The 144179-nt window shown below is 36.5% G+C and overlaps 6 protein-coding genes across 10 annotated transcripts; 2 read left to right on the forward strand and 4 right to left on the reverse strand.

The window, feature by feature from the left end:
- Positions 1 to 2471: 2471 nt before the first annotated feature.
- LOC105219453 (homogentisate 1,2-dioxygenase) lies at positions 2472 to 66704 on the reverse strand. The gene is made up of 8 exons (XM_054227946.1): positions 66547 to 66704; positions 50644 to 50913; positions 50025 to 50202; positions 23862 to 23982; positions 20152 to 20279; positions 19633 to 19914; positions 6261 to 6442; positions 2472 to 2676 (listed from the first exon to the last, which is right to left on the reverse strand). The coding sequence occupies exons 1-8, from the start codon at positions 66559 to 66561 to the stop codon at positions 2545 to 2547; spliced, it is 1308 nt and encodes a 435-aa protein (XP_054083921.1). The 5' UTR covers positions 66562 to 66704; the 3' UTR covers positions 2472 to 2544.
- On the forward strand, positions 57934 to 58684 carry LOC128920519 (uncharacterized). The gene is made up of 2 exons (XM_054227952.1): positions 57934 to 58202; positions 58270 to 58684. The coding sequence occupies exons 1-2, from the start codon at positions 57969 to 57971 to the stop codon at positions 58468 to 58470; spliced, it is 435 nt and encodes a 144-aa protein (XP_054083927.1). The 5' UTR covers positions 57934 to 57968; the 3' UTR covers positions 58471 to 58684.
- A 152-nt stretch (positions 66705 to 66856) lies between the features above and the next one.
- Positions 66857 to 92344, forward strand: LOC114804921 (uncharacterized). 4 transcript variants are annotated; one of them, XM_054227947.1, is made up of 4 exons: positions 66857 to 76013; positions 76078 to 76292; positions 90094 to 90255; positions 90333 to 92344. In XM_054227947.1, exon 4 carries the CDS (start codon positions 91043 to 91045, stop codon positions 92339 to 92341), a length of 1299 nt encoding a protein of 432 aa, XP_054083922.1. In that variant the 5' UTR covers positions 66857 to 76013; positions 76078 to 76292; positions 90094 to 90255; positions 90333 to 91042; the 3' UTR covers positions 92342 to 92344. The 4 variants fall into 4 exon arrangements, with proteins under 4 accessions (XP_054083922.1, XP_054083923.1, XP_054083925.1 ...); XM_054227948.1 differs by lacking the exon at positions 90094 to 90255; XM_054227950.1 differs by lacking the exon at positions 76078 to 76292 and having other exon boundaries at positions 66857 to 67172.
- Positions 76930 to 78858, reverse strand: LOC128919784 (zinc finger BED domain-containing protein 4-like). The gene is made up of 2 exons (XM_054227951.1): positions 77513 to 78858; positions 76930 to 77444 (listed from the first exon to the last, which is right to left on the reverse strand). Exons 1-2 carry the CDS (start codon positions 78575 to 78577, stop codon positions 77265 to 77267), a joined length of 1245 nt encoding a protein of 414 aa, XP_054083926.1. The 5' UTR covers positions 78578 to 78858; the 3' UTR covers positions 76930 to 77264.
- A 23474-nt stretch (positions 92345 to 115818) lies between the features above and the next one.
- On the reverse strand, positions 115819 to 122628 carry LOC105219451 (alpha-methylacyl-CoA racemase). Of its 2 annotated transcripts, XM_029045066.2 has the most exons (3): positions 122435 to 122621; positions 120452 to 120524; positions 115819 to 117034 (listed from the first exon to the last, which is right to left on the reverse strand). In XM_029045066.2, exons 2-3 carry the CDS (start codon positions 120467 to 120469, stop codon positions 116024 to 116026), a joined length of 1029 nt encoding a protein of 342 aa, XP_028900899.1. In that variant the 5' UTR covers positions 120470 to 120524; positions 122435 to 122621; the 3' UTR covers positions 115819 to 116023. The 2 variants fall into 2 exon arrangements, with proteins under 2 accessions (XP_028900899.1, XP_011193886.1); XM_011195584.3 differs by lacking the exon at positions 120452 to 120524 and having other exon boundaries at positions 122435 to 122628.
- Positions 122629 to 133356: 10728 nt separating this feature from the next.
- LOC105219450 (importin subunit beta) lies at positions 133357 to 140193 on the reverse strand. The gene is made up of 6 exons (XM_011195583.3): positions 139975 to 140193; positions 138300 to 138393; positions 136411 to 136652; positions 135319 to 136347; positions 133945 to 134871; positions 133357 to 133882 (listed from the first exon to the last, which is right to left on the reverse strand). Exons 2-6 carry the CDS (start codon positions 138355 to 138357, stop codon positions 133481 to 133483), a joined length of 2658 nt encoding a protein of 885 aa, XP_011193885.1. The 5' UTR covers positions 138358 to 138393; positions 139975 to 140193; the 3' UTR covers positions 133357 to 133480.
- Between the last annotated feature and the right edge of the window lie 3986 nt (positions 140194 to 144179).

Raw genomic sequence — 144179 nt, forward strand, 5'->3', positions numbered from 1 at the left:
TTATTTTGAGGCGCTCTCACGCTGGAATAAGTTGGACATCCCTTTATCCCTGCACGCGTGCATAGGAAAATCAACTTGTGCCCACCTCTGACGTGACCTTACAAAGCTCATCACGGTTTTGCTGCTAGAAGCTGTAATATCGGCTTTTCGATGTTTCTGAGATTGTAATTGGCGCAACACATCGTGATTACCTGCATTGGCAATAGAGAAAACTGCAGAACATTTTGTACATTTCACTGTACCGCTGTTAATTTCCTTTATGAAGGTGTATTCCTCTTGTAGTTGTTTATTAAAAACGCATTTTCAGCGGGAAGGAGGCATTTTGTAAAGCTAAAACAAAAGAATTCTTCCCAATTTAAGTTTTTAAAACTACTGGCAATAAAACTTACCTAGTTGTTTGTTAATAGAACATTACAGAAAGCAAAATAATTCAAACCCGCAATCAGCAGGGATGACAATTTAATATTGATAATACCTTAATCATTAAAGGGCTGTCCAGTAGTAGAAACTTTTTAAGCTGCTTGGTGCTAAATTTAAGAGCAAAAACCAGTACGTTCGGAAAAAACACAACATTTTTGCCATTTTCACAAAAAAAAAAACAACAACCGCAGAACAGGTGCTTCAAAATCAGTACAGTACTGCGTAGATCAGTACGGATGGTAACCGTACCCATCGTAGATGTTCGTTTTACGCTCTTCGCTTGTGCATGTTAGTGACTCGGTCATTGTTATGAGACTCTTAATTTCTTTGTCAGCAACTGGAGAAATGCGGACAACCAAGCCCTTTCACGGGCTGTCTCGCTTTGTTCTTTGTAATACTAACGCGGTGCCCCTCAATTGGAAAATTCAGTGTACTCTTCCACGCAGCATTTTTATTTATTTTTGTGAAAGATTCAACTTCACAATCCAAGTCAACATCTAAAAATCGATTTTATTTAGTAAATTCTTAAATTTTTAAGGAGTTATTATAGTCTGTTAGTCTAGTTAAGAATTGTCTAGCATAGACATCGGTAGCTTGGAACTGATTTGCAATCCGCCTCGTCAACGGGTCAACGGGTAATCACTTGAAACTGCAGCGCGGACCAGCTTGCAGGAGAGGGTACCCTAGCAACGTTGACGTCGGAATGGAAGCGGAGGATAGTCCGTGCTCTACTTCTGCTAAAGCGCTGGACAGAGTGACTTCGATTGAGCTCGCCAACCGCTAGACAACAACCAGCACCAGTGTAGTAGCGAGGTCTTTCTGGCCCGCGGTGGTCCTTCCAACTGCTGTCGCTAAGAAAGGCGCATCTCGCCGCAATCATTGGTATGTTTACTGGTCCCTGTCTCCAATAAGGACAAGTGCGGTGGGATTTGGGTTCAAACCAGATGCTAGTTGCCAAAACTAGTTGGAGGCATACTAGCATTCGCCAGACTCAGTTGTGCCAGGCTTTGATCCTTTTAAAACAAAAACATATGTATGTATGTAAGAATGACACTTGAATCAAATTGTTTTAAATGTTGGCAAATTTTTAAAATACTGTTACTGTTTTAACGTCGTTCTCCATTTTCGTTCGTGCAGCAAAATATATTTTATGTAGGTATATATATATACAGTCAAACCTGGATAAGTGAGAACTGGATTAGTGAGAAAACTCTATAAGTGGGAGTAATAGCTAGGACCCGTCATTTTAAGCTTCCAAAACCTCTATTAGTGAGAAACAAAAACCTCTGTAAGAGAGAGTCGTTTTTGCCTCATAGACCTCCGTAAGTGAGACTGCTACTTATCTGGTCTCTATAAGCGAGAGAGGAACTTTATTTACAAGTTTAACATCTGCAATTTTATTACTTATTCTTAGCTTTTGTGAAACTTCCGACCATTGTTTTGTATTTTTTTCGGTGAATTCTATTTCGTGGAACTAAAAATGCTGTTACTCTATGGCATTCTTTTCGAATGGGCACGTGTGCTTGTTTACCGTCCTGTTTGTCGGATTCACTCAGTTTATAGTTATCAATTGCGAAGGAAAGTTCTGTTCTGCATCATGTCAAAAAGAAAAATGAAAGTACTGTCATTAAGTGATAAGCTTAAAATAGTGAATGCGTTTGAATCCGGAAAATCGCGGAATGAAAGTTAGAGTGAGTTTACATATGTACATATTTACTACATTCGTACTTGCTGTGACTTGTTATTGCTGCGTACCTCTTAAGAGAGAAACACTACATATGTACGTGCATTAGCGAGAAACTCGGGTTAGTGAGAAACCTCTTTAAGCGATAATAAGATTGTCTCCCTTGAACTCTCGCTTATACAGGTTTGACTGTATATAGCCACAGGCTGTACAACTAACCTATTGTTAGTGTTTTAAACAGATGTGTCATTACACTTTTAAATGTCAACAGAACTTCGTTTACAAATTGATTGCTTTTCGTAAACATAATTTTTGGAAGGGGTATGTATTACTTTAGTTACATACTTTACATTCATATTTACATATATATCTTGAAAACGAGCAATTAAAAATTTATTTGGCATATAAAATATAATTATTACAAGGTAAGGGTACTAAAATTAATTACAATTCATATTAAAATTTTTTTTCAATCCTTTCCAGCATTCAAAATACTGCTTATCCAATTTTTGACACGTATTTTCAGCCCACTTTGTTATTTTTAAGTTAAGTGATGATTCGAACATGAAGGCCTATAAGACAGAGAAAAATAATCATATCATATAAAGTAAAGAAAAGTCAAACATTAAGAATATATAAATAATAATTTGATAAAATATCATATTATAACATAATCACACAGTTTATTGAAAAAACTTATTTTAAATAAAACAATGTGTTATTACCTGCGATTGCATTTTAAGTTACGTATACACGTAACAGCATCGCTTCTATTGGTACATACATACACATTTACATATATCACAAAACATTTTTAAGGTGTCAAACGTTGTTAAAGATCTTTCTTTTCTTCATACATGATATGAAATTATTGAACTGAAAAACGCTATGCTGTACCCAACAAGTCATGGGTACTGAAACTCCAACACATTCAAAGAAATTTTAATAATACCACTACATACATACATATTCAACAAAGGGCAAAATGTTGAATAGAATAGATAATATTGTCTTGCCTTAAATTGTAATTAATTTTCCATACAGATATTTATACCTCATACTGCGCGTTAAAGGAACACATCCTTATTGGTGTTACTTATCGTAGCTGCGTAGAACTCTCGAAAGGATGGGAGTTTGTGCTGCAAGCAAATCCAGAATTATGGACGCAAGCGCAGCTACATCGAAATCAAATACAAATCATTTACATGCCAGATATTAGGTTCAATGTCACATTTTTTACGTGCAATTAAACCATTTGGTCATCGATATATGACTTCCACAAAACGCGAGTGCAACAAGCTCGTGAAAAATTTTAGGTGATTTTGTAACCGTTTATTATCGCGACGTGTGTTAACTGGTTTTGTTTGTGACCATAAAAATTTAAAAACTTCTTGTATATTTAATTAGGAGGACGTTTTTGTTCATTTTCACCTTGAATTGAACAAACACAACGTTGTTGTATCGTTTTACAAAAACATGGGTTCACAGAAGTTCCTTCAATAGAAATAATACAGGCATGATGATATGACTAGAACATTGCTCGTGCTAGATTTAGGATTCCTGAAGCATAAGGTAAATATTATCAACATTTATGTTGTAAAAATCAAAATTTTACTTTATATTTTATAGAAACTCTCCTCACAGAAATTGGATGAATCTAGTACTAGTGAAATTAATGAAAAAACAGATCCTACAAAAACTCCTAAAGAAACCAAAAAAGTCCTCACATCATATGCGCCGTCTACACTTCCAGTTCACGTGGGGAATTTAATATTTGCCACTCTTCCTCCAGCGTTCGTACGATTGCAATAATTATTCAACTATTCAATACTATATACATACATATGTATATTGATGAATATTATTAATATACAGTGGTACCTCGACATACGAGTGCCCCAACATACGAGTCTTTCGAGATACGACCCGACGAGCAAGTGATTTTTTGCTTTTAGTTACGAGCGAAATTCGAGATACGAGTCCGGTTCGGTTCGGTAGTAACACGCAGTAGACATAAAGGAGATCTTAGGAATGTGGGAGAGAGTTACACTGTTCGTGGAAAAAAACACCCAGAAAAAGTTACAACGGGTCGTGCATCTGACCTTTTTAATGACACTTGCCTAACTCATTTCCGGAACATTCTGAGAGGGAGGAAGTAACAAACTCTTGGACATGTTTTTTTCTAAACGGCCTACAGGTGAAAAATTTAGCGAAAAAGTCAAAGACCAGTGAGGATTTCTGATTTATTTCTTTACATTCTCTTTTTTGTTTTTGTGTAATAAATATTTGATATTTATAAATACGTTTTTAGTATTCAAAACCACGTAACAAAAATAACTGGGGTGACATTTTGGAGGTTGGAACGGATTAATGGTGGTTCAATTGTTTTGAATGGGGAAATTTGCTTCGAGATACGAGTAATTCAAGATACGAGCAACGTTGCGAAGCGAATTAAACTCGTATGTCGAGGTACCACTGTATTATATATTATTAGATATTATTAAATTAGCATTAGGGATTTTGGTAGAACTATTCTAATATAGCGGTTATAGTTTCAGGGCTTTTGTGGGTCGAAGTACTGAAAGTGCACATGGAGTTCTGGTCCGCAGTTTTGGGTCTTTCATCAGTTATTGTACCAAGAACATATCTCAAGTTGTGCAAGAGGTATATACACAGTACATGCAGTAGAAAACCTTATTCGTTGGGAATTCTCGGTGGTAAGAGAGCCGCCATCTTGGAAAAACACAGTGCTGTATATATGGAGTACTTCATTTTAGTAAAACTTTAGTCATAAAATAGCAAATATTATATATATTGCTGTCTTATATAAAGCGAAATTATTCATTTATGCTATATTTCACTTATAGAAAATTTCATAAGTGGTGAGAATAAAATACAGCTCTCATACAAGTACTTCTCTGCGGTAAATTATTTTTGGCCACATTTATTTAAACTTTACTGGTACAAAATTAAAAAAAAAATTAATTTCTGCTAGTTTTTACTTAAATTATTTACAAATATTTATATTTAAAAAGCTTTATGTGCTTGAAACGATACATGATCGCCTCCTTATTAAACATTTTTAAAACAAAATATGTCATTATGCAATTGAATAGGTATTTCAAACCATCGGGTCCAAGGTAACAAGATTCAAAATCGTAATTTAATTCTAATTCAAGTTTTTTTATGATATTTATAAAAGGCTCAAGAGCTTTTACTAAGTTTGACGAATCCTATACTTTTTATTTTGTAAATGTATAGGCGTCTTCAAAGATTTACCCTTTCTCGAATAGTGTTAAAGACAGCAAACAATTGTGCATTTTAAAATATTCATTATATAAATAACCATAAAAATATGCAAATGAATTTCTCTGAAGGAAATCGTTTTCAATTATATCAATTTACATACAATGTACATTTAATACCACCATAATTAATTTAAAAATTTAAAATAATTCCTAAATTAATGAAAAAAAATTATTGAATTATATAATTATTTAAGTACTGACCATCGGACTTTAAAATTTTGTGAAGATTAAATGCTAGCACAACACCCTAATTAGCACAATTGTAGGAAAAAAACGTTGCACACAACCCAAGTACGCCTCGGTGGTGTGTAAAATGATGAAAAATAATGTAAACAACCAGAGGTTTTCTACTGTATATACTGAAGATATATATACATTGCTAAATGATGAAGGTAATGTGCAAGAAAGGCATGAACAATCACACGTACACAAGAGTTTCGGGTACTTTTGTCAATTCGCCCTTAAGAATCGCATAGAAACATTCATTGAAACTGCTAGTACCGCTCCCTGGCCTTTTGCCGAATAATTCGCCGGTACCTGAAAGGCAGGGGACTGAATGGTATTGAGAGTAGTTCAGCTTTAAATCACTTCGGTGAAGTGATAATGAAATGTCATTTTTGTATGGCGAAATCTTGTTAAATAAAACGGTTTAGTGAGTTAAACGTCTCAACAGCCCAAACCTCGGGGATTAGTGTCGGAACATAATATTAGATTTTATATTTAGTGAGATTTGTAAATGATTTCAAAATAAATTATCCTGGTCATAAGTAAAAAGTCGATGGTGGACAGCTCACGAGTTTACAGAAGAAAAGTAGCACACACATTAGCATAGCTTTCTATCACATTACCTGTGTATTGTCGGCGATCCATTCAGGTTTTAGCTCTGCTCGAGATCCATTTTCGAAGCATTGATAATCTGGACCATGTGGAGTCATAATCGAATGAAGAGTAGCACCTCCAGGGAAAAAACCGTTCTCCTTTGCTTCGTATTTACCAAGAATTAACCCCATAAATTCTGACATGCAATTTCCTAAAATTATAAATTAAATTGTGCATTAAAAAATATAATAACTCAATCCGAATTAACTTCAATTTGTACCAGGTAAGGAGTGCTAAATTCGGTGTAACCGAACATTTTCTACTTGGAATTTATTTATTTATTATAAGAAAAGCGAAAATATTAAATTAATTATGGTATATGGAAGCTGGGATAATTCCTGGAGCGATTTCAACTATTTTTGTCACTAAGCTACATTATATCAAAGATTTTAGGTCCCCTTAATTTTGCTAAGATATCACACATTAAACTGCTGCACAAGTGCAATTGAAATCACCAAAGCAATATGCGATCTATGGCATGTGATTTGTTTGATGATATTTGAAACAATAAAAGCAGTGAACTTAAATAGCAACGAACACCAAAAGACACTTGTTCGTATTCACGACAATGCAGTGCAATGCTTACTCGTTATTTAGACTTGAGAGGCAATGCAAATAAATCCTTGCCTTTCTTGTCTAGCGAAAAAGCAACGCGTGCAGCTTGCATTTGCTGTTAAATGCTCGTTCTCTATGTAGAGAAAACATGTGTATGCATGCAAAAAATGCATGTAAATTCATTAATAGTAAAAGAAATAGTATTTTTATGTGTAAAAATTTTCTTAAAATGAATGTTTTTGTAAAATAATTTATATTTTAGCATACAAATAACAACAATATGCGTTCACATGTATTGAGAAAATTGTTTATTGCATTCGTTGTCATAGCCTTTCGTGCCTACTCCAACAGTATTGTTTTGAAGCAACAATGCTTGGTGAGAAAAATGTCATGCAAGCATTTGCTTTTGTCGCTCTGAGTGTGTTGTTTAATTGAATTGTTTATTGAGAGCAAATCATTGCATTGTCATGTTAAATGAAGAAATGACTTGAAACATGGAGTAAGCCTGCTTGTGCATATATACGGTATCCACCGCAAGTTTGAAAATCCGAATATGAGTTATATGGAAGAGGAAATATTGGTCTGATTTTGCCCATTTTTGGCACAGACGCACATTGTTGGAAGAAATTCGCGAGGGAGCGCAGAGAATCGAAGAAAGGTGAATATAAAATGAAGAATAATATGTCGAACAGTGCTTATGGTGAGTACAAAAACACTAAACTAAGATGTGGGACAAATTGCCTTTAAATGGCATAATAGATTTGGACATATTTAAAAGGTATGGTGCATAATAAATCAGTAGTTGACTTATAGCTACATATGTATGTAATGTACCATTTGAAATAGTAAGCTTCAGAAATGCGTGCTAAACATATGTAGTACATATGTATGTATGTATGTTAGAAACTAAAGCTCTTCGTAGTCGACCAACCGAACTAACCGGGCATTATTCAAATAAAAATACAGTACTTTTCGTTTAATTGACTCTATGATTAATTGATTTCCCCGTTTAATTGAACGGCGTTATCGGGAAAAAAAATATAGCATATGAAAGCACATGTAAACTTTCTCGGATAATTGAACTCGGTTAATTGAATTTCCCGCTTAGTTGCTTCAAAATATATGTCATCAAAAATAATTATCCTATTAAATTTCCCCGGTTAATTCCACCAAATAATATCGTTGAAAAAAACAAACTTGTACAATTTTTTAATAATAAATTTTAATAACAAATATAAATTCATAACTATGTAAGTATATAAAATAGTTATTGCATTTTTTACCATAATGGTAAAAAATATTCAAATATTTGAAAAACTTTAAGTGCACATATGTATTTATGCAGTTTCCTTTAAGGGGTTAGGGGCCATCCACAAATTACGTCACACCTTGAAGGGGGGGTGGGTATCATTCAGAAATGACATTGTGTGACAAGGGGCAGAGGGGGTCAAAAGATTTGTGACATCACATTTCAAAATTTAGGGCAATATCGTTTCCCGCTCTGCTGCGCTCCTGCTAGACGACTGGCTGCTCTGTACCAAGCCGATCATTCGCGGCTACTTCTGCCGGCGGTGGCGTGGGTTTACCGCTGCGTATGCATGCATGTTGTTGTTTCGTCTGCTTGTCTGATTTCTCCGTATCCGTGGTTATCCCATTGTATTGTTTGTGTAGCGTGGTTTTATCGCTGCGTATGCATGCTTGTTGTTGTTTGCAAGAATGACTGTCGCACATGCTTCGCGCCGGCGCAGTGACTTCTATTCGTTTCCATTGTTTACTTGACAATTGTCTTCTGCCGTGTAACAGTCATAAATTTCTAAGTCGTAGTATTCTGAAGTATTTTTAATTAGCATAATGAAGTATCTATTATTTCTTGACTATTCATTCGTTGTCTCTGTACTTTAATATTTAACTAAATATTGATTTTACTAAAGATTATTCAATAAATATAAGAATAAATAGAATAACCTGTTTTTTTATTTTATGATAAATCCATAAAATTGGAAAATGGGTGACGTCACGTCAGGGGGGGTGAGTTCAGAATGTGACAACTTGTGACAAGCAGGGGGGAGGGGTTAAAAAGTCCTTAAATTCATGTGGTGTAATTTATGGATGGCCCCTTAGGTGGGTTTAAGAGGTTAAAAAACGTGAGTATATTTACATTCTTTTTAATGTATACAATCACATAATTCATTCAGCATATTAAAGATACATATTTAAACAGTATTTTGTGAAATTTATATTTACAAATTCCGAAAGCTTAGCAGTTGGTACCTCATCTTCCATGAAGTGTCCAAAAAAAGGTTCTTGCAGTGGACATCAAAACTCATTATTGGTTCATCCAAATCAAGAAACCAGAAATATTTGTTGAACTGAATTGAAAAAACTAAAAATTTGACCACAAAAATTTTCGCCTTATACTGACTCGAAAAATAGTGTGGAAATTTTTCAACAGAGTCGCTTCATAACTTTTCAAGAAATCGTGTCCACTGACTTCCATATTCGAGTTTTTAGATAAATCCGTTTAAAGTTTATGCCACACAAAATCATTGCGCAAAACGAAACTTGTGCAAGTCAATATTGTGCGAATTACAGTATACTCTCGAAAAGTAAATCGATTGGTATTTTGGGTAATTTACTTTTTCGAATAATTTACTTTTCCAAATATATACATAAATTATCTGTTTTTATAATATTAAAAGCATTTTTAAACTTAAAACATTCATTCATTTATTTGCTTCAATAAAACATATGGATTTACATGAAAAACATATTAACATTTACATAATACATATGTATTTACTATGAAGAGAAAAAATCTTGAATAGTCTTTTGTTTTTTTTCTTTTGCAATATGTTTTCTGACCATTTTTGTACGACAATTCAAAAAGTCTGACACCTGATTTGCATCGTTTTCATTTTTAAACCAGTGGATCAAGTAGGAGAGTTTATTTACTAAAAAAGACGCGATAAACAAGAGAGTAAGTGTTTTTGAAACATCGTAAAAAACGCTGCTTGCTTCGTTTCGAATTTTTTATCACACTCTCTGAAAAGTTAATTAAAAAATTTAGTTTTTCGAGCTGCATGTGTAATCTTAAAGGTGATTAACTTTTCCGATATTCTTTACTTTCTGAGAATTTACTTTTCGAGCGTATACTGTACTACACAACAAAATTGCGCAATAATCATTTTGAATTAGGCTTTCCTAGCGTTAATATGTGCTCGGATTGCGATTGCGCTTTGTATATTTTGATTGCTAATTTTAAAACCAAATTTTTTATTTGATTTGAGATTTTGTACTTTCTTGAACCTTTTTAACTCCTACCTATAGTTAGTAGTTAGAAAAGTTTTATTCTCGTAATAAACTAAAGACTCCGTCCACAATGTTTTATTCTTTTCTGTGGTATTTTTCATTATTCGCGGTACGATGTGCAAACACAGTGCCAAAACTAAACTGAAAATTGCGCAGTTGTCGCCATTATTCGCGGTACGATGTGCAAACACAGTGCCAAAACTAAACTGAAAATTGCGCAGTTGTCGCCATACATCGCAAAAATTCATTGTGCAACAATTCAAACTTGAGTAAAATATCAAACTGATTTTGATTTTAGCACAACAACAGCGCAATTTTGCACAAACACCCCCATAAACCACACAAACGACCGACACAAGTCTGTTATTATTTTTAAAATATGTATCAACACATAATATGATGTCAGATATTCTTAACACAACCTTTTAATAGCATAGATGTAGGAGGAACAACGTCAGAAGCGTCAACTTTGACAAAAACAATGGCGTAATCCCATAACTCAGAAACTACTTGATAGATTTCAAATAAATTTATTCTATGATATTAAATTGACATTTTTTAGATACTGGCCCAATATACAGGATTGAGCATCTGAGGCTCTTTTACTTTTAAATTCATAAAATAAATCATAATTAGGGAGTTAACAAGTCGTGCTATTTGTCATATTTGTGTTATTATCTATTCAGTTACAACAGTTAATAATCCAATACAACTTTGAGAGTTTTGAATGTTTACTCTGCTATTTCTCGCTCAAATAGAATCTTCTCCTATTTTATCCATTTCTTTTTGTTCACATACTGTATGCATGGATATGGTAGTTTCATTTGCCTTTGGTAGTTTGGTTGGTAGGTTAAAGGTTTCGGTAGGAAACATTTTTTATCAGATGTATATCTACAATGAATGTCAATCTTAAAATTTGTTAGCTTAATATTGCATACTTTCTTGCTTTAGGAGAATTTTTGGAACACTGTTCAATAAAACATAAGAATGATAGAATACAAGATTGACATGACGTCATAAAGACCCAATTGCACGGTAGTACAAATCAATAAAACAAAGCCAAACCGGTCCACTGCCACGCCCACAGAACGGCGAAAATCGAAAACAAATAAAGTGTCATAACTAAGCCGTAAATAAAGTTATAAAAAACAAGTAAGGAAGGGTTAAGTTACGATGTAACCGAACATTTTATACTCTCGCAATTTATTGAAGAAATTTTATTTACATAACACACAAATTTCGGCATAAAGTTGAATAGAATAACGAAAATCGTCAAATATGGTATAGTAGGGCTGAGGTAATTCCTGAACCGATTTCATTCATTTTCACCAGCAAGGTGCACTATATTCAAGACTATAGGCTCACTAAATTTTGTGTATATGGGAGCTAGGAGATGTTTGATGAATTACCCTTAGGCGCTGATTTTAACATGTTCGATATCTTGGGCCTTGAAAAGTTATAGTCCGTTTTCGAAAATTTTTCACAAATGAAACCAGTGGTGATATTCATTATTTGTGTAAAGTTTTATTCCGCTATCTTCATTGGTTCCTTAGGTATATATTATAAAGTTAAGGAATAAGATGGAATTCAAAATTGAGTTATAAGGAAAGTAGTCGTGGTTGTGAACTGAATTCGCCCATTTTTTGTCCGTGTTATCAGGGTGTCAAGAAAATATTATATACCGAATTTCATTGAAATCTGTCGAATAGTTCCTGAGATATGGTTTTTGACCCATAAGTGGGCGATGCTACGCCCATTTTCCATTTTGTTAAAAAGTCTGAGTGCAGCTTCCTTCTGCTATTTCTTCTGTAAAATTTAGTGTTTCTGACGTTTTTCGTTAGTGAGTTAACTCACTTTTAGTAATTTTCAACATAACCTTTGTATGGGAGGTGGGCGTTGTTATGACACTTTATGTGTTTTTGGTTTTCGCCATTTTGTGGGCGTGGCAATGGTCCGATTTTGACCATTCCCTCACGGTCCCAAGGAACATGTGTTTCAAGTTTCATTAAGATATCTCAATTTTTACTCAAGTTATCGCTTGCACGACAGACGGACGGACAGAAATCCGTATTTCAACTCCACTCGTTATCCTGATCATTTATATATATATATAACCCCATATCCAACTCTTTTATTTCTTGGTGACACAAACAACCGTTATGTGAAGAAAACTATAATACTCTTTTAGCAACTTTTGTTGCGAGAGTATAAAAATTTGGTACAAAGGATAGCATTAGGAAGGGGCATATTTGGATGTAATTTTTTGGGGAAGTGGGCATGGCATAACCACCAAATAGGGTTTTTGTATATATGTAAACCAATAAAGCTATATAAACCAAACTTTCTGCAGTCGGTTCTCCACACTCCCTTGAAATAGTTGAAGTCGGATAATAACCACGCCCATCTCCCATACAAAGATTATTTTGATAATTACTAAAAGTGCGGAATAAAACTTTACGCAAATACTGTATATGATCTGTGGCACCTCTTGTGAAACAATTTTTTGTCGGAATCGGACTATAACTTTTCAATGCCCCGTATATCGAATATGTAGAACTCAGTGCCTTAGAGTAATTTTTCACCGAAAATATCGGTAAATCTCTCAGATATCTTAATTTAATTCAGAGGGACTATTTTTCTTCTAATAGTGTGTCTCTGAACAAAAAATGGTTAAAACCATAACTTCACCTAGCTCCCATATGCCTTCTATACGGTTTTTTAAAAATACGATTGGCTTAATATGTTATAAATCAGTTAATATTAGGTTGGAAATATCGCCTTTTTGTCTTTTGAATTTCGCGGCTATATATAAAGCGCTACAGAGCTCGTATCTGGAAATACTATACATCTTTGAAAGGTCTTGACATAACCTATAAAATGACGCTATGCATGATTAATTTTTATATTGCGTTCAACAGTTATAGACGTGTAAACATGGAGTGCACTAACACCGAAATTCGCGCTATTTTAAAGTTTTCCTTCGGTAAAGGCAAATCCGCTAGAGAAACGTTCCGTGAGATTAATGGTGTTTTGGGGAATGATACTCTATCACTTCGAACTGCGAAGGAATGTTTTCGACGATTCAGATAAGCCTGCCGGCGGAAGACCTGTGACGACGAATACCGATCAAATCATGGAAAACATCGAGTTTGACCAGCATGTGGAATCTCTCGACATCGCCCAGGGGATGGAGCTAGTCTACAAACTATTTTAAACCATCTGCAGAAGGCTGGATACACAAAAAAGCTTGATATATGGGTGCCGCATGATTTGACGCAAAAAAACCTTCTAAACCGAATTAAAGCCTGCGATATGCTGCTGAAACGGAAAGAACTCGACCCATTTTTAAAGCGGATGGTGACTGGCAACAAAAAATGGATCACATACGACAATATCAAGCGAAAACGGTCGTGTCCGGGATTGACGGCCAGGAAGGTTTTGCTGTGTGTTTGGTAGGATTGGAAGGGAATCATACACTATTAGCTGCTCCCATATGGCCAGACGCTTAATTCTATCATCTACTGCGAACAACTGGACCGCTTGAAGCAGGCTATCGACCAGAAGCGTCCAGAATTGGCCAACAGGAAGGGTGTAGTGTTCCACCAGGACAACGCCAGACCACACACTTTGTTGATGACTCGTCAGAAGCTACTGGAGCCCGGATGGGAGGTTTTATCGCTTCCACCATATAGCCTTGACATAGTGGCAATAGATTACCACCGGTTCCTGTCCATGGCGAACGCCCTTGGTGGTGTTAAGTTGAACACAAATGACGCTTGTGAAAAGTGGCTGTCCGAGATCTACGTAAATAAGGAGGGGGGCTTCTACGAGGGGGTAGTATGATTTTGCCGTCTAGATGGAAACAGATTATCAAACGAAACGCATATTTGAACTAAATCCGATCACTGTAATACATTTTATAAAGCATTGAATAAAGAGCAAAAAAGCGGAATGGAGATATTAGCCAACCTATTGTGTGAAATATCTTAGCCAAATTAAGTGAGCATATAATCTTGGATATAATGTATGTTGGTGTTGAAATGAGTAAAATCGGTTCAGGAATTACATCAATCCTCATATACTATATATTATGATTGTCGTTATTCTATTGGCTTTTATACCGAATATATGGGTCAATTTGTGTGTTATCTTAATAAAACTATATCAATGAATTGCGAGAGCATAAAATGTTCAGTTGCACCCGAACTTAGCCTTTCCTTACTAGTTTTAAGTAATATCATCGACAACAAAATTTTCAACAATATATTTATTAAATACAAGATACCAAAAATAATGTTAATGCTTCAAAAGTATTTGTTAGAACAAATTGTGAAGTATATATTAAAAGTAAATTAAGCGATAAGGAAATAAGGGAGATTAAAACAAACGTTCTTGAATTTTATATTGAGCTTTTAGGCCAAATCAAATCGAGATTTGACTTTTACCAGAAAGATGTGCAGCTTTTAAATATTATAATGCCAAGTAATGTTCTTTTGGAAAAAAATATAGAAATTCAACCATTAATTAATTAATAATAACTCAATGGATAGGTTTACATATCAAATATAAGTACTATAAATAGTATTCTGTATTGTAAAGAACTAGTACACAAGGGTGAAGTACGTTATGTATAGTCAGCAAAAAAAAGGATATCTTTGATATGTATTATCTTCTATATTATGTAATATGTTTAAACTTTATTTAAACACATGAAATATGTACCTGTATATGTTTAACTTAACTTTTTAATAGCGGTACTCATTTAATGTCGCAAACTTATGGCAACATTGCAAAACAACTGTTAATTGTTATTTGCATTGCATTGTAACAATACGACCGTTGATACGTATTAATTCACTTTATTTACCACCGAAAGTTCGAAAACCGGTTGTTTTAATATATGTACCATAATATCGCTAACTGACATTTAAATAGTTAATATTTGTATTAATCGTTAAGTATATAATAATGGAGGATGGGATCATGTGTAGAAGTTCACGTAAGTCATTCACTTGGCCAGAAACGATTCTTCTCCACATGATTCAAGCAGCTCACGACTTCCGGTTTTAGACTAAGTATCCCCTGGGTAGCTAACAAACATCCGTTTGAAGGCGAGCTAAAGTGAGAAGGCGAACCCGCTTCTGCGGTTGTGCGTAGGGTTTGGGACCCACCACATAAAAAACGAAGTGGCAATGAAAAATCGAAGAAAGCCTCGGATGGGACACCCCCTTTCGATGACGACCTCTGTAAACGTTTTAAGGATAATGATTTAAGGGCATGCACCTGAAATGTCCGGACCCTTAATTGGGAAGGTGCCTCTGCCCAGCTGGTTGATGTCCTAATACGACTAAAGGCTGATATGACCCCCATCCAAGAAGTGCGATGGACGGGACAAGGACGGAAGAAAGTGGGTCTTTGTGACATCTACTACAGCATCCATATAAAGGAGCGCAAATTTGGTGTTGGATATGTGGTGGGAGAGAGAATCCGTCGCCGAGTCCTGGCATTCACACCGGTGGATGAACGTCTAGCCACAATCCGCATAAAAGCGAGGTTCTTCAACATATCGCTTATTTGCTCCCACGCCCCAACGGAAGAGACGGACGATGTGACCAAAGATACTTTCTATGAGCGCCTAGAACACACCTATGAGCGCCACGATGTCAAAATCGTGCTTGGCGATTTTAACGCCAGGGTGGGTAAAGAAGGTGTCTTTGGCAAAACAGTCGGAAAATTCAGCCTCCATGACGAAACATCGCCAAACGGCCTGATATCACCAAATCGATCACGTTGTGATAGACGGAAGACATGTCTCCAGTGTTTTAGACGTGCGTACGCTCCGAGGTCAAAATATAGACTCGGACCATTATCCGGTTGCAGCGAAGATACGCACCCGCCTCTGTGCAGCAAAGAACGCCCGTCAACAAACACAAGGAAGGTTCGACGCCGAAAAGCTGCAAACGCAACAGACAGCCACGAAATACTCTACTCGACTTGCACTCCTGCCCTGTGAGAGCACTCATCAGCATCTCGGTATAAGGGAACTGTGGGACGGCATCTCAAACTCACTGCGTACCGCTGCTTTCGGAAAAGTCAAAAAAACAGCTGGTACGAGGAGGAATGTCATCTCGCAGCGGAGAGAAAACAGACTGCCTATCTCGCAACGTTGCAAACGACCACAACACGTGCGGGATGGGATATATACTGAGAGCTGAAGAGGGAAGCGAGACGCATCTGCAGACAAAAAAAGAAAGAGGCCGAAATGCGTGAGTACGAAGAGCTTGAAAAGCTGGCAGACAGAGGGGATGATCGAAAATTTTATGAAAAAATGAAGCGACTTAACAAAGGTTTCAAGACCGGAGCATCCTCATGTAGAGACCAAGGTGGTAATCTGGTAACCGATGTCCAGGGCATACTGGGATTATGGAGGGAACACTTCTCCGACCTGCTGAATGGCATTGAAAGTACAACACCAGGAGTTGGCGAACCCGATTCCAGAATCGATGACGATGGAATAGATGTTCCATTACCCGACCATGAAGAAATTCGAATAGCAATTACCCGCCTGAAGAACAACAAAGCAGCAGGGGCCGATAGATTACCGGCTGAGCTATTCAAATACGGCGGCGAAGAACTGATAAGGTGCATGCATCAGCTTCTTTCCAAAATATGGTTGGAAGAAAGCATGCCTGACGATTGGAATCTCAGTGTGCTCTGCCTAATCTATAAAAAGGGTGATCCCACAAACTGTGCCAATTACCGTGGGATAAGCCTCCTAAATATCGCCTATAAGGTTCTATCGAGCGTACTGTGTGAAGACTTAAGCCCACCGTGAACAAACTGATTGGCCCCTATCAGTGTGTATGGGAGGTGGGCGTGGTTATAACCCGATTTCCTTCATTTTTGGACGGTATAAGGTAGTACCTAAAAGAAACGACTCTAGAAAGATTCCTTTATATAGCTTAATTAGTTTGCGAGATATGTACAAAAAACTTACTAGTGGGCGGGGTCACGCCCAATTCCCCAAAAAAATTACATCCAAATTAGCCCCTTCCTAGAACAATCCTTTGTACCAAATTTTCGGTTATCGCCATTTTGTGGGCGTGGCAGTGGTCCGATTACGCACATTTTCGAACTTAACCTTCTTATGGTGCCAAGAAATACGTCTTCCAAGTTTCATCAAGATATCTCAATTTTTACTCAAGTTACAGCTTGCACGGACGGACGGACGTCCGGATTTGAACTTTTTTCGTCACCCTGATCATTTTGATATATATAACCCTATATCTAACTCGTTTAGTTTTGGACTTGCAACCAACCGTTATGTGAACAAAACTATAATACTCTCGTAGCAACTTTGTTGCGAGAGTATAAAAATAACCTGGGTGTAAATCATCGTCTATAGAGGCTGTGCGTCAGTGTCCTTTGCTTTACAAAAATAATGCGTCCTTATCGGATCGTAGATGTGGTTGGCAGCAAATCGCTCAACAAATGAAAATGCAAGGTACGTCCATATTGCTCCAGATTCGGTTAAACACAATTATTCGATAACTGAACTTTTATAGATGCCATTTTTTTCAAAGAACAATTCCTCCATGCTCGTTATAGCACGCAAATATTTACACATTTCTTTACAAATATTGCTAAAAACCAAAACAAACACAAATATTTTTGTATTGTGATGGCATCTTTCACACGTCGCAGATATTTGGGAAATTTGTGAGCATTTGAGCTTTTGAATTTTCTCCAGCATACGGTAATCATCACAAAATCCAAAAACCTCACAATAGTGAGTGTGGTGATTTTTGTGAGGGCATGAGAATAGGGCTGTTACATAGCCGTATTAGTTATGCGGGGATACCCAATTCAGACATCGCGGCGTAAAGGCAGCTCCTTTTCGTGCTGTCGAAAGCAGCATTAAAATCGACAAAAAGATGGTGTGTGTCGATCCTATTTTCGCTGGTCTTCTCCAAGGTTTGGCGCATGGTGAATATCTGGTCAGTTGTCGATTTTCCAGGTCTAAAGCCACACTGATAAGGTCCAATCAGTTTGTTGACGGTGGGCTTTAGTCTTTCACACAGTACGCTCGATAGAACCTTGTATGCGATATTTAGAAGGCTTATCCCGCGGTAGTTGGCGCAGATTATGGGATTTCCCTTTTTATAGATTGGGCAGAGCACACTGAGATTCCAATCGTCAGGCATGCTTTCTTCCGACTATATTCTACAAAGAAGCTGATGCATGCACCTTATCAGTTCTTCGCCACCGTATTTGAATAGCTCTGCCGGTAATCTATCGGCCCCGCTGCTTTGTTGTTCTTCAAGCGGGTAGTTGCTATTCGAATTTCTTCATGGTCGGGTAATGGAGCATCTGTTCCATCGTCATCGATTGGGGGATCGGGTTTGCCATCTCCTGGTGTTGTACTTTCACTGACGTTCAGCAGGTCGGAGAAGTGTTCCCTCCATAATCCCAGTATGCCCTGGACATCGGTTACCAGATTACCACCTTGGTCTCTACTTGAGGATGCTGCGGTCTTGAAACCTTCGTTAAGTCGCTTTTAATTTAAAGGCACAAAAATTAATATCACGTCTGATCTGGTAACAATGCAAAATATTATAAAAAACGCTAATTTTGAAGCACTCTCACAGTGGACATCCCTTTGTCTCTGCTATAAACCTTAAATCGGCATATTCGACCATGGCTGCGTATAAAAAATTATCGAACCCTTCTTGGTATGAAGGGGACGTCCAACTTTTTAAAACTTAACTCGATTCAATCCAAGGAAAACATAACTCCTTTACACGAGGTAATACGAAATGCCGATATATCTAAAATGATAGAAGACAAGATTACGGCATTAGTGGCGTAATCAGGACTCCTAACGAAGAATAATTGTTTAATCGGAAACGAAACTGTAAAACATAGTGAACCAAATTAAACAATGTGCAGATAAAAAATCACAATGATCAAAATTTTAAATTCGTTATCTATAAAATGATCCAATATAATAATGCATATTTATAATTAAAATTGTTTGTTTTGTTACGAAAAGTTCGGCATTTTCGTCAACTTTTTTGTTAGTTGGAAAAGTGAAAAAAAAAATATTTTTAATACGATTTTTTGTACTGTTGTTATTAAATTCCGTCATTGGGCACTTCCTTTTCAAGTTAATGTATTTTTCATTTAGAATTTTAAATAATAATAAAGCGTTATCACTCACTTCCAGCGATTGGCTTTGTTTTATTGATTTGTACTACCGTGCAATGGAGTCTTTATTACGTAACGTCACAGGAAATTAAAACCCAAAAAAGCTAACTTTAAACGAATGTCGTAATCTTGTATTCTATTATTCTATAACTATAAATAACACTTATGTATATGTATATTCAAATAAAAATATTTTAATAATATATTAATATTATTTTATTACATTTGCTATAATACTTTTGAATTTATTAAAATTTTGAGCTAACTTACTGTGATAATATGGCGGCCGGAAGGTATGTTTTTGTACCGACCATCTTGGTGGAAATATTACAAAGTCCGCAATAGCAGTACCTGGGCGAAAGCTTGGGCAAGTGAGAACGGTAAATATGCTGGGATCGCAATGATCGAAGCTGACAGAGTTAATAACCATAAATTTTGACAAATCATATTTGAAAGGGACATAATTTCCATGCCAAGCTACAACATCAAATGGCGAATGAGATTGTTTAGCAGTAAAAAGTTTTCCTTGGTACTTGCAAATAATCTGGAAATCTAAAGAAAAATTATATTTTAATATACAAGTTAAAAAATATTTTCATACATGCTTTTAATATTGGGATTTATTAATATATTAGTATCCTGTAAATAGTGTGTCCAATGTGTCCGAACAAATGAAATTTACCATTATTAAAAATATCAGTATACTTATGTTGAATATTTTCAACAATAGCGTTATAGCTTTTAATTTATTTAGAAATTTTATAAAAATGTAAGTATTTTTGTACAAACCTTCATCGATATCCTCAAACAAGGCAACAGGAGTTTGAAAATCGCGAGGATTAGCTAACCCATTTGCTCCTATGGGTCCTAGCTCCGGAAGTTGGAAGTGATTGTTATAAACCTCAAGAATGTATCCTCTTAAAACAATGGTATGTAAAAATATAAATTAGTGGTTCTAATAATATCATTTTTATAATAATTCACATTTTGTCATATGAACATTTACTAATTAATATAAGGTTACGCAAATTAGACTATTCAGATCTTACACGATCTCATATTAAATACCCATAATTTCACAACAACAATTCATGTATACCTTTTGCTATTTGATATAAACTTGCCGCTTTTATTCAGGGATGGCGCATCGAGGTTAACGCTGAGCGATAAAAAACGTGCCAACGCTTTTATGTAGGGAACGCAGTAAGTTGCTCCCATGAGTTGTTCTGCACAAGAACGAAGTATTTGGCATTTTATTTAATTAAATTTATTTTTATTATTTTATTTTATTTTTATTTTTATTTATTTAAAAAATATTGTTTTTCATTTGAATCTTAAAATTTGAATTTTTGGGTAAGTGTAAGGGTTAAATCAATGGCAAAATACATGTCAAATAAGGGTAAAAAAATCACATGTCAATTTCCGTTATTTCGGAAAACTACTGTACTTAGTTCACTTTGTTGAATATAAAGGGTGATTTTTTAAGAGCTTGATAACTTTTTAAAAAAAAAAAACGCATAAAATTTGCAAAATCTCATCGGTTCTTTATTTGAAACGTTAGATTGGTTCATGACATTTACTTTTTGAAGATAATTTCATTTAAATGTTGACCGCGGCTGCGTCTTAGGTGGTCCATTCGGAAAGTCCAATTTTGGGCAACTTTTTCGAGCATTTCGGCCGGAATAGCCCGAATTTCTTCGGAAATGTTGTCTTCCAAAGCTGGAATAGTTGCTGGCTTATTTCTGTAGACTTTAGACTTGACGTAGCCCCACAAAAAATAGTCTAAAGGCGTTAAATCGCATGATCTTGGTGGCCAACTTACGGGTCCATTTCTTGAGATGAATTGTTCTCCGAAGTTTTCCCTCAAAATGGCCATAGAATCGCGAGCTGTGTGGCATGTAGCGCCATCTTGTTGAAACCACATGTCAACCAAGTTCAGTTCTTCCATTTTTGGCAACAAAAAGTTTGTTAGCATCGAACGATAGCGATCGCCATTCACCGTAACGTTGCGTCCAACAGCATCTTTGAAAAAATACGGTCCAATGATTCCACCAGCGTACAAACCACACCAAACAGTGCATTTTTCGGGATGCATGGGCAGTTCTTGAACGGCTTCTGGTTGCTCTTCACCCCAAATGCGGCAATTTTGCTTATTTACGTAGCCATTCAACCAGAAATGAGCCTCATCGCTGAACAAAATTTGTCGATAAAAAAGCGGATTTCACATTTCGAACCGAACACTGATTTTGGTAATAAAATTCAATGATTTGCAAGCGTTGCTCGTTAGTAAGTCTATTCATGATGAAATGTCAAAGCATACTGAGCATCTTTCTCTTTGACACCATGTCTGAAATCCCACGTGATCTGTCAAATACTAATGCATGAAAATCCTAACCTCAAAAAAATCACCCGTTACTTTTGTTTAAACTTCAAAGCACATAACAAATGAGAGACTGATACTTATTCGGGATGAGACAAACTCGCTAGAATACCAAAAAGTCGCTAAAGAGATTACACCACAGATTAGTTTCTACTAGAGACTTGAGACTGCTCGTAGAATACCGGCATTAGTTTCATTAATATTTGCTGTAATCGATTGGCCACTTCTCTGCTCGATTTAAAAAAATTTTACATGTGAAAGCAACAACAAAGTTATCCAGTTGAATTCGTGCAAGAGAGTATGCGGGGTTGCACTCCGGGAGTGCAGGCAGAAATGAAAACTTGAACTTATGGCGTGTTGGGCACTTTTTTGGGTGAGCATTTTTAGGTGCGCTCGCGACATGAGAAATTGTACATCAAAATCAAGTTTATCAAAGCAATGTGGGCACTTTTTGAATGGACATGAAGTATAATATTATAGAAACTATATTCTAAGGAAGTGGTTTTATTTAAATGAGTAAATATTAGTAAATAGTAAATACAAAATTTATCAATTCTCATCCATAATTTCAACAACTCTTACATCATCATTATCAGCATTTTCATCATTATTATCAGGATTTTCATCAAATTCTAAAACTGAAACAATAGGTCTATGGTAACTATAGTATGAAATGAACAATTTTGATTTAAATCTATTTATATATCTTGTGAATACTGCATCAATAGTAGTTTTGTATTTTGTTGTGCTAAGATTGCGATCATTGGACCACGTTAAATCAAATTCTTCATATAAAAATTCAATTAATGATTGATTTTTGACATCTGCAAAGTTTATGTTGAAATCTCCATTCAAAATCATAGGATAATGATCAAATCTTCTATTAATTTTCATCATAAATAGTGCGGAAGCAGATTTAGAATAAATGAATAAATTGAATAGAGTTAATTTTCCTAATTTCCCAAAATTTCGCGATTCTCTGTAATTTTTAAAAATTTATCAATTTCAAACTTTAAATGCAGCGCCTTTTTAAACGCTAGCGCCAAACTTGTATTCTTGTAATGTAACTGTTGGTAAAACAGGAAGTTGTCTCCCTATCCGAAGAAAGAGACAGCTGATATATACCTATGCGTATACTAATAGTATTGTACACTATTGTAGACATATATGTACCCCACGTGTTTCTCATTTTTTAGATCATTTTATTAATAACGTGTTGCATTTGTTTATGTACGTATCATGTACGTAACAAAATTTACCAAATAAAATAATAATTTACTTACATACGTGATAACGAACAGCAGTTATAATAATGTATACAAAATATAGTAACACTATAGTATTCAAAAACACTACAACAATGTTTTTATTAATTCTATTAACACTTTAGATTTGTTTTTTCTTTTCAACACAATACCTTACGTCAGCAGCAACACAAGTCAAATGAAATATTTAAATAAATAAATTTTCCGTTTAATATTCATTTATAACTAAAATAAATATAAAAAACTCTCAATCTCGTCTGTCGCGAGGGCACGAACGAATGCCCATGCAAAGAGTGCGTATAGTATACATATACATATTATAAGAATATACGCGGAGTATATCTGTGTAAAATCTCATCTGTCGCGAGAACGACTGAAAATGCTCACCCACAAAAGTGCCCACCGCGCCATAAGAAGTTTTCACTTCAAAAAAATATTTTTGTGCAGATTTAAGTATTTATCCACCAAAGAAAATGGTGCTATTGCGCATGATTAAGAAGACATTTTAGCTCAGGCTTGCACCATAAGTGCTGCCTGTTTGTTTGAATTACAGGATTTTATAAGAGCTATCACAAATATGTTACGACGTGCCGTTGATTAAATAAATGCGTTGATTAAATAAGTACATATGTATATATATTCCGATTCAACTAAATTTGCTACAGTGATCGAATTAGAATTACTGAACTCCTATAAGTACTGTGATCGAACAAAAGCAATGAACTTCTATATAGATACTGTAATAGAACTTAAATTATTGAACTGTCATTGTGATTGTAATTCTGCTATTTACAAAAATGTATCGCAGTTGCTATATGCTATATTGAAATATCACTCATCACTAGATTACATACCTTGATGGTTCCGTTACTCTAACTGAATATCGAATCCCCTGTGGTATGATGCATATTTCATTTGGCCTTACTACCAATTTACCAAATTCAGTAGTTATTTCCAAACTACCCTTTTGAGGCACTGAAACATAAGAAAATATATTTGAAAAATCTGAAGCGTTTTTAATATGCAAAAAAAAAATATAAGAACCGAACTACCTTCACTTCTCCGGTTGAAATAAAATATTTCTAAATTTATAATGTACACTGTAAATACAGTGATATTTTATATGTGTATAACTGTGTATTCACTAAAGAGGTAAATATATAAAACTAGCAGACCACACGTTTTTGTGGCTAATTAAATAAAAATAAACAAGTAAGGAAGGGCTAAGTTCGGGTGTAACCGAACATTTTATACTCTCGCAATTTATTTATTTAACTTTATTTATATTAATAATACACAAATACCCACATATTCGTCATATATAGTGCATAAAGTCCATTGAAAGTTGGAAACCATAATATTAGGTTAAGAAGCACCGAGGCCCTTGTGTTCGATATATTGGGCCTTAAAAACCCATGGTCCGATTTCGGCAATTTTTAGAATGGGACTGCCACACTATAAACATAGTATTTGTGCAAAGTTCTGCACCGATATCTTCACTAGTGCTTACTTTATATATTGTAAAGTAAATGATTCAGATCGTCTTCTAAGTTCTGGTATATAGGAAGTAGGCGTGGTTGTGAAGCGATTTGGCCTATTTTCATACAACATATCATTGTGATGTAAGGAAACTATTACAAATGAAGTTTCATTGAAATTGGTCGAGTAGTTCCTGAGGTATGGTTTTTGACCCATAAGTGGGCGACACCACGCCCATTTTCCATTTTCTGCCATTTCCTATAAGGGGCTAAAAAAAACGACTGCAGAAGTTTTGGTTTATATAGCTCTATTGATTTGCGAGATATATACAAAAAACCTATTTGGGGGCGGGGCCACGCCCACTTCCCCAAAAAAATTACATCCTAATATGCCCCTTCATAGTGCGATCCTTCATACCAAATTTTATTTCCATCGCTTCATTTATGGCTTAGTTATGGCACTTTATGTGGTTTTCGCCATTTTGTGGGCGTGGCAGTGGTCCGATTTTGCTCATTTTCGAAAGCAACCTTCCTATGGTGCCAAGAAATAAGTGTGCCAAGTTTCATCAAGATATCTTAATTTTTACTCATGTTACAGCTTGCATCGATAGACGGACGGACGGACGGACAGACAGACATTCCGATTTGAACTCCACTTTTCACACTGATCACTTTGGTATATATAACCCTATATCTAACTCATTTAAACTAAACTATAATACTCTCTTTAGCAACATTTGTTGCGAGAGTATAAAAATTCTTACACATAAAGACGAAAACGTTATAGCCGACAATTTTCAAAGCGTAAATCATCATAATTTGTAAAACTTTGATTTTTTTAATCGTATATTGAAGAAAGTAACAAATGATCAAATTTCATTGTTGGCTTTATCTTGGCTTTCGTGACGATATTGATTACCTTCTTCACAGCCAGTCTTGTTCTATTGAAAAGTCGAGGTTGATTTATGTTACTCAGCATGATGACAACCCACACTACTTTTAATTGCAAGTGAGTGGGGATAGTCCAGCAATTTTAAATAGTCTATGGGATAATTGAATACGTCATCCTGGTATGTAGCTGTGTCAACTCTCCTTGAACGAAATTCTAAATTGTCGCATTAAGATCAGAGAGATCCTTTTTTTACCACCAATATAGGTCATTCAAGCAGTCATTTATGGTTAACATATTGTGGTTCCATGTCAGGAAAAACACTATGAATAAGCTTCTCCTTCCAGTCAATGAAGTGACAGAAATATGTTGGAAATGTTATTAATTTATTGAGGTGTCAACAGGGACCCTATCATTTCCAACTGATTCTACCATCGCAATTTGATATTGTTGCAAAATCAGTGGTATGTTAGTTGTTTATTGGCGATTCTTTATGTGTCGCCACAAATTAGATGATTTTAGGCATACGATTATTCAGGAATAATTGGAATAGTCTGGCGTAAATCACCTGCCAACAGAATCATGGCTCCACCAAAAAAGTTTTGGTTGTCGCGTAAATCTTTTGAAGTCTTGCGCAGTGCCTCCTGCGACTTCTTGAATATCTGGAAAATCTTCGCTATAGCGTTACTTTTGGCGATTTTGCAGACTGGTGTTTCGTCGATTTGCAATTTAGGAGTAATTTCAAGGCCGGATGTGCCATTGGTTTGCCTACTAACAGTTGCCGCTATTTCCGATAACCGTAGTGGTGAAAATGAGTGAAATTGGTTCTGGAATTACATCAGCCCTCATATACTATATATGATGATTTTATATTGGACTTTATGCCGAATATATAGGTCAAATTGTGTGTTTTCTTAAAAAAATTAATGTTCGGTTGCACCCGAACTTAGACTTTTCTTATTTGTTACAAATTGTTTAGGACTATCGACACAACTGTCTTTTTATAGATTACAAATTGTTTGTATGAGACATTAGAAAAGTGTGGATTTTAGACTTTTTCAGGACATTATTTAATTTTTCTCTCCGTAAGAACCATCCTTATACTTCAAGGAATTATTAACCCAAACGATTACCCTCCTCCCGCCCAACCGACGCGTGGGGCGCAGTCCGCATACGAGCGGAATTTGCCGAGTCTAGAAAGGCAAGAGATTTTTAAGCGTCCGGTTCTCAAACTGCTCAGCTACAGAAACAAACATTTCAACAGCTGAGAATTAAAAATTTATAAAAACAAAAAGTTAAAAATTTCTGAATATTACTTATTAAGAGAAGACAAAAAAGTTTTTTTGATGCTAAATATTGAGTCAGATGGATCAAATGTGCTGGAATGCGAATTAAAATCATGACATATTCGGCAGAATGGTTCATTTAACTCAAAATTTGTTCTAGAAGATTTTAGAAATAATGGTCTAAACTGCCTGGATGAACGCAATGGGACATTAAACTTAATATCAGACAAAAGGAATGAACTACAAACTAAACCATTCAAAAGTTTTACTAGGAAAATTATACTTAGCATTTCTCTGCGACTAGTGAGTGTGGGAAGATTTATAAGTTTTAAACGACTAGTATACGGGGGAAGATTCAATCTTGAATCCCAATGTAAGTGGCCTAAAGCAAAAAGTAAAAATTGTTTTTGAACGGACTCAAGCTTATCAGAATGGGATTGATAGCTAGGATTCCATACCACAGAACCATACTCCAATATAGGCCTTACCAATGTTGTAAAAAGAATTTTAGTAATATACGGATCACTAAATTCTTTAGACCAGCGTTTAACAAAGCTAAGAGCACCTTTAGCTTTTAAGACAATTGAATTTACATGAGAATTAAAATCTATTTTAGGGTCCATATTAACTCCTAAATCAACAAAGCTAAAAACTTGCTCTAAACTGAAGTTATTTATTACATAGGGGGAAAGATCAACAGTTCTACGGGAAAAGCACATCGTTTTACATTTTTTAAGATTCAGTGGCATATCATTTTTGTGACACCAAGTAACTAAATTATTTAAATCCGATTGCAACTCAGTCCTTTCGTTATGAGAAGTATATGATTTAAAAAGTTTTACATCATCCGCATATAATAAAATTTCTGAAAACTTAATTACTGAAGGTATATCATTGATGAACAACAAGAACAGAATCGGGCCGAGATGACTACCCTGTGGAACCCCTGAAGTGACACTAATTGAATCGGATAATGTATTATTAAATAAAACTTGTTATTTTCTGTTAGTAAGATATGAGGATACCCATTCAAGAAGTCTTGGTTGAAAACCAAGAAGATTCAGTTTTTGCAAAAGAATTGAGTGGTTTACTCTATCGAATGCTTAAAGTCTGTATATATAACATCAGTATTCTTGTTATCCCTAAAACCCATTGACACATGGTTTACAAATTCAAGCAAGTTTGTTACTGTAGATTTCTCTTTACAAAATCCATGCTGAGAGAATGAAATTAAAAGAGAGATTAAGAAAGTTATTTGGTCAGTGACAATAGCTTCAAAAAGTTTGGGTATAGCTGAGATTTTAGCTATCCCCCTATAGTTCTCAACAGATGATCTAACTCCACTTTTATGCAAAGGTAATATAAAAGAGTTTTTCCACATTGACGGAAAAATACCTTGTTTAAGAGATAGGTTAAAAAGCTTAGTTAGTATTTTTTAACGTAACTAAATAATTTAAGACATCTGTTTCAGAAATAATTGGTGTATTAATAACAGTACTCGGACATAACACTTGATGATATGGCACATTCATAGGGTAGTTTGAGCAATAATTGGATTTGAAGAATTCTGCAAACATATTAGAAATAATATAATTGTCACATGACATTGTTGATTTATATTTCATCGCGGACGGAAAATTTGAAATCCTGCGTTTAGAGTTAACGAGACCATAAAACAATTTCGGATTACGAATAATATTATTTTTTACTTTGATTATGTAGTTTTTATAACATTTTTTGTTAAGTTCCTCAAACTGACGACGCAATTTAGAATATTTTAAATAGTCAACAAGAGCTCCAGTTCTTCTATAAAGTTTAAAAGCACGACCTTTTTTATTTTTTAATTTACATAGCTCATTCGAATACCACAAATTTGAACTTTTTCTTTTGATAATAAAACATTTCGGAACAAATCTTTCAAAAATATTAAAAATTGTTTAATTAAAATTTATATATTTCCAAGGCAGGGTGATAAGAGTCCTCTGGCAAAACTAAAGGATCAGATCGGACCACAGAAACTGTTGAAGTATTATCAACATAGACCAAATTTGTAATGAATTTGTAATGAATTTTTTATGATTAGTTTTTTGAATCCGCGGCATTTTTTGGAATATGAGCAATTACAGTTCGTTTTTGTTTGCGACTAGTGAGTGTGGGAAGATTTATAAGTTTTAAACGACTAGTATACGGGGGAAGATTCAATCTTGAATCCCAATGTAAGTGGCCTAAAGCAAAAAGTAAAAATTGTTTTTGAACGGACTCAAGCTTATCAGAATGGGATTGATAGCTAGGATTCCATACCACAGAACCATACTCCAATATAGGCCTTACCAATGTTGTAAAAAGAATTTTAGTAATATACGGATCACTAAATTCTTTAGACCAGCGTTTAACAAAGCTAAGAGCACCTTTAGCTTTTAAGACAATTGAATTTACATGAGAATTAAAATCTAGTTTAGGGTCCATATTAACTCCTAAATCAACAAAGCTAAAAACTTGCTCTAAACTGAAGTTATTTATTACATAGGGGGAAAGATCAACAGTTCTACGGGAAAAGCACATCGTTTTACATTTTTTAAGATTCAGTGGCATATCATTTTTGTGACACCAAGTAACTAAATTATTTAAATCCGATTGCAACTCAGTCCTTTCGTTATGAGAAGTATATGATTTAAAAAGTTTTACATCATCCGCATATAATAAAATTTCTGAAAACTTAATTACTGAAGGTATATCATTGATGAACAACAAGAACAGAATCGGGCCGAGATGACTACCCTGTGGAACCCCTGAAGTGACACTAATTGAATCGGATAATGTATTATTAAATAAAACTTGTTATTTTCTGTTAGTAAGATATGAGGATACCCATTCAAGAAGTCTTGGTTGAAAACCAAGAAGATTCAGTTTTTGCAAAAGAATTGAGTGGTTTACTCTATCGAATGCTTAAAGTCTGTATATATAACATCAGTATTCTTGTTATCCCTAAAACCCATTGACACATGGTTTACAAATTCAAGCAAGTTTGTTACTGTAGATTTCTCTTTACAAAATCCATGCTGAGAGAATGAAATTAAAAGAGAGATTAAGAAAGTTATTTGGTCAGTGACAATAGCTTCAAAAAGTTTGGGTATAGCTGAGATTTTAGCTATCCCCCTATAGTTCTCAACAGATGATCTAACTCCACTTTTATGCAAAGGTAATATAAAAGAGTTTTTCCACATTGACGGAAAAATACCTTGTTTAAGAGATAGGTTAAAAAGCTTAGTTAGTATTTTTTAACGTAACTAAATAATTTAAGACATCTGTTTCAGAAATAATTGGTGTATTAATTACAGTACTCGGACATAACACTTGATGATATGGCACATTCATAGGGTAGTTTGAACAATAATTGGATTTGAAGAATTCTGCAAACATATTAGAAATAATATAATTGTCACATGACATTGTTGATTTATATTTCATCGCGGACGGAAAATTTGAAATCCTGCGTTTGGAGTTAACGAGACCATAAAACAATTTCGGATTACGAATAATATTATTTTTTACTTTGATTATGTAGTTTTTATAACATTTTTTGTTAAGTTCCTCAAACTGACGACGCAATTTAGAATATTTTAAATAGTCAACAAGAGCTCCAGTTCTTCTATAAAGTTTAAAAGCACGACCTTTTTTATTTTTTAATTTACATAGCTCATTCGAATACCACAAATTTGAACTTTTTCTTTTGATAATAAAACATTTCGGAACAAATCTTTCAAAAATATTAAAAATTGTTTAATTAAAATTTATATATTTCCAAGGCAGGGTGATAAGAGTCCTCTGGCAAAACTAAAGGATCAGATCGGACCACAGAAACTGTTGAAGTATTATCAACATAGACCAAATTTGTAATGAATTTGTAATGAATTTTTTATGATTAGTTTTTTGAATCCGCGGCATTTTTTGGAATATGAGCAATTACAGTTCGTTTTTGTTGCTTTTGCTCGAATTCGCGCACGAAAGCACCAGGTGGCCAAAATGATTCATCAAGTAGCAATTGAAAATTAACAGCTGAAACGCCAATCTTGAAAGAAGATATGTTTCTTTCGTATTTAAAGTTAAATTTTCTGACATCAATATCAATATCGTTAATTTTTAATTTCGACGAGATGTAAAACTTTATATCTTCGATTGTGGTATCCGAAGCGAATCTCGAAACGAAAATTGATTTTCGTTGAGGTATTACTACCAAATTTTTTGCCACAAACTCAGAGTTAATAGGAGGCGGATCCTGAATAGTTTTCCGCTTAAGGTTATCGTTAATTGTTTTCGGAGGATTAAGCACTTTTGAAGAGGAAGGGTTCTCTCCTTGAGGGCAAGGAGATGAGAGATTAATAAGGTCTAATTTCACCGGTGATATACTTCTTACGGACAAAGTGGCAGGTTCTTCATTAGACGGACGTTTACGTTTTGATGAAGGCTTAGCATTATCATCTTGATCATTTAGGCATTTAAATGATTGAAACAACACTTCATAATGCTTAAATTTTTCTGTAAGGTTTTGAAGTTCTCGACCGATTTCTTTAAAATTATTGCGCGCCTGTTTAAAAACTTTAAATAATTCAATATCTGTCGGTCTACACTTTAAGCACGACCAGCGCAGACCCTTTCCATCGAGAATAGAATCTAAGATTCTACCTGTCAATCCAGCACATTTAAGATGGGCAAGCCCGTCACAAAGCCAACAAGAAACAAAACGATCAGAATCACCTTTAATAGTACAATTCGGAAAATTGCAAGTCATTATAAAAAAAAAAATTTAAATTGAAGGAAAAAACAAAATAGTAAATAATAATAAAAATTAAAATATGATATAATAGTAAATAGAAAAACAAAGATAGTTATACTGAATTAGCCGAGATTACAACCAATATAATAGTGAGCAGTTTGAGAAGCACTGAGCCACTTAAAAATAACACGCAAACAGCTGTGAGCAAAAATGAAAGAAAAAAAGACGAATCAAAAGAAAAAGAGCAAATTAAAAAAAAACAATATGCAATCGCACAAACAATTGCAAAGTAGGAAATAAAATTGATAATTGATAACAACAACAAATGATTTAAAAGACTCGGCACCAGAATTTAAGAAAATAGTTAAAATACAATTAAAATTTAAATATAACACAAAAGCAAATTAGCACAAATACTTAGCTTTAGATTTTACTTATTAAAAGTAAACTTTCTTTAATTATATTAATAACATTGATATAATTCAGAGATTCCAATCTAAAATGCTTAGAACAATTACGGGTTCACCATGGTACATGCGTAATGAAAATATCCATAAGGATCTTGATATTCCTATGGTAAAGAAGGAAATAGAGGACAGCAGAAAGAAATATATTTCTAAACTTCGTGAACATCCAAACCCATTGGCAAACGCCTTGGTACATTCCAATCAAACTCGTTTAAAAAGAAGAGATCTACCTGCCTACTAAAGAGCAACGTTCTGCCAAAAAGCTCAAACACATTCTTGAGCTTACTTAGTTGTAAATAGATTTAAGATTTTAATACTTATTGTTAGGCTTTAAACAAAGCAGATTCAATAAATAAAGAAATATTGAAAAAAAAAAAAAAAATATTAATAAATTTAAGCACAAATTCAAGAACCGAGAAAAAATTAAACTTCACAGTTGACGTGTTGCCAGACATGTATATTGTAGAAAAAAATAATTAGCGAAATCGGTTCAGCTGTCCTCGAGTTATGCGCTTAGCAACACATTTTGCAATTAATTTTTATATTATAGATAGCGAGACGTAAATTTAAATTGGAATTCAGAATATAATCTGAACGCCATCTATCAGGCGTAACTGAAACTAATACTATGTTTACATATAACGAGATTATCTCCATTTACGAGCTTAACTCGATAATCTGTAATTAAGAAACGACATTTCTCATACAAAACACTCAGCCCATAGTAACACCTATTGGCAAGAGAGATCCTGCGTTGGAATTCCAGGCTGTCATCTGTATGACTGTCAACAGTGACCTTATCTAGTCTGGAAAAAGCAGAACTAATGGTGCGGTTGTTGCTTCCGATGATATCAATATCATCGGCGTACGCCTGCAGCTGTACACTCTTATAGAAGATTGTACCTTCTCTATTTAGCTCTGCAGCTCGTATAATTTTTTCCAGCATCAAGAGAAGTCACACGATAGTAAGTCACCTTGTCTGAAACCTCGTATTAATTTTGCAAGGATACCAAATTCAGACATAGCGCCGTAGAGGCAATTCCTTTTCATGCTGTCGAAGGCAGCTTTAAAATCGACAAAGAGATGGTGTGTGTCGATCCTCTTTTCACTGATCTTTTCCAAGACTTGGCGCATGGTGAATATCTGTTCAGATGAAGATTTTCCAGCACTAAAGCCACACTGATAAGGTCCAATCAGTTTGTTAACGGTGGGCTTTAGCCTTTCACACAGTACGCTCGATAGAACCTTATAAGCGATGTTAAGGAGACTTATCGCACGGTAATTGGCGCAGATTGTGGGGTCTCCCTTTTTGTGGATTGGGCAGAGTACACTGATATTTCAATTGTTTTCTTTCGACCATATTCCACAAAGAAGTTGAGGCATGCACCCTATTAGGTCTTCGCCGCCGTATTTCAATAGCACGGCCGGCAATCCATCGGCCTCCGCCGCCTTGTTGTTCTTCAAGTCATTCAGCAGGTTGGAGAAGTGTTCCCTCCACAAACTCAGTATACTCTGGTCATCAACAACTAGATTACCTCTGGGGGTCCTACAGGTCAGAGAGAGCAGGAGTGTGATCCGGTCTTGAAACCTTCAGTTAGTCGCCGGATCTTTTCGTAGAATTTTCGAGGATTACCCCTGTCGGCCAGCTTGTCAAGCTCTTCATACTCATGCATTTCGGCCTCTTTCTTTGTTTGTCTGCAAATGCGTCTCGCTTCCCTCTTCAGCTCTCGGTATCTTTCCCATCCCGCTCGTGTTGCGGTCGATCGCAGCATTGCGAGGTAGGCAGTCTGTTTTCTCTCCACTGCGAGACGACAATCCTCATCATACCAGCTGTTTATTTTTTTGGAGATATCCGATAGCCAATAGTTTCGGTTGCAACTGAGCTTGATATGCCGTCCCACAGTTCCCTTATACCGAGAAGCTGATGAGTGCTGTCAGAGAGCAGGAGTGCAAGTCGAGTAAAAAATCGTTCGTCTCTCAGTTGTGATTGCAGCTTCTCGATGTCGAACCTTCCTTGTGTTTGTTGACGTGTGCCCTCAGAAGCGAGTGCGTATCTTAGCTGCTACAAGATAGTGGTCCTAACCTATGTTAGGACCACGGAGCGTACGCACATCAAAAACACTACAGACATGTCGTCCATCTATCACAACATGATCGATCTGGTTGCGAGTGATTCGATCTCCAGCCAGGGGACAGCCAAATAGCTTGATGTATTTCCTTATGCTGGAATCTAGTACTACAGACGACCATATTTCGGGCCCCAGCGAAGTCGATCAGCCTCAGGCCGTTCGGCGATGTTTCGTCATGGAGGCTGAATTTTCCGACTGTTTTGCCAAAGACACCTTCTTTACCCACCCTGGCGTTAAAATCCCCAAGCACGATTTTGACATCGTGGCGCTCATACAAAGTATCTTTGGTCACATTGTCCTTCTCTTCGGTCAGGGCGTGGGCGCAAATAAGCGATATGTTAAAGAACCTCGTTCATACACCGTTGTGAATGCCAGGACTCGACGACGGAGTCTCTCACCCACCACATATCCAACACCAAAATTGCGTTCCTTTATATGGCCGCTGTAGTAGATGTCATAGGGACCCACCTTTTTCCGCCTTGTCCCGTCCATCGCATTTCTTGGATGGCGGTGATGTCAGCCTTTAGTCGTATGAGGATATCAACCAGCTGGACAGAGGCACCTTCCCAATTAAGGATGCATGCCCTTAATTCGGAGTCCTTTATACGTTTGCAGTCGTCGTCATTATCAGAATTGGAGTATCCCATCCTTCCTTTTCATTGGGGGACGTGTTTATATGGTGGGTCCCAAACCCTACGCACAACCGCATAAGCGGGTTTCGCCTTCTCACTTAAGCTCGCCTCCAAGCGGATGTCGGTTGGCTACCCAGAGCATACTTGGTCTAAGGCCGGAAGTCGTGAGCTGCTTGAGCCACATGCAAAAGAATCATTCCTGGCAACTCCCAAGTAAATGACAGTCAGAAACTTTCCTCACTTACATTACGGTAAGGATATTTTAGGCATACAAATTGGTAGAAGTTAGAGTGGCAACATTCATTAACCCTAATTTTTTATGTTTAAGAGAGAGATGCCCGTACTACAATGAAGCTTAAGCTTATGCTGCATACCACAGACAGTACTTTTAATAGTGACACAATAGCATGAACATAATTCGTTCACACAAATTTGAAATTAAAAATGGCAGGCGAAGATAAATCGTAAGTATTTTTGTATTGAATTTTTTAAATGAAAAACTTTAATAAAAATTAAATTTGTTGCAGAAAACGTAAGACGTGGACGGTGGTAGAAACCAAGGGGCTTCTAAAATGCTACTTAGTCCAAGCAATTGAAGAATACATTCCAAACAAATAGCAAGCTGCCGAAAAGTGACGGTGGTACACACGTACCAAATATAAATATACAACTTTTTCTAGGTGGTACAATTTCTCTTCCACCAGTATTTGTTTTGGTCTCAATGCTATTGGTGTATTTCTCTGAATGTAAAATATTAAAATAAATTTGTAAAGTCAATAAAATTAAAATATGTGTCCATAAATATACACCTATTCAATATTCCACGGTCGAACGCCGCAATCTCATGTGCGATTTGAATTTATTCTCGCCATAGCCTTCAATGACTTTGCAAAGATTTTGGCATTTTTTTGTTTCCTCCCTAGCTAGTATACCAGCACTCCTAATCATAAGCTCATCTTCATTTTGTAAATACTGACAAACCTGCACAATAATTTATTTGTTTAAAAAAGCTTTCTTACCAAATTAAAATACTCACTGTTTTCCATTTTCGTTTTTAATATAAAATGATTCTATTTTTTCCACTTTGAAAATTAAATTGTTTTGTTAGCGAACTGTCAAAGAGTTCAGTGCGACCAAGTATAGACAATTCGATTTCAGTGCTGCCAGTTCGTATGAAAATTTGAAAAATTTGCCGAGGACTCATAGAAACAGATTGCATTAATATACCGACAATGTAAAAATTACAATGTAATGGATGCTTATGGTGATAACAATAAATAGAATTCGGAACAACAAAGCGGAGATAAAGTATTACTTCCATATAGGAAGGTAATCCTATGCGGGGAATTCTATCAGCAATTCTTCAACACATACAATGGCAATCGCACATCAATCGTACAAAACAAATTCGAACTAGAATTCGCCGTATGATGGAAGAATCACTCGAGGGAACACTTCTCCGACCTGCTGAATGGCAGTGAAAGTACAACACTAGGAAATGGCGAATAGCAATCACCCGCCTGAAGAACAACAAAGCGGCGGGGGCCGATAGATTACCAGCCGAGCTATTCAAATACGGCGGCGAAGAACTGAAAAGGTGCATGCATCAGCTTCTTTGCAAAATATGGTCGGAAGAAAGCATGCCTGACGATGGGAATCTCAGTGTGCTCTGCCCAATGTATAAAAAGGGAGATCCCACAATCTGTGCCAATTACTGTGTGAAAGACTAAAGCCCACCGTCAACAAACTGATTTGACCTTATCAGTGTGGCTTTAGTCCTGGAAAATCCACAACTGACCAGATATTCACCATGCGCCAAATCTTGGAGAACACCCGTGAAAAGAGGATCGACACACACCACCTTTTTGTCGATTTTAATGCTGCTTTCGACAGTACGAAAAGGAGCTGCCTGACCTCTCCGAGCAGTTCGATACCAAACGAGGTTTCAGACAAGGTGACTCACTATCGTGTGACTTCTTTAACTTGATGCTGGAAAAAATTATACGAGCAGCAGAGCTAATTAGAGAAGGTACAATCTTCTACACGAGTGTACAGCTCCTGGCGTACGCCGATGATATTGATATCAACAAAAGCAACAACCGCGCCGTTTGTTCTGCTTTTTCCCACATGGATAAGGAAGCGAAGCGAATGGGTCTGGAGGTAAATGAGGACAAGACGAAATAACTCCTGTCATCAAACAAAGAGTCAGCGCATTCGCATTTTGGCTCCCACGTCACTGTTGACAGTCATAGCTTCGAAGTCGTAGATAATTTCGTATACCTGGGAACCAGCACGAACAATGTCAGGATCGAAATCCAGCGCAGAATCACTCTTGCCAACAGGTGCTACTTTGGACTGAGTAGCCAATTGAAAAGTAAAGTCCTCTCTCGACGAACCAAAATCAAACTCTACAAGTCCCTTATCATTCCCGTCCTGTTTTATGGTGCAGAAGCTTGGACGATGTCAACATCAGATGAGACGACACTAGGAGTTTTCGAGAGAAAGGTTTTGCGGAAGATTTATGGTCCCTTTTTTGCGGAAGATTTATGGTCCCTTAGACATTGGCAACGGCGAATACCGCAGACGATGGAACGATGAGCTGTACGAGTTATACGACGACATTGACATAGTTCAGCGAATAAAAGACAGCGGCTACGCTGGCTAGGTTAAGTTGTCCGAATGGACGAAAACACTCCAGCTCTGAAATTGTTCGATCATTTATATATATATAACCCCATATCTAACTCTTTTATTTCTAGGTGACACAAACAACCGTTATGTGAACAAAACTATAATACTCTGTGCAACATGTTGCGAGAGTATAAAAAAACTAATACAGACACATACTGATGTGAAGAAATTCAGATATGTCAACACGGATGTAAGCCATCAGATTTATTAAGCCGCGGTATAGACCCTTTAGAGATTATACATGAGACGGTATAGCTGCAAGGGCCGCAATGGTTGTCGTTTAATCCAGAAAAGTTGCGGAGATTCCAGATGAATCAAGATTAGTATAATGGACCATGCGCATATTGAAACGCAGTGCGCATTCATATCATGAATTTTGGCAACCTTGGCGGCTAAACCAAGTAAATTGTTACGTGCTATAAACTCAGTGAATATTTTTCATGAAAATAGAAAAATCAAATTCAATAAGTGACGAAAATCGAAAGTGGTAGTTGGGAAACCCGGCAGGAAGTCGAAGTGAAGTGTCACGACGCAGAGAAACAGCTGTTACAAAAAAATCCAATTCGGACAGCACCTGATAAATTCGCTCTCACCATCTTTGACCTATGAAAAGCCTCTATACAATAAGTAAATAAGTTTATTCTAATATTCTTATCAAAAACACAAACCAATTAAAAGCTGAAAATCAAATGCTTAAAGAACAAATCGCCCACTTGAGTCTAATTATAGCCAATCGCAATACGAACCTGATGTAGAGGAATTGGCTTTGGAAACAGATTGGATTTTAAAGAAAAGCAAAAGGCCTAGTAAAAAGCGTAAGGCTGAAGCTTCGCCAGAAGTGATAACAAAAGAAAATGCAATATCATCGAACGGTGAAAACCACATCGTAGCTAAAAATGTTAAACCGAAGTATGAACCACGGCCTCCGCCCATTATGATTTCAAATATCTCTGATTATCAGGAACTAAATAGCCAAATTAAAGCTATTACCAAAAGTTATTTTGTTCTAAAACTCCTAAATAACGACATTTATAAACTAAGTGATGACTATAGATCGGTGGCGAAAATATTGTCCGCTTCCGGAGCATCATAGTGTAACGAAAATGGCACCAGAACAAACTAGAATTGACAATCGAAATCGATAACATGCTAGATGTATCTAGACATCGATATTTGTAGTTACCAGAATGTGCGAGTGCCGATGTACCGCTTACAATCGACTATATAAGGGCAGCAAGAGAGAGTGAGGACAATTCTATTGAGAGAGTTGTCGAGTAAAGTGTAAACAAGTTACAAGTTAGAGTTGTAAAGTAGAGTTTTGAGTAATAAAGTGTTAAGTTATAAGGAATTATAAATAAAGATTAGTGTGCAGCCATTAAAGTGTGACTTTTATTTGACAATCCAGTGATCGAACTCAGGGTAGAGTTTTAGAGTAAACGACAGATTTTGGAAATCCGTTACAATAGTATTCCTTTGAAGACAAACAAACGCGCCGAATAAAGGTTATGATTAAAAATCTCCATAATTCGTGCAGTATTAGTGCTGATTTAAAAGAACAAGGTTTAAAAGCTCAAGTGGAAAACACGAGAACCTTTAAATATGTCTTTAGCTACTTTTAATTCCAATGAAAATCCTCGTTGAAGAATATATAGAACTTTTCAATACACACCAGAGATCTGCATTGAGTAATAATGAAATTAGTGCACAAACTCATGAGCCAAACAAATTGGTGTAAATGAGTACTAATACAAATATCAAAAATGACACCAAACCAAAAAAAACTCATAGTAATTCTACACTTATATGAGCCGTCAATTTATGACTCAAACGAGCGTATATTAAAAATTTCATTTTACTCACTTGTTCATTGGTCACGATGAAAATAAACTTGAATGAGCTCGCTACACTGATCGGCATGAGTGGAATTGTGACTTCGTAGCTGAGGACGAAAGTCAAGATACCCAGTGAGAACTTCGTCACATTACATGTTTCATTATTTCATTGAACATGCATTTTCGTGCGTCTTTATTTATTTTCAATACATTACTATTAAAAAAAATATATTAGAACCTAAAAGTATTAACTTTACTGTCATTAATTAACTTAAAACATCAAATGTAATACACGACATCAAAGAACAAAACACATCGTTAGTCATTTCCCGCAGGGCACTTTTGCCTAGCGGCGGCACAGCCTTCGTCAGTTTTACTTTGATCCTATTCGTATCACTTTATTTATTTAGCTATACTATTGGTGTTATTTTGGTGGTATGACTCATTTTTGTTTAACTTGACTGAATTATTGGCTCATGAGACAATTGAGCACTTCAACGATACGTATGAAGAGAAACTTACTCATTTTTCATTCTCTCGCTTTGTGTGCTGTGCGTAAATGTGTTTTAGTGGATCTTTGTGTTTGATGATTTTTGACTTATATGCACTAATACTATTTTTTGTGTTACTCAACCAATGACTCAAAAAAGGGAATAATTGCAGTTCTCTGATACACACCCACACAATTTATTTATGGGACGCGACTTTAATGTGAAACATGTTTACTGGGGATCGCGCCTACGACACGCTAAAGGGCGATATTTATTCCAGGCAGCTCAAGAAACGGGATGTGAGTTTGTATCGACCGGAACTCGAACTTACTTGCTAACGGATACCAACAAAATACCAGATGTAATAGACTTTTTATAACTAGGAAAATATCTCGCAATTTCATCGAAATAGAAGGTGGGTTAGTTCTAAGCTCCGATCACGCTCCGCTATATTTGGCTCTAAGTGAAACAGTTATTAAAAGAGATCTATATTTAAAGCTATACAACAAAAATGCGGACTGGACATCGTTCAAACACATACTTCAGACTAAAATAAACTCTGCACAAATCACAACAATTGAACAGATAGAGTTAGAAGTTGACACTTTTACAAAAGAAATCCAACAAGCAGCTTAGAATAGTACTCCGGAGATAAAGCGAAAAATTATAGGTTCAAATTACCCTAAAGGAATAAAAATCCTCTTAACAAAGAAAATAAAATTACGACCGACCACTCGACAAAACTAACCTCAATAAGGCAACAAATGATTTAAAACGTGAAATCGCTCATATTAAGAATGAGTCAATTTATAACTATTCATCTCAACTATCCGCTGACAAAAAAAAAATGATTACTTACTTTGGAAAAGCACCAAGTATATCAAACGCCCAACAAGCCACGTTGCACCATTAAAACTTGCATCAAATATCCTTTTTGAAAAATTAGTTTATAAAAGATTGAAATCCATAATCGATGAAAAGCAGTTAATCCCATCGCATCAGTTCGGCTTCAGAAACAAGCATTCAACAATAGAACAAATTCATAGACTAACATCCGAAATAGAAAAACCCTTGGAGGATGGAAACGTATGCTCAGCCGTATTCCTTGACGTTCCGCAGGCGTTCGACAAGGTATGGCACGAAGGCCTTATGCAAAAACTAAAATCATGTCTTCCGATTGAGTATTGTGCTCTTCTGTAATCGTATATCACCTTGAGATTTTTCCGTGTAAAACGAGAGAATGAATTCTCAAAACTAAAAGAAATTAAAGAAGGAGTTCCTCAGGGAAGTATTTTAAGTCCACTTTTGTACATTCTGTATACAAGAGACTTACCATTAGCACCAAACAGCATGACTGCCACTTTTGCTGATGAAACAAAGAACAGCTGAAAAGGCTGCGCTAAAGTTGCAACATGCAATCAACTCTGTAGTAAATTGGACTCAAAAATGGAGAATAAAACTAAAAGGTGGCCAGTAGACTACGCTGGAAAGAGCATATCAAAATAAAAAGGATTGAACTTAATCTCAAGTTATCAAAAATGAAGTGGTTAATTGGACGAAGGTCAAACCTGTCCATACACAACAAAGTGCTTCTCTATAAATAAATAATCAAGCCGGTATGGTCATATGGTGCGCAACTGTGGGGATGTGCCAATGATAATAGTATTAATATTATACAACGTGCTAAGAGGCACGTTGTGCGAAAACAAGGTGCTAAGAGGCATTGTAAATGCTCCTTGGTAATGCAGAAATGCTGATATTCATCGAGACCTAAGGTTTAATACAGTTGCCGAAGAAATAACGATTCAGGCAGAGGCCCACTACAAAAAGCTTAATGAACATGTGAACGAGGAGGCGAGAAATTTCCTCTTAGATGCAAGCCTCTCTAATCGATTATGTCGAAAAAAACCACATAATTTAGTTGGAAGTTAAAATAAAACGGAATTAATTATTATACAACCATATGTATATGAATGTTATTATTCATTTCTATGTAATTTGTTTGTAAGATACTCAAATCAAACTGCTCGTTAGTTTTAAAACTAGTTGTAGTGATATCAAACAATGTTATAGTTTTAAAAAAATTTTTGTAATAAAAAAAGAATCATATCATGATGCTATTTATTTGTTAGAATGACTGGATTCCGGGCCTTCGTTGTGCACAAAGATGATACCTGCACATATATGTTATTAGTGTGTGACATAATCGCACCGATGTTCAAATGATGGCAAACCCATCCCCCGATCAAGTAAGAACAAGCTTTGTTTTGATTTTGTTTGAAATTCATACTTGAATAGTTCCTCCTAGACGAAAGAATATGTTTCCCATCTGACAATTTTTTAATAATTTCTTACCAGCGAATATCTTTTTTACCAACCAACACAAAATGTGTTTTATGAGGAGTAAAAAAACATAGATGAGTAAGTCGTACCCTGGTTTAGTGAAAACAGAATATAATTGTATACGTATGTACATATGCACATGGATTCGAAGACGAGGTTTTCAAGATTGGCTATATTGAACAAAATATACGGAAGATACAGAATGTCGAAGTCGAATCGAAGAAGGAGCATAATAGATATTGCTCGCATTAGGTGCCAAGAGAAAATGGATAAAGGGACGGATACTTAAAATAGTAATACCCATATTAGCAAAGCTATCGCAAGATATTCGTTATGATTTTTGCTACTCAAGAAAAAAATTGTCGAGATTACAACTGCAAACGCAAAAAATTTTGCAAATTACCAAAGCGGAATAATTATCACCTTATATATATATATATATATATATTTGGCGTAGGAACCGCTTTAAGCGATTATAGCCGAATCCACCAGAGCGCGCCACTCATTCCTCCTTTTTGCTTTTTGGCGCCAACTGGAAACACCAAGTGAAGCCAGATCAGTTTGCACTTGGTCTTTCCACCGGAGTGGAGGTCGTCCTCTTCCGCGGGTTCCTCCAGCGGGTACTGCATCGAATACTTTCAGAGCTGCAGTGTTTTCTTCCATCCGTACAACATGACCTAGCCAGCGTAGCCGCTGTCTTTTTATTCGCTGAACTATGTCAATGTCGTCGTATAAATCGTACAGGTCATCGTTCCATCGTCTGCGGTATTCGCCATTGCCAATGTTTAGAGGACCATAAATCTTGCGCAAAATCTTTCTCTCGAAAACCCCAAGAATCGTCTCATCGGATGTTGTCATCGTCCACGCTTCAGCGCCATACATCAGGACGGGAATAATGAGCGACTTATAGAGTTTGATTTTGGTTCGTCGAGAGAGGACTTTACTTTTCAATTGCCTACTCAGTCCAAAGTAGCACCTGTTGGCAAGAGTGATTCTGCGTTGGATTTCAAGGCTGACATTGTTGGAGTTGTTGTCCATACACAACAAAGTGCTTCTCTATAAATAAATAATCAAGCCGGTATGGTCATATGGTGCGCAACTGTGGGGATGTGCCAATGATAATAGTATTAATATTATACAACGTTTTCAAAACAAGGTGCTAAGAGGCATTGTAAATGCTCCTTGGTAATGCAGAAATGCTGATATTCATCGAGACCTAAGGTTTAATACAGTTGCCGAAGAAATAACGATTCAGGCAGAGGCCCACTACAAAAAGCTTAATGAACATGTGAACGAGGAGGCGAGAAATCTCCTGTTAGATGCAAGCCTCTCTAATCGATTATGTCGAAAAAAACCACATAATTTAGTTGGAAGTTAAAATAAAACGGAATTAATTATTATACAACCATATGTATATGAATGTTATTATTCATTTCTATGTAATTTGTTTGTAAGATACTCAAATCAAACTGCTCGTTAGTTTTAAAACTAGTTGTAGTGATATCAAACAATGTTATAGTTTTAAAAAAATGTTTGTAATAAAAAAAGAATCATATCATGATGCTATTTATTTGTTAGAATGACTGGATTCCGGACCTTCGTTGTGCACTAAGATGATACCTGCACATATATGTTATTAGTGTGTGACATAATCGCACCGATGTTCAAATGATAGCAAACCCATCCCCCGATCAAGTAAGAACAAGCTTTGTTTTGATTTTGTTTGAAATTCATACTTGAATAGTTCATCCTAGACGAAAGAATATGTTTCCCATCTGACAATTTTTTAATAATTTCTTACCAGCGAATATCTATTTTACCAACCAACACAAAATGTGTTTTATGAGGAGTAAAAAAACATAGATGAGTAAGTCGTACCCTGGTTTAGTGAAAACAGAATATAATTGTATACCTATGTACATATGCACATGGATTCGAAGACGAGGTTTTCAAGATTGGCTATATTGAACAAAATATACGGAAGATACAGAATGTCGAAGTCGAATCGAAGAAGGAGCATAATAGATATTGCTCGCATTAGGTGCCAAGAGAAAATGGCTAAAGGGACGGATACTTAAAATAGTAATACCCATATTAGCAAAGCTATCGCAAGATATTCGTTATGATTTTTGCTACTCAAGAAAAAAATTGTCGAGATTACAACTGCTAACGCAAAAAATTTTGCAAATTACCAAAGCGGAATAATTATCACCTTATATATATATATATATATATTTGGCGTAGGAACCGCTTTAAGCGATTATAGCCGAATCCACCAGAGCGCGCCACTCATTCCTCCTTTTTGCTTTTTGGCGCCAACTGGAAATACCAAGTGAAGCCAGGTCACTTTGCACTTGGTCTTTCCACCGGAGTGGAGGTCGTCCTCTTCCGCGGGTTCCTCCAGCGGGTACTGCATCGAATACTTTCAGAGCTGCAGTGTTTTCTTCCATCCATACAACATGACCTAGCCAGCGTAGCCGCTGTCTTTTTATTCGCTGAACTATGTCAATGTCGTCGTATAAATCGTACAGGTCATCGTTCCATCGTCTGCGGTATTCGCCGTTGCCAATGTTTAGAGGACCATAAATCTTGCGCAAAATCTTTCTCTCGAAAACCCCAAGAATCGTCTCATCGGATGTTGTCATCGTCCACGCTTCAGCGCCATACATCAGGACGGGAATAATGAGCGACTTATAGAGTTTGATTTTGGTTCGTCGAGAGAGGACTTTACTTTTCAATTGCCTACTCAGTCCAAAGTAGCACCTGTTGGCAAGAGTGATTCTGCGTTGGATTTCAAGGCTGACATTGTTGGAGTTGTTAATGCTGGTTCCCAGATAAACGAAATTATCTACAACTTCAAAGTTATGACTGTCAACAGTGACGTGGGAGCCAAGACGCGAGTGCGCTGACTGTTTGTTTGATGACAGGAGATATTTCGTCTTGTCCTCATTCACCACCAGACCCATACGCTTCGCTTCTTTATCTAGTCTGGAAAACGCAGAACAAACGGCGCGGTTGTTGCTTCCGATGATATCAGTATCATCGGCATACGCCAGGAGCTGTACACTCTTGTAGAAGATTGTACCCTCTCTATTTAGTTCTGCAGCTCGTATTATTTTTTCCAGCAATAGATTGAAGAAGTCGCACGATAGTGAGTCACCCTGTCTGAAGCCTCGTTTGGTATCGAACGGCTCGGAGAGGTCCTTCCCGATCCTGACGGAGCTTTTGGTGTTGCTCAACGTCAGCTTACATAGCCGTATTAGTTTTGCAGGGATACCAAATTCAGACATCGCGGCATAAAGGCAGCTCCTTTTCGTGCTATCGAAGGCAGCTTTAAAATCGATAAAAAGATGGTGAGTATCGATTCTTCTCTCTCGGGTCTTTTCCAAAATTTGGCGCATGGTAAATATCTGGTCCATGGTGGATTTTCCAGGTCTAAAGCCACACTGATAAGGTCCAATCAGTTTGTTGACGGTGGGCATTAGTCTTTCACACAATACGCTCGACAAAACCTTATATGCGACATTGAGGAGACTTATACCACGGTAGTTGGCGCAGATTGTGGGGTCTCCCTTCTTATGGATTGGGCAGAGCACACTAAGATTCCAATCGTCAGGCATGCTTTCTTCCGACCATATTCTACAAAGAAGCTGATGCATGCACCTTATCAGTTCTTCGCCGCCGTATTTGAATAGCTCGGCCGGTAATCCATCGGCCCCCGCCGCTTTGTTGTTCTTCAAGCGGGTAATTGCTATTCGAATTTCTTCATGGTCGGGTAATGGAACATCTATTCCATCGTCATCGATTGGGGAATCGGGTTCGCCATCTCCTGGTGTTGTACTTTCACTGCCATTGAGCAGGTCGGAGAAGTGTTCCCTTCATAATCCCAGTGTGCTCTGGACATCCGTTACCAGATTACCTTCTCGGTCCCTACATGATAATGCTCCGGTCTTGAAACCTTCTGTTAATTGCCTCATCTTTTCATAAAATTTTGGAGCATTACCCATGTCGGCCAGCTTTTCAAGCTTTTCATACTCACGCATTTCGGCCTCTTTCTTTTTACGTCTGCAAATGCGTCTCGCTTCCCTCTTCAGTTCTCGATATCTATCCCACCCCGAACGTGTTGTGGTCAATCGCAACGTTGCCAGGTAGGCAGTCTGTTTTCTCTCCACTGCGGAACGACAATTCTCATCGTACCAACTGGTTTTTTGGCGTTGCCGGAGACGAATTGTTTCGGCTGCAGCGGTATGCAATGAGTTTGAGATGCCGTTCCACAGCTCCCTTATATCGAGATGCTGATGAGTGCTCTCAGAGAGCAGGAGTGCAAGTCGAGTAGAAAATCGTTCGGCTGTCGGTTGTGCTTGCAGCTTTTCGACGTCGAACCTTCCTTGTGTTTGTTGACGGGCGTTCTTTGCTGCACAGAGGCGAGTGCGTATCTTTGCTGCTACTAGATAATGGTTTGATTGCGCGTGTTTCGATCAGGGGACAGCCACGTTGCTTGATGAATTTTTTTATGCTGGAATCTGGTACTACAGACAACCATATTTCGGGCCCCAGCGAAGTCGATCAGCCTCAGGCCGTTTGGCGATGTTTCGTCATGGAGGCTGAATTTTCCGACTGTTGTGCCAAAGACACCTTCTTTAAAATCGCCAAGCACGATTTTGACATCGTGGCGGGGGCAGCGCTCATAGGTGCGCTCTAGGCGCTCATAGAAAGCATATTTGGTCACGTCGTCCTTCTCTTCCGTTGGGGCGTGGGCGCAAATCAGCGATACGTTGAAGAACCTCGCTTTGATGCGGATTGTGGCAAGACGTTCATCCACCGGGGTGAATGCCAGGACTCTGCGACGGAGTCTCTCTCCCACCACAAATCCAACACCGAATTTGCGCTCCTTTATATGGCCGCTGTAGTAGATGTCACAAAGACCCACCTTCTTCCGTCCTTGTCCCGTCCATCGCACTTCTTGGACGGCGGTGATGTCTGCCTTTAGTTGTATGAGGATATCAACCAGCTGGGCAGAGGCACCTTCCCAATTAAGAGTCCGGACATTCCAGGTGCATGCCCTCAAATCATGATCCTTAGTACGTTTGCAGGGGTCGTCATCAAAAGGGGGGTTTCTCATCCGAGGCTCGGTGTTTGTTTTCATTGGGGAGATTTCTTTATGTGGTGGGTCCCAAGCCCTACGCACAAGCGGGCTTCGCCTTCTCACTTTAGCTCGCCTCCAAACGGATGTCTGTTAGCTACCCAGGGGATACTTGGTCTAAAACCGGAAGTCGTGAGCTGCTTGAGTCATATGCAAAAGAATCGTTCCTGGCCACTCCCAAGTGAATGGCAATCAGAAACTTTCCTCACTTGCGTGAACTTCTACATATGACCCCATCCCATTTTATGTTACATTATAAAATAATTATATACTACATACATATGTATATTTATTTTATATGGTTCTTAAAAGTTTCTATAATATACCAAAATAAACGTATACGCATATTTTGTATTATAATTGTAAACAAAATCGAAAGAACCATACGCATAATGTTTGTAAATTTGTTTACATGCATATGTGCGTAAACATGTGCCTCACGATTTCTTGTAAAATATCGGACAACGAATGTGCGAAAATTGTGATTTTTTTGTTCTCATGTGAAAAAGTTGAAATCAATGTCGCGCGTTCGCAGTCAAAAAGGTCCAGGTACCCAACTCATATTATCGTTTATTATTATACTCTTGCAACATGTTGCACAAGAGTATTATAGTTTTGTTCACATAACGGTTGTTTGTATCACCAAGAGATAAAAGAGTTAGATATGGGGTTATATATATATATATAAATGATCAGGATGACGAGTGAAGTTGAAATCCGTCTGTCTGTAAGACTGTCCGTGCAAGCTATAGTAAAAAATTGAGATATAATAATGAAACTTGGTTCACATATTCCTTGGCGCCCTGAGGAGGTTGCTTTTGAAGATGGGCAACATCAGTCCAATGCCACGCCCACAAAATGGCGAAAACCGAAAACACATAAAGTGTCATGACTAATCCATAAATAAAGTTACGGAAGTAAAATTTGCAACAGAGGATCACATTAGGGAGGGGCATATTTGGGTGTAATTTTTTTTCAAGTGGGCCTGGCTCCGCCCCCAAATAGGTATTTTGTATATATCTTGCAAACCAATGAAGCTATATAAAAATTCTGAAATCGGATAATAACCACGCCCACCTCCCAAACAAATGTAAGGTTGAAAATTACTAAAAGTTAGTTAACTCACTAACGAAAAACGTCAGAAACACTAAATTTTACAGAAGAAATAGCAGAAGGAAACTGCACTCAGATTTTTTTACAAAATGGAAAATGGGCGTGTCGTCGCCCACTTATGGGTCAAAAACCATATCTCAGGAACTACTCGATAGATTTCAATGAAATTCGGTATATAATATTTTCTTCACGACCACGACTAAGTTCCTTATAACTCAATTTTGAATTCCATCTTATTCCTTCACTTTATAATATGTACATAAGGAACCACTGAAGATAGCGGAATAAAACTTTACACAAATAGTGTATATCATTTTTGGCTTCAATTGTGAAAAATTGTCGAAAACGGACTATAACTTTTCAAGGCCCCAGATATCGAACATGTGGAGTAAATTTTAACCGAAAATATGAGTAAATCTCTTGGATAATTTAATGTAATTCAGAGGAAATTGTTTTCTTCTAACAGTGTTCTGTTCCAAAAATTCTTAAAATCGGGTCATAACACTCCTAGCTCCCATATACCTAAGTATAAGTTTTTCAAAATTACGGTGGGCTTTATTACGCATATATGTATATGAGTAAAATATGTGCTGTTACATCCGAACTTAGCCCTTCCTTACTTGTTGAGGTTGACAAACGTACAAATGTACGCATATTTTTACATATGTAAGTTTGTGTATGCATTATTTGTTTAGCATTGTTATACACATGCATATGTACATATAGAATACTGACACACGTACATAAGAATGTGCAGATATATGTATTGTCTGTATGTGATTGGCGTTGCAACCGTTTAGCCGGTTATAGCCGAATCGACGATAGTGCGCCACTTCTCTCTCTCCTTCGCAGTTCGGCGCCAGTTGGAGATTCTAAGTGTAACCAGGTCGCTCCTCACTTGGTCCCTCCAACGGAGTGGAAGCCTTCCCCTTCCTCGGCTTTCTCCGGCGGGTACTGCATCGAACACTTTCAGAGCTGGAGTGTTTTCGTCCATTCGGACAACGTAACCTAGCCAGCGTAGCCGCTGTCTTTTTATTCGCTGAACTATGTCAATGTCGTCGTATAACTTGAACAGGTCATCGTTCCATCGTCAGCGGTATTCGCCGTTGCCTAAGTTCTGAGGACCATAAATCTTGCGCAAAATTTTCCTCTCGAAAACTCCTAGTGTCTCATCTGATGTTGACATTGTCCAAGCTTCTGCGCCATAAAGCAGGGCGGGAATGATAAACGACTAGAGTTTGATTTTTGTTCGTCGAGAGAGGACTTTACTTTTCAATTGCCTACTCAGTCCAAAGTACCAATTGTTGGCAAGAGTGAGTGATAGCATGCTACACCAAAACCTATGTTTATTATCATGCCATGAGTTGTAGAAGAATAATTGCAACCCTGTGTCTGCTGTCATAATACAAATACACACATACATTTTGCTAATATTTTGTTTTCTGCTATGGGGTGTTCTCGTTCAATTGCATATTTTGGTGTAGTATTTTTGCATTCCGTGCAATCGTACAATCTTGCAAGAGCAAGAAACTCCCTATATTGTTGCACGGAAACCATATGTCTGTCTATGGCAAAAAGCCGGTCAAAAATTGCTACACATTATCTAGTCTTCGTCGTTAATTGATGGCGTCTGACTCATTAAAATAATAATGGCTATAGTTACCTTTTAACAATTCGTAATAACAAACGACGTGTGTAGGCATAGTTCCGTTGCGTAAAATAGGAAACTACTAACAAAATTAAACTTACCAATCAAAAAGTCTCCATCGCTATTATAAAACGCAGTTTTCTCCATAGAAGTAGTGCAAATGTAGATATGTATAGCAAGACCATGATGGCTATGTACATCACCTGAGCCGCATATCGTGTGTATACCCTCTACAAAGTTTACGTCTTCCAAAGGTATATCAAAAGGTTTCCAACGCATCTATTATGGAGATTGTTATTAACATATATTTTTTAATAATACAATTTTTGAATTATTGAGACCTAAGATCTTGAAAATTGGTTTCTTTGATGTTGTATAGTCAAATAACGATTTTATTAAGGGAAACGAAAGATCCATCATACGAATTTCTAAAAATATGAATTATTAAATTATATTATATTCACTAAAATTTAAAAAATATATATACATATATTCTATAAAGTATTTATGAATAACTAAAAAAAAATTTCCAATTTTCTTAAAATTTTGTGTATTACTTTTTTCAGAAAAGCATGAAACTTTACTTTTCTTAATCAAAAACTGTTACTTGAAAATACCACAATTCTAAAACGACGGCGATAATAGCGCTCTGATTCTGTAATTTGCATGGATCTTAACTATTCTAATTTTAAATCATCATTAAGATAAAAGTTTTCTTACTTGATTAGGATTTGGATGTTGTCCATTCCAATCATTATTTAAACCCGTTTTACCATTAAATGGCTTAAAAGGTTCGTGCGTTACACTAGGACGTATTCTGTACAACCATGACTTTAAGTTTTCTTTGCGGGGCGCTGTGAAGGCACTTCCTGATATTTGTTCTGCATATAAACCATAAGGACAAATCTGAGGAGAGTTTTGACCGTCCGGGAGGGAGCCAGGACATCTTTTATCTTCCGATGAAAAGTATGATCCAAACCCATTCATGTACTAAAAAAAAACATTTATTCAAAAATTGTTTTAATAAATTCTAATTGAACATGTCATCGTTTAGTTTAAAGTAACATGAAGTTGATGCATCCCACCTTAAAAAAACAATTACGATCGATTAACCCTCCATTACTAACCTTAAGGTCGAATCGACCCAGACACGCAAACTTTTTAAATTAACAAAAAATAAAGAATATTTTTTAACGCAAGATATATGTGTAATCTAAATTTGTACATATTTAAACGTTTATAAACAATAAGAATAAGAAACATGTAAAATATTAAGCATAAAAAATTGTTTTAAAAAATAGCCTGGGTCGATTAGACATGTGTATGTATGTGATTGGCGTTGCAACCGTTTAGCCGGTTATAGCCGAATCGACGATAGTGCGCCACCTGTCTCTCTCCTTCGCAGTTCGGCGCCAGTTGGAGATCCCAAGTGTAACCAGGTCGCTCTCCACCTGGTCCCTCCAACGGAGTGGAGGCCTTCCCCTTCCTCGGCTTCCTCCGGCTGGTACTGCATCGAACACTTTCAGGGCTGGAGTGTTTTCGTCCATTCGGACAACATGACCTAGCCAGCGTAGCCGCTGTCTTTTTATTCGCTGAACTATGTCAATGTCGTCGTATAACTCGTACAGGTCATCGTTCCATCGTCTGCGGTATTCGCCGTTGCCAATGTTCTGAGGACCATAAATCTTGCGCAAAATTTTCCTCTCGAAAACTCCTAGTGTCGTCTCATCTGATGTTGACATCGTCCAAGCTTCTGCACCGTAAAGCAGGACGGGAATGATAAGCGACTTGTAGAGCTTGATTTCGGTTCGTCGAGAGAGGACTTTACTGTTCCATTGCCTACTCAGTCCAAAGTAGCACCTGTTGGCAAGAGTTATTCTGCGCTGGATTTCGAGGCTGACATTGTTCGTGTTGTTGATGCTGGTTCCCAGGTATACGAAATTATCTACGACCTCGAAGTTATGACTGTCAACAGTGACGTGGGAGCCAAGACGCGAATGCGCCGACTGTTTGTTTGATGACAGGAGATATTTCGTCTTGTCCTCATTCACCTCCAGACCCATTCGCTTCGCCTCCTTATCCATGCGGGAAAAAGCAGAACAAACGGCGCGGTTGTTGCTTCCGATGATATCAATATCATCGGCGTACGCCAGGAGCTGTACACTCTTGTAGAAGATTGTACCTTCTCGGTTTAGCTCTGCAGCTCTTATAATTTTTTCCAGCATCAGGTTAAAGAAGTCGCACGATAGTGAGTCACCTTGTCTGAAACCTCGTTTGGTATCGAACGGCTCGGAGAGGTCCTTCCCAATCATGACGGAGCTTTTGGTGTTGCTCAACGTCAATTTACACAGCCGTATTAGTTTTGCGGGGATACCAAATTCAGACATCGCGGCGTAAAGGCAACTCCTTTTCGTGCTGTCGAAAGCAGCTTTAAAATCGACAAAAAGGTGGTGTGTGTCGATCCTCTTTTCTCGGGTCTTTTCCAAGATTTGGCGCATGGTGAATATCTGGTCAGTTGTCGATTTTCCAGGTCTAAAGCCACACTGATAAGGTCCAATCAGTTTGTTGACGGTGGGCTTTAGTCTTTCACACAATACGCTCGATAGAACCTTGTATGCGATATTTAGGAGGCTGATCCCACGGTAATTGGCGCAGATTGTGGGATCTACCTTTTTATGGATTGGGCAGAGCACACTGAGATTCCAATCGTCAGGCATGCTTTCTTCCGACCATATTCTGCAAAGAAGCTGATGCATGCACCTTATCAGTTCTTCGCCGCCGTATTTGAATAGTTCTGCCGGTAATCTATCGGCCCCCGCTGCTTTGTTGTTGTTCAAGCGGGTAATTGCTATTCGAATTTCTTCATGGGCGGGTAATGGAACATCTGTTCCATCGTCATCGATTGGGGGATCGGGTTCGCCATCTCCTGGTGTTGTACTCTCACTGCCATTCAGCAGGTCGGAGAAGTGTTCCCTCCATAATCCCAGTATGCCCTGGACATCGGTTACCAGATTACCACCTTGGTCTCTACATGAGGATGCTCCGGTCTTGAAACCTTCGTTAAGTCGCTTCATTTTTTCATAAAATTTTCGAGCATTCCCTCTGTCTGCCAGCTTCTCAAGCTCTTCGTACTCACGCATTTCGGCCTCTTTCTTTTCTTGTCTGCAAATGCGTCTCGCTTCCCTCTTCAGCTCTCGGTATCTATCCCATCCCGCATGTGTTGTGGTCGTTTGCAATGTTGCGAGGTAGGCAGTCTGTTTTCTCTCCGCTGCGAGACGGCACTCCTCATCGTACCAGCTTGTTTTTTGTCGTTGCCGAAAACCAATTGTTTCGGCTGCAGCGGTACGCAGTGAGTTTGAGATGCCGTTCCACAGTTCCCTTATATCGAGATGCTGATGAGTGCTCTCAGAGAGCAGGAGTGCAAGTCGAGTAGAGTATTTCGTGGCTGTCTGTTGCGATTGCAGCTTTTCGACGTCGAACCTTCCTTGTGTTTGTTGACGGGCATTCTTTGCTGCACAGAGGCGGGTGCGTATCTTCGCTGCGACCAGATAATGGTCCGAGTCTATATTTGGTCCTCGGAGCGTACGCACGTCTAAAACACAGGAGACATGTCTTCCGTCTATCACAACGTGATCGATTTGGTTCCGCGTGTTTCGATCAGGAGACAGCCAAGTAGCTTGATGTATTTTCTTATGCTGGAATCTGGTACTACAGACGACCATATTTCGGGCCCCAGCGAAGTCGATCAGCCTCAGGCCGTTTGGCGATGTTTCGTCATGGAGGCTGAATTTTCCGACTGTTGTGCCAAAGACACCTTCTTTACCCACCCTGGCGTTAAAATCACCAAGCACGACTTTTACATCGTGGCGGGGGCAGCGCTCATAGGTGCGTTCTAGGCGCTCATAGAAAGCATCTTTGGTCACATCGTCCTTCTCTTCCGTTGGGGCGTGGGCGCAAATCAGCGATATGTTGAAGAACCTCGCTTTGATGCGGATTGTGGCTAGACGTTCATCCACCGGGGTGAATGCCAGGACTCTGCGACGGAGTCTCTCTCCCACCACAAATCCAACACCAAATTTGCGCTCCTTTATATGGCCGCTGTAGTAGATGTCACAAGGACCCACCTTCTTCCGTCCTTGTCCCGTCCATCGCACTTCTTGGATGGCGGTGATGTCAGCCTTAAGTCGTATGAGGACATCAACCAGCTGGGCAGAGGCACCTTCCCAATTAAGGGTCCGGACATTCCAGGTGCATGCCCTTATATCATTATCCTTAAAACGTTTGCAGGGGTCGTCATCAAAAGGGGGGTGTCTCATCCGAGGCTTTCGTAGATTTTTCATTGGGGGGTGTTTTTATGTGGTGGGTCCCAAACCCTACGCGCAACCGCATAAGCGGGCTTCGCCTTCTCACTTTAGCTCGTCTTCAAACGGATGTCTGTTGGCTACCCAGAGGATACTTGGTCTAAAACCGGAAGTCGTGAGCTGCTTGAACCATGTGGAGAAGAATCGTTTCTGGCCACTCCCAAGTGAGTGAGAGACTTCTACACATGATCCCATCCTCCATGTCGATTAGACATACATAATTGAAAAATGTTTGCATTAGTCATTCCAATTTTTCTTTTTAACATTTTTCATTTATATTTCAGGTTTCAAATGCACTTTATTTGAAGTCAATATCTTTAAAACTTATCATTTTATGCGGAATCTGGCTGGATAACTTTTTTTTAACTTTTTAGCTATGTTGTAATGAATACAAACTTAATTTCAATTTAAGTATATAAATTAATTTTTTAACACATCATTTTATAAATTTAACAATAAAATACTACAATATACTAAAAGACGTATACGTTTTAGCAATTTATAAGTTTAAACGATTTTAATAGATAATACAAATGAGGATCGATAAGACCCATGGTTAGTAACCATGTGGCATGATTTGAGGTTAGTAATGCAGGGTTAAGAAAAAAGTAAGAAAGGAGAAGGTTCGAACGTAACCGAAAATTTAATACCTTGGTGAGTAAACGGAATATATTTTAATATGAAAAAAAAAAATACATTTAGTGCTTATATGAGCCGAAAGAAAGGTTTTTAATGTCAGTGCCTACAAATTTGCTAAAATTTGCAATATTGATGTGGGTTCTGCTAGTGAACTCACTTTATGGAAGAATTGAGCTCTATAGATATATCTTTAAATGATTATGACAGCCAAGATACCAATGATAGTGATAGTGACAATGCGAATATTGTAGTAAAAAATGATAAATGCAAGGAAATAAGAGCTTGGGTTTTACGCAATAGAGTTTCCCACAATATAGTGACTGATTTGCTTCAAACCTTTGCGAAAAATAGGTTTAGTGGATTTGCCCTTAACAGTAAAAAGTCTTTTAGGTACAAGTCGAAAAAATTCAAATTCAAACCATTCCAAGTGGCACGTTTTTATATAGAGGGATTCAAAATTATTTTGAGATAAATTCATTTCCTCGCCTTGAAACTAAAGATAGCATTGTACGTGATATAGGAATAGATGGTCTTAGATTATTTAAAAATTCGCATAAAGTATTAGGGCCAATTTTAGCGTTCATCGTTGAATTTCCAAACGAATTGCCATTTACAGTAGCATGTTTTCCTGGAATATTAACGATTTCTTAAAAGACTTTTATGAAAAAGTAGCTTATTTAAAAGAAACCAGGCTTCAGGTAGATTCTTGTCCTGTTAAAAAGAAATTTAACATTCGTTTATTTTGCTGCGATTCTTTCGCTCGAGCTTTTGTCATAAGTGTGCAATCGCACACTCGAAAAAGCAGCTGTTCGAAATGCGATCAAATCGGAGATTACAAAGAGAGAAGAGTTTGTTTTTCAAAACAAGTTCATCAATTAAGAACTAACTTGTCTTTTAAAAATAGAATTGATAAATCACACCATATTAATCCATTCAAATTTAGAGAAAATATTTTAGAATTGGTAATTTCAATATGGTGTCCCAATTTCCATTAGACCCGATGCATCTTGTTGATCTTGGTGTATGTAAAATGTTGCTTCAATTGCTGATTAAAAAAGGGAATATATACATATGTAACTAAAATTAACGAAAAATTAACTTTTCTCTCTAGTTTAGTTCCTTCTGAGTTTGGCAGGATACTTCTACATATCCTGCCAAACTTAGGCAGTTTTTATTGTATTTAGGCATATTTGTCCTAAAAGATTAGCAGTGACCATTACTACCACTTTTTATTATTGCATGCAGGAATAAGGCTGTTATCATGTGAAAAATCATATAGAACTGAAACTAACGTTGCCCAACAAATCTTACAAGAATTCGTTGATTTGTTTGGGAATATATACGGAGACCATTTAGTTAGTTATAACGTACATGGTTTACTGCATTTAACTGACTGCACTAAGCAATTCGGTCCTCTAGATCAGTTTTCAGCCTATAAGTTTGAAAACCATATGCAATATTTGAAAAAAACTTATACATAAATCGAATAAAATCTTTCAGCAATTGCATTTAAGACTTGATGAAAGAACTAATAAAAACATTGAACCCAACAAAACTTTAAAAATTAATATATTTAATATAGATAATAAAAAAAGTTTCTTATTGTTTTAGTAAAAAACTAGGCCCTATAAAAGTAATAGGTATGACACACGAATCTGGATGTGTTATGGTATCTGCACATTGTTTTTTAGATGTTGAAAACTACTTTGAAGAGCCTTTAGAATCGTCATCTAGTTTAGGTATTTTAGGAGCGAAGAGATTAGATAAAAATGTATTCAAAATTAAAAAAGACGACATAGTTTACAAAAATTTCTCTATTCCACATGAGGGCAAGTTTCTTCTTATACCAATTCTACACCATTTATTTCATAAATTTTCAAATTAGGTTTATAAAGTATTTATGTACATATATTTTTCTCGGCTCGGCTAATAATATTGTGTAATAACGTTTTCTTAAATATTTGAAAAAAGAATTTTGATACTGCCAATTTTTATTTCCCAATTAGAGGGAAAATATATTTGACGAAATTGACTTGGAGGACTGTCCAACAATGTCTTCAACTACCGCAAGAGGTATATTTCGTTTCAATATATTGTTACTTTTTTGTTATTTTAGAGCAGTTCAAAAAAACCTGTGGAAGGAAACGGTTATCTAACACACATATAATTTATTTCTTTAAATTTCTTTAATATTTTATGTTTCCGCCCTTTTTCCAGAGGTTATTGACATGTTAACCACTATTTCTAAACAATTTGAATGAAAATGTAAGATTACAACAGTTTTTAAATGCATAAAATATCATTTTTCTCTAAATGTCCCTTTGATTCTTTTCCATATTATTCATAAAAGTGAAGAAATGGCACAACATAAAACGGTCCGCGAATAGGGATGCAAACGATGTATCGATGTTTTTGATGCTTTATTACATTGGAATTCGATTTTTGTAAAATACGGAGAATTCGTTAAGGGAATGTGCGCTTGGGCAATACTGCGGTTACTTTTATGATTTACTCCATTTTAAAGATGCTATGGCTAAAAGAAATACTTTTTTTTGTTTCATAAAAAAATCAAAAAATCGCGCTGATACAACGGAATCTTCGGATGAGTGTCAAACAGAATACTAGTTTGATATTTGGAACCAGAATAAACATTTGGTCCACCAAAAGGTGAAATGTAAGCTGTCAAATTTATCTACAATTACAGAGACGGAAGGTTGAAGAGAAAGCCAATAGCGTTTGGGTTGACATGAATACTGTGTTTCCGGAGTTGTATAAATAGGCTTATTAATATTTAAATATTGTGGCCACTTCAGTGCCGAGTAAACGAACGTTTTTTAAACCCAGGGCAACTATCACGCAGAAGTCAAATCGAAAAGAAATGACAGTGAAAAAACTTTCTATGCCGTTGTTTTGAAATTCTGTTATTAATTGAGAAAAAACTTTAACATACATATAATTCTAAGTGAAATAAAATGTATCAAAAAAAAAAGTAAAAAAAGTTTAAAAATACAACGATGTTTCGATGTATCGATGTTTTAATGTCCGATGTTTTTGATTTCGATGGGTTTTGAAGAAACATCGATACATCGAACCATCGATGTTTCATTTCACGATGTTTGCATCCCTATCTGTGAATGCAAGGTCCTCATCCGCAAAATTCATCAATCGGTATGCCGAATGACTGGTAAAGAAGTCGACAACGTTGAAACCGAATATACGCTTGATGCAGCTTTGGAAATGGACGAAAAATTTAAATGCGACGAATTTGCTGCTGCAACGGTAAACAATATATAAATATTTTTTCAATAAACAATTAAATATTTACACACTATTTTTTTATTTACAGAAACAATTCGTTTTGAGACTAAAAGGTACCTCAGATAGTGTACATGATGATGATAGACTTGTTTATTTATGTAACTGGGACTGTAGGGGTGGGAAGCAACCTCTCTCCAAATTCCTGCTAGTTTTCAACATTTTATACGATAAATGCTGTTTTTTTTTATTTAATATGGATTGGCAACATTCGAAAAACAAGGATTTATAGGAAGAGTAAAGCTGAGGAGTGAATCATTTAAATATTTAACAATAAGTTATATGTATTTATTATATTACTAAAAATAATTTTTTAATACACTAAATTATAAGACAGCAATGTGAATTATGAATTGAATTCAAAATAACAAATTAACAATGAATTATTTATTTTAATTTAAACTACAATGTAATTTTTGTTAAAAAGAATTTGAGAAAAATTAAATATAAAATAAACAACAAAAAATCTTTTATTTTGAGAATCGAAGACGAGCCTCACGGAATACTAAGCCGTGTGTTTAACCACTAGGCTAATATAGCATGCATCGACGAGCTATCCTAAAAGCAGTTTTCTCCACTAGCCTTCAATTTCACCAAAGTGTGAGAAGGGAGGATATAGTTTTATTGTAACAGAAAGCGTGTGCTCAAGAAGGTGACAAAAAAACACATGTATACAAAAGTTTTGGAAGGTTTTTTGATTTGCCCTTAAGAACGTGATAGGAAAGTGTGACAATTAAACCGGCATGTCACTAGGTAACATGACCATCACTGTTCTAACGAGGTGATTATTTAACAGCCCTATTCTGAAAAAACCTCATAACTGAGATGAGAGGAAAATTTTTAGAGATTCCTTGTAAGGCATATTTTGTGAAGCAATTCTGGCTCGAACCTCATAATAAAAAATTTTAAAAAGTCACCACGTGAGGTGAAAAGGATTTTGCTGTTTTAATAAAAATAAACAAGTACAAATATTGAAAGAACAACTTAGGAGGAGCTACAACATTATACATTTTTTTTTTTCAAGCAGCATCCTGAGCTGCAACGGAGGAAGCTAACTCCGACCAACCCTCAAGAGCTCCAAATGATTTGGTCCGATCGGAGTTAGCAGATATAAATATAAATACTATATGTACTTTACTAAAGTTATTTTGCTCTAGAGTTCAATTCCGGATGATTGTCCGTCCGATAACCGAAAACCTATAAAGAGCTATAACCAAGCCATAAAATAAGCTATGAAAGTTGAATTTGGTACAAAGGATCGTTATAAGAAGGGGCATATTTGGATTAATTTTTTTGGGAAAGTGGGAGTGACCACGCCCCCTACTACTATTTTTGTACATATCTCGTAAACTACTAAAGCTATATCAACGAAACTTTCAGAAGTCGTTTTTTTCAAACATTTCTTTATAAGTCTAAAAATGGAGATAATCGGATTATAACCACGCCTACCTCCCATACAAAGGCTATGTTGAAAACTACTAATAATGCTTTAATTCAGTAAGGAAAACCACCAGAAATCGTAAATTTAGGTATAAAGATGGTACAGAAGGGCTGCACTCAAAATTATATCAAAAAATTTTAAATGGGCGTATCTCGGCCCACTTATGGGTCCAAAGTCATATCTCAGAATCTCTCCGACCAATTTCAATGAAATTCGGTTCATAATATATTCTTGGCTTCACAATGATATGTTATGAAAATAGTCCAAATCGGTTCACAGTCACGCCTACTTCCCATATACAAGAATTTTGAATTCGATCTGAATCTTTTACATTACAACAAATACTGAATTTATAGTAATCGGAACATAAGTATTCGTATATGGGATATTTTGAAGAAATTCAGAGGAAATATTCTTCTTCTTCTGCCAAAAATGATTGAAATCAGGCCATAACTTCCCCTAGCTCCCATATACCTAATATTAGGGTTTTCAAACATTCAATGGACTTATTACTATTAACATATATGCCGAATATGTGAGTCACATTGTGTGTTATAATAATAATTTTAAATAAATAAATAAATTGAGAGAGTATAAAATGTTTGGTTACATCCGAACTTACTTGTTTGGTTTGTATTTGATGCATTGTCCGTCCATGAGTGAGTTTGTTTTGGGTTAGTTAATAAATATTGTAAAAATTAAATAAATAATGTAAGTTAGTAAAAATAAATAAATAATAAATATATACAGATTTATTTAAACATATGTATACACACAGGACCGTCTTAAGCCAAGCTGGGGCCCTTAGGCACACAAGAATTCGGGGCCCTTTTTGAAAGTAAAAAAACGACTTATACTAAAATTGTTTTTTACATTTAATAAAGGTAATCAAATACAGTTCTGTTGAGCAAAATCCTCTATTACATCTTTAAAGTCAATTTTTTTCTATGTACATAATTGACAAACTACTCAGTCCTTCTTGTAACATTGTTGTTCGCAATTCATTTTTTATTCTCTTAAGCTGCGAAAATGACCGCTCTCCACTACAATTGGTAACCATAAGACAAAGGAATATTCTAGTAGCAATTTCTACGTTTGGAAAAGTTTCTTCCAATTTATCTGATTTTATTAGGTTATGTAAGTTTGAGATATTTAAATCCGCTGATTGCTTTGCTGTGTTTTTTAAATATTGGCTTAAATGAAAACATTCTGTTTTGAGCTCATCTGCATTAATGTCTTCATGATAAAATTCTGAAAATTGTTTGCATTTTTTGATCAACTCGCCAGATTAAATTGTTGTTAACTGACAAAGAAAACTAAATCGGTTATAAATTTCTTAGTATGCTGCCAGATATATTTGACCAGATATATTTGATGCATTGTCATAGCTCTGCCCGCGACAATCTTTTATAGGAATATCAAGGCTTTCAAAAAAGTTTAAAATGGTATCTGCTATATATTGAGCATTATGTTTATCGATAGTCAAAAATTACATAAATCTCTCAATAGGCTGTCCGTCTTTTACGTATCTAACTATGAAAGTTAGTTGGTCAACATGGGACTGATCTGGCGTAGAATCAACGCTAATAGAATAGTATTTTGCTGATTTAAGTTTTTTGACAATGGTTTTCATGGTCTTGCTGTCCCATTAAATTAATAAATTAATTACAAATATTTGCCGTTTCCAGGATTTCCGCGGTTTTGGACGTGATCAGCAAGAAAAGGATCAAATTCACTAATCAGTTCTAAGCATCCCAAATAATTCCCATTATTTTGCGATCCTAATGTCTCATTATCGCCACGAAAAGCAAGCCCTCTTGAAGCCAAAATTCCAATAGTTAATTTCTGTATTATATTGGAAAAGCAACTCAGTATCAGTTCGTCCAGTAGTTTTCATTCTTACAACATAATTCAGCACAAATTCCTTATTACCCTTAACATGTTACAAATTCCCTGAGTTCCTCTGTGTTCTCATGCTCTATCAATAAGTTACTATAATCCCTCGCCTTATTTGTTTCTTCAACCGTAAAAAACGAAGTAAGATTTGGAAGTTTTTCCGTTGTTTCTTTTTGAGCTGTAACTTTTTTCTTTTTTGTGAACCACTTAAATATGTTCTTTTCGACATAATGAAATTGTTCAAAAATGAACATGTTCGTTGATACCAAGGGACATTCAGTACGCATCAATATATTTAGTTTTATTACACTTAAGAATATTCAACATATTAGATAAGATATGAAACTGTGTTCTCACTATTTTAAAAACACATACAGTCCACTAATATTGAATAATTACTTTTTCTCTCGGAATGTGTTATCTTCGCCAATGCTGAGGCAGTACAAAGTAAATACATAAACAAACGCTTAAATAAATAATTGTATGTATGTGATTGGCGTTGCAACCGTTTAGCCGGTTATAGCCGAATCGACGATAGTGCGCCACCTGTCTCTCTCCTTCGCAGTTCGGCGCCAGTTGGAGATCCCAAGTGTAACCAGGTCGCTCTCCACCTGGTCCCTCCAACGGAGTGGAGGCCTTCCCCTTCCTCGGCTTCCTCCGGCGGGTACTGCATCGAACACTTTCAGGGCTGGAGTGTTTTCGTCCATTCGGACAACATGACCTAGCCAGCGTAGCCGCTGTCTTTTTATTCGCTGAACTATGTCAATGTCGTCGTATAACTCGTACAGCTCATCGTTCCATCGTCTGCGGTATTCGCCGTTGCCAATGTTCTGCGGACCATAAATCTTGCGCAAAATTTTCCTCTCGAAAACTCCTAGTGTCGTCTCATCTGATGTTGACATCGTCCAAGCTTCTGCACCGTAAAGCAGGACGGGAATGATAAGCGACTTGTAGAGCTTGATTTTGGTTCGTCGAGAGAGGACTTTACTGTTCAATTGCCTACTCAGTCCAAAGTAGCACCTGTTGGCAAGAGTTATTCTGCGCTGGATTTCGAGGCTGACATTGTTCGTGTTGTTGATGCTGGTTCCCAGGTATACGAAATTATCTACGACCTCGAAGTTATGACTGTCAACAGTGACGTGGGAGCCAAGACGCGAATGCGCCGACTGTTTGTTTGATGACAGGAGATATTTCGTCTTGTCCTCATTCACCTCCAGACCCATTCGCTTCGCCTCCTTATCCATGCGGGAAAAAGCAGAACAAACGGCGCGGTTGTTGCTTCCGATGATATCAATATCATCGGCGTACGCCAGGAGCTGTACACTCTTGTAGAAGATTGTACCTTCTCGGTTTAGCTCTGCAGCTCTTATAATTTTTTCCAGCATCAGGTTAAAGAAGTCGCACGATAGTGAGTCACCTTGTCTGAAACCTCGTTTGGTATCGAACGGCTCGGAGAGGTCCTTCCCAATCATGACGGAGCTTTTGGTGTTGCTCAACGTCAATTTACACAGCCGTATTAGTTTTGCGGGGATACCAAATTCAGACATCGCGGCGTAAAGGCAGCTCCTTTTCGTGCTGTCGAAAGCAGCTTTAAAATCGACAAAAAGGTGGTGTGTGTCGATCCTCTTTTCTCGGGTCTTTTCCAAGATTTGGCGCATGGTGAATATCTGGTCAGTTGTCGATTTTCCAGGTCTAAAGCCACACTGATAAGGTCCAATCAGTTTGTTGACGGTGGGCTTTAGTCTTTCACACAATACGCTCGATAGAACCTTGTATGCGATATTTAGGAGGCTGATCCCACGGTAATTGGCGCAGATTGTGGGATCTCCCTTTTTATGGATTGGGCAGAGCACACTGAGATTCCAATCGTCAGGCATGCTTTCTTCCGACCATATTCTGCAAAGAAGCTGATGCATGCACCTTATCAGTTCTTCGCCGCCGTATTTGAATAGTTCTGCCGGTAATCTATCGGCCCCCGCTGCTTTGTTGTTCTTCAATCGGGTAATTGCTATTCGAATTTCTTCATGGTCGGGTAATGGAACATCTGTTCCATCGTCATCGATTGGGGGATCGGGTTCGCCATCTCCTGGTGTTGTACTCTCACTGCCATTCAGCAGGTCGGAGAAGTGTTCCCTCCATAATCCCAGTATGCCCTGGACATCGGTTACCAGATTACCACCTTGGTCTCTACATGAGGATGCTCCGGTCTTGAAACCTTCGTTAAGTCGCTTCATTTTTTCATAAAATTTTCGAGCATTCCCTCTGTCTGCCAGCTTCTCAAGCTCTTCGTACTCACGCATTTCGGCCTCTTTCTTTTTTTGTCTGCAAATGCGTCTCGCTTCCCTCTTCAGCTCTCGGTATCTATCCCATCCCGCACGTGTTGTGGTCGTTTGCAATGTTGCGAGGTAGGCAGTCTGTTTTCTCTCCGCTGCGAGACGGCACTCCTCATCGTACCAGCTTGTTTTTTGTCGTTGCCGAAAACCAATTGTTTCGGCTGCAGCGGTACGCAGTGAGTTTGAGATGCCGTTCCACAGTTCCCTTATACCGAGATGCTGATGAGTGCTCTCAGAGAGCAGGAGTGCAAGTCGAGTAGAGTATTTCGTGGCTGTCTGTTGCGATTGCAGCTTTTCGACGTCGAACCTTCCGTGTGTTTGTTGACGGGCATTCTTTGCTGCACAGAGGCGGGTGCGTATCTTCGCTGCGACCAGATAATGGTCCGAGTCTATATTTGGTCCTCGGAGCGTACGCACGTCTAAAACACAGGAGACATGTCTTCCGTCTATCACAACGTGATCGATTTGGTTCCGCGTGTTTCGATCAGGAGACAGCCAAGTAGCTTGATGTATTTTCTTATGCTGGAATCTGGTACTACAGACGACCATATTTCGGGCCCCAGCGAAGTCGATCAGCCTCAGGCCGTTTGGCGATGTTTCGTCATGGAGGCTGAATTTTCCGACTGTTGTGCCAAAGACACCTTCTTTACCCACCCTGGCGTTAAAATCACCAAGCACGACTTTTACATCGTGGCGGGGGCAGCGCTCATAGGTGCGTTCTAGGCGCTCATAGAAAGCATCTTTGGTCACATCGTCTTTCTCTTCCGTTGGGGCGTGGGCGCAAATCAGCGATATGTTGAAGAACCTCGCTTTGATGCGGATTGTGGCTAGACGTTCATCCACCGGGGTGAATGCCAGGACTCTGCGACGGAGTCTCTCTCCCACCACAAATCCAACACCAAATTTGCGCTCCTTTATATGGCCGCTGTAGTAGATGTCACAAGGACCCACCTTCTTCCGTCCTTGTCCCGTCCATCGCACTTCTTGGATGGCGGTGATGTCAGCCTTAAGTCGTATGAGGACATCAACCAGCTGGGCAGAGGCACCTTCCCAATTAAGGGTCCGGACATTCCAGGTGCATGCCCTTATATCATTATCCTTAAAACGTTTGCAGGGGTCGTCATCAAAAGGGGGGTGTCTCATCCGAGGCTTTCGTAGATTTTTCATTGGGGGGTGTTTTTATGTGGTGGGTCCCAAACCCTACGCACAACCGCATAAGCGGGCTTCGCCTTCTCACTTTAGCTCGCCTTCAAACGGATGTCTGTTGGCTACCCAGAGGATACTTGGTCTAAAACCGGAAGTCGTGAGCTGCTTGAACCATGTGGAAAAGAATCGTTTCTGGCCACTCCCAAGTGAGTGACAATCAAAAACTTTCCTCACTTGCGTGAACTTCTACACATGATCCCATCCTCCTAATTAAATAGTTAATAATTAAATAGTTAAAATTCATTGCTATGCAAAACAACAGCATTCAAAAGACAATAACACAAACATTAGTAAGGATAAGATGTTTGCATATGATAACCCATGGGTTCTTAGAATACATTTTAGTAACTGTTTGTAAATGTCATGTAAATCATTGTTATATTCCACATTAAAACAAACCCAAGGTCACACAACATAGGTTCAGACAATAACCAACACATGAACATGCACACATACACATATATTAAGATAGTTCTTAAAATTGTATTATCATTCTGGGATTCCCCGAATCATAGACAATGTCGACATTTATGTTAGGCCTTATTTACACGGTGCCCTTATTTTGAAGCCCTTATGGTGAAGACGGTAATGTATACATATGTCTTTTATTCATAAATAGAGGAAGTAAAATGTAAAAATACAGTAAGTAACATGTTAAGGGTAATAAACAAAATAAATACTTATACTTATAGTACATAACGAATCGGGAAATATGATTATAAACACATGATGTAGCTTTCTCTACATATAACATTCCAAAAAATGGGGTTTACGGTAACAATTTCGGTGTCTTGTGAATCTTCTACAACTTCATCGAAGCCAAGGTCTGCAGCCACACCATGCTTCAATCAAAGGCTGTCTCAATGGTATTACGTGCTTTGACGTGCAACTTATTGTAACGCACTTCTCTTGAATTTGAAGGTTCTGCGACTGGCGTTAACAGCCATGCTCCAATGGATATCATTGGTCACCTTGGTCACAGACCCTTCAGAATTTTCCTCTTAATCCCCGATTCCTCCTGCTTCTCAACAATACCCGCACAAACAAAATAAAACAGTTTCTCTATACTAGTTATAACCCTCAAATATTTACATATTTGTTTTCAAATCTTGATGTAAAACAATACAAACACAGATGTTTGAGAAAATTGTGTGCTTTTGAATTTTTTCTAGCATAAGGTAATCATCACAAAATGCAAAATTTACACAATAGTGAGTGTGGTGATTTTTGTGAGGGCATGAGAATAGGGCTGTAAATTTATAATAGGAAAGGTATCGTAATAAAACTTTTAAATAATTCTAATTATTGTCATATTAATCATTGTTATATTCCATATGCAAGCATCAGTAAGTTAATCCGTTTATTTATTTTTACACTTTATAATATTTATTAATTATTGAAATTATTTAGTTTATACAGATTTTCTACTCACTTGATAATCATTCATTTTGATTATGTCTCCGTTTGCAACTAAAATATAGTATGAGAGTTTGAAACTAATCCAACTATTATGAAAATGACATCTGCTTTGACTAAATAATACTCTCCACTTTGTAATAATATTCTCTATTCGAAAAACCAGTATCAAACTTTTTTATAGTGTATACATATGTATGTATGTATATATTATCATCCACGTTAGTTCTGGTTTTGTTTTTCGTAGCTGGCACATTTTTCAGTAGCGGTTAAATCAGGCTTGCTAACCAATCAAACGTCACTCGGTCACAGTATTGGTGTATCTGTTTAAACTGGCTCTGAAAACCTGACCCAAAAACATTGTGCTTTAAAATATGAAGCGATCTTTAGACTTTAGAAATGGAAAAATATCATAATATTTAATGATAACCAATATAGTTTTTGTTGAATATCACTTTAACAAATTTATATTTGGTACTTTACTAATACATTGTGTAAATAAAGTAGTACAAATCTGATACTATAATTTTTCAAATTAAAATACAACTGCTTTGTGTATTTGTAAACTACAATTCTAAAACTATTAGTGATTATTAAGGATACATTTTCTACTAAATAAAAAACAAATAAGGAAGTTCGGGTGTAAGTGAACATTTTATACTTTCACAATTTATTTATTTACTTCCATCAAGATAACGCGAATTTCGACCCATATATTCGGCATAAAATACCAGGAATAACAAAAAATAAAGTTATTGAATGTATATGTATATCATTTGCTTTTGCTTCAGAAAAAACCCCGATCATGATCATTAGTCGTAGCAGCAGCAAGTGTCGACTTTTAAAAATTTCTGGGAACTTTGTCAGTTTGCTCATCTCGTGTTATGCCGGTTGATTTTTTTCAATATTTCTTTATTTATTGGATCTGCTTTTTTAAGCCTAACAATATGTTATAAAATCTTAAATCTATTTAAAAATTAGACAAGCTCAAACAAGTGATTGAGCTGTATTGGTGAAACGTTGCGTCTTTAGTATGCAGGCATATCACTTCTTTTTAGGCGTGTTTGATCGCAGGAATGTACTAAAGCATTAGCCAATGGGTTTTGGGTGATCACGGAGTTTAGATATATATTTCAATCTGGTGTCCTCTACTTCATTCTTTACCATAGGGATACCAAGATCTTTATGGATATTTTCATTGGTGAGGACGTGATTGATCTAAGCATTTTCGATTGGAAGCTTTGTATTATATCAATATTAGTTGCACTGGTCGTCCCCACAGTTGAATGCCATACATCCAAATCGGCTTTATGACCGCAGTGTATAAAAGCACTTTGCTGTCTAGTTTAAGTTTAGAGTTTTTATTTAAAAGCCATTTTAAGTTTGCAGCTCTTATCTTCATGCATGTTATTTTACTAGTTATATGTATGTTTTCTCCACGTAAACCTTCTATCTAGATGAATACCAAGATAGGTAACTTAGTTCGCTTGAGGTACTAGAATATTGTTCATTTTTACTCCCGGACACCTTTTTGGTATTAGCGAAAATGTAAAATGCTAACATTTTTGCTCATTCACATTTATACGCCAGTTGGCTAGCCATTCTTCGACAGATCTTAAGTATTCTTGATGCTATAATGTGGCATTTGTTACGGCTCACTAAAGCTGGGCCATCAGCGAAAGTTGATGTCAAAACATTATTAGCAGTTGGAAGATCAGCTGAATATATGATGTATAGAGTTGGGCCTAAAACACTGCCCTGTGGTACTCCAGCCCTTATCTGTCATTCATCAGATATGAAATCTCCTACTTTAACCATAAATTGTCTATTTTTTAGACAATACTCCAATATTTTATACAATTCTAAAGGTAGAATGTTTTTAGTCTTATATAAAGCCTTCATGCCACACTTTATCAAACGCCTGAGCTACGTCTAGAAATATAGCTGAGCAGTACTCTCTGTGCTCGAATGCTTTTCTTATTTCATTAGTAATTCTGTTTACTTGTTCTATTGTACTATGTTTTGCACGAAACCCGAATTTGTGTGTTGGTATTACATTATTTTCGTAGAGAAAAGGAGACATCTTTGATAGTAGCACCTTTTCAAATATTTTAGAAAGGCAGGGTAGAAGACTGATTGGTATATATGAAGACGGCTGTGTCAAGACTTTCCAGGTTTATCTATCAGGATAATCTGCGACTTTTTCCACGAAATTGAATAGTATCCAAAACTAAGAATTGCATTCAAGAGCAAAGAGAGCACCTCTACAGCAATATTTGATGGTGATATTATCATGTCTTGGCGACTTTTTGGATTAAGTTCTTTTATGATGCTAATAATTTTAGAAGTTGAAGTCTTATAAGATAGGTATGTATCCACTGTTTGAGCGATTTATCTATATTTTTGATTACAGCAGAATCAACTAAATCTGGTATTTTGTTACGATCACTAGTCCAACCAGGAGATATTACATCAAGGTTATTGTGCCTATTTTTAATAGTGTGATACAGCTATCTTCCTTTCGGTCGTGGGCCCCAATACATATGTTTTGCATTGTAATCTCCACCTGCTAGAAATCTATGGCCTAGCTTTCCAAAAAAGTCTTTAAATTCGGTATTTGTAATTCTAAAACGAGGTGGACTGTATATAGCCGTCAGGTTTAAGTCCTCGCAACGATTTTTATACTCTCGCAACAAAAGTTGCTAAAGAGAGTATTATAGTTTTGTCCACATAACGGTTGTTTGTAAGTCCTAAAACTAAACGAGTTAGATATAGGGTTATATATACCAAAGTGATCAGGGTGACGAGTAAAGTTCAAATCCGGATGTCTGTCTGTCCGTCCGTGCAAACTGTAACTTGAGTAAAAATTGAGATATCTTAATGAAACTTAGAACACGTATTCCTTGGCACCATAAGAAGGTTAAGTTCGAAAATGTGCGGAATCGGACCACTGCCACGCCCACAAAATAGCGATAACCAAAAACACATTAAGAGCTATAACTAAGCCATAAATAAAGGTATGAAAATAAAATTTGGAACATGGGATCGCATTAGAGAGGGGCACATTTGAATGTAATTTTTTTAGAAAAGTGGGTGTGACCCCGCCCCCAAATAGGTTTTTTGTATATATCTTGCATACCAATAAAGCTATATAAACCAAACTTTCTGCAGTCGTTTCTTTTAGCCGTTTCCTTATACAGTCCAAAAATGAAAGAAATCGGATAATAACCACGCTCACCTCCCATACAAAAGTTTGGTTGAAAATTACTAAAAGTGCGTTAACTCACTAACGAGAAACGTCAGAAACACCAAAATTTTACACAAGAAATGGCAGAAGGAAGCTGCACTGAGATTTTTTTACAAAATGGAAAATGGGCGTGGCGTCGCCTACTTATGGGTCAAAAACCATATCTCAGGAACTACTCGACAGATGAAATTCGGTATATAATATTTTCTTGGCACCCTGATGGCACGTGTGGAAAATGGATGAAATCGGTTCACAACTACGCCTACTTCCCAAATTACTCAATTTTGAATCCTTCTGATCCTTTCACTTTATAATGTATACATAAGGAACCAATAAAGATAGCGAAATAAAACTTTACACAAATACTGTATTTGAGCTGTGAGATCACTTGTGGAAAAATTGTCAAAATCGGACCATGACTTTTCAAGGCCCCCATGAAGAACTCAGTGCCTAAGGGTAATTTTTCACCGAAAATATAGGTAAATCTCTAAATAAATTGCGAGAGTATAAAATGTTCGGTTGCACCCGAACTTAGCCTTTCCTTACTTGTTTATAGATATTGTTGTAGTTTGTAACTGCCCTGTATCATGAGATGCTAATGCGTGGTGGCTTAGTCGTTTTCTAACTAACACTGCTGTTCCACCATGTGTCTTTCCATCTGGGTGATTTGTAACGTAGAGTCTCCACCCCGGTATAAAGAAATTGTTTTTATTCGTAAGATGGTTTTCTGACCTCTTGAATCATATTTTGCATAGTAGATATAAATTGTGTCATACATTGGGTAAGGTTTAAAATAATTGTTTCAATGTTTCCATTTGGTTGGTTTTGAGGCAATTGCATTTGTGTTGTGTTGCCTTTCACCACGTTTGCATAGCTCCCTTGTGTAGCATTATTTTTAAGAATACATTGTTTTGAAATATGGACAGGGTTTTCAATAATTTCGTTAGAAGGAATACAGTACTTTTTGTTTAATTGACCCTATGATTAATTGGTTTCCCCGCTTAATTGAACGGTGTTATCGGGCAAAAAATATAGCATATGAAAGCACATGTAGATTTTCCCGCTTAGTTGGTTCATAATACAGTACGAACTCGGTAATCGCCACTAATAGAAATATATATATAACAAGAAAAATGACAAATGAAAACGTTTTATGATATAGAAAGCTTATTTTTTTATTAAAAATTTTATATTTTAAACATATCGGGTATTGTTGTCTGCACTTTCTTCTTATTAAGGGTTTTTATTATAGCCCTTTCACGAAGCTTCTTCAGAAATATAATGTCTTTTATTGGAATATCGTTTTCCTCAACCCGCTTAATGCATGTGTTAAAAGATTGCATAGCAACTGATCCTTTTATTTTAGGAGGTGGAATAACATTCGCTTCGCTATCATCAGAATTTTCAATTTCTACGGCTTCTTTATCCACTTCTTGATAAGCAACACTTTAGTGCATCCATTGCGAATGGAGCTTGCTGACACTTTTCCCCATGAACCTGCAAGAAGACAGATAGCATGTCTTAAGTTGAATTCCTTATTTTTTCTTCCAGATGAGTGGTTTTATTCCCTATTAAATTCCCTTTGTTAAGTTAATAACTTTTTGGTCCATTGGTTGGAGAATCGCGGTACAGTTAGGTGGAAGACACATAACGGTTATCATTCCATCATCACTTTTCATCTCATTGTCTTTAGGATGACACGGGGCATTATCCAAGACCAATAGGGCTTTTTTGGGAAGTCCCTTGGATTCTAGAAATTCGAGTACCTATAACAATAAAAAATAAAAATAAATTTTAAACAAAAATTCAACACATTTCGTATTTCTCTCATCAGGAACAAGCGTATGATGCTGGTTTCATCGAAAAACAAATAAGTCATCCACGAGTTCTTTTTAGCCTTGTAGACAACGGGCATTTTTTGAAATTTGAATGCTCTAGGGTTTTTTGCATTTCCAATGACAAAGAGCTTAACTTTGTGCGTACCCGAATCATTTGTGCATGCGAGAAATGTTATTCTTTCCTTACTAACTTTCCGACCAGAAGCAGATAATTCCTCGCTCACCAACGTTTTATCTGGTATCTGCCTGAAAAACAATCCGGACTCGTCGGCATTATAAATTTGTTCTGCAGAAAGATCAAGCTCCTTGATTTTATTTCTAAAACGTATTACAAATGGGCCGACGGACGCTGTCTTTTTGGAAAGCTCCTCTTCACAAATTTTCAAGTGGCGGAGGCCATATAACTTTTTAAATTAGATACCCAACCATTACTTGCATGAAATCATCCTGGCTTTTGTTTATTTTCTCATGGAGCTTGCGAGCTTTTGCTTTGACGATACCGACGGATATAGGCACATTTTCACTCCTTTGTTTCAAAAACCACTTGTAGAGAACCTTTTCCATTCTTGGGTATTGACAAGATTTTAAGGTTTGCCGTTTTCCTGGCCCAGCTTCCATATTTGTGGCATATTTAAGTATACAAGCTTTTTTCTTCTTTATTCTCGTTATTGTCAACTTGTGAACTTTATAATCAATACTAAGAGCTTTTGTCGATACACCACTTTCTAGTTTATTCAAAATTTCTGTTTTTTCTTTAATTGTTATTTTTATTAATTTTTTTGTGACCACCATGACTTTTACACATAAAACACTACAGGCGTGTTGCAAAATAAACTGATAATGAAAGTCATTTGTTGACAATTGCTCTTAACACTCACACAAAAACAGCAAAGTCGGCAGAGCAACGGTAAAATAACGATCAGTTTGTGAATACATAACAAAAAAATGCCATAAGAAGAAACCGTCAAAAAAAGAACTGAAGCAAAACATATTTAGATGTAAAGTTGCAGTTATTGAGATCAATATTTTTGAGTAGTTGTACTTATAAAGGTTACAATGCTATGTTTTATAGTGTTGCATGAATCGAGAAGTTGCGTGTATCGAGGGTTGCAGTTACCGAGTTTATACTGTATATCAAAAATCATTTTCCTTCTAAATTTTCCCGGTTAATTCCACCAAATAATATTGTTGAAAAAACTTTCCTTCTGATCAACACTGTATAATTTTTATACTCTCGCAACAAAGTTGCTACGAGAGTATTATAGTTTTGTCCACATAACGGTTGGTTGTAAGTCCTAAAACTAAACGAGTTAGATATAGGGTTATATATATCAAAATGATCAAGGTGACGAGAAAAGTTCAAATCCGTCTGTCTGTCCGTCCGTCCGTGCAAGCTGTAACTTGAGTAAAAATTGAGATATCTTGATGAAACTTGGAAGGCGTATTTCTTGGCACCAAAAGAAGGTTAAGTTCGAAAATGGGCGTAATCGAACCACTGCCCCGCCCACAAAATTGCGAAAACCGAAAACACTTAAAGTGTCATAACTAAGCTATAAATAAAGCTATGGAAGTAAAATTTGGTATGAAGGATCGCACTATGAAGGGGCATATGTGGATGTAATTTTTTTGGGGAAGTGGGCGTGGCCCCGCCCCCAACTAGGTTTTTTGGACATATCTCGCAAACTACTAAAGGTATATCAAAAAAACTTTCTAGACTCGTTTCTAAGGTTTCTAAGGTACTACCTTAGTCCAAAAACGGAGGAAATCGGATTGTAACCACGCCCACCTCCCATATAACGGTTATGTTGAAAACTTCTAAAAGTGGGTTAACTCAATAACGAAAAACGCCAGCAACACTAAATTTCACATAAGGAATGGCATATGGAAGCTGCACTCAGATTTTTTTACAAAATGGAAAATGGGCGTGGCATCGCCCACTTATGGGTCAAAAACCATATCTCAGGAACTACTCGACCGATTTCTATGAAACTTGGTTTGTAATAGTTTCCTTACATCCCAATGATATGTTGTGAAAATATCGCTTCACAACCACGGCTACTTCCTATATACAAGATTTTCGAAGACGATCTGAATCGTTTACTTTACAATATATAAAGTAAAGACTAGTGAAGATATCGATGCAGAACTTTGCACAAATACTACGTTTATAGTGTGGCAGCCCCATTCTAAAAATCGCCGAAATCGGACCATAGGTTGTCAAGGCCCATATATCGAATATGAGAACCGCGGTGCTTCTAACCTAATATTAGGGTTTCCAACTTTCAATGGACTTTATACAATATATGTGACGTAAATGTGGGTCAAATTGTGTATTATATAATATTAATAAAGTTAAATAAATGAATTGCGAGAGTATAATATGTTCGGATACACCCGAACTTAGCCCTTCCTTACTTGTTTAATAATAAATTTGAATAATAAATATATATATGTACAAATGTACAGAAATGGATTTTTTAGTACATTAAATTGTTATTGCATTTTTTCCTATAATGGTAAAAAATATTCAAATATTTTAAAAACTTTAAGTGCAATGTAGTTTTCTTTAAGGGGATAGGTGGGTTTAAGAGGTTGAAAACATATGTATATTTAAAATTTTATTTGATGTATACAATCATATATTTCTTTCAGCATATTAAAGATACATACAGTATTTTGTGAAATTTATATATACAAATTCCAAATGCTTAGCCGTTGGCACCTCATCTTCCATAAAATGTCCAAAAAACGGTTATTGCCTCCGTCCCGTTAAAACCTTGGTAGGCCTCGGAGTACGTTCCGCTCCCGTCATCATTAAGTTGATGTGGTAGGTGCAGGTTGAGAAGACTCCCTCTTTACGCTGGTCGGCTCTGAATGCATTGTCCCATAAGGACGTGCGTCAACCGTCGCCTTGGCCTTGGGACCATTTAAAGGCGACCTTTCCGGGAGATGGATAGCGGCTCTGAGTGGGGACCCTTTTAAATAATGAACAAACTACAAACAACAAAAACGGAAGAGGGAGATGGAAAGTCGGAACCGACTTTTAAAACGGACAGTGTCCCATGAGGTTCACTGTCGGCGGCGACGGAACCGTTTACCGCGAAAGGCGGTGAAATAACAAAACCTTCGCAGGTGAGGATACCCCCCGAAAGGGCGCTGTCGGCGGAGGCCTGCCGAAAACAGCGGTTAGTATGGCGGGGGTGCGAGGCGAAGTCGCCAGCACTAGTAAAGGAGCCTCTGCTAAGCTCACAGGAGTTCCGGGGCCCGGAACTAATGCAAAGAGACAGGTGTCGGCGTCTAAAAAGTTGAAGTCGGACCGCCGCATGGCAGCCAAGATCTTGGAACGCTACGGTAGCGAGCATGCTGAGCAGAAACCTGGGCAGCATGCCAGCACACTAGAGTGGGCTAGGAAGGTACTTAGCGACGGTGGCGATGGTAAACCGGTGGGATTGGGTGAAACCCAATCGCAGGTTAAACGACAAAAGGTCGTTCGAGGGGGAATCTTCCCTTGGGAAGAAACCTCGGATTGGAGAGGCCCTGAAGTTTAGCGAAATCGCCAAACTTGCGGGGGCTATTGAGCTTGGGGTATGCGATGTGAGTATGGAAGATGGAGCCATCTCCCACGACGAATGGAAGCGGGTCGCGGTGGCCATATCCGCGGTCTTAATGAGGGTGATCAGAGGAAACCCTGGCCCCCCTCCAAGCTGCGAGAGCGCAGGTTGGCATTACGGCATCCACGGGGCTAAGCTCGAGGCGGTGGTTAAGGAAGAACTTCCACTACGCCCTCGTGCTCGGGTGTGGCTCCCCGCCGAACCCCCCACTTCATGTGAGATCGAGGGTTTTGGTTTGCGTTACTGCAATCCTTCTCTTCCCGTTCAAGATTGGAAGGTCATTCGGCTAGAGAAAACCCAGGAGCCAGGAGCAAACGCTGATACTTCTGAATGAGGAGTCCTTGGGTCCTCTCAGCGACGTAAAGGGGGTCATCAGCTAGGGTTTCGAGAAGGTGGTGCTTCGGGTCTTCCCGACCGATGCCAAAGTTGATGTCCCACTACCTCCAGGAGCGGGAGAGGAGGGAATTGATGCCCAAACGGGCATGGATGTTGACTCATCCCACTCGGACACGGCGAGTATTGGAAATGGATCCGTCTTCAATCTCGGTCAACTGTTCGAGGAGGATCGAGCTGAATGAGCGGAACTCGCATTGTTGGAGAAAAGTTTGGAGGATGAAGATCCTGCAAATTAATCTCCAACACGCAAAGGCGGCATCCGCCAACTTATTGCTTCGTCTAGGAATGGACGAAGCCGACGTCGTCCTAATCCAGGAGCCGTGGCTAAGCAGAAAGGGTGTATCGGGTTTAAGGACGAAAAGCCACAAGCTAATGACAGCTAGCTGTGCAGGTAAAGTCAGAGCTTGCATGCTTGTCCGTAATGAACTTAACGTTTTCCTTTTACCCAATTACAGTAACGGAGACGTTGTGACTACCAGATTGGAGGGTGATGCGGGAGAACTCTGGCTAATCTCGGCTTATATGCCGCACGACGGCGAGGTGGAACCACCTCCCGTTTTATTGAGAGAGGCTCTCTGGGAGGCCAGGCGTAGGAGAGTCAACGCCATCATTGGCTCGGATGCTAACTCAAGACATACGGTCTGGGGAAGCTCGGACATAAATGTTAGAGGTGAGTCGCTCTTTGATTTTATTAGTAGTGTTGACTTATTTATATGCAATAGGGGGAACTCCCCAACGTTCGTGACTGTGGGTAGGGAGGAAGTCCTCGACCTTACCTTGGAATCTAGAGACATCGTACCTTTGATCTCGGAGTGGAAGGTTCTCAACCTGGACAGAGCTTGTCCAGTACGCAAACCTTTCATTCTAAAAGAAATAATATTAGATCGAAATATTTGAGAAAAAGCTTGGTAAGTACCTCGAGGTACTTAAGCGGGATTTATTTAATTGCATTTCCCGCTTAAGTGTGCCAGTCTTGCATGTTAAGAAGGGGCTTAAGCGGGGATTACTGTATTTAATAAGACAAAAAACTTTAAAATTTTGATTCCCACGTAATAGCTTAATTCACCAAATAGTCCAAGTAAGCGTGATTCCTGTAATTGAACAAACTGTTCATTTAAATGGGATTCTTTTAATTGATCTAATTGTTCAATTAAGGGAGTATCTGTTAATTTATTCCCCGGTTAGTTGAACGAAAATTTTGATGTGCAATTAAGCGAAAAGAACCAGTGTTTAAAAAACTGCAGCAAGTTTCATTTCATGTGATTTTGCTTCTGCTTCTGCTTCTGAAAAAAACAGAAGTCACAGTCAAAGCAAAAGCAAAAAACGATCGCCGACGAAAAGCAAATCAGCAGCAGCAGTCGCCGTTTGAAAAGTTTTGATTTTGCTTTGCTGCTGCTTTCGCTAAGCAACGCAAGTCGAAGCAGCAGCAACTGCTCGACTTCTGCAAGTCGCCAGCAGCAGCAGTCGCCGTTTGAAAAGTTTTGATTTTGCTTTGCTGCTGCTTTCGATTCGCGACTGCTGTCGAGATTTACTTTGCTGCTTATGCTGTTTGTTGTTCCCCTATATCCTAATAAATTAAACAGTTTGACAATTTGTTTGTTTTTTTTTTTTAATTCATTTTTTTCATAAAATACAATATTTTTCAAAATAAATTTTCAAAATCTTCGTCATCTTGAAAAAGAGATAAGTTGTCAATCGCTGAGGCCAGAAAGCTTGGATTCAATTTGACCAGCAGTATATTCTCTAGTACTTCCTGACTTAGTCGATTTCGGTAATCAGTAAGTACAAGTCTTAACGTCGAAAATGCTCGTTCAAACGTCACCTGTTAGAAAACATTTGTATTTATGAAACTGTGAACATTAATGTATTAAAACATTTGTATATATCTACCTGAGTTGGTGGTACAGCAAAGCAAACATTACTTAGTGCATATAGCTCCTGGTCAGTGCACTGCTTTCCTTTCCAAAATGTGAGAACGTCTGCATCGATTCTTTGGAAAGGAAGTTGAAGATTGTCAATCTTTGAGTATACGTCGAATGTACTACTGACTTCCGTTTGGATCCCTTGCTCTAAGTAAGCGTTTAACAATTCATCTTCTTCATCAAAAAAATGGTTCACAGATTGATGTGAGCCCGAATTCGGGGTTGAGCATAACTGTCCAGTAGAATTTATGTCGTTTATTCTGTCCCATATCGATTTCAAATGATTCACTGCATCATTTTTTTGTTGTGGTGTTAGTGTATGTTGGAAACGAGGATCCAAAAATAAACACGAAATGAGAAATTTTTTATTTAATAATATTTTCGATCGCCTTTCTATAGAGCTCAGAATCTTTTCGCCAATCGTTCTTGTCATATCGTGAGTTGCATCATTTACAACTTTTTCTGTGCAAATTTTTAATTTTAGCCATTGGGCGTAAAAATTTCCATAATGCAGTTGCTCTTCTTGAAATTTTTTTATTGTTTTCTGCAATGGACTGAAAACTAAGCAATAGTTTTCAATAAAATCCCACAACGATGCATCCACTTCAAAATTGTATTCTTCGATTTTGTTTTCAGTTGACTCAATTTCAGTTAATTCATCTTTAGCCACTAACAAATCCTTTAGCATCGTGTATGTGGATCCCCATCTGGTCGGACAATCTAGTTGCGGCATTTTTAGCAGTTTCAGCTCGAATATTTCGCGAAATCCATTTGAAGCTTTTCTTATAAATTTCGTCATGTTGCGACAATTAAATAGGTATTTCAACATATCCGACGATTTGGTAACATCGAGAGCAACCAGTTGAGCTGTATGTGCAGCACAACGACAAACTTGAATATTCCCTATTAACACGTTTGGCACTTTTTCAATATTTTCAATTATTTTTAAATATTCATCGTTTGAACAATATTCGTCGTCCTCGCCAAGATTTTCATCGAAAACAAATGATAATATATTTGTTGTCTTAAGCATGTTGGCACCATTGTCAGATGTAATTGACACTATTTGGCTTAAGTTTATATTGTATTTATTTAGGACTTTTAGCACTTCAGCGGCGAGATTTTTGGCTGTGCTCGATCCAACACCTTTAAGCTCTACCGTGCCCAATATAAGGGATTTTATTTGAGCTGAACTAATATATTGAGCACTTATGCCAAAAATGTTTCTTGCCAGCCGCGTGGCACTGTCTATTTTTAAATTATTTTTAATTTATTTGCCACTTCAGTGGTTATATGCGCTTTTACATTGTTTGCCACTGTAATTTAACGTAATTTTTTTCCCGTCAGCGGCTTTAAGTCCATCACAAATTGGGTCAACGATATTTCGCATATTTTCCGAATTTAAGACATTGAAAGGAATGCTGTCTTCTGTCACCAACCCAATATATGACCTCAGCAATTGTTTTTTATTCACTTCAATTTTTATTTTTTCTAATAGTTTTTTTTAATGTTATGGAGGGATTTGACGTCGACGACGTTTCTAACTGTTCAACACTTGCAGCATTTAAATTTATTTTGTGTAAATTAAGTAAATGAGTTTATAAATTTGATATTCTTTAACTTATTTTTACATGTTTTACATGTAGCTATGCCTTCATCAACACTATTCTCGAAATACATCCAAATATCACTTTGCGCCATAGTTAAACAATTAAGCTCCTGTATCGATCTTGATCAATTTGCAGAATGGAAAGCAGCAGCAAAGAAAAATCAAAAATTTTCAAACGGCGACTGCTGCTGCTGGCGACTTGCAGAAGTCGAGCAGTTGTTGTTGCTTCGACTTGCGTTGCTTAGCCAAAGCAGCAGCAAAGCAAAATCAAAACTTTTCAAACGGCGACTGCTGCTGCTGATTCGCTTTTCGTCGGCGATCGTTTTCTGCTTTTGCTTCGACTGCGACTTCAGTTTTCTTCAGAAGCAAAAGCAGAAGTAACTGTTCATTTTAAGAAGTCGCTCGCAGTCGAAGCAGTGAAAAGCAAAAATATTGCGACTTCTGCTACTTCGACTGCAGTTTTTTAAACACTGAAAAGAACTGTATTTGACATTTGATTACGGCGTGTTTGAATTCCAACAGACAATTTCGTTTTTAAGTCTTTGTATACCGGGCAACCCCTACAGTTCGCAGTGCGATTTCCACCACAATTATTAATTTTTTTATTTAAATCCTCTTTTTTAAGAGTACATTTTGATGTAGGATGCAGATCACCACATAGACAATTTGTTTTCGTGTGCCCATACTCTTAGCAGTTGGCGCATTGTACCGGACCATTTCTTGTATGTGGTTCCTCGATGGTATTTCTGCGATGGAGCAAATATTTTTAATTGTAAATTGGATGTGTTTCATTTTTCTTTTGGCATCATTTCTATTTTGAACATTGGTTGTGGGACTTTATTTCTATTAAGAATATTTACTACTGATTTAATACTAAAACCACCTTCTTCCAGAGCTTCTTTAACGTCGTTAGAGTCTACCGAAGACTCTATACCTTTTATGAATACCACTAGGCCTTTAAAGCTCTTCAATTGGTAAGAGTAGTAATTATTGTTATTATTTGATAAGTATTTCACAACATCCATGAAACTTTTTTCAGTGTACGTTAGAATTTTTGTTTCAGCTATGTTACCTTTTTTAAAGGCACTATATGAAAGTTCTTTGTGCCTATTAAAATGCTTAATTTAGAGTCAAGCGGATTTGAGCTACGCTCACGCAAATAGATTGGAGAAGGTTTGGCATTCACTGCTGCAGTGCACAGTGGTTCCGCCATAGGCCAAAAATCAAAAAATTAATCTCTCGATTTTTTGTCAAAATGTATACAGATGTCCTCTAAATTGTCTAAACTTCCTATTTGCAAACCGGGTTTTCCTAAATTTCTAACGGTACTTTCTAAAAATAAAGTTAAATGCATGAACACCTGCATCTTTTAAAGCACATCAAAATTTGTTTGAAAAGCTTCGTAGCAACTACGAACTTAAATTTGTTCTGGTAACTTGTAAAATTAATAAACACTAACGTGATTTGTTTTTTTAGTGAAATAAGTGTTTTATATCTAGAGATGCAAACGATGTATCGATGTTTTCGTCAAAAAGCATCGATTTTAGCCATCGATGTCTCGAATCTAAAAACGTCGATGCATCGATATATAAAAATTACTGCATTTTAAACATGCTATGGCTAAAAGAAACACTTTCTTTTGTTTCATAAAAAATTCAAAGAATCGCGCTGATACAACAGAATCTTCGGATGAGTGTGAAACAGAATACTCGATTAATATTTGGAACCAGAATAAACATTTGGTCCACCAAAAGGTGAAATGTAAGCTGTCAAATTTATCTTTGGTTTGGCATTCACTGCTGCAGTGCACAGTGGTTCCGCCATAGGCCAAAAATCAAAAAATTAATCTCTCGATTTTTTGTCAAAATGTATACAGATGTCCTCTAAATTGTCTAAACTTCCTATTTGCAAACCGAGTTTTCCTAAATTTCTAACGGTACTTTCTAAAAATAAAGTTAAATGCATGAACACCTGCATCTTTTAAAGCACATCAAAATTTGTTTGAAAAGCTTCGTAGCAACTACGAACTTAAATTTGTTCTGGTAACTTATAAAATTAATAAACACTAACGTGATTTGTTTTTTTAGTGAAATAAGTGTTTTATATCTAGGGATGCAAACGATGTATCGATGTTTTTCAACATCGATGTTTTCGTCAAAAAGCATCGATTTTAGCCATCGATGTCTCGAATCTAAAAACGTCGATGCATCAATATATAAAAATTACTGCATTTTAAACATGCTATGGCTAAAAGAAACTCTTTCTCTTGTTTCATAAACAATTCAGAGAATCGCGCTGATACAACAGAATCTTCGGATGAGTGTGAAACAGAATACTCGTTTAATATTTAAAACCAGAATAAACATTTGGTCCACCAAAAGGTAAAATGTAAGCTGTCAAATTTATCTACAATTACAGGGACGGAAGGTTGAAGAAAAAATGTTTCTCGGCTATTACCCCTACCAATCAATGTTTTAATGGCAGATGTTTTCGATTTCGATGGGTTTTGAAGAAACATCGATACATCGAACCATCGATATATTTTTGAACTTTTTTAACTTATTTTAAATTTAGTGTGAAAAGCAAAGGAATGAGAAGCAGAAGCATAAATAAATGAAATGTAGTACGTCTTAAGTTGATATCTTAAGTTGTTTCATTTCACGATGTTTGCATCTCTATTTATATCATACTAGCAGACCCGGCCATTTTGTGGCTAAGATATACATTAAATGAATTTGGTCCAATCTTGGCTTCGGCGACGATATTGATTACTCGAGGTTGATTTATGTTACGCAGCATGATAACAACTCACACTACTTTTAATTGCAAAGTTAGTGGTGATAGTACAGGCAATTTTAAATAGTTTGGGATAATTGACTACGTCAGCCTGGTTTGTAGCTGTGTCAACTCTCTTGGACCGAAATTCTAAATTGTCGCATTAAGATCATCGATATTTTTTTTAACACCAATATAGGTCATTCAATAAGTCATTTATGGTTATCATATTGAGGTTTCATGTCAAGAAAACTTCTCTTTCGAGTGACAGAAATCTGTTGGAAATGCTATTAATCCATCGAGGTGTCAACTGCCAACTGTTTATACATTCACAATTTGATATTGTTGCAAAAACACTCATATGTTAGTTTTTAATTGGCGATTATTTATGTGTCGCCACAAATTAAATGATTTTAGGCTTGCGATTAGCCCGTAACAGTTGATCCAGGAATAATTGGAAGAGTCTGGCGTAAATCACCTGCTAACAGAATCCTGGCTCCACCAAAAACGTTCATCGACAATCAAGATCTTTTAAAGTCCTGTGCAGTACCTCCAGCGAATTATATCTTGAATATTTGGAAAATCTTCGTTAAAGCGCTATTTTTGGCGATTTTGCCGACTGGCAACTAACAGGTGCCAAGTTGCCCCTATACCCGTTAACCTTGGTGGTGAAAATGAGTGAAATTGGTTCTGGAATTACATCAGCCCTCATATACTATATATGATGATTTTCTATTGGACTTTATGCCGAATATATAGGTCAAATTGTGTGTTATCTTAATAAAATTACATCAATAAATTGCGAGAGTATAAAATGTTCTGTTGGACCCGAACTTAGCCTTTCCTAATTTGTTACAAATTGTTTTGGGCTATCGACACAATCTTATACAATTGAACAATAACACAAATATTTTAACAAAGCAACATTGATAACCTTCAAAATATTATTTTTTTTTGTTTTCTCTTTTTATATTTTTCTTCTCAACTCGAATAAAATTCTCTTATTATTATCTTCCTCGCAATTGTTCCATATTTACTCACTTTCTAATCTTTTTATGGCCTTCCAGGAATATTTCAAGACTAAAATTAGCCAGATCGGTTTGGCCGTTCTCGTTTTTTTTTTGCGGCACAAACGAACAGCTATTCATTTTTATATTATATTATTATCAATTTTTTAAATTCCGCGCAGGATCAGTAGGGAATCGACCGCGCGAGTGATATTAACCCCCTCCCGTACCACCGTGCCCGAGTGACGCCTACAACTCTACATACAACGCATAGTTAGCCGCCGAGCGGCTTTTCAAAATTTTTAACTCGTGATATCTTTTGAATGGAATGTCAGAATCTAATTGTTCAAAAAGTTATATAAAGGTTTTGAAGCGATCTTAAATAATAAATCATTTATTTCGATAAGGATTAATACTAAGGTACAAATAAAGAGCCATTTCAAGTAGTGGTACTTTTATTAATTTTTTTTTTATATAAAATTGCTTATAGTGACAAAACTATAATAGTTTTTTGTAGATATTGATAAGTTCTACAAAATTGTAGTACATCACTTTGTTATATCTTCAATCGTTTTCGCAGCATTCGCGATTAAAGACAGTTTGTTGGTATTTTTTTTACATAGTCGGAGTTTTGGTAAGGAACCCTATTTTTTTTTTTTAAACTAAATATAGCCTATGTCAATCAGGGATAGTATAGCATTCCAACGGTGAAAGAATTTTTCAAATCGGTTCAGTAGTTTCAGAGCCTATTCGAGACAATAAAACAAAAAAATAAACTTTTCCTCTTTATAATATTAGTATAGATATTATTTGGGTGCGTGGGGTATAAATAATATACAATTTGTGTGTGTTAGTTTACAAACGAGTGGATTAAATTGTATTTTGTGCAATTCGTAATTATGTATTAATTGTAAGCAATAATTATAAATATAACCTTTGCTTGGGTGGGGAATCCCGCGATGGTACTTTGGGTTACCTCCTTGTTGTTGTTGTGCTGAGTTATATGCGGTGATTCAACCTGTTTGCCGCCTTTTCCATCCGTCCGTGTTTTCCTTCTTCCTTCTCTCTTGTTGGGTTGTTTTCTTATTGTTGTCATATTAGCTGGTTATGTTGGCGCTGTTGATCATTATTGCATTGTCCTCTAATTCGTCTTTCGACCAGCTTAGAAGACAATGCAGGGATGTGTTCATTTGGCATGAACATTCCGGCCGCCTTGCAGGGTCTGCGAATAGAAAATTATTAATGAAGGGTCTTGATATGGGTTAATCAAGAAATGGGCTTAGATTATATTTGGGTTTAAATCGCACAAACACCGGTTAGAGTCCAACGAAGTGCGACAGTCTGTGCGATCACGATGTCGTTGTTGGGTGGATTTCACATTTCTCCAAATCTCCATCCGTATGAGTCGTAAGACTTGGGTCATCATGTTGGCTACTTGAGTGGGTAAATTGGGTGAGTAGTTTTATCAATCGACTGCTATAGGGTAGTATAATCGAGTAACGCTCGTTATATGATAGTGCGGTTGAATTACTCAACTGGTCAGGTCGCATCGACTAAATTTGCCAAAAGAACGGCTCCGCGATGTTCTTGGGTCATTTCGTGGTGTCATTTATTGATTCCAAACATTTTAGAAACAATTGGTGTCCTTTTTTGAATTTTTCCTTGACTTTAACGAAGTCAATAGTCCCGGGTTTGTGTGGGGCTCTGCGAAAAGCGTCGTTTATCGCTTCCCTACATTTTTTTACAATGCCTTACTGTAAGTTTTCTCCAACTATGACCATGAGAAGTATTTTTGCGCATCATTGCCATATAACAGCAATTACTGTTCTATGTGAGCTATAGGACATAGTAGTCCGATGGGGCCAATTTTTTTTTAAATATTCAAAATATGTTTCTAGATTTTTGGTGAAAATTTCATAACGATATCTCAACGGGAAGTATTTATGACCGCGCCTTCATACAAGCCAAACCAATGTGCAGTGGTACCCTTCGCATCGGTTCTTTGCTCAGTAAGGCAAATATATTGCCATTTAAAATTTCTTGGTTTTTACCATTTGTCATGCCTGCTTGAAATTTTTTAATTGGACTAGATTTGCTTTTTATATTTATGTAGCGGTCAATACCAGTCTGAATTGATGGTCCTTTCTTGCATTGTACATTCTTACCTTTCTTTTTGTTTTCCTTCGTTGTCCGGGTGTTTGCTGGTACCTGCATACTTATCGCTATCAGCGCATTTTTTGTTGTGCTATTGCTGTTTATGGCTGCTTCTGCTGACTGCGTCCTTTGCTTCGATTCCATTTCTACTGATCGTTGCGATGACTCACCACCGCTGTTGCTTTTTTTGTTGGCAGGAGTTGTTTGTGTTGGCTCCACAAAGCTGAAGTAGGCATTTAAGGAATGCCTACGGCTTTGCTGGTGAGGCTGAGCAACACTCATTATTGTTTGTTTTATTTTTTTTGTGCACTATTTGTTTATGTTTATTATTGATAATTTTTGTGCACTGTTTTTTAAATTGATTGTTTGTTGGCAATTTAACCGATGCTATTTACTTTACGTTTGTTTACTTTCATAAAAATCAGAATTCACGGAGCGAATTAAAAAGCTCGTCCGTACACCTTGAATGCTTCAAAAGAATGAGCCGGCTGATGCTGTTGCATGATACTTATTCGAAACTGGGCATCGAAATATTTGCATTTTTGAATTAAAAAAATAAATAAAATAAATAAATTTGAGCGAAATATTTTTAATTTGTACTATTTTTGATGAGTTGGAAAATAAAATATAACGCTTTCTCTTAAAAAGACACGCAAATAGGATGAAACGTTCAAAAATGAGGAAGTTATTGTTGGCGAAAAACTTTAAATTTAAATGGATGATTCTAAAAGTAGCGAACTACATACTTCCAAGTCATAGAAAGTTATTCGGAATGTGGCGTGACTCCTTTATGGTTTTATAAAGAAAATTCGTGAATTTATAAAATACAAACTCAAAAATTTTAACACAAGAATTGAATGTAGCCATTTAACCATTTTGCACTAGTAATCGCCGTATTTCATACTATTTAGAAAACTGCTTACATATTGTGGAGGTTGGGAAATACCATTCAAACATTCCGGCAATTAAGTGACCGCTTTCAGATATCTAAACAACAGCACATAAAATATTTTCTGGCATCGTGGATATTATTTGTTTAGCGTTAAAGGATGAAATTATGTGGAAAATATTATCTTGTAGGCCATATGTGACAATAAATTTCATTTTTTGGTGTTGCCATTGCGCGAAAGTATGGAAAAATAGCCCAATATTCAAAGCTATAACTACTGGTCAAGTTAAAGCTGTCGGAGAATTCAGTTATTTTAGGCGACTCTCCTTACCTGTTTCAAGGTTCCTAATGACTCCATATAGAGACAACGGAAATCTCAACCGGGAACAGAAAAAATTTATTTATTATCTTAGCTCAACAAGAGTCCACATAGAGCAGGCTTTCGGCATTTTTAAACTCAATGTCGACTTTTTTTCTTTTGAGCTCCATCACTTCGTCGTGACGTTTCTTCTACATATTTTAAAAATTGAAGTATTTCATTGATTGAATCCACTTTTCTTTTCTTAGCGCCAGCATTGGGTGAATCGCACAAATTATCCTCCGTTACCGCTAATGTTTCCTTGAATGTATTTTGGAGCGACTATTGCAGGATACTTACTAGTGAATGAATTAAATTTACACCATATACTGCATAAAATTCGTTAAAAAATGTCCATATAGTAGCGTTACGGTGATTCTGCTGTTTGATGCGTTTATACATAAGTATGTATGTGATTGGCGTTGAACCGTTTAGCCGGTTATAGCCGAATCGACGATAGTGCGCCACCTCTCTTTCTCCTTCGCAGTTCGGCGCCAGTTGGAGATCCCAAGTGTAACCAGGTCGCTCTCCACCTGGTCCCTCCAACGGAGTGGAGGCTTTCCCCTTCCTCGGCTTCCTCCGGCGGGTACTGCATAGAACACTTTCAGGGCTGGAGTGTTTTCGTCCATTCGGACAACATGACCTAGCCAGCGTAGCCGCTGTCTTTTTATTCGCTGAACTATGTCAATGTCGTCGTATAACTCGTACAGCTCATCGTTCCATCGTCTGCGGTATTCGCCGTTGCCAATGTTCTGAGGACCATAAATCTTGCGCAAAATTTTCCTCTCGAAAACTCCTAGCGTCGTCTCATCTGATGTTGACATCGTCCAAGCTTCTGCTCCGTAAAGCAGTACGGCAATGATAAGCGACTTGTAGAATTTAATTTTGGTTCGTCGAGAGAGGACTTTACTGTTCAATTGCCTACTCAGTCCAAAGTAGCACCTGTTGGCAAGAGTTATTCTGCGCTGGATTTCGAGGCTGACATTGTTCGTATTGTTGATGCTGGTTCCCAGGTATACGAAATTATCTACGACCTCGAAGTTATGACTGTCAACAGTGACGTGGGAGCCAAGACGCGAATGCGCCGACTGTTTGCTTGATGACAGGAGATATTTCGTCTTGTCCTCATTCACCTCCAGACCCATTCGCTTCGCCTCCTTATCCATGCGGGAAAAAGCAGAACAAACGGCTCGGTTGTTGCTTCCGATGATATCAATATCATCGGCGTACGCCAGGAGCTGTACACTCTTGTAGAAGATTGTACCTTCTCTATTTAGCTCTGCAGCTCTTATAATTTTTTCCAGCATCAGGTTAAAGAAGTCGCACGATAGTGAGTCACCTTGTCTGAAACCTCGTTTGGTATCGAACGGCTCGGAGGGGTCTTTCCCAATCATGACGGAGCTTTTGGTGTTGCTCAACGTCAACTTACACAGCCGTATTAGTTTTGCGGGGATACCAAATTCAGACAACGCGGCGTAAAGGCAGCTCCGTTTCGTGCTGTCGAAAGCAGCTTTAAAATCGACAAAAAGGTGGTGCGTGTCGATCCTCTTTTTACGGGTCTTCTCCAAGATTTGGCGCATGGTGAATATCTGGTCAGTTGTCGATTTTCCAGGTCTAAAGCCACACTGATAAGGTCCAATCAGTTTGTTGACGGTGGGCTTTAGTCTTTCACACAGTACGCTCGATAGAACCTTGTATGCGATATTTAGGAGGCTGATTCCACGGTAATTGGCGCAGATTGTGGGATCTCCCTTTTAATGGATGGATGGATGGATGGATTTTAATGGCAGAGCACACTGAGATTCCAATCGTCAGGCATGCTTTCTTCCGACCATATTCTGCAAAGAAGCTGATGCATGCACCTTATCAGTTCTTCGCCGCCGTAGTTGAATAGCTCTGCCGGTAATCTATCGGCCCCTGCCGCTTTGTTGTTCTTCAGGCGGGTAATTGCTATTCGAATTTCTTCATGGTCGGGTAATGGAACATCTGTTCCATCGTCATCGATTGGGGGATCGGGTTCGTCATCTCCTGGTGTTGTACTCTCACTGCCATTCAGCAGGTTGGAGAAGTAGGTGGACAATAAATTCAGATACTTGGGAGAAATCGGTTCCCTTGTTTGATTAAAGTCCGGCTGAACTTTCTGATTTTTGAAGAACTTGGCCCCATTGAAATTACTTCTTTTTTCGCCCTGCAGAAAATTTTCCTTCCATATCCAGCCGGACTCTCACTAACAAAAGAGCTTGATGGAAAAAATATTCAAGATGAACCGTCCATCAGCCGTTTTCATACTGGTTCGGCAAATATAAGGGAGCAAATGAAAAATAATTTTATTTGAACAATATAAGTTTTAGTATGTTTTATTTATTAAATATAGCAAATAAACTATAAAAACTGAACTAAATATGCCTTAATAACCAAATCATCGAAATTTTTCAAAATCATATACATGGTTCGCGTACATATAGTCGACCGATTTCAAAACGGAAAAAATATGACTATTTCGATTTCTGGCACATGTTAAATCATTAGATTTGATGTTCGAAAACTAAAACAGAACAGTGAAATTCAGCACATGCCATCACGTTTTCAATGACAATTTCATGTGAAAACGAATTGTAGCACATCACACAAATTTATAAAAATCACTACTTACAACGACATACTAGCATTGATTATAAATATTATTTTATTAATCAAATACAAATTGAATTAAATAAATAGTTAAAATTTACACAAAATGTATCTTTATTAAACGTTATAACTTTAAATAACCAAACCGGTCCATTTGAATTTTACGCCAAAATGAACTGCAACCAATATTTCTATGATGCGAGTTTTGTGCAACAGCTGTGACAGAGTTGCTTTTTCGAACTTTCAATTTTGCTGCAGAAGCCAGATTTTCTTTTTTCACAGTTTGCATTACCGAAAAAGCCCGTACTCGACTGTTTGCCGATTTTGATTTCTTTCGCTATTGCTTTCGATGATAGCAACAGGTATCAATGTTCTGCAGTTCTCGGAAGTCGCAGTTAAGAAATTTAATTGCGTACTTCCACTTCTTATATTTTTTTATTTATTAATATTATATTATTCCCTGTACGTATAAATAGGTACAAGTAAAATAGGTAAAAAGTTATATACAGTCATGGTCACGAAAATGGCACATTTAGCTATAAGAAGCAATAAGCGCTTATAGGTTCAATTCATAAAGATCTTTAAAATCTCTAAAAAATATGAACTTCCCCGAGACATGTGCCAGCGATCTTTAATCTTGGCGTTTCGGTTGTATTGATGCACGCTATACTGAAGTCTCGTTTGTGTGGAGAGATCATTAACAGTTTCAAGGTTTAAAATAAATGAAATCGCCCCAAGATATTCCTCTGTTAGCCGCACACGCTTAACGCATCACCAAATCCAAGAACAAATTGCATACAGCTGTTTTATTGGGTAAATTAAAATTTACGGAACTCATCTTCATACTCGAGCTCTCCAAATCACATCTCCTCTCAAATTTTTACATTCTGATAAATTCCTCTTCTTCGGAAGAAGAGTTGTAATGTCTTCCTTCATCTCGTCTGGTATCTTTTCTGAGGCCCAAATTTTGGAGTAGAGGAAGCAGTATCCGCGCGGTCGACTGAAGATTAGCTTTTAGGAGTTCTGGGTTGATGTTATCCGGCACAGAAGCTTTGTTGTTTTTTAATGCTCTGAATCCATACAATATTCCGCTGCTTTTAGGAAAATTTGTTTTATCTTTTTCCAGGCATTAGTCAGGGTGTTTTCTGTTTCGGCAGATAAATCGTCTTTCAGCTTCTCTACATCAAATTTTTGTGTATGTCTTCTTTTTCGAGTTGCTAACTGCAACCACTTTGAGCCTGACTGACGAAATTAGACGATGATGGTTGCTCGCAATAGTATATGCCCAGTAAGTCATGAATGCTGAAACTCTAACACATTGTCAAAATTTCCATTTTCATGTACTTTCATTACATTTCTTTTCAGGAAAGTATTTTCTTCACATCTGATCTAACTCATGGAGTAAATGACGTTAATGCTGCAGCTATTATATGTACATAAATGTTTTGTGAAATACTAAATTAAAAAAAAAAAAATGTCCGATATTATCAATTTTTTATCAAAATTTATATGTACTATGTACACAAGAGTTTCGACTACTTTTGTGAATTCGCCCTAAAGAATCGCATAGAAACGTTCATAGAAAGTCTCGCCAGTGCCAGTATCGCTCACTGGCCGTTCACCGAGAGTTTCGCCGGTACAGAGTGCTCATAAATATATTGTGACGAATATGTATGCTAGAATAAACTAGAATCAACAACGAAATCGATAACTTACCAGATTTATCCAGACATCGATATTCGTCGTTGCCAGAATGTTCGAGTGACGATAACTTGCTAACAATCGGGTATATAAGGGCTGCCGGACTGGCAGCAAGACACAGTTCTAATTAGAGAGTTGCCGAGTAAAGTGCAAGATATTAGAAGTAAGAAGTTGTAAACTTGTACAACGAGTAATAAAGTGTTAAGTTTGTTAAATTAGAAATAAAGATAAGTGTATAACCATTAAACAGTGACTTTTATTTGACAATCCAGTGATCGAACTCAAGGTAGAGTTAAGAGTAAACGATAGATTTTTGAAATCCGTTACAATTGGTGTCAGAAGTGGGATTGACAAATAAAATTCCATAGGAGATAATGGTTAAGTTCAACGATTTAAAGATACCGCAACTCAAAAAGGAGTTGGAACAACGAGGCCTAGCAACGAATGGGTTGAAAGCTGAGTTACAAGCTCGTCTGCGAGAGGCGATGGAAGAAGAAAACATCAACGTGGACGAATTTGTTTTTGAATCGTTGTTAGAGGAATCAACAACAAAAATTGAGGAAAAGGAAGAGATTCCATGTTCATCAGGGGTACTGGACATGAACAAACTTTTGTCTGCAATATCGTCACAGTTCCAGGCGCAGGACACACGCTTAACAACAAAGTTGTCCCAACAAATAAAGGACCAAATGAAAGAGCAAATAACGGAACTATCAACGCAGATATCAGCTCAAGTATCAATGCAGTTGAAGGAACAGGACGCACGTATATCACAGGTGACTTCACAAATTGCAGAAGTGTCAACAAAGATTTCAGAAGAGCAAGATAAAGTTAAAGCTGATGTGGAAGAACTGAAAGATCGTCTCCGTGACCTGCAACTAAACCGACCAATGGTGTCGACAGGACTTGTCAAAGTTAACACTCCATCATTTGACGGCACAACTCCGTTCCAGATTTTCAAACTCCAATTTGAAAAGACGGCAGATACGAATAAATGGAATGCGGAAGACAAAGTTGCCCAATTATTCGTGGCTTTAAAAGGGGCTGCTGCGGAAATTCTACAAACTATACCCAATTGCGAGTCAAGCAGTTACGAAGCGTTGATGGCTGCTGTAGAAAGACGGTATGGAAGTGAGCACCGGAGACAAATTTTTCAAATCGAACTGCAAAATCGCAAACAAAAAGCTAGTGAGTCTCTGCAAGAATTTGCTACGGAAGTGGAAAGGTTAGCTCACTTGGCTTATGCGCATAAGTCCGCAGAATATATAGAAGATATAAAAATCCACAGTTTCGTTAATGGTATACGAGACGAGAATACTCGCTATTCTGCACTAGCATGCCCAAAATTGACATTTGCAGAAACAGTGTCCTTTGCTCTAACGCACGAAACTGCCTCTTTACTTAGTAACAGAACATTTAAAGCTCATCGTGTAGAAATAGAAGAGCCTGCCTGGACGAAGAAATTTTTGGAAGAAATGCATAAAATGTTGGAGAAATCTGGAGAAACACGCAAGAAAAATGATGGTGTGGTTAAATGCTTCAACTGCGGGAAAGGCGGCCATATTGCACGTAATTGCAATATGGAATCGAATCGACCCAATTACCTATCCGGACGGAAACGCAAAGCTGAAGAAGACCAACCAACTCTGAAAAGCACCCAATCGTTAAACTAAAGCGAGCCAGTCGGAAAGGGCGCGTGCTGGCTCCCTCAAGTGAATGCCCTGTAATCTCTGTCTCTCAAATAAATAGAAATACGAACAACGTTACCGTTAGTGGATGCGTGGATGGTAAAAAGCGCATTCTGACTGTGGATACGGGAGCAACACATTCCATAATTCGATCGGATCTAGTTAACGAGGAAGTAAAACCACTAGCTGGTGCAAAGTTACGTACTGCAACTGGAGATGATGCTCAAGTTCTCGGGGAAGTAACGTGCGAAATTGGAATAGGAAAAATAGCCGTGGTACATAACTTTATAGTGGCAGATATCGTCGACGAAGTCATAATTGGAGTAGACTTTCTAGCCAGTAAAGGAATCAAATTAGACATGGAAAACAAAATTATGACTTATACCAATATGGAAGTGCCTCTTATGTTTGGTTATGATAACAAATGCAACGTTAGACAAGTGTTAATAACAGAAAATCAGAAGATTCCACCAAAATCAGAAGCAATTATTTGGGCAGAAATAGATGGAGACTATGGGACGGACACGTTGTGGGTTGTTGAAGGCACAAAAGAATCTATACCAAACGTACTTATAGGAAAAACCCTGGCTATGACACGACAAGACAAAAGAATTCCAGTGAGAGTCCTTAATGAGTGTAAGTCACCAGTCACAGTCTCCAAAGGAGCTATACTAGGGCAGTGTCAGGAGATTGAGGCCGTAATAAATTGCGAAACAGATTTTGAGGATAATTCCAGTTGTAAAAACGATATTTCAAACGAGATTAATGCATGGACCAAGGAACTTGAAGTAGACCATAAAAAGAAGGCCAAACAACTTCTTCTCAGATACTCCACCATATTCGACAAAGATGAATCCAAACCAGGTAGAACCAAAATTGTGAAACATTCCATCAACACCGGAGATGCAAGACCAATCCGCCAGACTCCTCGCAGCGTTCCATTAGCCAAACGTGAAGTTGTAAGCCAGACCATACGTGAAATGAGCGATAGCGGCATAATTGAACCATCATCGAGTCCATGGAGTTCACCTGTAGTACTTGTGAAGAAGAAAGATGGTAACATGAGGTTTTGCGTGGACTACAGAAAGTTGAATGATGTCACGAAGAAAGACAGTTATCCATTACCTAGAATAGATGATACCCTAGACTCACTATCAGGCACGAATTGGTTCTCAACACTCGATTTGAAAAGTGGCTATTGGCAAGTGGAAGTAAACGATGAAGACAAAGAAAAGACGGCTTTCAGCGTTGGAGATGGTCTATGGCAATTCACTGTAATGCCCTTTGGGTTATGTAACGCTCCTGCCACTTTTGAGAGGCTTATGGACCAAGTGTTAAAAGGATTGCACTGGAAGACATGTTTGGTGTACCTAGACGATATCATCGTGTTGGGTAAAAGCTTTGATGAGCATCTCAAAAATTTGGAAGAGGTTTTCCAACGTATAGCCAGCGCTGGTTTAAAACTGAGCCCAAAGAAGTGTTCTCTGTTCAAGAAGGAAGTGAGCTATTTAGGACACAAAGTGACTACGAAGGGCATTTGTACAGCTCAGGAAAAGATAGAGGCAGTAAAGGATTGGCCCAGACCTAAAAATTTACATGAATTGCGCAGTTTCCTTGGACTGTGTACGTATTACCGACGATTCGTTCCAAATTTCGCCAGCGTAGCTAGTAGCCTCCATGAACTCACGAAGAAGAACAGAGCCTTTGAATGGAATGAAGAACAAGAATTGGCCTTCCAAACTCTGAAGGAGAGATTATGTACTGCACCAATGTTAGCATATCCAGTTCCAGGCTCAGCGTTCGTTTTGGACACGGATGCTAGTGGCTATGCAATAGGAGGCGTTCTATCACAAGTGATTGACGGGAATGAGAAAGTGGTCGCGTATTATAGCCAGACGATAAGTCAGCCAGAGAAAAATTATTGCGTAACGCGAAGAGAATTACTGGCATTGGTGAAGTGCATAAAACATTTCCATAAATATCTGTATGGACAGCGATTTCGAGTAAGGACAGATCACGCAGCATTAAAATGGCTTCTGCAATTCAAGAATCCAGAAGGACAGTTGGCACGGTGGATTGAGAGACTCCAAAGTTATGACTTCTCTATAGAACACCAAAAAGGTAGTAGTCATGGGAATGCGGACGCGATGTCCCGTCGTCCTTGTAATTTAGAATGTCGACATTGTTCAAGAGCTGAGGCCAAAGAAGACATTATAGATGTTCGATTAATGTCAATAACTTCGACAGAAGGCTGGGATCCAAAGGATTTACGAAAATGTCAGCAAGAAGATCCAGATTTGGAACTGGTAATGCATGGAGTGGAGCTGAACAAGCGACCAACGAGAGAAGAAATAGCTGCGGAGAGTCCAGTTGCAAAGGCATATTGGGCACAGTGGAACAGTTTAAAGTTGGTATCTGGCTGCTTGCATCGAGTATGGGAAAGCGAAGATGGACAAAGTTCCCGAACTCTTATAATCGTTCCGAAAGTAAGAATTCCTGATGTACTGAAGGAGATGCATAACGGTCCAAGTGGAGGGCACATGGGAATCACAAAAACCTTGGAAAAACTTAAGCAAAGATTTTATTGGGTTGGTTGTCGGCAATCAGTCACGGAATGGATTGCTAATTGTGCTGAGTGCATTAAAGCAAAAGGGCCGAAATCCAGGAGTCACGGCCAGATGAAACAGTACAATTCGGGCGCCCCATTTGAACGAATTGCCATGGATGTAGCCGGTCCGTTTCCCACCAGTAAATTAGGAAACAAATATGTTTTGGTAGTTATGGATTACTTCAGCAAATGGCCAGAAGTATATCCAATTCCTAATCAAGAAGCTGAAACAGTAGCGAATGTATTCATCAATAATTGGGTAACAAGGTATGGTGTTCCAATAGAATTACATTCTGACCAAGGAAGGAATTTCGAATCAGCTCTAATCCAGGAAATGTGCCTAAGATTGGGTATACGGAAAACCCGTACAACAGCACTACATCCACAATCCGATGGAATGGTAGAACGTTTCAATCGAACTTTAGAAGAACATTTAAAGAAAGTGGTAGACAAGTATCAAAAGGATTGGGACAGCCATATAGCTTTGTTCCTGATGGCTTATCGGTCTGCTGTACATGAAACAACGGGGCAGACTCCAGCAAAGGTAATCTTTGGTCATCATCTTCGGTTACCGATTGATTTAAAGTTCGGAATAAACGCAAATGGTGGAAAGAATGTTAGGGAAGCCAACAGTGTCCTAGAAGACGAAATGAGAGAAATTCATGCTATGGTGAGGCAGCGGACGCAAATCATGAGTGATAAAATGAAGGCAAAATACGACAAGGCAATGAACTCAGAAGGATTTGTGGAAGGAGATTGGGTATTGTTATATAACCCACAACGGAAGAAAGGATTGTCTCCAAAATTTCAATGTAGTTGGGAAGGACCATACCAGGTTATTAAACGGATAAATGATGTAGTGTATCGTATACAAACCATTGGAAGACCTAGGAATAAAATGAAGGTGGTTCATCTAGAACGGCTTGCAGCATTTGGTTCTGGAAGTATGTCTAATCGGGACGATCAGACTTAAGTGGAGGGCAGTGTGACGAATATGTATGCTAGAATAAACTAGAATCAACAACGAAATCGATAACTTACCAGATTTATCCAGACATCGATATTCGTCGTTGCCAGACTGGCAGCAAGACACAGTTCTAATTAGAGAGTTGCCGAGTAAAGTGCAAGATATTAGAAGTAAGAAGTTGTAAACTTGTACAACGAGTAATAAAGTGTTAAGTTTGTTAAATTAGAAATAAAGATAAGTGTATAACCATTAAACAGTGACTTTTATTTGACAATCCAGTGATCGAACTCAAGGTAGAGTTAAGAGTAAACGATAGATTTTTGAAATCCGTTACAATATGAACATGAAAGTTGTATAACCTTAAGATAGAATTATATATGGAAAATTATATTTTCGACTCAGCTACATTAACACATAAAAATACACTTGTAAACAATAAGTTAAATAAGAAGAATATACAGTCCTCATTAAGCAACAAAAGTGTAATATGAAGCTTGCTCATAAAAATGAAAAAATCATCGAAGAAAACTCATTAATTAGAGTATATGTATATAAAATGTACAATGTAAATGTACAAAACATACATGCTCCAAAGGTCAATGCACACAAGAAGCAACTGGTAAGAAAGTATCAAGTGTGTGTACGTTTGTGCAATAAAAATAGAATACATACTCACAGCTTATTTTGCGCTTTAAAAAAATAACCTTGGTCGAGCCAAAAACAGAGGTGTCCGAAGTTTTTTCGCGTAGAACTCCTTTCTGCGCTCGTTTTCCACATAAATTTTGGGAAAATTAGAGTGAAAAGTGATTTTTAAAATAAGAAATTTTTGCTTAAAAAATCATAAATAAATGTAAAATTTCAATTTAATTTAATGTTAACAGTGTAATTTCAAATACTTGAAGTGAAAAATGTTCCGTATTTCCCCTGGCAAAATAACTGGCAGGGGAGAGAGTTAGAGACTAGGGGAGTTACTATACATCATGATTCATGAAACTCGGACCGGAAGTCGTGAGCTGCTTGAGTCTTGATACTTTCTTGCGTGAGCTTCATAACATGACCCCTTAACCACCTCCAGCCAGTACCAGCATCAACAAAACCAAATATATTTGCCTCAACGCAGAATCGCTCTTACCAACAGATGCTAGTTTGTACAGAGTGAACATTTAAATTTAAAGTCCTCTCTCGATGAACCAAAACCAAACTCTACAAGTCTCTTATCAACCCCGTTCTGCTTTATGGTGCAGAAGCATGGACGATGTCAGACGGCACTAGGAATTTTCGAGAAAAAGGTTGTGGAAGATTTATGGTCCTTTGAACATTGGCAAGAGCGAATACCGCAAATGATGGAACGATAATCTATACGACGACACTGACATAGTTCAGAGCAAAGAAAAGACAGAGGCTACGTTGTTTGAATGACGAAAGAGCTTCAGCTTGGAAAGTGTTCGATGCAGTACCCGATGGTGAAAGCAGAGGAAGAGTAAGGCCTCGATTCCGTTGAAAAAACCAGGTAATAAGTGACCTGGTTTCAATTGGTATTTCCAATTGGCGCCAGACAGCAAAAAAGAGAGAAGACTAGCGCAAAACTAGATTCGCCTATAATCGCAAAATCGGTGCATATGCCAAATATGTATGTACATATCAGAGAACTGCGTGAGTGCCTAATTTCCGTACTTAGAGTAAACTTGCTTGAAAAGCGATGGCGGTGTCCACTCACACTCATAGACATGCATTGTGAGCTAACATCTACTCAAAGAACTATGAGTGGAGAAGCTACTGAGCCAGTCGTATACTTGCTATTGCATATTAATTGTATTTGTTTTACACATTCTTCTTTTTGATTTTCACTGACAAGTGGTGATCATACTCAAGACCAGCAAAGGAAAAAGCAAGACACACTCATCACCAGTAGCGCGTGTACTTGAGTGTTTACTATTGTATTGTTGTTCGTTTATTCTTTTTTGTCGTGCGTCAGTTTTTTGTGCGTTGCTTATTAAGAACTGCAAACTTTTTTGTTGTTTTATGTATGCTGACGCAAGTGTGTCATTCGTTGTGGAACATTCCCTGCAAGAACAATGTCAACCTTTTGACTATTCATACGATAATTAGAATTAAAAAATTTTTTAGCATGTAAAATTGAAATATTTATATCCCTTTTTAATATAGTCAAAGTTTTCTTTTGGAAAAAGCGATTATTATTTCTTGTCCATGCATATACACACTAATTATTGTTTTGTTGATCATTTGACCTTCAGCTGTTTCTTACAGGGGTTTAGCACATGGATGACAGCGTCTTCGGCTGCTCGATCTGCCACTCGTGTAAATCACATACAAAACACACAAAACGAGCGTGCAAAGAACAGCAAAGTATTAAATGAACTCAATACTCAGAGAGTTGCTAAAATTTGGGAATGTCATTTACTCAAACCACTTTTTTTGTGTTGTCGCTCAGCTTAAGTAATAACATGAATAAGCAGAAGAGAGTTAAGTGTTTTTTTAACCGCTTTGAGCTAAGTGGAAAAATTCTGTGAGTGTTAAAACCACCGCGACATATTTGGCTAAGTGTTTTTGATACACAAGTATGAGAAATATGCGAGTAAGCACGCGGTGTATTTTGAGTGGCGGTGCACTTCTGCAGGTCTCTGGTACATATATATAAATAAGATCAGGTTGGCCAGACTCTCATGCCAAATCTTCTTTTGAAAGGGCAGAATACATATTACGTCTTTAAAAAGTCAGAAATGTTTTTGAAAGATCTTAAGATTTTATATTTAATATTTTTGCTTCGATTATTTAAGATAGAGAGTGAATTTATTGATTTGTTATTTTAATTTTACGTTTATTCATCTACGAAAGAGAGTACCTTTAATTTGTAATACTATTTTAAATTAATTTTATGCTTTCGGTAAAATAATTATCTACCAAAAACTTTACGTCTCTCCCCTGGCCGATGTATTTACCCTGGTCGTCGAAAAACTAATAAAATATTTATTAAGCGACTTGCCCTTACATGAGAAGATAAATAAAAGGGACAAAAATCTTAATATAGAGGTTTCATGAAAAAAATTCAAAGTTTTTCTTTGGCCGTATTCTCTATGCAATTGAAACCTCTTATCGCCTCACCCATGCATAGCTTTGTAATGTCTTTTTTTTCAAATTTATTGTTATTAATAAGTATTTTTGTTATTATTAATAAATAAATGTGGCTTTCATTCTAAAAGAAAAAATATTAGATCGAAGTATTTGAGAAGGAGATTGGTAAGTACCTCGAGACACTTAAGCGGTATTCATTTAAGTCCCTTTCCCGTTTAAGTGTCTCAAAAGCCTTAGTATATTAAGAAGGGGAAAATTAATAGGCACCTATTAAGAATTTTTAAGTACTATGAGCCTCTTAAAAGAAAAACAGCATTACTTGGCAAAATAAATATAAATGTAAAGAGGAAAGATTTGTAGGCTATATTTTTGCAAGAATCTCAACATTCTGGAAATAGTTCCCAGGTGAGGGTATCAAAAAGAATCAGTGATGGAGAATCTTAATCTGAAACTGAAAATCGTCTTGCAAGTCATTCTCTTTAGTAAAGAGCGCCCGCAGCTGCTTGCTGAACAAAAATTCAAAACCTCATAACTCGGCTTAAAAAACAAAGTATTATATTATAAATATCAAGCTCGCACTAGGGCGTCGAACTCGTATGAGAGAGTGTGTAAAATTGTGTAAAAACTTATAACTTTTGAAATGTATGTATAAACCCGTGCGAAGCCGGAGCGGTCTGCTAGTATACAATATATATGTAAGTTAAGTAAAGTTGGACAACACATGTTGTTTTTGTATTTTTTATTTTATTAGAGTTTAGTGAGCTAGTGCTGCTCCTTATGAGCTACAATTTATAACTGAATCTTAAATCTAAAGAAAACAAGTAAGGAAGGGCTAAGTTCGGGTGTAACCGAACATTTTATACTCTCGCAATTTATTTATATAACTTTATTTATATTATATAATACACAATTTGACCCACATATTCGTCATATATATTGTATAAAGTCCATTGAAAGTTGGAAACCATAATATTAGGTTAGAAGCACTGAGGTCCTCGTGTTCGATATATGGGGCCTTAAAAACCTATGGTCTGATTTCTGCGATTTTTAGAATGGGGCTGCCACACTATAAACATAGTATTTGTGCAAAGTTCTGCACCGATATCTTCACTATTGCTTACTTTATATATTGTAAAGTAAACGATTCAGATCGTCTTCAAAGTTCTGGTATATAGGAAGTAGGCGTGGTTGTGAAGCAATTTGGCCTATTTTCACAACATATCATTGGGATGTAAGGAGACTATTACAAACCAAGTTTCATTGAAATCGGTCGAGTAGTTCCTGAGATATGGTTTTTGACCCATAAGTGGGCGACGTGGTTATTGTCCGATTTATTTAATTTTTGGACTGTATTAAGAAGTGGCTAAAAGACACGACTGCAGAAAGTTTGGTTTATATAGCTCTATTCGTTTCCGAGATATGTACAAAAAACGGATTTGGGGGCGGGGCCACACTCACCTCCCCAATAATATTACATCCAAATATGGCCCTTCATAGTGCGATCCTTCATACCAAATTTTATTTCCATAGCTTTATTTATGGCACTTATGCCAAGAAATAAGTGTGCCAAGTTTCATTAAGATATCTTAATTTTTACTCAAGTTACAGCTTGCACAGACGGACGGACGAACAGACAGACATTCTGATTTGAACTCCACTATTCACCCTGATCACTTTGTCATATATAACCCTATATCTAACTCGTTTAGTTTTGGGTGTTACAAACAACCGTTATGTAAACAAAACTATAATACTCTCTTAGCAACTTTTGTTGCGAGAGTATAAAAATTTCGTTAAACCGGCTGTAAGTGCGTTAGATGCATTAATCTAAAGAGTTGTAAAATATCAATGCGTTGGGATCTGAAGCACGCAATAAAAATATAATACATATTTACACGTGTACACTACCCAACATACCAAAACGCTTTGGAAATAACTTGTAACAAGTTTGCTGCCCTAAGCCTTATGCTTAGGAAACTGTAGTGACTACTGTTGTGAAAGGCTTTTTAATAATTATAGAATAAAGAAAAACGATCCCTCGCTATAAGCTTAGTAGTCGAAGTAGACAACAAGCTTAGAAGTCGAATTATAGAACAAACATGCTTACAATAAGCTTAGTTTAGCAAAATTTTTATAACCTTGTGAAAAATTTAAAATAGTAAGCGTTTTTAAATTGTTGTATTGTTATTTCTCATTTATTTCATTTCATTTGAGATTACAGTTGAGCTAATTTTTTTTGTTTATATTTTTCTTTGCTTTCTTGGCGGTTTTTGGCAAATTGGAAGAAAGACTTTGTATTCCGGATGAATTCATCCTCTCCGATTTCAATAGAAATTGCAGCATCTGAAAAAATTGTGAAAAATAAATTAATATATACATTTCAAAAAAACAGTTCAGTATTTACTTCTAATAGATTTCGATGTACTTAGGCTGCGTACACTTTTTTTTGCTCCGCCCCTTTCCAGCACAGTTTTTCCGTCAGTTCATCGACCAATAATTTTCTCCAACAATTTTTGGTAAAGTTGGGCTTTTTTCCAACAGTTTTGAGTTCCATTTCCTTTGATTAAAAATAAGAAAAAACAAATGATTGATTATCGAACAAATTAATTTAGTATTTTAGTAAACTTACGAATGAAGCAAACAAATTTGGATCTTCCTGTAGCTGTTTTTCAAAATTTAAAAAATGCTCCATTGTTTGAAATGGCTGTTGTGGGATGACCAATTCTTTTTTTTTTTGCACTTAATAACAAACTAACAACTTCACTAGACTCATTACGAACACACTGTTTTATTTTATATGGCATTTTAAATTATTTTAAGATATTATGTTCACTCTCACCTTATTCACTTCGTATAAAATTTTACAATGACAATGAAAAATGTGAAGACGCTAACAACGGCGCGACAGAATAACGGTAAACGAAACAGTAATCTTTGGAAACTGTATTGAGTCTAAGTCTGCTGCAAGTGTTGTTGCAAAAGTGTAGCGAGCGTAAAGCTGCAGTTACCGATGCTTGACTTGACTCAGTTTCGAAAAATTTGGCTTGGAAAACTTAGATGCAGTTATACTTCACACAACTTCAACGTCAGCTGTTATTATTATAGTTTCTGGGTAGAGTTGCCAGATGTTCAGATTTTGCTGTAAAACTAAGTTTTTTAAATTAAAATATCACCAAGATTGAAGATTTTAAAACTAGTATACAAAAAAACTTCACTATTAGGAAATCTGTGATCACGTTAAGATTTTCTGTTTGAAAGAAAACTCTTTAATTAATACATATATGAATATAGCTTTGAGCAGAATAGCACAAAAGAAACGTGCACGAGTAGTTCAGTTTTTCGATATTTAGAATTGTTAGAAGATGTAATAAATTGGAGCCAACCAAGCGTATAAATGATAGGTGAATAAATAATTTATTCAAATTGTATTTGAACATTTACAATAAATTTTTCATTACATAAATTCGCAAAATATTTTTTTCTGAGCAGATCACCACAAATTCTTGGAGAGATTCGCAATAGTTATGTTTCTGTTGCAAAAATTATCCTCATATCGAACCTATTTGATTTGATTTGTTTATTACACTTAAAGTTAAACAAGTATTTGCGTTATAAATAAAATAAAAGATTTTTTTATTAAACACATTAAAAAATAATTGTTGTGAAAAAGGTATTTTCCTCTGAATTATCTAATTTTTTCTTTATTGGAAGATTTATAAATATTAAAGATTAGAATTTTAACATATTTAATTTTAAACGAAAACATTCAGGCAACACTGGAATAGTGTCATAATGAGAATGAAAAGAGAAGCAGTGAGAGAGGGAGAACAGTACAAATCTCACCGTAACTTAGAGTTCTAAAGACTTTCAAGTCAAGTCATACGTTCGGTAATCAAATACATGCAAGGCCCATTAAACGGATCTTTTATGTGACAGTTCTCAAGTCTCTCTAGGTCAAGTCAAGCATCGGTAACTGGAGCTTAAGTTTTTTGTAAGTTTCATGTACACAACAGAGCTACAAACCTATAGCGAGGCCTAAGTCAATTACAATCATATTTGTTATGTTGTTACTATGTGAATCATTTTTCAAGCACTTTTATAAAAGTATTATTATTTTATAATTAAATAAACCTTTCATAAATATGCTTATTAAATGTTTTCGAAAAATCATTACAATAAGCTTATTCTATAACTCTATTGCCGTTCGTTTATGGAAAGGTTTATTGGGTAAGCATACACACATACTTATACATACATACTTATATAGCAGGAGTGCACGTGCTATCTGCTTGAAGGTTAAACCAAAAAGGAATGATTTATTGATATAAAACAAATTAGTACAATAGCATAAAAGATAATACAAAACAAAAAGTCATAATGCATGGTTGCATTAGTAATTAAAAACTTTTAAGCTTTATGGTGTTGCCACATATATATACTTAGTTAAGAGATTAGAATTAAGAAATGAAGAAAAAAGAAGATCAGAGTCAAACGTGAACTCTTAGAGTGCAGTTCAAACACAGTATTTTTTTGCACACAGGGTGAAGTCTGCGGTAATTTCTGTACCGATTTAAACTAATTTCGCCACCAAGCTATCTAAGATGATACGTTCACTTAATTTTGCTAACACCAAAATTTTGAAAATCTTAATAATAGGTATGTATATTGATACTATGGGAAGTACCGAACCGTCATTACCAATTTTTATTACAGAGGCTTATTATTATAAATAAAATATTTCCTCTGGAACTGCTTAGGATATCTAATAAACTTACCGATTTTCGGTAAAAAAGTAGACACAGGCACTGAGGTCATCAAAGTTATAGTCCTGAAAAGTTATAGTCCTATTTTAAAAATTTGTATGTGAGTGATGCCACACCTCCAACTCAGTATTTGTGCAAACTTTATGTATGTAAGCTGGCAACACTAGGCAAAAGAGGACAGTCTTGCACGAAGAAGTGAAGACACAGAACGAGAAGAGTCAGCAGCAACTTCGGGTGTATTTAACTTTTTTGAAAACTAAACTTAAACTTTTGTATAATTAATTTCATTTATATCAATACACCACAATCCTATTAAATCTTACATGGGGGCTCAACTGAAAAACAAAAAGGAACGCGGAATGTTACATTCAAATAAATAGGCGAGTAAATTCACAGCAACGAGAAAACACAGCAGAACGAAGCAGAAAATTCGAAGAACGAAGGAGTTGCGATCGAAGTAAGCAGCGAAATCAAAGCAGAGTGCAGCAGCGAGAACGGAGCAGCAGTCAACGAAGTTGATATATACGAACAAAAGCAGATCAATGTACATTTCGACGAAATAGGAGAGAAAAAAAAGAAGCAACGACGTTTGAGATTTATTATAATTATTTGTGGAAACAATGAAGCATAGTGACATAAACAAAAATAATTTCTCAATAAAGGTGTTCGCGAAAATTATAACTTGCTTTGATGGGGAATCTATTCCAATTCGCCAGTGGATTGCTAATTTCAATGAAAATGGTGAGGCTTATGATTTGACACCCAAGGAAAAGTATGTCAACGCACGCAACAAAATGAAAGGTTATAGTATCCAGCTATGAGTCGTTCTGTATTATATTACTGGAGAAGTTCGGTAAAACACCAAGCAGCGCAGAGATACATAAACAGCTAAGGCAACGACGAAAACTTGCATCAGAGGAATTCCATGATTACGATTACCCAAAATATTTTACCGTAATGGATCTTACAAATGGTTTCTTACATGTCGAAGTTGAAGAACGATGTCGAAAATATACAGCGTTTGTAACAAAACAAGAACTTTATGAATTTAACAAAGCTCCATTTGGTTTTTGCAACTCTCCCGACGTTTTGTGCGCTACGTTAACTATATTTCCCAAAAATTAATAGACGAAGGTATTATGGAGGTGTATGTAGATAGCATCGTAATTTTTGGACGTACAGAAGAAAAATGGCTAAAAATTAAGTGGGAAAGTGCCAATTTCTAAAAAATCGAATTGTTTTTCTTGGAAACGAGGTTGAAGAGGGGCGCGTCTGCCCCGATACTAAAAACATACGAGACATACAGGCGTTCCTGGGTTTAACCGGATACTTTCGAAAATTTATCCAGACCATTAACAGAACTGCTTAAAATAAGTACAGTATTTCAGATTGGAGAGACAGAGTTTAGAGCGATCAATTACCTGAAGCGGGCACTCGCATCGGAACCAGTTTTACAAATATACAAGCAGATGCCTCGAAACATGGCTTTGGCAACACTTTTGCAGCTGAATGACAGAAAGTGGCATCCTGTTTTCTATTGGAGTAAAAAAACTTCCCCACAAGAGGAAAAATAACACACCTATTTCCTTGAAAGCAGCTTATTTAGCGTCCAAGAAGTTGCGTCACTACCTGATGGGCACAGAATTTACTTCGGTAACAGATTGTACTGCTTTCAAGCAGACTAACGAAAAAAAGATATGACACGTGAAGTAATGCAATGGCTGATGTATCTACATGTCCTTTCATTTAGTATAGAGCATCGCGCAGGATGACACATGTCGACAGTCGAGTTCGCAAACTCTCGATAGTTGCAACCATCGATAGGGAGCGATAGTATGACCACCTACCATCGATAGTATACTTTTTTCTTCTTATAGTGGAAATCAATGAAATTAAGATATATGTTATTAAGCATATTATATCAAACAAATTAAATTAATTATTGCTCGTCATCCTGATCACTTTGGTATATATAGCTCTATATCTAACTCTTTTAGTTTTGGGTGTAACATACAACCGTTATGAGAACAAAACTCTTATACTCTCTTTGCAATATATTGCGAGAGTATAACAAAAAAGGAAGGGCTAAGTTCGGGTTTGGGTTTTATTAAAATAACATAATTTGACTCATATATAGAAGTCCAATAGAATAATGAAAATCATCCTACTTAAAAAATAACAACAAGATATGCAACTCCTTAGTGTGATCCTATGTGCCAAATACTACTTTCATAATTTGTGTACCAAGTTTCACTAAGATATCGCAATTTTCAGTAAAGTTTTCGTTTGTACGGACAGACTGAAGGACAGACATCCGGATTTTAAATCTATTCGTCACCCTGACCATTTATATATACAGTGGAACTTCTCAAACTCGAATCGCCATAATCCACAGAGAATCTTCGAGTAAGAGAATCTTCGAGTTATAGAATTTTCTTTAAAACATAAAATTATTCAAAAAACTGGAAAATATAGGATTAAATACATTTTTATTTAATTACTTCGCATAAAGTTTTATGTTCATACGTTAAAACATCTATTTTGTAATTTTGTTGGTTGCAGTTTGCTAGTATTTGGCTCTTGACGTCTGTATCCCATGCCTTTGTTATACGATTTATGCAACCCAAAATTTTAACATCATATTTTTTGTTCGCCTCCGTACGATATAGAGGGACTCTTTTAAAGTTCTGCCTCGATAGTAAAATTTTAAATTTTGTATTATGCCCTGGTCGAAAAGTTCGATTTATGGAAGGAAATTTGAATGAACTTTGGCTTCTATTGCCAATTCAATAGTTTGAGTTATGGAGAACTTCGAGTTGTATGAAATTTGGTTTCTAAACGCTCTAGCCAACTCAAAAGTTCAGGTTATGAAGATCTTCGAGTTATAGAAGTTCCACTGTATATAACTCCATATATTTCTCTATTTTATTTCTGGGTGACACAAGCAACCGTTATGCAAACAAAACTATAATACTCTGTGCAATATGTTGCGAGAGTATAAAAATACTGGCACAATTTCCGAAAATTCAAAATCCTTGCTTTTTAACTTTTCGTCGTAAATGCAAATTAAAACCAAAAAGTAAGGAAATGCTTAGCAATTTATTTAGAGATTTACCTATATTTTTGGTGAAAAATTACCCTTAGGCACTGAGTTCTTCATGTTTGATATCAGGGGCCTTAACAAGTCATGGTTCGATTTTGACAATTTTTCCACAAGTGATGTCACAGCTCAATTACAGTATTTGTGTAAAATTTTATTTCGCTATCTTTATCGGTTCCTTATGTATACATTATAAAGTGAACGAATCAGAAGGATTCAAAATTGAGTTATGTGGGAAGTAGGCGTAGTTGTGAACCGATTTCGCCCATATTCCACCAGTGTCATCAGGGTGTCAAGAAAATATTATATACCGAATTCCATCGAAATCTGTTGAGTAGTTCTTGAGATATGGTTTTTGACCCATAAGTGGGCGACGCCACGCCCATTTTGCATAAAAGTAAAATTTGGAACAGAGGATCGCACTAGGAAGGGGCATATTTGGATGTAATTTTTTTGGGAAAGTGGGCGTGGCCCCGCCCCCAAATCGGTTATTTGTATATATCTCGCAAACCAATAAAGCTATATAAACCAAACTTTCTGCAGTCAGTTCTCTTACATACCCTACCACACACCATGAAATTAGTTGAAATCGGATAATAACCACGCCCGCCTTCAAAAGTTAGGTTGAAAATGACTAAAAGTGCGTTAACTCACTAACGAGAAACGTCAGAAACACCAAATTTTACATAAGAAATGCAGAAGGAAGCTGCACTGAGATTTTTTTTACAAAATGGAAAATGGACGTGGCATCGCCCACTTATGGGTCAAAAACCATATCTCAGGAACTACTCGACCGATTTCAATGAAACTTGGTTTGTAATAGTTTCCTTACATCCCAATGATACTTCCTATATACCAGAACTTTGAAGACGATCTGAATCGTTAATTTTACAATGTATAAAGTAAGCACTAGTGAAGATATCGATGCAGAACTTTGCACAAATACTACGTTTATAGTGTGGCAGCCCCATTCTAAAAATCACCGAAATCGGACCATAGGTTGTCAAGGCCCTATATAGCGAACATGAGGACCTCGGTACCTCTAACCTAATATTATGGTTTCTAACTTTCAATGGACTCTATACAATATATATGACAAATATGTGGGTCAAATTGTGTATTATATAATATAAATAAAGTTAAATAAATAAATTGCGAGAGTATAAAATGTTCGGTTACACCCGAACTTAGCCCTTCCTTACTTGTTTTTATCTATACTAATATTATAAAGAGGAAAGATTTGTATGTATATTTGTAATGAATAAACTCAAACTCAAATTCTTTCACCATTGGAAAGCTACATTCACCCCGAGTAACATAGGCTATATTTTTTGCAAGAATCTCAACTTTCTGGAAATAGTTCCCAGGTGAGCGTATCAAATAGAATCAGTGAAGGAGAATCTTAATCTGAAACTGAAAATCGTCTTGCAAGTCATTCTCTTCGCATCGCAATCGCATGCCAAATGTCGAGTAACGAGCGCTCGCAGCTGCTTGCTGAACAAAATTTCAAAACCAGCCAAGTACGCGCTTGAGAATCGAGTACGGAGCGTGTGCAGCGACTTGAAGAACAAAATATACAAGCTCGCACTAGGGCGTCGAACTCTAAGCATTCCCAACGCCTTCATAATCAGAGAGAAAGACATCGGACACCAAGGACTAGAGGTCGTAATGAACCCACGCAAGAAACGGGATAGTTCATACATATGCATATAAGTATGCAAAAACTTATAACTCTTGAAATGTTTGTTTAAACCCGTGCGAAGCCGGAACGGTCTGCTAGTATGATATATAAACAATTATTTCGTTGTAAAATATCATAAAATGCCTTTTTTAAATTATTATATTACCCAAATTTAATACAATTTCTACTAAATATAAAAACACGTTAATTTTTTACATTTATTAGCACGAACGCATATTCGTATTTTGTAATCGTGCGGCTCCGACTTGCTTGCTCAGCCTCTGCAAGCAGACTGAATATTTTTGATCGTTGATATGCTTAGTGCCACAGCAAGAATGATAGAAGACAAGATTACGCCATTCGTTTACAGTTAGCTTTTTTGGGTTTTAATTTCCTGTTGAGTGACGCCTTCACGACTCCCAAACACGCGAACAAAACAAAAAACGGTAGAAAAACTGACACATTACACGGTAGTACAAAACAATAAAACCAAAACAAAGAGTTGAAGTCAAGGCTAGTGCTTAATTATTATTTAAAATTCGAAGCGAAAAATTTATTAACTTGAAAAAGAAGTGCGCAATGGCGGAATTTAATAACAATAGTACAAAAAAGGCGTATATAAAGCATTTATCACTTTTCCAACCAACAAAAAAGTTGGCAAAATGACGAACTTTTTGTAACAAAACATATAATTTTAATTATAAATATGCATTATTATAATGGATCATTTTATAGATGATGATTTTAAGAATTACGATCATTGTGATATTTTATCTGCACATTATTCAATTTGGTTCACTATTTTTTACATTTCCTTTTCCATTTGACAATTCTTCTGTTGCCTATTCCCATTCGTGGCTCGTGAGCGCGTCACTATGTCGTAATCTTGTCTTCTATCATTATTGGTGCCACAGTAAGCGGACTAACACAATCTCATTTTGTGATGCTTGTTTGATTGTGATGGTGCCCATCCCTGCGCATGATTAAGTGGACAATGTGATTGACATTAAATAAAATAAATAAGTAGCAGTTAAATAACACTTAATAAAAGTATACCCAATTTATTTGGAGCACTTCACAAATCAGAATATTTTGTAATAAAAACACGTGTATAAATGAACATAGTTAAATATTTTTATTTTTTTTTTATTTTATAAATTATTTGTACAATACTTAATATTCTACAAAGAGATAGAGTAGCTATAAATCTTTATATTCGTCGAACTAGATCTATTTCCTTAAGAAAATTATAAATCATATTCAAATTTTTAGCGGTGGGCTCATTCAGAAGCTGGAATGGATCGGCCGAATTAAAAATCTCATGTCTAATTGTTGCAGTTATAGGGCAAGCGGTTAATATGTGTTCTAACGTTGCGTTTTCGTCGCAGAATGGGCAGTTTCCATGAGGGGCACGTTGCAATAAATAAGCGTGTGTAATTATGGTGTGTCCCAGACGTAAGCGGGTAAAGGGCCTGATGGCGCGTAAGGTGATGTCGGCAGTGTAGGTCGGCTTAATTCTGAACGGTTTGATTTTAGAATAGTGATGAATATATCCACTCCAATTATCTTTTGCTGATTTTTTCCTTAGGCGTGTAATCTCAGTTATAATGTCTTGTTTTGTGAAATAATCGAAAGTTATGGTTGGTGTATTTGCTGCATTTTTCGCAGCTGCGGCTGCTTTTTCATTACCGGATATCCCTGTGTGCCCCGGGATCCACATCAGTTTCAGTTTGTTTGGATATTTCAAAAGATTGTTGCGTATGGCGACTATTTCATTTTGTGTATTTTCAGCGATTCTATGGCTTCGATGAAAGATTTGCTATCGGTGCATACGATATACTTTCCCCTGGTGTAATTTACATAAGTAACTGCTTCTAATAAAGCGACGACTTCGGCCGTAAATGATGAACATATTGTGTGGAGAGTGATATGAAGGTAACTCAAGTTGCCTGGCGAAGTTAACGCATCGCGCGATGGCTGACAAGCACTTAGGTTTCCGTTTCCTCGAGAGAGCATTATGGACGTCTTTGGCGAGAATAGTGTTGGTCGTGAACAAAAGCTTTGGTAGTAAACGTCTGGTGCAGTCGATAGTCCTGTCTATTATAGTTGGCAGGCCAGTTTCAGCAAAGAGATTCTTTAGTGGTGTTGTTGGAAATGCTCTAATGCTTCTGCGTATGGCCACATGGTAAGGGGAGGAGAGTATTTTCATTGTAGAAACCGGGCAGTTGCCGAAGATAGGTAGAGCGTAGTCGATCTTGGAAATCATTAGAGCCTTGGTGACGTTGATAAGCGTTAATGGATGAATTAAACTTTTTTTCGACGTTAGATATTTGGTTATATTTAGTCGCGTTAAGAGGCAGTCTTTAATATGCTTACAATGGGCCTTAAAGCTATATTTAGAGTCTAGTACTAGCCCTAAGATTTTAAGTTCATTTACCATACTAATATTAATATTGTTAGAATAGGTTAGTAAACCTGAGCATGTTCGTTTTTTACAAATGTGTAATGTTTTTGATTTTTCGTAAGAGATAGTAGTTCCTGATGATAGGGACCATGTCGAAATTTCGGATAAGATATTCTCAAACAGTTGGGCTGTATTGGTGAGGTTTGCATTCTTTGTGTAGAAAATTACATCGTCAGCATAAAGCTGGCACTCGATGCCGTGATGGTTGTAATGCGGATAATGGAGACCCTTGCGGGGTTCCGTTGTCAAGTGAAGCAATGGAGGATAGGAAACCATTTTTACTTTGCATTGCGTGGGACTGAGGAAGTTCTTGACAAATTTCTTGATTTTAGTTTCCACTTATCTAATTGTCTCAGAACGATATGGGCACCAACAAGGTCGAATGCTTTCTGAAAATCAATTGCTAAAATTGAGACATGGTTTTTAGAGTAAAGAGCTCTTGATATAAAGTGATCTAGGTGCAAAAGAGCATCGATGGTGCCATAATTCTTTCTGTATGCGGTTTGGTTGGGGCTTATGAGTTTTCTTTTGTTGCCATACCACATCAGCCGGTTAACTATAACTTTTTCAAGAAGTTTTCCCAAACAGGGTAAGAGAGATATCGGCCTATAGTTGTTGACATCAAGCGCTGACTTATTGGGCTTCAGGATATGAACTATACACGAAGTTTTCCAGGCATGAGGATAGCATCCGCTTTCAAATATATTATTATAGAGGTTGAGTAAACGATGTTTAGCCTGGATAGGCAAGTTTTGAATGATTGGATAGGTAATTTTGTCAAGACCAGGGGTTTTGCCTTTAACGGATGTAAGGGCGAATTCGAGTTCGGTTAGAAGAATTTCCGACTCTAGTTGCTTAGCGGGAGGCGATAAACGGTACAAAATAGGTGGTTCAATACTTATTCGTTGAGATTTTAGGTTGCGGAACGTGTCTGAGAAGCTAGCATCGGAATAAGAGATTGACAGAAAAGAAGCAAAATGGTTGGCAATATCTACGGGAGCCGTTAATGGACCGCTTTGAGTTTGAATGTAGGAAAATAGAGGCTGTTTAGGAGATCCGGTTAGCATTTTGATATCATCCCATATTTTCTTTGGGCCAGTGCGGGGGTTTATGGTCTCAGTGAGTTCTTAAAACTTTTTCTTTTTATAATGTTTGGTAGAACGTCGGAATAACGCATTTGCCTTTTTGTAAAGGAGCAGGTTTTCAGCTGAGCGTGTTCGCTTGTATTCATACCATAAATTCTGCTTGGTGAGCCGTAGTCTGGACAAGTCAGCGCTCCACCAAGGAATATTTTTCCTACTTTTGTTGGGAAGAGTTCGAAGGATGGAAAAGTTAGAAGCGGTACGTATGATTCTCGAAAGTTTAGCAGACTCCTGGTTCGAGTTGGAGGAAACTTGCGTGGTCTCGCAAAGATTGTTGCATATTTGTCTGAACTTTTTCCAATCAGCCTCATCAGTTTTGAATTTAGATGTAAATTTAAATGTACTCTTATTTTGATTGCTGCGCGGATTTGTTTGTATGAATATTGGGAAGTGGTCGCTGCCAAACAAAGAATTTATTTTATATTAGTAGAGCAAAACGTGACATCAATATTGGAGAAGGTGTTGTGGGTGGAAAAATATGAGGCGGATCCATCGTTAAGACAGATAATATTGGATGCAAGTAGCGCATCTTCAACTTTTGCTCCTCTTGAGTTTGTGTGCGTAGATCACCATATTGTACTCCAGGCGTCCTCCTAAAATAAGTGGTTTATCAATTGCAGAATATCAGAAGAAGCAAAATCTTGTGTGGGTGGAATGTAGATGCAAGCTGCTGCTAGTTTTGTTGGTGCATTAATTTCAATGGCAACTACTGAGAGATTAGACCGAGCAGGTAGTACTTTGTGGGGTAAGCTTCTTCTTATTAAAATAGCAGCGCCTTGTTTTTTTGTTGTTACGTGCGGGATATTTTTAAAATAGCCTACGTAGGATTTTGGAGTGTGAGCAGGTTGATTATGTGGAATATGAGTTTCATTAACCCTGGAAAGTCATGCCTCGTCGTTTCGACGACGCGAGTTTTTATTTTGTACAAAAGCCGAATGAATCAGAGCTGTGAAAATCTTTTTATTTAATAAAAGATTTAAGAAAAACTGTTTGATATTGTTTTATTTAGAAGATTTATAAACCAGGTAATGTGAATATATTGATTTAAGTATGTTTTGATAGGTAGGATAATATATTAAGGTCTTTGAGTAATGCCGTCGTCGAATCGACGAAGGATGACCTCTACGTTATAAAAATAGCGATGACCTTCTAGGGTTAAGGAAGATCATGGATGGAGTGTAAGAATTTATAAGAGTTTCTAGTTCGTGATAATTGTTGGCATAACCGTTCATATTTCATTGTATGATCGACAGCATACCGAAAAAAGTAAAGACAAGAAACAGAAAAGGGAGAAATATAAATAGCTAGTGAGTGGGGAGAGAAAATTGAGTCTTGGCAACTATGAGCAAACTATGCTTGGCATAGCGCATCTAGTCGAGTGAAGAAGAATGTTTAAGACTTAAGCTATTAGCGAATTGCGCAATGTCATTTAACTTAGCGCTTGCTAAGGTGGATTGCATTGCTTCGCTGAGCTGAGAGTTTAGAAAGGTGGGAAGATTGGTATTAGAACTTTGGGGGGATGGGGATAAGGCGGCAAGGCTTATTGCATTTGATTTTAATGAAGAGGTGGATGGTGTATCGATTGGTGGAGATATAGGAATGATGTTTGCATTATTGTTTGTTGTTGTAGTTTTTTCAGTGGGTATATTGATATTGTTGGTTGCTATGGGAGCAGGTAGCTTAGTAATTTCAGAGAATGATTGAAGAAAAGTGGGGGAGGGAGCTTGCGCTCTGTATTTCTTTGCTGCTACGCGCATACTGCACTTTTCTTCCGTTTTTATTTTTAATATTTCTTTCGCTTGTTGGAATTTTGGGCAACTAATTGAGGATGCGGGATGTTCACCAGAACAATTTGCGCACATTAATCTTGAGCATTTTTCTTCTTCGTGCGGAGGGAAATTGCAATTGACGCATGATGGAAGATTTTTGCAATGCTTTAGTGTATGGCCAAGCTTTTGGCAAGATTTGCAACGCATTGGGTTGGGGAAATATGGGCGAAAAGAAATTTTCCTCCATGCAACATCTATTTTTTCGGGAAGTTTGTAGCTTTCAAAGGTTAAAAGTAACGCACTTGTTGGTGTTCGAACTCCTTCAGTTTTTCTCTGAAATCTGTAAATGGATGTTACACCATATGCTTCTAAGCCTTCCACAATTTCGTTGTCTGGGACGTGATTGAGGAACGGAGCGAAAATTGTGCCTTTGGCACTATTGAGTTGCTCATGGTATTTTGCTTCGATTTAGCAGATGCCTGAGAGGATGTTGATGAACTTTTCGGCCATTTTTTTATTTTTTGCAAGTAGCAAGAGATTTCCATCTCTCATCTCTGTGCTTTACACATCTACTTACGGCGTTAAGGGCTTTATGTACCAAAAACATGAAAAACGTGATAGGGGCTTGTTGTTGTCGCACGATTTTAATACAATGAACTTAGGATCGTCATTCTTTGTAATGTTTACAAGAGGGAGATCAGGAAACTCTTCAACAGATTTGTTGGCTTTTTTCCTTTTTGATCGTGGACTAGAGGAAAGCAGGGCAAACCTGTTTTCCCCTAGGTTAGTAGCCCCGGGGGGCATGTTGCACTTATAGGTTATTAGTCACTTGGTAGAGTATACCTTGTTCGCACAAACAAAAGAAACACGTGGGATAGAGCGCAAAAAAAGAATAATTAAAGATAACTGCACTGAAGCGGGTGAGAAAGTCAGACGAGATCCGAAAGAGAGCAAACGTATGCACACGGCGGGGTTTAGTCGATGACTGATGTATAGTTAAATATTTCAATTACGTTGCTTACTATCTTGTATGTTTTATTTATTTAAGCTTGTTTTCTTCGCTACAATATACGTATTTTTGTGAAATATAATAGTGGTACTCATTTAACGTCGTAAACGTATGGCAACATCGCAAAATTACAATATCGTAAAACAGCTGTTAATTTTTACATGCATTTCATTTTACAACAGTCTTGAAAATATGCGAGACCTTTTTCAGTGGCATTCATGGCATGCTTACAATTAATTCACAATAAGCTGATATTACCACAATATTGCCAAAGAGCGCTCATTTAACATTTGTTGCCATATTGCAAATTTACTATATTTATATCATTGCAACGTTAAATGAGTACCACTATTATTTTTATACTCTCGCAACAAAAGTTGCTAAGAGAGTATTATAGTTTTGTTAACATAACGGTTGTTTGCAAGTCACAAAACTAAACGAGTTAGATATAGGGTTAAACATACATATATATGAAAATGATCAGGATGACGAGATGAGTTAAATCCGGATGTCTGTCTGTCCGTGCAACGGATAACTTGAGTCTTGAGATATCTTGACGAAACTTGATACACATGTTCCTTGGGACCGTGAGGAGGTGGGTCTTGAAAAAATTTAATTTGAATTTATTAAAACGAGATAATTTTATAATCTCGGATTATCAAGAGAGGAATTTTGTATGAAATCTCGTTTCTTAATTACAGATTATCGAGTTAAGCTCGTAAAAGGAGATAATCTCGTTATATGTAAACATAGTATAAGAGAACAACGAGATAACCTGCCTTGTTGGAAGAATATAGTGAAAAAGCGGTAGAAATACTGGCTTCTATTCATAAAATTAATAACAAAACATTTAAAAAATTCTAAAATTTGGATCCAAAGATTTCATGAGTTCTTATTTATTCTGGTTAACAATATTGGAATGCTGAATATTTGGCATGTTACAAATTTCATTTATAATTTTAATTTTTGTGTGTTCAACAAACATTTCGATTGTGAGCGTTTTTTGCACACATATATATGTACGTATATATATTTTTTCCACTTTCATTTCGGGTGTTTTACTCATGCTCGTTATATTTTTGATTTTTGGATTGTAAACGAAGTTTCGAGGTTTTCAACATTTTCTTCACGCAACTCCAAATTTTTCAATACATTTTCAATTTTTGAATGTGTTGGCATACTTTTTAAAATTCCAGGGGTTCTACTTAACAAGGGCGACGGTACAGGCGCCCACATGTTGTTCAATCGCTGAAAGCTGGTACGATACTTATTATGGTTGTGCTGAGCTACGTTTTCCCATTCCAAAACTGGATAAACGCATGCATCGATATTTTCAAAAATACCAGACCACTCATTTTGTGTCTTTTTCAAAAAGGCCTGCTTTACTAAATATATAGTAATATCATTTTCATATTGATTTCCTGGAAATTGGTTGAGTTCAGGTAAACCCAAATTATTTTTAAAAATTTCGAAGAACTTTGGTTCCAATGCTCCCACAGCCATATATTTACCATCACTTGTTTCGTATAAATCATAAAAATAAGAACCTCCATCCAACATGCTTTGACCAGAATTACTTCCCCATATGGGAAGAGAACGAGACAAAAATAACCACGAGGATAAATAAGCTACTCCTTCACACATTGAAGCATCAATTATTTGTCCGCAACCAGAACGATGGCGTTCTAAAAGCGCTAAACAAATTCCCATTGCACATAGTAAACCTCCACCAGCGAAATCTGCTAAGATATTTAAAGGTGGAGTCGGTCTCTTACCATGAGAACGCAACATAGATAAAACACCAGAAATCGCAAGATAGTTAATGTCATGTCCTGCTCGTTTCGCTAAAGGTCCATATTGACCAAAGCCTGTTAAACGCGCATATATTAACCTGGGATTTTCCTTGCACAATACCTCCGGCCCAAGCCCAACACTTTCCAACACGCCAGGTCTAAATGGATCAATCAGTACATCATGAACTTGAATAAGTTTCCGTGCTAGTTCACGCCCTTCTGTTGTTTTTAAATCAATGTTTATAGTCGACTTTCCATGCGTCAACACATCGAAGTTGTTTTCCCAAACCTAAAATAAATAAGTACATATTTCATAAAACAGGTAAACCTATTCCAGTTATACGAAAACATGCTATAATAATATACAGACATATACATGTATTATTGTTACTCTCGATCCAGTAGCGATTAATAATTTAAAAATTAGGTAAAGTTGAGAAATACTTATAAAGGGTTCCCCCTTTTTTTTAAGAAAAAAACACTGAAATTCAAATTCAATATTTATCATCATTCGAAAGTACATTATTTGGCATTTATTTTTTAAAGATTATCTCTTTCAAATGTTGGCCGCGGATACGGCTACGGCTCATCAATTGAGTCCAGGTTTCGATAACTCGCGTGACAACGTGATGAGACTTTACACTTTACACATCCCCACAAGAATAATTCTAACGGTGTGATATCACACGATATTGGTAGCCAATCGACCGTCCCAAAATGTGAAATTATCTGCTCACCACTGATTTCTGTGAAGTGTGGGAAGTGGCGCCGTCTTGCCCAAATGTTGCCGAGATCACGAGCTTCAATTTCAGACATAAAATAGTCGGTTATCATGGCGCGATGACGGTCGGCATTGACTGTTACGTTCTTACCGCCATCATTTTTGAAGAAATATGGACCCATTATTCCACCAGCCAACATGGCTTTGACTCAAAAACGTCAGATCTTTTGGAACTTTTCCAGAACCCAAAGAACGGAGGTTAAGTAGCTTCAGTTCTTGCATAAGCTGTATTTTGTATGCTTTTAATTTGATCTCGACGTAAAATGCGCCAAGTCGTTCCACAAGACAGTCCGATTTGCTGCTATATTTTCTTCACTGAGTGCTCGACGTAGTCTATTCGGTCGAATATCAATCAAATAGTAATGATGTGTCTAAAGATCGTGTTGCGAATAGTTTAAATTGAACAATTTGTAAATTTTGTTCAGCGAATTTTCCACAATGAAACGCCAAACAATAACAAACGCGGGATCCGCCTAAAGATGCTTTTTATGAGCGCCTAGAACGCACCTATGTACCCGACGATGTCAAAATCGTGCTTGGCGATTTAGGGTGGGTAAAGAAGATGTATTTGGCACAACAGTCGGAAAATTCATTTTCCATAACGAAACAACGCCAAACGGCCTGAAGTTGATGAACTTAGCTGGGGCCCGCTATCAAATCGATCATGTTGTAATAGACGGAAGACATGTCTCCAGTGTTTTAGACGTGCGTCCTTCCGAAACCACTATCTGGTAGTAGCGAAGATATGCATTCTCCTCTGTACAGCAAAGAACGCCCGCCAACAACCACAAGAAGGGTTCGACGTCGAAGAGCTGCAATCGCAATCATCAGCATCTCGATATATGGAAACTATGGAACGGCATCTCAAACTCATTGCGTACTGCTGCAACCGAAACAATTGGTATTCGAAGCAGACTGCCTACCTTGCAACATTGCGATCGACCACAATACTTGCGGGGTGGGAAAGATATATAGAGCTGAAAAGGGAAGAAATTGAGAGCAGAAGGTTTCAACACCGGACCGGGTACTGATGTCCAGGGCATACTGGATTAATTGAGGGAACACTTCTTCTGAATGGCAGTGATAGTGCAACACTAGTAGAGGACGAATCCCCAATCGATGATGATGGAGCATATGCCGCATTGCCCGACCATGAAGAAATTCGAATAGCAATTCCCCGTTCGAAAAACAACAAAGCGGTGTGGGCTGACAACAACAAATAAGGCGACGAAGAACTGATAAGATGCATGCACTCTTCTTTGCAGAACATGGTCAAAAGAAAGCATGCCCGACGATTGGATGCCCGTTAGATGATTTCGACGACAACTAGACTTATGCTCTTCTTTTCAGGCAGGGATAGATAACCACTACAACAACAATAACAACATTGGAATCTAAGTGAACTTTGTCCAATCCACAAAAAGGGAGACCCCACAATCTATGCTAATTACCGTGAGATTAGCTGCTGGTGTATGCCGATGAAATCGATATTATTGGAAATAACACAAGCGCCGTTACTTCTGCTTTTTCAGTCAGCGCATTAGCGACTTGGCTCCCACGTCACTGTTGGCAGTCATAATTTTAAAGTTGTAGATAATTTCGTCTATCTTGGAACCGCCATTAACAGCAATAATAATATCAGCCTTGATATCCAAAGCCACTATTGCCAATTGTAGGCAATTGAAAAGTAACATTACCTCTCTCGACGAACAAAAATCAAACTCTATAAGTCCCTTATCATTCCCGTCCTGTTTTATGTTGCAGAAGTGTGGACGATGTCAGCATCCGACGAGACGGCACTAGGAGTTTTCGAGAGAAATTTTTGGCGGATGATTTACGGTCCCTTAAACATTGGCAACGGTGAATACCGCAGACAATGAAGTTTTATGAGTTATTCGACGACATCGACATAGTGCAGCGACATTTTGAGAGATAACAATGTAAACGAACCAAAACTTAAAAGTCTATTCGATGTGCAAGATGGCAAATGAAAACTTTATCCATATTTATTTGGACCATCCCGGATCTAATAATGATTGTAAATTCTTTAAAAGATCAGAATATTATAGAAAAGCGGTAATTAATTAATTACTTAGACCCCTTTCACACAGGCAATTCCTGTTACGGCAATTCTTAGTTTTATAGGAGAGGGGGCGACGAGGAGAGGAGAATCGCGCCGAGTCTGCTGTGTTCGGGCAACACGCTTTGTGTTCTTATTCGTAACAGTTCGCTGCTAGTAACAGTGTTGCATTTGCGTACATTTTAAAATTAATGTATACAATATATTTGAAAATTTGAATTTAATCATTTAATTTTGTATGTAATTTGCGAATACATATAGAAACATGCATAATATAATTAAAATATGTTAGAAATTGGAAAATAAAATTAACTAATAAAAATTAGTTAATGAAATATATTTTTTGTTTGGAAACGACGCGTACAAGAAGATGAGGAGATTATATGAAAGAGAATGAGAGAAACACATGAACAGAGTTGTCGTACAAGAATTGCTAGTGTGAACGCAATGGGCGAAAGCAAAAGAGAATCGCCCGAGAATTAGCAACAGGAGTTGCCTATGTGAAAATGGACTTATCAGCTGAGAGTTCTATCCCGAATATCCCTAGTATTTCTAACATCAGCGGATTATTATTATAAAATATGTTTTGTGAAGTACTGAATTTTCCAAAAAAACGCTAATATTATTATAGCCTCCACTTAAGTGTCGTTCCCGCTTAAATACATGTAATATTTAAGCTACAAATCCTCCTTTAAGTGCCTTTAATTCTAAAAGAAAAAATTATTACTGTAATTATTTTGTTCATAAATTTTCATTTAATAGTTATGGTAAGCCTACCCCCTTTGTTTGTTAATACAACAGTTAGATTTCCGGGTTTTCTGTGTGGGGCTTAACTGAATAATTACCTGTAATTTTCGTTCCATGTTTTGGGTTTAACATCCGTGAATGCATGATAAAATTCAATTTTCCAATTTATTTCTATACAAAATCATTTAGAAATTGTTAGCATGCAAACAAATTTTGAAAAATGTTATTAAAATAAAAAAAATACAGAAACAACTTATTGGAGTGTAAATATACAGCCCTATTCTGTGCACTTTACAAATTCAACAAATTTCTAATTTGTAAAAAATTGAAATTTATCAAGCATTTCGTATTCTGTGTCTAAAATAAAAAGCTTTTTTTTATAAGTTGTTAAGAAGTAAAATGCTCTTGACAAATAAAATATCTAGTTGTGGATAGGTGTGAAAGTGAATTTGTTGCAATGGAGATATTTTACTTTTGTCGTTATTTCTATACAAAGAGGAAAATATGAACATGTTGATTGCTCGCGGTATTGAGCCGTTTTTATATTAAGAAGTTTATTTTTTCCTTTTTTATATAAAAAAAATTAAGATAATGAGGGTAACTTTGAGGACATTGTTTTCTCTATATTACATACGATTACAGCTTAGCAAATTTTTGCCAATAATGAATTTCGTAGTCCCCAAAAAACTTTTGTGAAGCTAAACATAACTACCAACTAAATCAAAATTGCATTCCAAATAGTTTTAAATATATTATAAAGGACATATGTACATATGTGTATGTATTATATTATATAGTATTCTATGGCTTTGCGGGGGAGCAAAAGATTAGGGGGGATATGGGATGGAAAAGCGAATAGCCTCTGCCATCCGATTATCAATTAACCTCATTTACGCGTGACACTCCCTGGTTTGGTTAGTGAGGCTAACGAGGCTCTGGCGACCGAGTAAAGGCGGTATAACCTTATCATCCATTTTGAGTAAATGGGGTTGTAAAACCAAACCAAATACTTTGCATCAGGTCCGGGACGCTTCAGTCGATATCTCGATCAGAACCGGATAGATAGGCTGATAACCGGTCAATCGTAAACCAAACTTATTAATGAAGCTACTTTGAAGAAGGCTCGGTTAAAACAAACACTCATACAAATAACGACTTTATGCATGAAAAATAGGGCCAGATTCGGAGCATGGAATATTTGCGCACTCTCAGAAACTTCACGTCTAGACCAAGAGCAAATGATTTATTCTGAAATTGAAGTTAAATTACCAACTATTTTGCAACAAAAATTGAAATGCATGTGAAAACGTACTTTATAGAATAATTCAAATAAATTTTTCAATTCAATTCAATATAATTGGACAGAAATCAGCTGTTTCTGTTTCCCACACGTGTGGGGAAAAGCTATGCGTACTCAAGCTTTTTATTTTATCATAATTGTCACAGAATACCAAAAAATTTCTTACTTGATAAAAATTTGAAAAAAATTTAATTTTTTTTGTTATTTTGTCAAGTGCACAGAATAGGGCTGATAATCTATAGTGCATAGTAAAAGTGTAAATAAATTAAAAATAGTAATAATACTAAACATATAATAAATACATTAATAAATCCTAAACTTTATTTACAAATATCTTCAACAACACAAACCTACCACACAACAAATTTATTATAAAAGCTATGCGTACTCAAGCTTTTTATTTTATCATAATTGTCACAGAATACCAAAAAATTTCTTACTTGATAAAAATTTGAAAAAAATTTAATTTTTTTTGTTATTTTGTCAAGTGCACAGAATAGGGCTGATAATCTATAGTGCATAGTAAAAGTGTAAATAAATTAAAAATAGTAATAATACTAAACATATAATAAATACATTAATAAATCCTAAACTTTATTTACAAATATCTTCAACAACACAAACCTACCACACAACAAATTTATTATAACGGTATAACTGTTAAATCATATTAACCATAGTAAAATTGTGTACATATGTACATATGAAAAGAACTTAAAGCGCCCTTTGCTCTATAAGTCCAAACAGTGCCATAAATATTATAACTTATCAAATAATTTACCTTATCAACTCTCAACACCGAAGCACCAAAATCTGCGAGAATTTTCCCGCAAAAAGGCCCTGGCGCGAGACCAACAAATTCCAAAACCATCACATCCTTTAGGGGCATTATTAATAAAGTGACACTGTACTTAGTAAATACAAACATATATTTATGCTATTATTATAACGGGTAAGGTGTGCCCAATTCATCGATTATTTTCGGAAGTCGATGCATGTGACGATAAATATCAATCTTTCGAATATGACTCTTTCCTCGCTTAAGTGCCCCAATAACATGCAAGACTTTTGACACACTTAAGCGGGACAGGCACTTAAATGAATCCCCATAAGTGCCTCGAACTACTTCCCAAGCTTTTTCTCAAATACAGTACTTTTCGTTTAATTGACCCTATGGTTAATTGGTTTCCCCGTTTAATGGAACGGTGTTATCGGGCAAAAAATATAGCATATGAAAGCACATGTAAATTTTCTCGGATAATTGGACTCGGTTAATTGATTTTCCCGCTTAGTTGGTTCAAAATATATGCCATCAAAAATCATTTTCCTTTTAAATTTCCCCGGTTAATTCCATCAAATAATATTGTTGAAAAATCTAATCTTCTAATCAACACTGTATAATTTTTCAATAATAAATTTGAATAACAAATATATATATGTAAATATGTACATAAATAGATTAATAGATCACTATGTATGTAAGTACAAAAAATTGTTATTGCATTTTCTCCTATAATGGTAAAAAATATTCAAATATTTGAAAATCTGTAAGTGCACATACATATGAATACAAGTATGCAGTAGGTGGGTTTAAGAGGTTGAAAACATGAGTATATTTAAATTTTTTTAATGTATACAATCATATATTGCATTCAGCATATTAAAGATACATATTTAAACAGTATTTTGTGAAATTAATATTTACAAATTCCGAAAGCTTAGACGTTGTTACCTCATCCATGAAGTGTCCAAAAAAGGTTCTTGGCGTGGACATCATAACTCATTATTGGTTCATCCAAATCAACGAACCAAAAATATTTTGTTAATGAACGAAGGAAAAAAGAAAAGATTAAAAACTTAATTCTTTAAAGATTTCGAACAAAAAAACTAACTTTTGAGGTAAAAATTTCGCCATATACTGACTCGAAAAATAGTTGTAATAAAGATGTGTGGAAATTTTTCAACATAATCGCTTCATAACTTTTCATGAAATAGTGTCCACTGACTTCAAAATTCGAGTTTTGAGATAAATCCGTTTAAAGTTTTACATTCTTGAAATTTTAATCATATCGATTTCATATTTTTAGATAATATTTTAATATTGTACAATTTAATAAAACAAAAAAAAACTTTCAAATTTTGATTCCCATGTAATCGCTTAATTCAACAAAAGATCAAAATAAGCGTGATTCCTGTAATTGAACAAACTGTTATTTAAACGGGATTATTTTTATTAAAAAAATGTGCAATTCAGCGAGTATCTGTTAATTGATTCCCCGGTTAATTGAACGAAGATTTGTGCAAATTTTGATGTGCAGTTATGCGAAAAGTACTGTACTTCGATCTAATATATTTTTTATAATGAATGTCATATTTATTTCTTATTAATAACAAAAATACTTATTAATAAAAATAAATATGACAAAAAAACATTACAAAACTATGTATATGTTCACTGTAGTACACAAACAGTGCATTTTTTGGAACATGAATCTTTCTACGTTTCTACAGATTGATTTAACATTTAAGGCTTATGAATCAGTTTTGGCGATAAATGTAAAGTGCTGAACACATAGACGATGACAAGCGACGAGCGACATCTGTCAAATATTAAAATACACGCGTTCTTATCGGCATAGATTTTTAGACAACAGCACGACTTCACCACAAAAGGGTTGAAGTCTTCGCTGTCGCCAAATTAGAAATAATAACAATCGATTATTTAAAACAAATAAATCGCCAATTTTTAAAATTTGTTCACAAATAATTTCACTTTAAACTAAATATGTAAATTTTATTGAAGTGAAAGATTTTAGTACGGCAACAATGAAATTGCTGTGTGATATGTCGCAGCCGTCTTCAAAATGTTCAAGTCGCTGGCTTCAAACCGACATTGGCAATCAGCCGTCGCTACGTCGTGTCGTGTCGTCGTCTTTGTGTTCAGGACTTAAGTTGTTTTCTTGATGACGGCATCTCTGTAACTATAACTGAATATTAATATGCTTGCAGCCTAAATGTCAATTTGAAATCAACTCTTGCCCGTGTAACGGCAGCGTTAGCACACTAATAGCTGAAAAGGTTTCTGTGTTTACTATTATGTGGAGACCGAGCGTTGCCATATCTTAGAAACCATCTAAGTATAAAGAATTTTGCAACGACTGCGATTTCTTATTTGGATATCATAGTTCTTTGTCGTAGAACTGGTTTCTGCGCTTAATAAAAATTAGCTTGGTTTAGCCAACACATGTGGTAGCAACAAGGTCAAGGGGAATTTGGCAAAAAAAAAGATATTTTATGAAAATAGTATAAATGGTGCATATGTACAATGTTGCACCGTCGTTTACCTCATAATTGTAAACAGATAACTTATGTGAAAAGTTTTAAAATATATATTTTTCACTTTAAAATTCCATAATAAAAGTAAAATGTACCTTTGCTACAATGCCTACAGTTCAGTTTCAAATATTATAAGTGAAAAATTAGCGTAGCGTCTGTTTAAGTGTGTGAAATACCTTGTTATTTTTTTATCTTTAAATTCGAATATCTCGAAAACTAATCGGGAAGACGTCTTCTTTCCAACGGTATCCTCAGATCGCGACGCCAAAGAAAACGGAATTGAGCCGACAAAATCAGCCGATGTTACACTTTTCCTAATGATAGAATTAAAAAATTAAAAGGGGAATTCAGAAATGAATTTAGAAATTTTAATCATATCGATTTCATATTTTTAGATAATATTTTAATATTGTACAATTTAATAAAACAAAAAAAACTTTCAAATTTTGATTCCCATGTAATCGCTTAATTCAACAAAAGATCAAAATAAGCGTGATTCCTGTAATTGAACAAACTGTTATTTAAACGGGATTATTTTTATTAAAAAAAATGTGCAATTCAGCGAGTATCTGTTAATTGATTCCCCGGTTAATTGAACGAAGATTTGTGCAAATTTTGATGTGCAGTTATGCGAAAAGTACTGTACTTCGATCTAATATATTTTTTATAATGAATGTCATATTTATTTCTTATTAATAACAAAAATACTTATTAATAAAAATAAATATGACAAAAAAACATTACAAAACTATGTATATGTTCACTGTAGTACACAAACAGTGCATTTTTTGGAACATGAATCTTTCTACGTTTCTACAGATTGAATTAACATTTAAGGCTTATGAATCAGTTTTGGCGATAAATGTAAAGTGCTGAACACATAGACGATGACAAGCGACGAGCGACATCTGTCAAATATTAAAATACACGCGTTCTTATCGGCATAGATTTTTAGACAACAGCACGACTTCACCACAAAAGGGTTGAAGTCTTCGCTGTCGCCAAATTAGAAATAATAACAATCGATTATTTAAAACAAATAAATCGCCAATTTTTAAAATTTGTTCACAAATAATTTCACTTTAAACTAAATATGTAAATTTTATTGAAGTGAAAGATTTTAGTACGGCAACAATGAAATTGCTGTGTGATATGTCGCAGCCGTCTTCAAAATGTTCAAGTCGCTGGCTTCAAACCGACATTGGCAATCAGCCGTCGCTACGTCGTGTCGTGTCGTCGTCTTTGTGTTCAGGACTTAAGTTGTTTTCTTGATGACGGCATCTCTGTAACTATAACTGAATATTAATATGCTTGCAGCCTAAATGTCAATTTGAAATCAACTCTTGCCCGTGTAACGGCAGCGTTAGCACACTAATAGCTGAAAAGGTTTCTGTGTTTACTATTATGTGGAGACCGAGCGTTGCCATATCTTAGAAACCATCTAAGTATAAAGAATTTTGCAACGACTGCGATTTCTTATTTGGATATCATAGTTCTTTGTCGTAGAACTGGTTTCTGCGCTTAATAAAAATTAGCTTGGTTTAGCCAACACATGTGGTAGCAACAAGGTCAAGGGGAATTTGGCAAAAAAAAAAGATATTTTATGAAAATAGTATAAATGGTGCATATGTACAATGTTGCACCGTCGTTTACCTCATAATTGTAAACAGATAACTTATGTGAAAAGTTTTAAAATATATATTTTTCACTTTAAAATTCCATAATAAAAGTAAAATGTACCTTTGCTACAATGCCTACAGTTTAGTTTCAAATATTATAAGTGAAAAATTAGCGTAGCGTCTGTTTAAGTGTGTGAAATACCTTGTTATTTTTTTATCTTTAAATTCGAATATCTCGAAAACTAATCGGGAAGACGTCTTCTTTCCAACGGTATCCTCAGATCGCGACGCCAAAGAAAACGGAATTGAGCCGACAAAATCAGCCGATGGTACACTTTTCCTAATGATAGAATTAAAAAATTAAAAGGGGAATTCAGAAATGAATTTAGAAATTTATTAAGCAACATATTATTCACATTCTGACACGAGTGTTCTATTATTTGAAAACGGTAACATTAACGCACCTAATAAGTGTGTGAACAACACACGTAGTGCTTCAGATATCAAAATGGACAGTATAAAAGCATTCAAGTACATACATATGTATGTCGCCATTCGTTTACAGTTAACTTCTTTTGGGTTTTAGTTTCCTATTACGTGACGCTATAAAGACCCTCAAACACGCGAGCAAAACAAACAACGAAACAAAATCTGAGAAATTGCACGGTAATACAAAACAATAAAAGCAAAACAAAGAGTTGAAGTCAAGGTTAGTGCTTAATTAATGCTAATGTACACAATTCGCAAACACACATTTTTTTAATCATTCACTCATTTTGATTTTTATACTCTCGCAACAAAAGTTGCTAAAGAGAGTATTATAGTTTTGTTCACATAACGGTTGTTTGTAGGTCATAAAACTAAACGAGTTAGATATAGGGTTATATATATCAAAATGATCAGGGTGATGAGACGAGTCAAAATCCGAATGTCTGTCTGTCCGTCCGTCCGTGCAACGGATACCTTGAGTAAAAATTGAGATATCTTGATGAAACTTGGAACACACGTTCCTTGAGACCGTGAGAGGGTTGCTTTCGAAAATGGGCAAAATCGGACCACTGCCACGCCCACAAAATGGCGAAAACCGAAAACACAAAAAGTGTCGTAACTAAGCCATAAATAAAGTTATAAAAGTAAAATTTGGAACAGAGGATCGCACTAGGAAGGGGCATATTTGGATGTAATTTTTTTGGGAAAGTGGGCGTTGCCCCGCCCCCAAATCGGTTATTTGTATATATCTCGCAAACCAATAAAGCTATATAAACCAAACTTTCTGCAGTCAGTTCTCTTACATACCCTACCACACACCATGAAATTAGTTGAAATCGGATAATAACCACGCGCACCTCCCATACAAAGGTTAGGTTGAAAATTACTAAAGGTGAGTTAACTCAGTAACGAAAAACGCCAGAAACACTCAATTTCTCATAAGAAATGGCAGATGGAAGCTGCACCCAGATTTTTTTACAAAATGGAAAATGGGCGTGGCATCGCCCACTTATGGGTCAAAAACCATATCTCAGGAACTACTCGACCGATTTCAATGAAACTTGGTTTGTAATAGTTTCCCTACATCCCAATGATATGTTTTGAAAATAGGCCAAATCGCTTCACAACCACGCCTACTTCCTATATACCAGAACTTTGAAGACGATCTGAACCGTTAACTTTACAATATATAAAGTAAGCACTAGTGAAGATATCGATGCAGAACTTTGCACAAATACTACGTTTACAGTGTGGCAGCCCCATTCTAAAAATCGCCGAAATCGGACGATAGGTTCTCAAGGCCCCATATATCGAATATGAGAACCGCGGTGCTTCTAACCTAATATTAGGGTTTCCAACTTTCAATGGACTTTATACAATATATGTAACGTATATGTGGGTCAAATTGTGTATTATATAATATAAATTAAGTTAAATAAATAAATTGCGAGAGTAAATGTTCGGTTACACCCGAACTTAGCCCTTCCTTACTTGTTTATTTTTAGGTTGACGAAAAGTTAAAAATATTTATTTAAAATGATGCAAATGTGTTTTCATAAGAGTTTTCTGTTTTAATGTTAAGAAATATGATTTATTTAAATATTGTTAAATAAATTAATCTATCTCATGTTCAATATATTTCCATGTTCAAAGCCGTTTTCATTTATATGCATTATTTTTATTAATTTATTTTTGAAATGTTTAAAATTGATATCTGTTATTAAAATTAAAACTGTACCTTCGTTACCAAAAAGACCGCGCGACAATTTACCAGTATGGAGGTTGCGGATGTCATTAAAAAGGTCAAATCGTCCAAATTCATAGGCCATGACTGTATAAACACGTTGATGCTAAAACACCTTGACCCCGGGGGCGGTAAACTTTCTCACCAAGGTCCTTAATTTGTCGATGACCACCTCAACATACCCGACACGTATAAAACTGGAAAAGTGGTCCCACCACTGAAACCAGAGAAGCCAGCCAACCTAGGGGAGTTTATCGTCCGATAACTCTCATTTCTCAAGTAGTGAAGACACTTTTCACCTGACCCTAGCACAGCACCAACATGGATTCCGTAAAGTGCACAGCACCACCATTGCGCGTAGCGTCAAAAATGCTCTATAACTCGTGGCTATATCGAAAACCTCCCTGTAAGAGGACAATCCTAGTAGCATTGGACTTGTCAAAAGCGTTTGACACAATCAATCACACAACGCTACATAAAACAATCTTCGCTTCCTCAAAGGATGAAGAGGTGCACCGTGAATTATCTGAGCGGTATTGTTTCGAGATCAAGCATCAAATCAAAGAAAAATCAAACAAGGATTCCACAGAGTTGTGTGCTGTCCCCTCAATCACCACAGGGAGTCCCAGTCACCTCTTACACCGATGATTGTACGATAATGACGTCGGTAATAGAATTAGTGACATGTGTTCAAACGTGAACGCCTACCTCCTCGACCTTTCTCGCTTCTTCTCTGCTAGGAGCAGTGATCTCTCCCCGATCAAATCCACAGCGACCATTTTCACCAACTGGTCAAAGTACAGTACAGTCCAGACCTGAACATTTCTGTCGATGGCATAAAAAATCAATAGCCGCAAAATTTGGGCGATTGTTACCAAGGTACATCCAGCAGGGCATAGGGTAAAGACAAAGAAACTTTGTGGGCTTACCAGGCTATCGGCAGGCCTGTCATAAACTACGCAGCTACACGTTGCCTGATTGCATTAGGACGAAACTCGCGAAACTAGAGTCACCCTGTTCCAGGTTAAACTTTTACATATCCAATCAATCAATGAGACCTCTTTGCAAGCCCCCCAAAACCCCACTCATCCAACACCCATTTCTCTTTGGTTCGACTTTGTGGAAACAGCTCGTTTCCTGGGGAGGAGTTTTCAGCAAATCCTGTAAAGCCGGGTTAGCTTTGTCCACAGAAGAAAGGCCGGGAGGTTCTTCGAATGAGCCAATTATGGGCATATTGTCAGATACGAGAGTTAGCATAGATCGCGATCCGAATTCCAGGTTCATTAAATCAACGATCTTCTCGATCTTAGTATTAGACAGTATTATAGTTTTGTTCACATAACGGTTGATTATAAATTATAAAAATAAACGAGTTATATTTAGGGTTATATATATCAAAATGAACAGGATGACGAGTTGAAATCCGAAAGTTTGTCCGATCGTACAACGAATAACTTGAATAAAAATTAAGATTTGTTGACGAAACTTGACACTCATATTAAAAAAATGGGCGTGGCGTCGCACACTTATGGGTCAAAAACCATATCTCAGAAACTACTGAACCGATTTAAATGGAATTCGGTATATAACATTCTTAACAGCCCGATGACACGGACGGAATATGGGCGAAATCAGTTTACAACCACACCTACTTATCATATAATCAAATTTAGAATTCTATCTGATTCATTCACTTTATAGTATATACATTAGGAATCATCAGCGGAATAAAACATTACACAAATACTGTATTTGAGCTGTGACATCACTTGTTGAAAATTGTCGAGGTCGGACTAATTCAGAGGAAATATTTTCCTTGGTGGTAAAAATCAGTGAAATCGGAAATCAGGAATTACCTCAGCACTCTAGTACTATACATGATGGTTTTCGTTATTCTATTGGACTTTATGCCGAATATGTGGGTCATATTGTGTTATCTTTATAAAATTACATCAATAAATTGCAAAAGTATAAAATGTTCGGATAAACCAGAACTTAGCCTTTCCTTACTTGTTTTTAAATGCATTTGCGACAATCTTGTAGTATGTATGAAAATACAGTGGCATTTGTCGCACATCACAATCAGTTGTTGTTTTTTATATATCTGAAACTTTACATAGATACCCCTAATTCGGCCCTATTCCTATTGTCTTTGTCGTTTCCAAGTCGATGTCGTTTCCAAGTCGATGTCGTTCTTATCGTCGTTTCGTTCCTATATTCGTATTCTTGAAGTATATCGTAACGCCAAAGAAAAGTTATCGAAACATATTTATAAATATTTTATATAGTATACTTTAAGGCGCTCTTTTTCCTATAAAAACATCTCTCATATGTAACGATACACATGTTTAAACCAGTTCTTAATGGATTTTATGTTATTCTCTATTGACTCTAAACAACGGCGTTCGGTATATGGACTCTAAAAAACGGTATCACTGTACTTGGTGCACTAACTTTTATCTGCCCAACAAATTTAGTCTTCTTCTTCTTTGTATGATTTTTTTATTGGTGATATGTTGGAAAGATGAGTTCTGGCGTGTATACCAAAACTTTCTTCTAAAATATGTGATACTTCCAGCGTCTCATGCCTGTCATATGTCATATTTACCTGGTGGTCCAGCTAATTACCGAACCGCATCAATTTCGCAATAGCTTCTTCCAAAGGAGATAGTGGTATCTGTTTATTAACTTCTCCTCTTGTTGCTCTAGCTTCGGACGTATTGTGTTTCATTATTTCTTCATTTTGAATTTTAAGACATTTCATATCTTAAATATAATCTTAGATATAAAAATGCAAATTTTATTGGGCCTAATCATTGAATCCGTTTCGATCGAAAAATGGTTCGATTCGATCGAAAAATTTTACGTCGGAATCATTGAATCCGTATCGAAAATAAAATTTACGATCACATTGAACTCACTTATCGACTCGAAAAAACACATTCCGCTGCTAATAGATGTCGCATATTACGAAATCATTGAATCCGCAAAATCGAAAATTTTGCTCGAAATATATCCGTTAGTGAATGAGTTGCGGAAATGTAAAAGAAATAAACCATTTGGAAGTTTTTATGTAAACAATTACTGATGACGGACTAAGTCATGTTTTAAATGGGTATTTTAGAGACGATAGACAAAAACGGACTAACAAAAATAAATTAAAAATGTTTAAAAGTTTAAAAATGTTATAAAGTTGCCCACTCGAAATAGCGAAAGAATTTTCTTAAAGAGCCTCAGGAGAATTAAATATTTTTATGGAAGAAATTTCTCAATAGTTAAATGTCAGTATTATTTTTTTTTTAACAAAGCAAAAAGCATAGACACTTTTTCAAATTTATCGCATTTGTCGATAAAACAGTTTTACGTTCTCACTTTGTGGTAAAGCAGTTTATCGACGGAATCAATGATTGCATGAACATTTTCGATCGAAAATCTTTATCGTCTCGAAATCAAATTCGCTGCGGATCCATGATTAGGCCCCTTAACTTTATGCCAACCATTTCCGACACGGGATGGCGGTGCGAATGGTTTTATTTTTTTTTTTTTTAAATATCCCTCCAAAAAATCGAAATTAAAAGATTTTATCCCTTTTCTAAAGTCTTTGGCATATGCAGGATATTTTTCCATTTCAGAAATTAAAATTTCAAACTGTTTCCGATTTGGAATTTTCATTTTCACTTCAAATATTACTTAAAACAACCGCGTCGTTTCTATGTCGCTCTCAATTATAGCAACGACAAAAAACGACTGTTTCTATGTCGTTTTTATACTCGCTTCAAATTGGGGAATCTCAATTTATTTTCGATAAATGTCGATAACGCCAACAGAAATGCCAAATAAGCGTTCTTATGTCGTTTTAAAACGATAACGACAACGGGAATATGGCCGATTATTACATTGTACATGCTTGGGTACAGATCCAAATGGACACTTCTTAAAATGTTTCAGCTATTATTTTTTAAGAGAATTAATTACATCTTTTTAATAAACGCCTTATACATAAATTAAAAAAAAGCTGTTACATATGGTTGGGATTTAATGGGTTAATGTATTTGAATTCCAAACTGATTTTGATATTTATGTATACTATTATAAAGGATGCTAATAATAGTTAACGGGAATTTTCGAAGATTACTCCATTGTCTGTGATTGATATCCACTAGGAATGTATAAAGTATACCTTGATATACCGTTGCCAAACGGCTATTGTCACTACAGGATTGTAAAAATAAAAATATTCGTTGCACCCGCTGTTTATAACGAAAACATACATAAAATTAAAAGTACTGAAGCACAATTTTAGATCAATTGACATAGATTTGTATATCCTCGTTGTAAAGCATTTACATAGTTCGAAAACTATGACAAATTGCATATATGATTATATTATATATACCCACATTTTCCACCTTTTTATAGCCTCTTTAAATATTAGTTGATTCTTCATATCTCTTAATTCAATACGCTTTTCACAAAACACAAAGAAATAACTGCCTAAATAATGTCAAAGCATGATCTAGCTTTAAGTGGCATCCACAAGATCTTATTTAGTCAAAAGCACAATAAGAAATTCTTACATATCATGGAATATTTTATTCTAACAATTAAATAATCTTACTTTATCTGACCTAGTTCCATTCTACTGGGAAATCCCTTGTCCGTCACGTAATTTTTTAATCTCTTTTGTTGCCCAATTACATAATGATTTTGTACGTGTTGCCTTCGATCTTTTACCGTCGGCTAAGAACTGAGTTATCGTGACATCTTCTAACATTGGATAGAGCCTTGGGCCAAACGCAGTGCATAAATCTCCAATAAATCCAGCTGCGCTTGCTATCATTGAGTCTGAGTTATCTCCGTCAACAGCTATGCGTTTTATAAATGCAATTATATTAACTAAATGAGACTCTAAGTGGAATACATCAGGGTGTGGTTGCTGCTCTACTCCTTTTAGTCCTTGAATAATTCCTGTGTAGGCTTCCAATACACTTTCTCGCAATTCATTTAAATATTCTATCATGTCATAGCTATTTGAATCTACCTAAAATTTAGAATAAACATGTCAAATATATTTGATATTATATACAATTAAATTGAATTTACCTGAAGTTGTGAGGCTGCATTGAGCATATCTAATACAACACTTAAATATTTCACGAATTCGCTGCCAATACTTAAAGCCATATCCCCAAATGCTGATAAAATTTGCGGCTTAACACTACGATGAAGTGTTGGCTCCGATAAGTTTGCAAGAAGCAAAGCCATTATTTCATCACAGTATGGAATAATAAGTTGCTTTAGAGCCCGACATATATCTCCAGTTAAACCAACGGCAGCACAACACACTTGATATTCTTGGTGAGCTTTTAGACCCATAAATAAAAATGGTTTAAACGCATCCATATACTTGACAAACTTGTAACCAAGTAATTCTACCAGAGTTGAAACAGCTAGGAATGCGTCTTCCTGAACGCCTCCTGTTTTGCCAGAACTGGAGTTAAACATTGTCAAAAGTGCAGTCATTATAGCATCAGATATTTGAGGGGCATCTTCTTCACGTACTTTTCGAAGAACACTTTGTAATGTAGCACAAAGTAAAGATTGTAAATCATTAAACTGGTGGCGATCGTTGTGACTAGCAATATGTGATTCCATTTGTAAAACTTGATTCAATCGTTCTAAAATAACAATAGTTGTTCTCTGAACAACTAGGTAGCAATCAAGGGGGGAATTTTTAATCATATCCATTAGTGCTTCATAAGCAGCAGCTCTCAGATTCGCCTGCGTACCATCTTGCCTATCTGTTGCCTCGAGCAATTGAGTAATAATATACTCAAAAAATGGTGATAGACAATAGGTTTCTGGAGTTTCACCTTCATTAATTTCAGCTGCGTCATAAGCGGCATCTGATAAACCTATAAAAGCCCAACAGACGTTAGCAGCGACACGTGGTTCGGCTTTCAAGCCTTTAATAAAACATTCGAGAAGAGTATTCAAATATGTTTTGTTAATAGCCGCCTCTGGAACAATCTGAAAAAGTATACATTAAGAAATGTTTAACATAATTTAATGAGTTATATGTTCACTAACCCTTTATTGCTTAAATTATTGAAATTGACGCGAAAAGCCGATATATTTTTAAACATTTAAGCAGTAAAATGATTGAATTGCATTTAAATTTTAATTGCATAAAAACTAATTACCTAGAATATGCTGAAATAAAAAAACATACACCTACATACTCAAATATGTGTATCTTTCATTCACATATTTTTATAACGGCAACGAAAAGCTTTCTATTCTAGGATTAATTGTACACCAGAAAATCTCCGAAAAATTAAATATAAAATAAAATACTTTCCCTTAAACAGAAAATTATCGGCAGATCTACTCTAAAATATAAAATTACAACCATACATTTTAATACCTAAAATTAAATTAGAATTATAGAGCTAATCTACGAACTTAAAAACTTACGTCACATATACGTCCAAAAGTCCAGGCGGTTGTGTCTCGAACTATCACACTTTCATCGTACATTAAATGTATAAGTGTAGGCATTGCTTGTTCTACCAAAGGTTTCAGTGTATTAGTTTCCAAGCCACTCAAGATAGATCCGAAAGTCATAACAGCTGCATCCCGGAAACGCCAATTAGGTGACTCTATGTTGTCTTTGATGAATGGAAAAACATACGGAACAATCTCATCTTCACAACAAGTTGCTAAGAGCATCAAGCAAACAGATGCAGCTTTAGCTGGACTCCAATTATCTTCATCATCACATTCATCTTGTTTTGTTAATTTTTCAACTAAGACAGGTGTTAAATATTGCAAAGCACCTCTAGCGTAATGTTTAGATACTCGAATAGGTGCACGACCTGCATCGTTCGCCTCTTGAGTTTCTATTGCTAAATCGATTTCTTCATCGCAGACATTGGACCAAAATTCAATACCTTGTAGAGCAACTTGGTCATTTTCAGATTTCATTGCTTCTAAAGTTATGGGGAACAAAGCTTGGGCCATATAAGGCTCCATATATTGATAGTAAAGAGTTAGAATTTTAACAAGACATTGTAGAGCGGCAACGCAAACCTGGGAGTCTTGAGATTGCGTTGCTTCGCAAACTACTTCCATAATAAAATTTCTTTCCAAATCTTTTTCAAAATTGGCTTTGGTAAATTCTAATGAATTATGTAGAGCGGTTGTTGCCGCGAGTCGTACATGATTACTGGGCTCCTGTTTTCTCATTCCATGAATAATAGCAGTTAATATTTGATTCGACTGATGTTCTAAAACACCATAACGGATATCTTGACATATGTATCCAATAGCTTCAAGAGCAGCTTCCCGGTTTATTTCACTGGAATCATCAGCAACAACTTTATTGACTAACGCTTGAATTAGAACTGGCCATCCTTTTAACGGTAATTCCGTTACAGCAACGTAAGCAACACATTGCGCAGCGCTAGAAGGTCGAGTATTTTCCGTTCCTAAAGCAGCGAGTATCTAGAAATACAAATAGTATGATTTATTTATGTATAAAATAAAAATATGTAGAAAAATAAATACATTTTTTTTTATGTACTCGCGCGTATCCTCTGGAAACTGATGCCATCTTTGCTGATATTGTTGATTAACAGTTTCATCTTTACTTGTTAAATGATTCTTAAGTTGTAATCCTGCAGCCATACGTGCTACTGGGCTGTTGCTAATAGTAACCAATATATCAGACAATGCTTTTAAAAATTCGGGTAAATTTTCTTCCGCTGCTTGCTCCAAGAAATTTTTTGCTGATAGGAGCTCATTTTTGTCTTAGAATTAAAAATGAAAAAAAAAAAATAAAATAAAATAAAAATAATTCGTTATTTCCTTATTAATATATAAATATAATGAGATAGTCGAAATTATTTGCACTTCAAACGTTTTTACAAATTCCACAGAAAAGGTTTTTTCTTGTTGTTATTGCAATGTAACATAGTGCTATGACAACATTTTGGGTCCGTGTCTCAATAAAACCAGTGGGAAACCATTATTAGTTGCATGATGGACGAGACAAGACCAGCAATAATAGTAAAAGTAACGTAAAAATTTTAGCGATATGATAGGTTAAGACGCAATTACGGTGACCATATCTTCGCTGCACCGCATATCTTCCATTTTTTAAGTGTTTTAGTATAAAAAACATTAAGCAAAATATATTATTTTTTTTTTTGATCACCGCATCACCAGAGGGTATTTATGTACTATTATACACCGCTTTTTTATTTTAATATCAATAGTAATGTCAGCAGTAAGTCAATTATTAGATTATTGCTTGTTTGCAAGCGTTGGTGTTAGATAAAATTAAAAAACTAACAACGGTCGCCAAATCACGACCGAGCGGTAATATGTCTCTCTCTATCATCTTACGGTTTACAATTAGATCAATTGCACAGAATTAAAACCACTAAAATGCTTTAGCACTACGGATTATGTTTGCGGATATGTGAATGAAGTGCAGCCAGAAATTTGTAATGACTGTTACGTCAGGGGGATTCACAATTATCGGCTATAGTCCACATTGAAGTCTTATCAATGCGGTTGTGACTGTCGTTTGTTTAGTTTGTTTATGTCACTATAATGTTAAATTTTGGACTTAAACATTGGACTGCTGGAGTATAATTTCAGGTCTACTTGTAGGTGCAACTACTGTTTAAAGTATTTGGCAGTGTTATTTAAATTTGTGCAAGAAATCGTGAAACGATACATCGTGAAAGAGATGGAAAACTATGTAATTCTTTGAAATTATTAAAAAATATATAGCAAAAAGTATGAAGGGTAGGACATACATAATTACAAATATACATACGCATTCATAAAGTTTTAATAACCAATTTCCTCGAAACCGCGAATATTAATAATTTACGTCAAAATTGGCGAGTTGCGAAAATGTAAAGACAATTGCTTACTAAATTATGTTTGAAATGGGGATTTTAGAGACAAAAACATAAACACACTAACAAAAGTTACACCCACATAGCAAAATTAACGAATCATATACTTATTTTTATCAGACTGGGAAACATGCTGCCTAGTTGAGCTCCTGAGGCCGTTGAGGCCCTAAGTTGGCCACTCCCTAGGGGTAAGGTTGAGGCTATAGCCACAGTTGTGCGCTGACAGCATAGGGCCAGATAACTTGTGGTCCACTCCCTGGGGCAGAATAGGTCTTAAGATGATCCATTGTATATGTAAATGGCAACTAATCGAAATGGCTTTCCATGTTTTGTCATTATTTCAAGAATATTTATTAAATTTAAACAATACAACGTAACACAGTGAGCAATGCTACGTAAAATTTAAACCTAGGGTTGTTCTATGCATTTCCTAATATATTGACATTAATAGCTTTTCTATTTTACATAACCATCTATGCAAAGGTTAAGAAGTGAGTCCTTACATGCCGACCTTTTTTTACATACCTGGCGATACTGTTTTTTCTAGAACTCTGGTCAAATGAAGAGTAACTTGGGCATTCATTTTGAACTGCTGCTTAAAATTTCCTTTCCTCTCGATCTGAAAAATATATATTTATTAACTATATTTGTTTGTTAGATTTAAATTACATAGATGTATTAAAATCTTATTGTGATAATAAATGCATTTTTTTGAATTCGATCTGTAGATTACTACACAAAGGTGATGTTTTGCCATGTCATATCCTGTAAATGCCATTTTTATTTTTTAATAGGGCGATCGAAGCCACTAATTACTATGTGGTTCAAAGTATATTTATTTCTGAGCAAACTGTGTAATGATTTTCAAATACGTCTCGTTTCTAAATGATTCCTGATCAAAGCACCAATATACTAATAAGGTATTTAAACCTTAAAAGCTGCAGTAAAACAGAGTTATGAACATAAGTTATGTGTGGTATTTGGTTCTGAATCGATGTTCTAAGTATGAGTTTAAAACAAATATAATTAAAAATTTAAATATTTGCGATAAAATACGTAAATTTGTAAGATCACGTCAGAGAGTTAGAAAGTAGATAAAGTAAGAACTGGACTAACAGCGGCACTCATTACGTGCCCTTAAGAACTGTAACTGAGAGTTACATGGAAAATAAGTCCAAAAATTGTTCCATCTCCCACGTGAGAGCGCTTGGAAGCACACGAGAAGGAAGAATGGACGGCAACACCAGTTGTACTTGAAAAGAAAATTAGTGAAGTGCTTTTGAAACTTCACAACCGTTTTTCTCAAAACAATTTTTAAAGTCGCTGAGCACGATTTCTCATAAATGTCTCAATAGATCGGTCTTAAAAACAAAATCTTCTTAGATATATTCCTCAGGTATTGAACGAAGCAATAATATTTTAATAAATAACTACTTTTTAACGAAGAGTATGTATCTGAGGATATAGGTAATCGCATCGGAAAAGCGAAACAAACATTTGGAAAGTTTAAAAATATATGGAAATTTCACCTTTTTATCCATTCGAACAAAAATTCGTTTGTTTCACTCTAACATAAAATCTGTTTGGTTGTATGGCTGTGAAACTTGGAATGTCACAGCCAAGGATTCGCTATGACTACAATCCTTCCTTCCTCAGTACAATCCTTCAACTGTTGTCTACGTAGAATACTACGCATTTACTGGCTGAATATAATCTTCAGTCAATCACTATGTACATCCATGCAACAATATCCACAGCGCTTTGAAGTTCTTAAGCGTAAGTTGAGGTGGATTGGACACTGCTTACGCATACCTGCAAGGCGCGTTGGTAGACATGCTCATACATGGAGAAAGTAATTGGACGCTGACCTCAGACCAAGATGAGAATGTTGGAGCGAAATAAAGCGTATGGCATGTGACAGAAAGGGATATATGTTCCATATATTTACAGTTTAACTTGTCTATTGGATTTGCACTATTATCGGCTACAAAAATTTTAAGAGATATGACTTCAAAACTAATTATTGATACAATCAATACAATGGATGTAAGCCCAATACACTTTACATACTCGTTTATACCAAGAAACGTTTACATTATTAATTGACTTTCTCAAAAATTTATATTTGTTACCAGCACTACAAGTTTATATTCAATTATACTTGATTAAAATTTATGGTTTCACTGAAGAATTTACTTACCTACTCGTTGTTATCGTTGAGAATATATTAGTTAATTCTTTTGGTTATCTACCGTGGCTATATAATATACAGATGCAGATTCTAAACAACTGACTATATTATATACTTCGCAAATTTATGACAAAGCTTGCAACTCCAAATAGACACCGACTCGCGCAAAAACACACGGAATGTTGAAAACTATAGTGATGCCACTCATCGATCAAATTACTTCATAAAAGCCTTACAGTGAAATAGACTTACGATTTCCGTAAAAGCAAATAAAAAATTTATTAATATGGCTGGAAACAAAAACATATCACGTCTGAACTCCATAAACTTTTCAAACGCTGCAAGACACAATAATTTATGCCGGAATTAAATGTGCCGAATTCTGTATGCAGAAAAAAATATACTGATTTGACAGTTTAAATTCTACACCTCAATGCAGATCTACAAGGCATGTGATATTTGAATTTCTCTGCGCAGAGCCAACGTTGGCACGATTCCGATTACTTTGGAGGTCGGGGTTTGACAACTCCGATCGGTATAAATTATAAAGGGGAGATTTTAGTTTCTGGGGCGCCAAGATTTGAATTCACTTTTAGGTAAATTAGCCCAAAATAAACAAATTGATATCTCGCTCCGTTTACGAGATATCGAACGTTGAAGTTTGTGTTAACAGCAGCCGATGCGCGCACTTACATATGCATTGATGCAGGTGTTATGCGATTGATTTACATATGTGATTGATTTATGTGATTGATTTTATTTTCCAATGCGGAAAGTAGTTGTACGCGATAAAACTTTCCATTTCCCTCTCTTTGATAACTCCCGGTGTTGGCTCGACCAGGGTTATTTTTTTGAAGCGCGGCCGAAGGCCTCCAGTGCGGAAAGTAGTTGTACGCGAAAAAACTTTCCATTTCCCTCTCTTTGATAACTCCCGGTGTTGGCTCGACCAGGGTTATTTTTTTAAAGCGCGGCCGAAGGCCGCCAGTGCCGAAAGTAGTTGTACGCGAAAAAACTTTCCATTTCCCTCTCTTTGATAACTCCCGGTGTTGGCTCGATCAGGGTTATTTTTTTGAAGCGCGGCCGAAGGCCGCCAGTGCGGAAAGTAGTTATACGCGAAAAAACTTTCCATTTCCCTCTATTTGATAACTCCCGGTGTTGGCTTGACCAGGGTTATTTTTTTGAAGCGCGGCCGAAGGCCGCCAGTGCGGAAAGTAGTTGTACGCGAAAAAACTTTCCATTTCCCTCTCTTTGATAACTCCCGGTGTTGGCTCGACCAGGGTTATTTTTTTAAAGCGCGGCCGAAGGCCGCCATTGCGGAAAGTAGTTGTACGCGAAAAAACTTTCCATTTCCCTCTCTTTGATAACTCCCGGTGTTGGCTCGATCAGGGTTATTTTTTTGAAGCGCGGCCGAAGGCCGCCAGTGCGGAAAGTAGTTATACGCGAAAAAACTTTCCATTTCCCTATCTTTGATAACTCCCGGTGTTGGCTCGACCAGGGTTATTTTTTTAAAGCGCGGCCGAAGGCCGCCAGTGCGGAAAGTAGTTGTACGCGAAAAAACTTTCCATTTCCCTCTCTTTGATAACTCCCGGTGTTGGCTCGATCAGGGTTATTTTTTTGAAGCGCGGCCGAAGGCCGCCAGTGCGGAAAGTAGTTATACGCGAAAAAACTTTCCATTTCCCTCTATTTGATAACTCCCGGTGTTGGCTTGACCAGGGTTATTTTTTTGAAGCGCGGCCGAAGGCCGCCAGTGCGGAAAGTAGTTGTACGCGAAAAAACTTTCCATTTCCCTCTCTTTGATAACTCCCGGTGTTGGCTCGACCAGGGTTATTTTTTTGAAGCGCGGCCGAAGGCCGCCAGTGCGGAAAGTAGTTGTACGCGAAAAAACTTTCCATTTCCCTCTCTTTGATAACTCCCGGTGTTGGCTCGATCAGGGTTATTTTTTTGAAGCGCGGCCGAAGGCCGCCAGTGCGGAAAGTAGTTGTACGCAAAAAAGCTTTCCATTTCCCTCTCTTTGATAACTCCCGGTGTTGGCTCGATCAGGGTTATTTTTTTGAAGCGCGGCGTAAACGGAGCGAGATATCAATTTTTTTTATTTAATAAAAAGTGTTTATTTTGGGCTATATTACCTTAAAGTGAACTCAAATCTTGGCGCCCCAGAAACTAAAATCGTGCCATTATAAATTATAGTTTTTAAAATATTCACATTTAAAAGTGCAATTTTTTTATAAGTAACACATGGAATTTCACACACTGTTACCCTATTTTTTCACATTTTTCATTTCACATATTGAAAATTACACTATTAACATTCAATTTAATTAAAAATATAGATTTATTTAAGGTTTTTTAAGCAAAAATCACTTATTTTAAAAATCCCATAGCACACTAATAGCTTTCTGTGTTTACAATTATGTGGAAAACGAGCGATGTGGAAACGAACGTTAGAAACCATAGATGATCGATTTTTTAGTGACTGTGTTTTATTTATTAGCATATCATAGTTTTTTGTCGTAGAACTCTTTTCTGCATCAAGGATGTATATAAAAAACCTTTCAAGGGATGTCCGAAGTTTTTTTCGTGTATAACTCCTTTCTGCACAGGCGGCCTTTAGCCGCGCTTCAAAAAAATTACCCTGGTAGAGCCAAATCCAGGTGTGTTCGAAGTTTTTTCGCGTAGAACTCATTTCTGGTCAAGCCAATACAAGTGTAAGCAAAATAAAAAACTGTTCTCGATACGATTTTTAAAAATTTATTTTGTTAAACAAAAGAAGAGGAATTTTGACAAAAAAAAGAGGATTTTTCGCAAAAAGAGGACTTTATGGATGAATTTATATAGGGTATCTACAATGTGGCAGCGCTCGTTTTCCGCATAATTGAAAACACATAAATCTTAGAGTGAAAAGTGATTTTTAAAATAGCTAATTTTTGTTTAAAAAAATTTAAGTAAATGCAAAATTTGAATTTTATTGAGTGTTAGCATTGTAATTTCAAATATTTGAAGTGAAAAAAAGAGCGTAAATTGGGTTATAGTGTGTGAAATTGCATGTTGAAAATTTTGATTTTTTTATCTTTAAAGCGGAATATCTCGAAAACTAGGCGTCTGCGGTACCTATAACACTCTATATTTTTTAATCGGGAGGACGTCCTTTTTCGCGGCGCTTTGTAATCGGAATTGTGCTCCAACGCTGACAACAACATCTGCCAAATTTTAATATATACCAGAGAACGTATAATATAGAGAAGGTTCATGGTGTGCCGATTGCCAAAGTTGTCCTCTTTTCGCAGGGGTACTCGCCGCTATAAGTCAGTCTCACCACAGAAATCTATAAGCCAGTTTCACCACAAATTTAGCATAGGCGCGCTCGAAAATAGCAGAAATGAGCATTTTCTGTGTTAAGTGAGAAAAAATATGTTAATTTCAATGTTATTCACTGTACGCTTACAGTTTCGCCTATATACAATGCGCAAACGACTCTGTATATGATTTCGTTTATATTTGATATCAAAATATGCATAAATGCATGAATTATTCTATAAAATGTTTTGAAGTATCGAATAAATTAATTATTTTATATAAATATGCTAAAATATAATGTAATTATATATTATATATATGTACATATGTATATTTATTTTATTTTGTTATTAAAATTGTCTATAATATACCAAAAGAGTAAACGTTCGCACATAATTTGTAATTGTAAACAAAATCAATTTGGCCAGGTCCCCAACTCATATTATCGTTTAAATTTTTATGTCTTGATTCTTACAGAAATCAGTCGTAGTACATTGAAATATGTCATAATACATTGGTAGAATAGTTAAATACATTTAATTATTTGTATTTGCTAATTGTAAGTCAATACTATACAATACATAATTATCGTATTAATAATTAGGGAGGAATCACTTGAAACGGCTCTGTAAAGCTCGATGTGTCGAAGGTTTGATGGCCGCCTGCGCGACGTCAAAATGACGCAACATTTGCGTTGTTGGTAGAAAATCGGTTGTCGTAAATATGTTTTGTAACGAAAATGGCACCAGAACAAACTAGAATTGACTATCGAAAACGATAACTTGCCAGATGTATCTAGACATCGATACTCGTAGTTGCCAGAATGTTCGAGTGGCGATGTATCGCTAACAATCGACTATATAAGGGCTGCCGGACTGGCAGCAAGACACAGTTCTGTTAAGAGAGTTGTCGAGTGAGGA

This window comes from Zeugodacus cucurbitae, chromosome 3 (genome assembly GCF_028554725.1).
Source record: "Zeugodacus cucurbitae isolate PBARC_wt_2022May chromosome 3, idZeuCucr1.2, whole genome shotgun sequence".
In the NCBI taxonomy this organism is placed as follows: Eukaryota; Metazoa; Arthropoda; class Insecta; order Diptera; family Tephritidae; genus Zeugodacus; species Zeugodacus cucurbitae.

What these genes read in the sequence shown, in the direction of transcription:
- LOC128920519 (XM_054227952.1), top strand. Translation starts at nt 57,969, where the DNA reads ATGTTTTTGATTTCGATGGGTTTTGAAGAAACATCGATACATCGAACC. An exon ending in ACGAATTTGCTGCTGCAACG is followed by an intron (nt 58,203 to 58,269) that starts GTAAACAATATA and finishes TTTTATTTACAG; the next exon opens with AAACAATTCGTTTTGAGACT.
- LOC105219453 (XM_054227946.1), bottom strand. An exon ending in CCGGCCGCCATATTATCACA is followed by an intron (nt 6,443 to 19,632) that starts GTAAGTTAGCTC and finishes TTATAATTTTAG; the next exon opens with GAAATTGCATGTCAGAATTT. An exon ending in GGATCGCCGACAATACACAG is followed by an intron (nt 2,677 to 6,260) that starts GTAATGTGATAG and finishes TCTGTCTTATAG; the next exon opens with GCCTTCATGTTCGAATCATC.
- LOC128919784 (XM_054227951.1), bottom strand. Translation starts at nt 78,577, where the DNA reads ATGCTTAAGACAACAAATATATTATCATTTGTTTTCGATGAAAATCTT. An exon ending in TTGCTGTACCACCAACTCAG is followed by an intron (nt 77,445 to 77,512) that starts GTAGATATATAC and finishes GTTTTCTAACAG; the next exon opens with GTGACGTTTGAACGAGCATT.
- LOC114804921 (XM_054227947.1), top strand. Translation starts at nt 91,043, where the DNA reads ATGGTTAAGTTCAACGATTTAAAGATACCGCAACTCAAAAAGGAGTTG.
- LOC105219451 (XM_011195584.3), bottom strand. Translation starts at nt 122,581, where the DNA reads ATGTTTGTATTTACTAAGTACAGTGTCACTTTATTAATAATGCCCCTA. An exon ending in CGGTGTTGAGAGTTGATAAG is followed by an intron (nt 117,035 to 122,434) that starts GTAAATTATTTG and finishes TATTTATTTTAG; the next exon opens with GTTTGGGAAAACAACTTCGA.
- LOC105219450 (XM_011195583.3), bottom strand. Translation starts at nt 138,357, where the DNA reads ATGAATGCCCAAGTTACTCTTCATTTGACCAGAGTTCTAGAAAAAACA. An exon ending in AGAAAAAACAGTATCGCCAG is followed by an intron (nt 136,653 to 138,299) that starts GTATGTAAAAAA and finishes TTTAATTCTAAG; the next exon opens with ACAAAAATGAGCTCCTATCA. An exon ending in CTTTTGGACGTATATGTGAC is followed by an intron (nt 134,872 to 135,318) that starts GTAAGTTTTTAA and finishes ATACTTTTTCAG; the next exon opens with ATTGTTCCAGAGGCGGCTAT.